The sequence below is a fragment of the Bombus bifarius genome, unplaced genomic scaffold, assembly GCF_011952205.1.
Source record: "Bombus bifarius isolate JDL3187 unplaced genomic scaffold, Bbif_JDL3187 scf7180000008321, whole genome shotgun sequence".
In the NCBI taxonomy this organism is placed as follows: Eukaryota; Metazoa; Arthropoda; class Insecta; order Hymenoptera; family Apidae; genus Bombus; species Bombus bifarius.
Window position 1 is genome coordinate 1 of NW_022884591.1, and position 144,179 is coordinate 144,179.

The 144,179-nt window shown below is 37.7% G+C and overlaps 1 long non-coding RNA gene across 1 annotated transcript; it reads right to left on the bottom strand.

The window, feature by feature from the left end:
• Positions 1–4,908: 4,908 nt before the first annotated feature.
• LOC117212553 lies at positions 4,909–82,384 on the bottom strand. The gene is made up of 3 exons (XR_004488481.1): positions 82,263–82,384; positions 81,191–81,345; positions 4,909–5,109 (listed from the first exon to the last, which is right to left on the bottom strand). It is a non-coding gene; the product is annotated as an uncharacterized LOC117212553 (long non-coding RNA).
• Between the last annotated feature and the right edge of the window lie 61,795 nt (positions 82,385–144,179).

The window sequence follows — 144,179 nt, forward strand, 5'->3', positions numbered from 1 at the left end:
AAGTGACATCCGAGTGCAGAAGTGAAAATCACGAGAAAAGAAGGAAAGGGCCGAAATAAAGAGCGTTGGAACGTCGTTCGAAGAATGCGACCGACTGCAAGATACCGCAGTTTCCTCATCCTCGAGGATCGTCAGTCAGTCCTTTTACGGGAGCGGTTCGACAAATAATTTCCAAGATAAGAAGAAGAGTTCAGGTCCTTATCTACGTGCACTTGGACAGGCATGACGCCTGTTTTCCTCTCCCTCTTTCTCTCTCTCTTCATCCTTCTCGCTTACCTTGTCGATACTCGTCGATAGATTAGAATTCAGACACGTCAGCGTCGTGGTCGCGAGATCGCTCCGCGCCTTTTCTCCTCTTCCCACGACAGCCTGAACCGCGTGCGTATCGAGCGACGCCGAAAAAAATCGATACGAGGCTTCCTGGAAACTGAGTGGCCGGCTGGCTGGTTCTGGTGGGATACCAGAGCTACGATTGCGTCAGCGGCGATCCCCGTAATCTCGTTATCTCGTAAGCTTCTCGTTCCACGGACGCGAATTTTTCCCCTTCGAGAACATGACTAGGTGATATCGCGGTCGCGTTTCAAGAAGCGTCATAGCTTACGGATAGAAACGCGAAAAGCTGGAACCGTCGTCGAAGCGAGTCGTCTGGCCGATTGAAATTTCCACTTTTACGCGCACAGTCCAAGAGAAATAGAATCGAGATGGAAGTTCGTTTTAGTCGGTGGATCGTGCGGGCGGTCGTTGTTTATGCGTTCGCGTTGGAGAAATCGAAGAGCGCGAAAGTGTAGGCAAAGAGAGCGACGAGTAATGGAAAATATATAGAGAAAAAAGAAAAGATGCAAAAGAGGAGAATCATCGTGGGAGTATTGTAATTGCACGGCGAATCATTGTATTTATGATAGGTTTCTAGGCTCGTAGCTAAAGGAATAGAACCGATAGAGTAGACCGCAGATGTTTATGTTGCTATGGGAAGTTGCAGGGTGTGAAAGTTTACAGAATGAGAAGAATAATGCAAAAAATGTGTAACAATGGAAAATCAGGATGCAAGTTTTCCTATTAGACGGCGAACCTTTATATTTTACATTTTGATGCGCACAGGCGGAGAAACACGGCTATAGAGATAGAAATAGTAATTTGTTTTAGCTGCTACCAGTAGACCGCGTACGTTGATATATTTATGGGAAATTGCAGGGTGTGAAAGCGTGTACAGAACGTGAAACATAATGCAAAGATATGGAAAAACGATCAGTCGTCCTGCAAGTTTATTAATTCAAATGTAAAACACAGCGAACCTCTGTGTTTTACATTTTTTATTCGCATAGGCGAAGAGATAAAATTCACTGGTTTTGTTTATGCGTTTATGGGAAATTTAAGGCACTAAGAATGTACGGTATATGTACAGTATATACAAAGATTGAGAATTCATTTTCCGCACGATTGTACGAAACTTTGTGGACAATTTCGTTCGAACATAGGAATCTTTCTTAGAGAAGAGATAATTATTCGATTTAAATTTAGAAGACATCGATCTATAAGAAATCGTGGCTCCTTTAGATAAGCTTCTTTTTTAAGTATTTAGATATTTAACGATTTTTTTTTTAAATAAATTCAACGATTTCGTTCGAAATTAGAGAAATCAATTTAACTGAGAATTACGTAAAATTAGAATCGTGATACTTCGAACGCATCTCTCTCTCTCTCACAAATTTCGTAAAAAAAAAAAAAAGAAAGATAGTAATTTCGAGGCTGTTTAATTAAATGAAAAATTCTCTGTTTAATCAAAAATAGAAACTTTTGGTAGATAAGCGTTAATCTTGATCGAAGATTACGTAACAACGAGATCGTGATATTTTACATGCACTCGTTTCCACAAATTTTTCTTACAAAAGCTATAAGAACGTGCAATGACTATTTCAATTAACGTGGTCTAACCGTATTTGAAAAATAGAAATTGCATTTAAACGGATCAACTTCGATCGGCTATTACGTAAATCGGCGATTATGTTCGTTCTTTTAACTCTAAAAAAAAAAAAAAAAGAAAAAAACGTTACGCTGTTCTTCCCGTTCGTGTTGAATCTTTCGATAATTTCTCGATCAAATCAGCTTGTTATCGACCTTTAGAATAGAAATTTTTGCCGAGATACAATTGTCTCTCATTCGAAATTACATAATACCAGCCATATAACGTTTCCAGTGCCATTTAATCGAATTTTGAAAAAAATCTGTTAATCCTTCGATTACCAATACGTCGAATCAATGGAAACTTTGGTGGGGATACGATTTTATCTTCGATTGCAGAACAATGAAACCAGCGAATTATCTCTTTCTCTCTCGTCTAATCGTGTTTTATCATCCTCGCTATATTTTTCCCCGTCAGATACAAATCTAAGGACGAAAGAATCCAATTTCTGATAAAACTGTGTCTCACCTGACCTAATTCGAAAAGCAGGAGAAAATCTCTGTCGTCAATTTCGTTTCTGCAAAGTTAACCGAACTAGTTCTCGTTTTATCGAGATTTTATGGGAGACGAAGACCATCTGAATTTTTATTTACCAATCAAACGTATCAAAAATGAAAACAGAATATCTAATCGATAAATAAAATTCGTACAAATAACTCAACGAGTTGATCGAATTTCTCAGTATCTTGTTTATCTGATCGATTCTCTCATATCTAATTTCCGTTTCCTTTTATTTTACAAATTTCCATAAACTCCTCGATACCTAATTTCTGTTTCCTCTACGTTCTGTTCGGGAAACACCTCGAGGAAGGTACTCGAAAGAAAAGTTACGGTCACATGGAAAATTAGAAGATAATTGTCATTCTGTTTCCGATATAGCAGAAATCGTACTCGAGTCTAATTGGCTCAGCAGGAAACCACGAAACGCACAGGTCTATCGTTTATCGAGCATTTTCAGCGACCGAACGAAACGGAGTCTCGCGTAACATTGACACGCGAATTTCAATGGAGAACGTGCGCCGCGTTCTTGAAACGAAAATCCCATTACACGCAGACTTAATGGAGACACCGATAGGCATCGATATTTTCTGTGTTAATCGAGATACAAAGCGAAAGCAGAGACAAAAGGACGAAGAGGAAGAGAGACAGAAGTGGCGAAACACAACGGTCACGAACGATAATATCTCTCTCTCCTTCTTCATCTTCTTCTTTGTTGTAGTACTCGACTTGCTCATTAGCCATCGAATTTCGGTCGTTTCCTCGCATCCTGTTGCCTCTCGGCCCAAATATTCCCAGGCCACCGATAAACCGGCCTTAACATCGCGTTAGGTCGATTCGAAAAACAATAGACGCCGCGTTAAAATAGCGAAAGGTGGAAAACAAGATCGAACGAAATTTCTCGAAGTCTAATAAAAGAATTCTACTTGTTTGTTGCTTCTTCTTTTTGTTTTGTCTTCTTTTTTTTTTTTTTTTTTTTTTTGTATATCTGATCGGTCTCCTTGAAAAGACTCGAGGAACAAACAGCGAACGAAAATAAAGCGTTTCCGGGATGGACGACTTTTGATCTCGGCTGTTCGGAGAGGTGGCATTCAAGTCTCCGCACGATGGAATTAAAATGGCCGTGTTAATGGAACATAATGATGTGCTTAATTCGAATGATTATACAGAGCGATAGGAAGATGGCGTCTGAACGAAGGATTCGAATATTTGTCAGTAGCGTTTTTTTCTTTAACGAATCGATCCTCGTCGACGATGCAACGCTTTGTTTACAAAGGTGGCGAGATTTTCGAGAATTCTCTAAATAGCGAAAAATCGAAATTTCGAAGATCGCCAATTTCGATCTTTGCAGTTTCCCAAGCTTGAAACTCGTTTCTCGGTGTAATAAAATTTACCGCGTGGAATCTGCAAATTTGTTCTCGAGCGAAGCAACGTCGTCTACGTATTTGTTATTATTTCATCGTTTGGTCCTTGGAGGACTAACGTTCTAGATCGTCATTAGTCTGTCCTACCTAGTTAAAATGTCCTATCTATCGTTTCGAATCTGGCGAGAACCGATGTTTTATCGTCTCCATTTGTTACCTTTGATCTGCTCCAATGTGAAATTTTCAATCGCCGTTTTCTGACGGCGTAAATATACGGCTTGAAAAAGATACAGAGAGTGGAAGATGGAATATTGAATTATTCATTGAATCAGGACACGTTAGATAGGACATTTTGACTAATTGTAACGAAAATCTGAAATATTCCTCTCGTTCTCTTAACGTCGCGGTTCGCTACAAATTGATCGGCCGCAGCATCCTCTCCGCTTGTTTATTTCCAAAGAAACTACAAATGTACAGCCACGACGAGCTATTGAGACGGAGAGATTTTCAAAAGATCAACTCGATCGATTTCTTGTTAGCAATTTCACGTAACGTTTGATGTTCGAAGATACCGAGGATATTCGAGTTTCCATCTACGACACGCCAATTAAATAGCGACAAAATTAATTATAGATTCTACACGACCAACAACGATATGTTTACGGATCAAATTATATAACGTCACTCGTCTCGTCTCGTCTCAAAACGAACCTTTAAACTTTTAATCGATCTCCGTGTACGCGATAGATACGCAACGATTGAACTAAGAAGAAGTTTGAGACGATGGATCTTGATCAATCTTTGTAAGAATCTGTTAATAAATCTGTTAATAAATCTGTTAATAAGAAACTGTTTCCACATTTGTGTCTGTATGTTATCTCGGACCAGAAGAGTCCTAGCTACGATCACCATTTAACCAACAAAACAGCGGAACAAACCGAAAACAAGAGACGCAAGAAATCGATCGACGTGACGAGAGAAAATCTCTTATCTGCTTCTCTCTGTCGAGAGAGACAGAAAAAGAGATGTAGAGAGAGAGAGAAAGAGAGAGAGAGAGGCGTATCTCATCCAGTCACCTGACCACGAAACAGGAAGAAGAGCAGACGTACCTTTTGTCGAGTAATCCATTCTTCCCTCAGTTTAGCGCCGTGATCGAATTATAAAATTCCAAGGTCAGCGGCTCAGGCACTTAAGATCCAAATAAATGGTGTAGGTTGCACTTAACACGAGATTTCCTCACAGGGACCACATCAGAAATGAAATCTCAATATATCACTGTTTCGCTTGCTGTACGATGCAACGACAACTTCGTTTTAATACTCCAACTTGTATATCGGTATTATACCGAACGATACACAGAATATTATATCGGGCGTTATATTAAATATTATATTACTAACGAATATAAGTAACGAATATGACTAATGAGTATAACTACCGTATATTATTAACGTATATCACTATCGAACGTTACCAAAACGAGGTAATATAACGAATATAAAAAAGAGAACGAAAAATAATTTACACGCGCACAAACGATTATCTATGTATTCATACGTTAGTGTAATACGGTATTAACAAATCTTCACAGCTTCTGTGTATCTCGATAATTACGTTCCGCGAAACACAAGTCCGTTTCACGAAACGCAAGTTCGTCCATTCGGCACAACGATCACCGAGTCACTATGTCTTCTGTCTGGCTCTTTAATTTGCTTCGATACACTGTCTTCGAATGTCACATCCACGCGCTACGATGGTCTGCGGACGAATAAGGTACTCCCGGCTCGAGTCTGGATACTTATCGTCTGTCACGGACACACAGATATAATCCGAGAGAGATAGACCGATTCTGACGGAGCGTGGTCATGTAGACTGAACCGACGTGACGGTGTGTGATATATGTATATGCAGAGGAACACCAAGTCCGCACGAGAGAACAGGTCGTAACAGACCAACTCACCGCGGAGAAATGACACGATGAGCTTCTGACAATTCCTCTTAGTCTGCGCACGAGAGCCTCATCATCCCTTCTACCTGTCCCCCCACCCCCTACCTGCCCCGTATTCGGCTCCGTTCGACCGCCCGACCCCCACCCCGTCGACTCATAATCCCCCCCACCACTCGCATGCCACCCTTCTTGCTCTCACTTGTTCCCCCGTCTTCCGTTCGCCACGCTTCTCTCCCCCTATTCTCTGCCATACGCCCTTCCACCAACGCTTCTCTTGGTCCCCGGTGCGCTAACAATGTTGAACATCACTGCTCTAACGTTTCTTCTCTTTTCTGTACTCTATATTTTATCTGTTTTCTCTTTATTTTGGTAGCAGAAACTAACGTTGCTGCGGGATTTATTAAAACCTACGCGATGTACGTTGTTCCGTACGTTGAACGGTAAAAGATGTACCGAAATTCGCGCGTTTCAGAACAGCGTTTCTCTTTCTAGTACATAGCATCTAGTTTCTAGTAAGCGTATCCTTCGATTTCCATCGGGCGGTATTTACAATCGTGCGTCTATCTATCTCCGTTTTCGATTCCAGCTACGCGTCCTTGTTTACTTTTTACGCGCGTCTTTCCCTGGATCCTATACCAAGCCCTAACTCCGTCCTATGCATCATCCTTCGTTATGAAATGATTCATAGTATTTATGCATTGTCGCTTGTTTGTCATACGTGTCTCTCTTTCTCTCTCTCTCTCTCCCTCTCTCTCTCTACGTAAAAGTACCACATCTCTATTTTTCATACTAGCGTGTATCCTTTTCTAGTAAACAGCACAGAGCATTACCCATCCTTGTTAATCTTTCGCGTTTCTCCTGACTCTTGCGGTCATCCCCACTCCCGAAGCCTCTCCCGCCCGGTCACGTCGCTTCCTAAGTCCTTACGTGTTTTCCACGGGAGAAGCGTGTACCCTCTCGGGCTGTATCTCTTTCTATTGCCTCTCTTTCTACCCCTACCCGAGCAGAGGGCAGTCGGAGCATCCTTATCGCGCCCCAGGTGCTTCCTTCTCTCGCCTCGTGATCGTTTTCTCGGCTCCTGTCTGCTGTCCCTCCTCTCCCACGCGTCTCACCGCCCATCCCCTCCACTCTGACCTTTCTCTTTCTCTCCGCGCTTTATCTTATCCCCGCCACCGGCGGTCCGTACCTATGCCAACGCCGCTATATCATCGAGTACAGTGCGCGCACACACATCGCTCGCCTGTAAATGTGTGTGCGTGTCGCCGGATGGGAGAGCGAACGCGCGCAGCCACCCACGCAAGAGGGACGACGAGCTTCTCCGGACCATACGATATGCGAGGGCAGGCGAAGCGAGTCTTCCCTCTTTCCAGCCCCGGCAAACGCTGCATCGTTTCCGCGCACTGCAACGGCAATTACATAAAGGGATGACGCGTTTCCACTGATCTTCTTAACACGGTGCGTAACTTCTTCCTTAACACAGACCATGTTTATGTAATTTTTCGACCTCGCGAATCTACGAGATTTAGCTGAAAGCGGTGCGAGAATAGAGTGGCTCGCGAAAATGCCCGCAGGGACATTTTGCAGTAGAAACGACACGTACGCGCGCTGTGCTTCACTGACACTCTAAATGTCACTCGGTTATCAAAATGATAATCGGTGGAATCTTAAGCGATGATAAAGGCTGTGTATAGGATATTTGGTACAAATTTAGACATGTTTTGCAGGGTAGATAAACGTCCATAATGGTAATTAGTCATAGTGTACATAGTATCCAGGGACCATTCCTATATGACTATTCGTATCGCGTACGTTTACCAAATATAAGTTTGCGCTATTTATTTTCCGCTTTCTATGTACCTATGCGCAGAATATTTACAAAAATTGGTAGCAAAATTCAGCAACTTGTATTACTCGTCGAAATGTATAGCGTATGATGGACCAGTTGAGATGATGGAGAAGTTCGAAACGACATTGGTTTCATACGTTTTTGCTTGTTTTCGCGAGTTTGGCGACAACTTTTACAGACACGCGGCATATTTTCAGCTTGGATTCGAACTTCACCGATGTAATCATCGCGACTCATTCTTTGTTTGCTAATGAAATTTCAAAATGTTTTATACAACACGCACAATATACGCACGTAAAGATTTTCTCCGATAAGTGAGACTACGAATACTATTGCGAGCCGCTGTATCACGAAATAGGTAGATGACTGATACCAATACGATAAGAAATTCTTAGTACGAAAATTACTAAAATTCAGGCTGACCAGTTAAGAGAAAATTGCGTATCCGCAGCTTGCTTAGATCGAGTCGTCGCTATCAGACAATTAGAAAACTAGTTGATTTGTACGTACATTAAATAAAAAAGGCGTCAAATGCATGTATGTTGATATTAATTTGAAGTACAAGGATAGACATAGGCATGTTGACAGAGTTTAGATTAAACTACGATTATCATTCCGACTAATTTTGTACGTGTAACTGCAAGTCACCGTATAGCCGAAAGGCAGACGGAAATGAAGAATTCTAAAACAGAGAAAATGAAAAATCTGAACTGATAATGAAAATGAGAAAAATGGATATCTGGTCGTCGAATAGGAAAAATAATTGTTCTCGAAACCACCTTTCGACCAGGTACATGAATCCGCGCGAAAAAATATACGCTATGATGTATCGATAATAAGCCGTCTTTTATCCTACCTACGTACTATTGCGCATTGAATTTCTACTTTTCTACCCATAAAATACCCTGTCACTATTTTCTGTTGGAACAATGGTCTGTAAATATTCCAAACCTCCCAACTTCTACATAATAGGTAAAATATACAGATGCAGGTAATCTCCTATTTTACGATGTTTAACGAGGACGAAATTACCATCCCGAATATCTACAGTGCAATTATACAACATTCACTCGCTTTGTAATTTATTGCCTCTGAGCAGTTGCTCGTTCAACGTCTAAAACGCAGAAACAATCAGCGAAACTTTATTATCGGAAAATTACTGACTGATCTCCTCGTATTCATTATGCATGGCCCCGGTTGATTTTTGTGCAAGAAAGGAACAGCCTTTTAGGATTCCAAGGACAAAGATTTTCCTACTGAAAACAGCTGTGAACCCGTGTATCTTAATTATTCCGATTAACAAATACACGAGCGAGGAGAGCGGTTCCGATCCCTCGTATCTTCTTATGATAAACGTTCTCTGATTTGTTTAAGAATGTATTTTATGTATCTATGGTCAAGCGATATCGCTGCTGCTTGCGAGGTTTTTCCAGCAAACTGCGTATGTTTTTCTTTGGTTGGCTTGAGGTTTCGGACAACGCGGAGGAAACGATCGGAGGAATCGCATATTTTCGAATTTGTCACGATAGAAATCCTATCTTTTAAATTAAATTTCGTTACATTGGTAAAATTCTTTTATCAATGTAAATGATTGGTATAGTAAGTTATTGTTCTACGGATCGAAATGCTGCAAGCGCGTGGTCCATTGTTGTGTTAGGTTTATCAAATTCAGGTTTAAGGGTTGAATATGTTTGATTTAGAAGATGAAGAAAGAAAGGGTAGAGATAGGAGAAAGAACGTATAACAGGAAGGCTGATCGTACGGAGAACAATAAGTTGCAATTTATAATGGTCACTTGGTGTTTTATACAGGGCGGTCGGTAACTGGTGGTACAAACGGAAAGGGGGTGATTCTACGCGAAAAAAGAAGTCGAAAATATACAACAAAAATTTTTCGTTCCAGGCTTTGTTTTCGAGAAAATCGACTTTGAATTTTCGCTCGGTACGCGTGCACTTTATCACGTCTGAAAATTCTTTTTTCGTAGAATCACCCCCTTTACGCTTGTACCGCCAGTTACCAACCACCCTGTACAATTTAGTTGAAATTACAGGTAAAACGAACTCCTCTCGCGATAAATTTCATTTGATATGTAACAAACGTTTGTTTAAATATACAGAGGGTGGAGGGTTAAATATACTGAATTTGTTGTTATTTAAAAGTACTTTAAATTGATTCAGATATTCTAGAAAATTAGAAGAAGGAATAGAACTGAACGAAAGGCAGATGTGTCGATATCACGTTCAATATTTTAATATTTCTAATCTTCGGTCATGCATCGCGATGTATTCCAATAATTACACATTATAGTTGCCGAGAAGATCGTGAGAAGAAGAATAGTAATTATGTAACGAGAATATTAATCTTTGAATCTTGCAATTAATCCGATGTAAATGAAATAATTTGGAATTATAGAATAGTGTATTCTGTAACGAGAATATTAATCTTCAAATTTTGCAATTAATTCGATGTAAATGAAGTAACTTAGAATTACACGCTTGCACGGCGTGGATGCCTGTGAATGATCTTTCTTTGCAATTTGATGATCAGCCTACCTAATTAATGCTGCCACTTTTATTATCCTTCTTCGTTACTACCAGCAGGCTAATAAACCCTTTAGTAATTAAGGAATATAAAACTCGTATGGAAAAGTAGGTTGAAATGGACACTTTGCGTGCTGCGAAAATAGTTGATATAATAGTTAATTATTTATCACAATAGCATAAACGTGTCATTCGTGATAACGAGAAAGAGTATGAAAAAAGAAAAAGCAGAAATTTTACGCATTTTCTTCTAAAAAGCAAGATCATATAAATTTTAATTAATATTCACTGATTATGGAAGAAGATTAATTAAAATAGTCTCTTTTGAATTCTTTTAAAATCGAACAAATATCTTTACGTTAATATGTCTTTATTTACATTTTTATATTATTATCGTTTAATGGTATTATCTACTGTTGCATACCTAATTAAGAAGAGAACAGAGGAAAGGAAGAAATTACAAAACTAAGAGAAACCGTTACATCTATTCAAATCTTTCGTTAAAGCTTTTATGCGTTGTATACCCCTCTGAAACGCTATAAAAATCTTATACCTGATGGTAGCAAAAAGTGTACAGCCTCCCTGAGGTGTGTTGGTCAAGTAGCGGTATTTCGGGTGCAATAAGGTAATGTAGGACAACAGCTGACTCTGCGTATTATTATCCTCGAGATATTAGAGCCATTCTGAAGAAAGGAATAAAGCCAGTTATCCCACAAAGCCCATAACCTTCTCAACGATGTATTGTTTAGGCTGACCCGCATATTAATATCTAATGCCTGAGACACGTAGAACGATTTCGTTGGATTTAGATACATTTAACGAGGGCAGCATTTTTGAACAATCGAGTTATCAAGTTTCTGAATTTTCAAATTCGTCCGAGTTGTTCAATCTTTCGATTTCCGGACATGGGAATTTTTGAACTTCGAGATTTTCAAACCTCCAAACTTTGGAATTATTCAATTCTTCGGCGTTTAGATCGACGAATATCGGAATATTGTGAATCTCAGAATTTTCTCGAATTTTACGCTCCCAACTATATATACAAATCGTGGGAATTGTTAGTTTCCAGAATCGTTGCATCTTTTAACGTTGACAATTTCCAGCTTCCAAACCGACAAATTCGCGAGATCTCAAAGTCTTTAAAATGTCCACTTTGTATTTTACAAATACAACGAGTAAATAGAATTTATATATATAAAGAGTCTGGAGTTTCCCACTTGCCCGATATTTAAGCTTCGAAGTTATTTCATTTCTAATTGGTTTTCTAATTTACGTAAATTAGTTTCCTTCGACCTTCGCCAGAAGCACCCTAAGCTTCTTTTCATCCCTCGAAAACGTCATTTGTCACAGATTATCCCCTTTCGTTGTAACGTGAAAAGGACCATATTTTCTATTCATTAGAAACAAAATAGCAAGAAAAGTTGAGGAAGAGGGTCGAGATTGACCGGGATGGTCGTATGGTCCATCGTGAGCTTTGATGCAGAAGAAAGGGCTGCAAAGGGAAGTAACCCTTGTCCTTACTACGAATCTCGCGTCCTGGACCTGTCGGAAGTCAAATCGGATGGGCAAAAAAATCAGGATCACAGTTGACTTTTAACCGTTTCCGCTTCTACCTGCCATTCACGGGATCCTCTCGCGTCACCGCATCTAAAACGGACATTGTCCCCTTCTTGCTTGACCGGAAGCAAAAAAATCTGATTTATCTTAAGCGTCACATGCAATCGACGAAGAATTCTTCTCAGTGTAAAATCGCTTGTTTTGACACGTTTAGAATTGTTGATCGAGATGGGTTGAGAAGATGTGGAGAAGAAATGGACGACGAGAGAAGATGAAATTGCGATTCGTACAATGTATTGTTTATTTTCTGACTGTCAGAAAATGGCATATGGGAAATATAGAAATTATAGGCAACAGAAACGATATAAATTGAAATGAATTTCTTTGCGGAGAACGGAACGAAGGATAATTGTATTTTAATTTCTCAGAGGAACGATGGATAAATATCGAATCGAGGTAGGACGAATTTTGCACTAATTTTTCTATCTACTTTTTGATAATACTCGCTGAGTGTATTGTTAAGAAAGTACCAACTTTTGGAAGATACTTCCGGTCAATGGACGACGTTTCGTAAGAGAGATATTACGAGTATCGTAATTTTTCAATAGTCGATAATTAAAATGTATCTGTTATGTATATAGCGTAATAAATAACTGCCTTTTTTTATTATCGATAAGAATTATAAAAATTAATAGCCATTAACTTTTATCAGCAGTTATTTATTACACTATATATATATATTAGTTTGTCCGGAAGTGTTTTTCTTTCGCAAACGTGTTTTTTACAGCAGTGCACCTTCGTACAAACGTGAAACCAAGTCATAACAAAGACAGAGAAACCAAGACATAAGAAAATGGATCGTACGTAATTCGATAAAATAATATAAAACGATAGATCTGCATTTAGATCTGCAGATGATACACATGCAACTTACTGAATTTTTGAACATATTGAAGCAGGTATAGCATCGTTGTGGGGCCAGTAATATACACGCTATACACTGAAGATATTACTACTAATACTAAGACCCCAATATTTGGATCTGCGGATGATAATATAAAACGATAGCGTCTATTATTTCCTCATGAAACTTTAGCAGGTATACTTTAATTGATAATTAATTTTTAATTAATAACTGAAATATATACAGAAGCATTAACTTTTGAGAAAATTACGCCTGTGCTATATTTTACCAAACTTCTCGACTAATAAGTTTAATAACGTTGTTCAACAAATAATCGTCGATATTATACGATTAATATAATTAACATCGCTGATTAATTTAGCCGATGGAATATTTATTGAAACGTTTCTCGAAAAACCAATTCAACGGAATTACAATAAATCTTACGACGAAGAAACTGCGCGTGTCCGTGGAGAAATAAGAGGAAAGGAAGTGGTGGTAGTGAAAAAACCGGGGCAATAAGAGGAATTAGCATTAGTTTCTGGCAAATGAGTCGATTGTTGAAATGAATCTGTGAAAGGTATCTTTACCTTTTTGAAAGGTACAGCATATGGTCGATTAGGATGATCGATGACTAATATATTCTTCAGTTTGTTCATAATGTTTTGCACATGCAGCTAATGTTCCATACCTTAGGCCATTTCTACGACACGTAACGTGTTACCTCTTCGTTTTCCATTTTATTCTTTTCTCTGTACCTTCCAAGACCTCTTTTTCTTTTCTTTGGATAGAAATCAATTACGAGCAATTGTCACGGAGAATTTTTATCAATTACGATGCGTTATCATGGCATGAAACGTAACATTACGATAAGATTTTCAGTATTCTTCGGCAGTCAAATTCATTTAGAAGGCGAGTTGCTAAACGATCGGAATGTTTAGCGAAGCTCGTGTTGTAGCGGTTATTGAATTTCGAAATTTCTTCTGAAAACTGTTGATATTTTGAAGTTTCTCCGTATAGTTTCGTTGGTTACGTAACAAGAAACGTTACAGATAAGCTTTTAGCGTTTTCGATTGCGATCGCCGTAGGATCTCAATGTTAAAGTTGTGCCAAGAATCAGCGATTTTCTTTTCTGTATTCCATCGATTTTAGTTTTCTATGGATCATGTTTGAAACTATAGAAATTATGCAATAAACTACATTGTTTAATTATTCGCTATTAGTAACAGTAAAACGGCGATTAATCGTAATCGATCGAAGAGTCGATGATATAATAAACTACTGTAACTTTGTAGAAATTTATAAAATTTTCTTTTTTATACAGGGTGGTTGGTAACTGGTGGTACGAGCGGAAAGGGGGGATTCTACGCGAAAAAAGAGGTCGAAAATATAGAACAACAATTTTTCGTTCGAGGCTTTGTTTTCGAGAAAATCGACTTTGAATTTTCGCTCGGTACGCGTGCACTTTATCGCGTCTCGTTACAACGGATCTCACTGTAGATCGTTGTCTCGATGGAAAAATAAAAAAAAAATTTTCATTCTATATTTTCGACTTCTTTTTTCGCGTAGAATCCGCTTGTACCACCAGTTACCAACCACTCTGTATACACGTCGATTACATCATAGGAATTTATATTTATTTAAAATAGCATGATACAGACAACGTCGAGGGTTGTTCGGATAATACAACGATGTAACATTTTCCAAAGGAATACAATTTCTCAGATATTTCAATTGCAGCGATGCGAAATACGTTGGAAGAAAAATGATCGATAGTGTAACGTTATATTAATATGTCAGTTCGACTTACGACATCTTTAAAATAAATATAATAAATATAATAATAAAGATATTAAGTAATATATCTTACGACCTTAACGCTCCTTCCTTTCCATCCCTTTTTCAACATCGTAGTAAATTTGTTGACGTTAGAATGCTGGAAAAATCGTAATCACACAATGTACCACTCCTACGTACAATTCGTTTCCTTTTGCATAATAGCCGAGTATCCCTAGGGTACATTTAGCGTGTAGAATTGGGGTTATTAGACAAATTTTCAAGAATTTGTTGTTTATCTCTTTAACGTTCGCGATCGGGTACAAGATTACGGTTAATGGTTTAGACGCAAGCATCCAAGATAAGGGATTACTCTCTTCAAAATTGTTGGAGTATTGACCGTTTTAGTGGCAGGGCATTTTTAAGAATCTGTGTCGGATTCTGACACGCGGTGCGATAGAGTTTCGTTCATTTATTTGAGAAACGTCGACCGATACGATCGCGCTGCTCTTTTTTTTCGTTTAGGCAGGTGGTTTACGATTATTTGAAAAAAAGAAAAAGGAAAAGAAAAGTAATTACGAGAGGAAACTCTGATATGACTTACGACGAGCTACATTTGGGGTCGGGGTTCACGATCGTGATCGAACATAGTTGAGCACAGCATGATCGCACTGCGTGGCGCTGAAATGGTTAAGATTAGGCTCTTGGAAAGATATTTATACAATGATGTTTGGCTGCAGATTTTGTGAATAATCGTAGATCACAGCGAAATTATTTTCGAAAAGCTACGTAGGATGAGACGAAGTGGTTCAGTGGTTGATGATCAGATATCCACGTATAAGGGAAGATAGAATTTTTGGTTAATTTTCAAGTTTCCTTAGCTATGATCTATGGAAGGAAGAGTGCACGTTATTACGAATATGTAATCTATTGCATACATATGTATTTGTTTTGCATTCGTGATGTTATCCATATACAATGAAAGAATAACGAAACATTCGTAATAAGAATAAGAATTCAGAGGAATTTTCTACGATTTTCAGCTTCGTCTATGCCTCCTAGTGCAACGAACCGATTATTCTCTTCAAAATTTATCTTCAAATATGTTTTATCGTTTTTTCAACGAACGAGATACGAAACGTTTGCAAGAAAATTGATATTCGCAATTTTCCACGATTTCCAGCTCCGTCTATACTTCCTAGTGATACATACGTCCTATCTTTAAATATATTTGATAATTTCTCCAACAGACGAGATACGAAACGTCTGCAAGAAAATTGATATTCGGCGCAATTTTCCACGATTTCCAGTTCTGACTAAATATACGTAACATGTACAACGAATCAAATATCCGCTTCCAAATTTCATCAGACACTCGCTTCAAAGATATTTCATAATTTCTACAACGAACGAGATACGAAATGTTTGCAAGAAAATTCCTATTCAGCGCAATTTTCCACGATTTCCAGCTCCGTCTATATGTCCTAGTGATACGTCCTATCTTTAAATATATTTTATTATTTTCTCAACGAACGAGATACAAAAATTGGCAAGAAAATTCCTATTCAGCGCAATTTTCCACGATTTTCAGCTCCGTCTATATGCCCTAGTGCAACGAACCGATTATTCTCTTCAAAATTTATCTTCAAATATATTTGATAATTTCTCCAACGTACGAAATGTTTGCAAGAAAATTCCTATTCAGCGCAATTTTCCACGATTTCCAGCTCCGTCTATTCGTCCTAGTGCAACAAACCAGTTACTCGCACTATAAAATTTATCTTCAAACATATTTTACAATTTTTCCAAAGAATGAAATACAAAACGCCTGCAAGAAAATTCCTATTCAGCGCAATTTTCCACGATTTTCAGCTCCACCTACACCTGCTAGTGCAACGAGCCGATTACTTACTTGAAAATTTATCTTCAAATATATTTGATAATTTCTCCAACGAACGAGATACGAAACGCCTGCAAGAAAATTCCTATATAGCGCAATTTTCCACCATTTCCAGCTCCACCTACACCTCCTAGTGCAACGAACCAGTTACCCGCAAAACCAATTGCTACAAAAGTTATCTTCAAATATATTTGATAATTTCTTCAACGAACAAGATGCGAAATGCCTGTAACAAAATTGATATTCAGAGCGATTCCGCAATTTCCAGCTGGATCGTGGATATCGTGGCCAGGATCGGAGGAGAGGCGACACGGAGAGGAAAGTAGGCATCGACCACGGTTTCCGGGACGGAAACCTGTCAACGCGACCGCGTCTCTCGTGGCAACGGACGACAACGTTCGTTCCCTTCGTCCGCTTCTCTTCTGATAAGGTGTTCCCACAGGAAAACGCCCTGGAAACATCACTACGGCAGTTCGTAACACGGTGATGCTGCAACACGTCAATAACTTTTCTCGTTTTGGGTGAGAAACCCCGTAGCTACGCTGATAAAAACCAACGACCGTGGCGATTAGATCGCTCGTGTTTGCTTCTCCTCGCCCATGTTTGAACGATGATGTCACCGTTGGTCCATCCGGTTCGGGATTAGGTCAAAGTCTCTGGCCAACTGATAAAAATCGAACTGTTCATCCCAAAAGGAAACTGTATCGATGGAAAAGAACAGCCTCGTTTCATTTTCGTTTCGTTTCTTCCTCTTTGTATTTTCGCTTTGCGATCTTTCTTTTGTTCGTTAGATCGGTATAATGCAGGCTGTTGGATCTTTTGAGAGATTGCTGATTTGCTGATTTGCTGCTGTGATTTATGTACAATTCTCTTGAGTTTTCGTGCACGATGTTGAAATAGGCTTCAAAATATTAAAAGCGAAGCGAAAGAAGTGAAATTGCATCGACGAGAAGAAACAGCTTCGACTTTATTTTCCATTTATTTTACAATTTTCCATCGTTCCAAGATACCGCGCTGAGGATTAATAATACCGTTGCAAGACTATAATTTCGAATTATTATTCATTTCGAGTCACGTTTTGGCTAAGTAAGAATATTGGAAATTTTGCTTGGAATTTTCACGACAGAGAATTTCTTTCTGCCAACAGTCGCTTCGCAAGAATCCGTTGAAAACGAAGAAATTACGCTTTCTGAATTTCATACCGAAAACACGCGAAATCCATATCTCCGGTTAATCATATCGATCGAATATTGACCAGAGTATCGGCGGTTTCAGCTCGTTAATACCTTTTCCTCTAAATTTGAACCTTATCGAACAAGATTAATGAAGATACGAAGCAACGTTCGAGCACAAGATCGACACCAACTTCGACACGATTCGCGATCTCTCGTCCCATTCCATGTTCCACATTTCACGAGCTGTTTCGAATACAACGATTGATTCTAAATTTAGCGAAAACGAGAAAAATTGCTGAGAAACGAAGCGGTCTCGTATCGAAGCACAGCATCGTTACTAAGAAATCTGCAAATTTCGCTGGATATTTCCGATTACCAGCCGATTGGCCACTCGCGAAGCTACGAACGTCGACCACGAAAAACAAAGTTGCCACACGTTAGATATCAATTTGATGAGTAAGCGTTTTATCGTTCGTCAAGGAGCGAGTACAGAATCTTTTCGAGGTCTTGTGAACGAAAGCTAACGTTTTCGTATCTGGCAGCCAGATAATTCCTCTATCTGGAAACCGACGCGTATCGATGACATAGTCATATAACGTTGCTATCTGATTCGCGGAATCAGATTATAATCGCCGATGTTCCCAGTACATCGCGCGATATCATCTGCCAGAAGCATTTCCTTTTTTCTCTTCCGAAGAGAACAATCGAGTTTCGTCGTCTCTTCTTTACGAGTAAAGCGTATCGGAACGCTTGCCGAGCTTGCGAAGGAACGCAGGTGACACGCGCTGTGATTTCGACGAAAGTTCACGCAAATGGAAGTTTGCAGAAGTGCGCATTATACTTGGCGAAGAATTTCCGCCCAATTGTTTGTAAATCGTAAGCGGCAGAAGATACGAGGAAATGATCGAATTAAAAATTATACCGCGTCTGCAAGTCTATAAATGCGTGGGAAACATTCTTTGAAAAAAATCGCCAACTGTCTGTGTAATTTTTGTAAAGACGAGATTTTTTCCACAAATTTTTCCCGCTTCTTCGTATCTTCCGTCGTTTACGATCGGCAAGTACTTGCGTGAAGAGTCGGCTCGGATAAAGAGGATGATATTTTATTCGAAGTAAAATACGGCTACGAACAGGTTGGAGTTAAATTCTTAGACAATTTTCACGAATATTTGTACAAGGTTTCATCGAAATCGGGAGAATTCTTCGTTAGATTGAGCATTCGAGAGGATCGCCGAACACAGCTGCGTATGTCGTCTTTGTATTTGTGAGATTAAATATTAATGCAACGACGCGAAATTTCCTTATTTTGAATGTTTCGTTAAGAGAAATTTCATCGACGCGTTAATGAAATTTTTCTGATTAGGCTGAGACCAAACACGATATTACTGAAGATAAACATTTAAATTTCTCTATTTAAAATTGCTTACTAATAAACATTTCATTGACAATTTCGCCGTTGTCGAGATTTTTCTGATTAAAATCATTTTTTGGTCGAGACCAGACACGATACTACTACGAGAATGATGCAGAAAATAATATACGTTCGGTTGTAGAAGCCATATGAAGCGATAAAACGACAGAATAAGATGAAACACTAAAGCGACGACGAAATTTCTCTATTTCAAATTGTTTAATAATACAAATTTCATTGACAACTTCATCGTTGTCGAGATTTTTCTGATTAAAACCATTTTTTGATCGAGACCAGACACGATACTACTACGAGAATGATGCAGAAAATAATATACGTTCGGTTGTAGAAGCCATATGAAGCGATAGAACAACAGAATAAGATGAAACACTAAAGCGACGACGAGATTTCTCTATTTCAAATTGTTTAATAATACAAATTTCATTGACAATTTCATCGTTGCCGAGATTTTCCTGATTAAAACCATTTTTTGATCGAGACCAGACACGATACTACTACGAGAATGATGCAGAAAATAATATACGTTTAATATACATAGGAGCCATATAGAAATAATTATAGAATCTAACTTCGTTCGCGCGTTGATACCGATCATAGTAAATTGTCAGTTTAAATAAACAATATCGTCGTTGTTTCGTACATTTCGAACGCCGACGCGAATTGAAAACGCAGCGAGGGATGCGACGAAGCAAATGCGACGTGGTCTGTCGCATTTTAATTTCTTAATTTCTATTTCGATGCTAGAAACACTTTTCCAAAAATAACTACCGACCCATTACAACTTGGTTTATGAAACGATGGTACTGAAGCGATGGATGATGAATCATCGTTAAGAACATAGATGCAGGAATTCCAATTGTATGCGATGGCAAACATTCCAGCCTTTTGTCTCTTGCTCCGGGAAGATGCATCAGACGAGCCGGACCGTTATCTTTTTGCTAAATTTCAAGAATGTGTAGGCGAATGACGCTTCGTAAGGAACGATGATTTAAAAGACTGCGCGAAACGCCGATTATGTTAACCGGAATATTACGTCAAAGTGGATACGACAAAGCTAGGTATATAAATAAAAAATAAATAAATGAAGTTTGGTCAAAATTTTGTATCATAATTGTGTAATAATATTTGCATTATTTTCGTTTCAAAGTCTCTTTGCACTGGCTGATCCTTCGAGATGGTCCTCGTATATTGACAATCGTTAAATTTTTTGAGACTTCGTGCGCGAGATTTCGTGCCTGATGCAACGTGTACAGGTATCTGCTTCGAATTACGATTTTTCGTAATATAAATGACGATTATTCGTCAAATGCAAAATACATTTCGCAATCGATAGATATATGCTACATCTAAACAATTGGATTTTTTGTCAGCAAGAAAATGATATTTCGCGGCTTGGAAGATGTGCGTAGCATCGTACAAAGAAATTTCGACACTCGTTAGGGGAAACCGTCGGAAAATTGAGTCACATGGAAAATGACGAAGTTCGCATTGTTTGCCAAGCAAACAGGAATGAGAAATGAGAAATGAGGAATGAGTCAAGCTTTAGGTCCAGTTTATACGATTCTGGTCCATAGTACATATTCTTACAAGTAAATACGCGTAGGAAAATCTCATCGTATAACATGGAACTTCGAATAACATTTATGAAAATGGAAACGGTGTAATTAAACCTTCGACCATAGCAAAAGCAAATTATGGCTGTACCGTTTGCTCCGTGTCTAAACAAAAAGTTTAAACATTGCAGGGGTTGTTCCGGACGAAAAGAAAACAAAGAGGATTCGTCGCGCTTGGCCGAACGTTTTATTTTCGCTACATTGTATTTTCTATCCTGGCAGTTTTCTTAAAATATATGTGAGCGTACTGGAAAGATAGGATAGATCGTTTATTGCTCTTCTTAAATAAAAAACGCTATTCTTTCGTTAGTCTTTATTTTCGCAACATCAAATTTTTTCATCAATTCTTTCTTTTTTCCTAGTCAACGAGAGAGTTGGTACTAAATAACACGAAACGTAGTATTTTTTAGATTAATTGGTACATCGATGGCTTGACGAGCAAATATTTCGCGTCCATTTTCCGCAATTTCGAGAACAACGTGTTATTTTCTCTATTTTCGCAACATCAAATTTTTTCATCAATTTTATTTTCTTTTTTCCTAGTCAACGAGAGAGTTGGTACTAAATAACACGAAACGTAGTATTTTTTAGATTAATTGGTACATCGATGGCTTGACGAGCAAATATTTCGCGTCCATTTTCCGCAATTTCGAGAACAACGTGTTATTTTCTCTATTTTCGCAACATCAAATTTTTTCATCAATTTTATTTTCTTTTTTCCTAGTCAACGAGAGAGTTGGTACTAAATAACACGAAACGTAGTATTTTTTAGATTAATTGGTACATCGATGGCTTGACGAGCAAATATTTCGCGTCCATTTTCCGCAATTTCGAGAACAACGTGTTATTTTCTCTATTTTCGCAACATCAAATTTTTTCATCAATTCTTTTTTTTTTCATAGTCAATGAGAGAGTTGCTACTAAATAACATAGTATTATGTAGTATAGTATATAGCAGAAACGTAGTATTTTTTAGGGTAATTAGATGACTTGATGCGCAAATATTTCGTCTCCATTATCCGCAATGTCGAGAAAAACGAGTTTGAAAAATTTAATGGTATCCTGTAACTAGATAAATACTTTTATTCGTCGATATTTGTCGTATTTATCGATACTATCGTAATACTGATCGCAAACCGTGTACCGATCCTTTCTAAAAATATAAAACGACAAAGGTGGGTCGTTCTTTCTTGAAACTAAATATAATAAAAAAAGAAAAAAATATTACCTCTGGTAAATTTATAAAGCAGACATAATATAAAGGACAAAGAAACAAATCAGAACTATTTGTTGCATATAAGAACACAAATTACACGAAAGTCATAAAACGCTATAATAATACGACGTTATATGATATGGCGTACAACACATAATATACTAATTTGATACTGTAATATATCTATAGGATGGTGTACAGGTATTAGGTTGTCCGACAAGTGTCTTTCGTTTCTCAATGCGACAATAGATGAACAACAATTTCTGTTGTATATTATTTTATTGAATTACGTATGATCCATTTCGTTCTATTTCTATTATTACGTTCGCGCATAATTACTGAAAATGACAACGTGACTTCGTGCTCGTCATCCATATGCAGATGCGTTAGTTATAAGAAATAGTAACTAGAGGATGATCCTAGTTGCGATCGATAGGCTTAAGATGCCTTTTTGTTTTTATCCCTAGTTTTTGTAAGCGCCTGCAATAAAGATTTTTTTTTGCTCAGAACGGTGTGATAGATTTGTCGATTCGATAAAATAATAACTATTCTGATCTTACCTCTGAGTATAGAAATAACAACAATAATTCAATAAATTGATATAAAACAAACAACATTGTCCGTCTACTGTCTCCTTATAAAACGGAAGAAATTTCTCGGACAATCTAATACTTTCTCTAATTATTCCGCTGCTAATTGTTCTTCGTATCGATCGTTCGAACATCAAAGAAGCCTGCATTACTCGATTGCACGGAGAGTTTGATACTCGAAACGGTGGATCCAATTGTTGGTCATATTCTAACGGATAACCTACATTCGAGTGGAATTGATACGCTCATGAACGTGCACGTGGATTAGCCGGGTGTCTTTCGTATGCAACTTTCGTCGCTTCTTTTCCTCCATGTACACCTTTATTCACGTGTATCCATCGTGAACACAAACGCGTAACTATACGCGCTCACGGTCAGATATACAGACGTAAATAAGTGGGCCTCGTACCGTTGTCTCTCGTGTCTTAAAACGAAACGGACCCACTATATATATATATAAGGGAAAGAGGAGAAAAGAATGCGTGGCGAATAAAACGTTGCAGGTAATAAATTTTTGTCAATTGTCTTGCAGGTGATTTGATTCTCTTCACTCTTTTCTCCGCTCTTTTCTCGAGGAATAATTTATATTCCTTTCCACATCTTTCTTTTTTTCTTTCTTTGCGCAGCTTTCTTATTTCCGACGTTCTTTTCCTTTTTTCTATTTTTTTTTTTTTTTTTTTTTTTTTCTAGGAATAGTTTGATTGTCGCGTAAAGTTAGTCGCTCGTAGGTCGTAAGCGCGAGAGTTTACATTTTTCATTTCCATTCGATTTAACGCTAATTGGAAAATTTCGAATACGAGTGGATGCTCGAAGAGAGGAAATAAATAAATCCGCTTAAACAGATCCTAACGTAGAGAAAATATCCTAATTAACACTTTGACTGTCACACGCCGAAATCACACGTTTCGCTCAGGACGCCACAGTCTTTTAACACAGCGCACCGTTAGATGCAGCATTTCTTCTCATTTTCTTTTTATCGATGTTCTAATAAAGATATTTAATTCTTCAATTTTTCAACTTTTATTTCGGTTATATTCAAAATCCTCTAACTGTCAATTTTCATTTAATTTTTACAATCGTAAGAAGTTGAAGCGCTCCGGTCACCAGTGACCAACAGTCGCGTCACAGGAGAAACCGTGGCGGGTCATATACGACCAACGTGGCAGTCAAAGTATTCAGTGAAATGCTAATTATAATTAAGGAGTTTCAATGAATAAGCAACGTTATACAGCAGATACACGGAGAATTTCGAAGAATGTGAAGTCGATCAGCGAAATTGATTTCTCTCGTACTTATCTATCGTACGGTATAACGACGAGTATACTACTCGATGTTACTATAGCATAATTATTCAGCATGATGCGTGTTAAAATAGCGTCTATCTATATGAAAATATAAACTACTCTAAACTAACAAATATCGATGTTAATCGTATATTTTGCATCGATCTACGTTAACGCGTTAATAAATCTCACGTTCGAAGATTTCGATCTAAATTAAAATTTAAGAAAGAATGAATCATGATTCGTCAGAAAGTATCAGACGTGTGTGTGTATGCACGTTTCTATGTATATGCCGGTAGTACCTGTAACGAACAGATGTCTGGACGACTCGTGTAAATACAAAGTACCTGTCTAGCCTCACCCTGGCAGCCACCCTTTCGCCTCTCCGCGTCATTATATGCTCATCAACCACCTTCCATGGGGTTGCGACTTTATAACATGTGTGTCGTTAATGTATAACGTGCACGCGAGACACTCTTTGCTTTCCTTCTACTCCACGCACATTGAATTTTCCACTTTCTTTCAATCATCGTCTACTATCATCCTTCTACTTGTTTGATTATTCGATATAGATATCTGATAAATAATTGTAATAATTATTTATTTCCTATGGTTAGTTTACGGTGCGCCGTTCTGTTCTAAAATTTCTACATTTTCCTTGTGATTTTTAAATTTCCTTCTCGAGATGGTCGTTTCTTCATAAAAATATCTTCCACAGTTTTCTCCTTAGGAATTTTGATCTTCTCGTTTGCTCGATTCTTTGGTCGTTTCGTATAGAGAAAAATACGTACAAATATGTTTTACAATTTTGTTTGTAATAATTAAATTTTGGAAACTTGGAAATTTGTTTCGTATAGAGAAAAATACGTACAAATATGTTTTACAATTTTGTTTGTAATAATTAAATTTTGGAAACTTGGAAATTTGTTTCGTATAGAGAAAAATACGTACAAATATGTTTTACAATTTTGTTTGTAATAATTAAATTTTGGAAACTTGGAAATTTGTTTCGTATAGAGAAAAATACGTACAAATATGTTTTACAATTTTGTTTGTAATAATTAAATTTTGGAAACTTGGAAATTTGTTTCGTATAGAGAAAAATGCGTATAAATATGTTTTACAATTTTGTTTGTAATAATTAAATTTTGGAAACTTTTTCACCGATGATTATCTTCTTATCGGTGTGTTTCTGGAAGCTGAATTCTGAAGATAGCGAAGAAATTGAATTTTGTACAGATTCGTGATACTAATTTATCGCGTTGTTATCGTCGATGCCAGGATTAATTGCAATTGTTTAAATGTAATACAGAATAGCATTCGTGAAATATTTAACAATTTCATCATCGCAAAAATCCTAAACCCGCGTAATGAATGCAATTCTTTAACCAACATCACCCTTCCTACTTTCCATTCGAAAAATCAAAACCTAAACGAGACACGACGAGAAACTATTTCTAAAGCGCATAGAAATCAAGTCGCAATAATTTCCCAACTAACCGATTCGCGCAATAATCCATCAACGAATGATATTAGGTGGTCCGAAAAGTTTCTTTTCTTTTATAAGGAAATAATTTTTTATTGTTTTGTATTGTTTTATCTATTTTCTTCTATCAAAATAAACATCACAACGTTCGACAGATTAGGTTTCATGTTTGTATTTATAAAGATGCATCGTTGTAAAAGACGTAAATTGTAAAATTTCATTTGTCTCAACACCAATGTTGTTACTGTCAAGCAACGGTATTCGCTGACATTTTATCGTCCGTTTTCTCTGTTTTGGTAAAATATTTCAAGTTCGTAAGCTTTAGGTAAAGGGTCGATATGCGCGTGACACGAGCGTGCTGTCACCGGACATTAACATTTGGCCCACACTTGACAAGACTTAGGTGCCACCGGATGTGAAAATGTTAATATTGATAAGGCGTAAGTAGCCTTGTCGTCTGGTAAAGTTCACGATAATGACATTGTGGCTCGATTCTACAAAAACGCCCAGGATTCTTGTTCGCGGATGCTCTTCCGGAAATGTTGGCGTCATCCGCGTGAAAAATTACGCCGGTTGACGTCAGTCGACCGATTGTCGACGATAATCGGAAGACAGAGAGAAAAGGAAAAGTGTAAATCAGATTAAACGACGATTTTAACTTCGTTTCTCGTATTGTACGCGGCAAATGCGTGCTGATCGGATGTTGTGCTTCACGGACTTTGTTTGTTCAACTGGAATTACTACCTCGTAGTATGTACGTAAATATTCTGCAGCATAAATCGTTATAATGCAGACGATATGAATTACAACAAACAGATTCATGTAACCGTGCCTCCAACTAAATAAAAATTAATAACATTTATTTCGACGAGAGCTACGACTAAGTAATTGTAAGAAAAAAGAGTCCAAAATCCATCGTTTTGAAGGTAGTTCACCTTTGATAATTCTGGCGTTAAGAATACAAAAATTATATGTTTTTGATATGTTTATATAATATATAAAATACTATCTTGTATATTAGAAATATATTATATATGTATTATACGTACTATGGAAGAATAAAAAAATTCAAAAATTAATAGTATTCATTTTGGGGAGAGATACGACTAGGTAATTGTAAGAAGAAAGAGTCCAAAATCTTAATATAATATACTTCTTGTGTTAAGAATATAAAAATTATATGTTTTTGATATGTTTATATAATATACAAAATACTATCTTGTATATTAAAAACATACGTACTATAGAAGAATAATTATAATTATAATAATATTATTAATATTATATTATTAATGTAATATATAAAATAATATTATTATAATTGTAATTAAAGTAATATTATTAATAACAATTATAGAAGAAAAATTCAAAAATTAATAGTATTCATTTTGACGAGAGGTACGACTAGGTAATTGTAACAAGAAAGAGTCCAAAATCTTAATATAATATAATTCTTGTGTTAAGAATATGAAAATTATATGTTTTTGATATGTTTATATAATATACAAAATACTATTTTGTATATTAAAAACATACGTACTATAGAAGAATAATTATAATTATAATAATATTATTAATATTATATTATTAATGTAATATATAAAATAATATTATTATAATTGTAATTAAAGTAATATTATTAATAACAATTATAGAAGAAAAATTCAAAAATTAATAGTATTCATTTTGACGAGAGGTACGACTAGGTACTTGTAAGAAGAAAGACTCCAAAATCTTAATATAATATAATTCTTGTGTTAAGAATATAAAAATTATATGTTTTTGATATGTTTGTATAATATACAAAACACTATCTTGTATATTAAAAACATATATATGTATTATACGTACTATAGAAGAATAATTATAATTATAATAATATTATTAATATTATATTATTAATGTAATATATAAAATAATATTATTATAATTGTAATTAAAGTAATATTATTAATAACAATTATAGAAGAAAAATTCAAAAATTAATAATATTCATTTTGACGAGAGGTACTAGATAATTGTAAGAAAAAAGAGTCCAAAATCCATCGTTTTCACGGTAGTTCACCTTTGATAATTCTTGCGTTAAGAATACAGAAATTATATATTTTTAATATGTTTATATAATATATAAAATACTATCTTGTATATCACAAACATATTATATATATATATATTATACGTATTATAAAAGAATAAATAGAATAAATATATATATAATGTGTTTTTAATATACATTTTTCATTTGGCGACTCGCGAGGAATCCTCGAGGAACTGTAACTGTACAATGATTGGACGTTTCGCTTGGAAGAAAGGCTACTTTCGTCGAGAGAGAAATAATCGAACAAGCATCGAGTAACACGCGTCTTCACGTAGATGAGAAGCAGATTACAGATCGGTCCGCGAGCTTTTTATGCTTCCCGTGTTTCCGAAGTCTCATTCATCTGTGAACGAAACGCTGTTTGAATTACGAATGAGCAACGGCCATTGGTCTGCCCTGTCCCCGCGTATTTTTATTCAACCGCGTCGATGCTGGACAAGATTCCTGGTCGAGTCTCGAGATTTCCCTCTTTTAATCGAAATCGATCGAATACGCGACTTCATGTTCTCGACGATGTAATCAAAACGAGTAAAACCTCGCTAGAAAATTGTTTTACCTATCGAGTGTCATACAGTGAAAAACATTGTATTCCCAATCTTAGATATCAATTTCAATGTAGAAAATTTTATATATTTCTTTAGGTTATGCGCGTTTCGTGTATTCAAATGAAATTTTCTACAATCGCGTGAACAACATGCGGTCTATCGGTGAATTTTTAATTCTGCCGAACATGTTCAACGTCGAACGAGAACGAGGACGAGGGAGGACACTGAAGGAGCGATGCTCGAAGATTGTGACATCGAAAGCGTGCAATTCTATTTAAATCGCAAGAAGATGCATCGCGGAGAGAGGAAATAATTTCGCGATGGAGACTATTTTCGTCCAGCCCCGAAATTTCCTTCCTTTCGTCGTCGACATAAATCGATTAGTGTTTCACTTGTGCAAGACGTTTTTGACACCAGACTATCGAATAAGAGCGAAGTAAAAACGAGGAAACTGAAAATATCGCTCATCCGTAACACGTTGAAAGAGAAGATGCTGAAAGAAAAATTCGACAGCTCAAGTTATAGCGAAAAATACAGACGTATTTTGTCTATGTACACGAAACGCGTCTCCTTCGTTGGAAACTTTAAATTCGATACAAAAATGTGTCGTCCTTCTCTCGAAAACGAGTTGGCAATTTAATTGACGATATTAAAATCAGTTGCACCATTTATACCGTGTACTTGAAATTTCGTGCAACTTTCTATTTACATTGCAAAGAGATATATAGCGAAAATGCCGAATATATCAGTTTTTAGCAAAATTAATTAGTTCCAGGATGGAAGCGTTCTCGGATAAATTAAAATCGAAATTGATCGGCTTTTACTTCCGAGAGATGCTTTCATCGTCGGACTGTTGGATAAGAAACGACGAGAAAGGCAACTAAAGGAACGATATTGGCAGTTCACGGTATCGAAAGTGTGCAACATCCGATTTAAATTGCAAAGAGATGCGTCGTGAAGGGGCCGAATAGTTTCGTGACGGAAGCGTTTCGGACAGATGGTATGTACTGCTTTCTCGAGTATGGTTTCCCGTGCATCTACTCGCATGAACGCTTCCCCTTGCTCAGGTACGCGTCTACGCTTCGGCCAGGTTTCCTCGAGATCCTCTCGTTCACCGAATTTCCTTCGTCCCATTACGCAACGCAGCTGCGAGAGAAGTCGAAAAACTTCTCCATAACGCTTCATATATAATCATCTCGTTATCTTAATCTTGTTTCGACACACGATTTTAAGGAATTCTCAACGCCATTGAAACTGACGATTATATGAAATTTGCAAATTATATGAAACTCGATGGTTGACAAATTTCAACCAGATCTCGCGGTATAAAATCGAAGACGAAATTCGTTATTTCGATATCATACGCATGTTGCCAACACTATATCGTTTATTTGAATATTCCAGCTTCTTTTAAGATTTTAATCATTTTAATAATAATTTGTAGAATAATCGTTTACGGGATGAAGCGTAATTTATGCAAATTTATCGGATAACAAAATTCGCGTCATCTTACCCGTGAAAGGATAACGTCTCTCAGATTTCCATGTTCTGAGGTTCGGAAATCGATCCAGGATCTTTTGGATCGGCGATTTATGATCCAGGCTGAAACCTCGACCTGGCAGGAATTTCTCGCGTGGCCGCGTCGGAAGGAAGCTGCGAATCGCACGATCCACTGACGTACACGTACTTACATAAACACACTTGCATACGTGTACCTGTCGTATCTTCACATGTTTTATTTCAATACGACACGCTACAAGAACACTCGGTGTTGTTTAAATCTCGTGTAATTACTTTCAGATGAATATCTTTTCTAAAAATCGGTAATTATCCGGAGAAATATTCATTCGTCGCTGCTTACATAAATATAATAAGATCTAATTGAATTGTTTGATAATAATAACTTTAATAATCGAACTATCCTTACTGCGCAAAGTTGGAATCTATTTATCCACCGACATCATTGGCGAAATCAAAATTCCTATCGCAACGTAATATTCAAATCAGAGCGGTTCAACGTTATTTCAAAATATATTTTAGTCGAACCGCGAATTTTTGCGAATCACTGTGCGAAATTTCGAGATCGAAGGATGCATCAAAGAAATACATCAAATATGTAAAACACAGTATCCTTTACGATATCCGAACGAATGAAACATTTGCCCGTGTAAATTCCATTTTGCAAATTCTATCTACGAAGATACGAATTCGCATAAATATCCGGTAGTCTGGTCGTTGTTACGAGATTACCATGACGCAGGCCAATCTGTCCAAGTGTGAGTATAAAAAGAATCCGAAAGTATCATGTGGTAGGTCTGCTGCTCATTTCGTGCATCCCGTATAATGGTCCCCGCCGACCGGAAGTGAGCTACCTGTCTCTCACGTGTGTGATGCAGCCAGCCTCCCAACGTGATGCAACGCAACACGGCTTGAGGTCGCATGCGTGCACAGTGCACACAGCTGCACGGACAAAACCCACGCACCGGCTTCCACGTCTCTGCCTGTCACGGTGTCCTATGTTTCCCGATGCACCACGTTGCCGACGACAAAGTGTCAACGAGAGACAGCCAACTTCTATTGGTCGGCGACGTGCTGTTTCGAATGGTCGTAAAGTAGTCTGATCAAACTCCTTGAGAGGAATGACGATGATCCAGAGAAGGGAATTTTCTAGAGAAAATGCTATCGGGTTTTCTATGAAGTCGCCAGGAAAGGATTGTTTGAAAGTCGTGTGATTTCTGACGAATCGAGACGCTCAAGTCATCGACTCGCAGTCTGTAGATTTTTACGTATATTTTATAATAATTTCAAGATGCAGGAATAGGCGAAATGTAGGAAATACGATAACTACGACGGTAACTACGCGTTACGATATCAAGTACATGAGATAAATCTCTTTCAAGATTAGATCTCTTCAATTTTCTTTACGTCAGAGCGATAAGGAGGCGAGCGTAACTTGTAAGATACTAAATATATATTTTCCGTCGATATTCGCAAAGAATTGTTGTTTCAATTTCTCACCTTGTCTGTGAGAAAGCGTGTGAAATCTGCAGCGTTACGCACACCATACACAAATTCAGAATAAACGTTATTTATCTACAATTGCTCCTTATTCTCCTATAATTGACTCTTCCTTTTCTATTTATTCATCGACTTAGATTCATTAACATTCATAGAAGAACGTAGAAACGTACAGGGTAACTAAATACATACAATATGGAACAGCACTTGATATGGAACACTGCGGTGTCTCTAACTATTGGGTTGGCAACTAAGTGATTGTGGATTTTGTTATTAGGTGGTAATGACAAAATCCGCAATCACTTAGTTGCCAGCCCAATAGACAAGTGACTAAGAAAATCAATCGACGATAGCGTAAAATATTTCGTTGAAAGGGAAAGAGAAGTCAGCTTCACGTGGAAATTTCTCGTTGCATGTGAGTATTCGAAAGGTGAGTTAACCCGTTCGAGAATTTTGGGCCGAAAACGCAAACAAGCTATTTGTACAGGGTGGTCGAAAATATAGAATAAAAATTTTTTTTTAATTTTTCCATCGATACAACGATCTACAGTGAGATCCGTTACAACGAGACGCGATAAAGTGCACGCGTACCGAGCGAAAATTCAAAGTCGATTTTCTCGAAAACAAAGCGTCGAACGAAAAATTTTTGTTCTATATTTTCGATCTCTTTTTTCGCGTAGAATCACCCCCTTTCCGCTTGTACCACCAGTTACCAACCACCCTGTATATTATATTATAATATTTGGCCCGATCATCGTACTACGGGTAAACAGCGAAATATCTTGGTGAACACAGGTTAAAGGATATTACTTTTGTCTGATTTATCGTTAAATACGTTTTGGTTTCTGAGCTTTCGAAACATATTCACCGTCAAATTTATCTTCCTCTTAATATAATTATTTCTCTGTTTGAAAAATACAAAAATAAATCCATATGTAATATGGAACACGTCAATGACACTGTTACCGACGACGATGACATAGAATTGATATTTATTTTGCGGTGGTAATTAAAAAAAATAAACGAAAGAGACGACAATGGTAAAGAGTAACCTAACATGTTCGATGTTTTCATCGAGATCGCGAAGAACGTGCATCAGACGCGTGTTCGGAGACAGAAAATCAACGTGATAGAATATTTTTATTTAAACGATCATTCATTTTTCGCAGCGAAAACAAAGTTTCTTCAGCGTCGTTTAACATTCGCGTGACGACGACGTCTGCGTCTGCTCGGACCTCTGGTTCCCATTTTTCCGAGATTTCCGATAATTGTAACAGTTTTATATCTTCTCGTAACACTTTTTAAATACAAGGTAGCATCATAATTTCCTAACCGGGAAAGACGAAACGTCTCGTCGTGTCAAACGATCCCATTGGGTGTGACGACATAGTTCGTCACGACATCGTGTCTGTATGGAAATAATTTCCCATTCTAACAATTTCGACATAGGCAGGAAAATATTCTCTGGTTAAGAGGTTGAGAGTCGAGCGTTCTATCGGTTAATTTTCAATTCCGCTTCCTCTCGGCCTTGACAGACCAGGTAGACACAAGTCGAATAATACTTAGATTCGTTGCTGGAATTAGAGTAACGCGAAAATTATTCGTTGGCTGCGAATCCGGGCCTCTGCTAGTTCCTTTTCCCAAGTTTCTCTTCGGTTTCGTTTTAGCGATAGGTCGATGCCGGAAACGCGACGCGTCGCTCGTAAAAATCAGTTGCGGCGAGCTTTTCGCCACTTCTACGAACCCGCTGTCGCATTTTTATCGGTTTGGATTCTGAGTTTATTCTACACCTGTGCTTTGCACGCGTATAACGCTGTACCGTATTTCCGAAATTTATATCAAACTAGTTTGCTCGTTGGTTTTAGGCTGATTATTCTTAAAAGAGACGCAAACGAGAATTCCGAGATTCTTTGAAGAAATCGAAGAGAAGACATCGTAGGCGGGAAGATGGACAAATTTTGATTTTTATATCGGAGAACGTTCTACGTACGAATGAGAATACGAGTAGCATAAAATTCAAGCGTAATTCCGCCTTGCAAATAATTATTAACAAAGTTAGGAGATGGCGTCGCAACGTGTCGCCTCTGTAGAGGAAGACACAAGTGCCGATAAATCAAATAAGAGAGAATTATTTCTTACTTTTCATCCATGTCATTTAAACGAGCGGAACATTGGATTTTCCTTACGACTAAGAAGCGGCGCGTACAGGATTTTCCATACAGGTACACTTTTCCTTTTCACGAACTTGGGGCCACGTTAACGCGCAAGGTTTCTTTTCTTCCTGAAAAGCATGTTTCTTGGCACTTGCAACAAGAAACTGTTTTCTGCAACCCGCTTCTTCAATTATTCATCCGTCGATCGTTTCTAGGGACAACAGCCAAGAATCGAGAGGCATTTCGCACATGTCAGAAATTCGTTAAGCGCGATCAAATTTTCGACGAATGTAACGCGATTTTCGCGAAAACCGGTCGAGTCGTGGGATCGTTAAAAGCCCGACAATTGCAGACGGAGAAAAGTGGAGGAAAAATTCCGTGATTCATCGAAGAAAATTACTACGTGGCGATTATTTCGAATGGAAGACGAACGACCGAGTGAAACAATTAATTCGTATTTTACCACCCGCAGGCCAACTTCCACGATTTCCATATCGCAGGCTAAACAGCTTTCACGCGGAGGAACTAACCGAGACCAAAGAGCCGTGTTCTCACCATGGAATAATACCGCTCTCGGTCGGTGGCGACGGTAGAAACAATAAAAAGAAGTAGAAAAAGAAAACATCTATTCGATGAATACAAACTAATCTTCCTTCGGAGCGTGCACACCGCGATGCACGATGCTCGGGAGGCTGCATCGCGCACGTGGGAGACAGGTAGCTCGCTTCCGGTCGCCAGAGACCATTGTACGGGCCACTGCGACGTTCCTGCGAGTCACAATGTTGCCAACAAATACTACGTGCCCGGGATTTCCCTCAGTGTGGTCCATCGGTAACATTATGCACGTTTGCAACGTTAGAATTCATCGAGACGAACTATTCTCATAGAGAAATCGATTGTGCGGCTATTGATTTCTCAATGCGAAGGTTTCGAGTTCAGGCAGACCGATCTCGAAGATTTCACTTTGGACGGATCGACTTGGCTGAAAATTTGCAGAACCGCGGAGATGCAATGCGTTGCGTTTGGGGGGGGGAAAATAGGGTACACGTTGAGGGAATTTCATTAACATGAATTTCGTGTTATCGTGAAATTGAAATGCGCGTTGAACGAGTAAGTTGAATTTCTCGATATAAAGTTAAAGTTAAGTTCATTGCGTTGCGAGTGTTGTCGAGTCGTTCGGGGTGGACGATCTCGAGACGGCCGCGTATTCTCCGATCTTAGATTTCCACTTCGATAGCAACGCGGTATAAAATGCAAAACTATGATTAATTTAACAGTACTTCTAACGTAATAATAATTTACGAGTTATTGTTACATTTATGTTTATATCGCAGCATTTCAATTTGTTCTTATTCGCACGTGCAATATTGCGCCAGATAGAATTATATTTTCTAACATTTGTTTCCTATTATTGCTATGCTGTTTTAACAGAAGGTCACAGATTGCATAAAAGGCTCGGGCGATTCCATTAATTGAGGAAATTTCAATCGATCGAAACGGACAAGTATTTTAAGGTTTCGATCGTAAATTGTCCCTAAATAAAGAGAACGCACTGAAGTATATTCATTGTTTTCCTGACTTTTTCAAAAATGGACCTGTGCCATTTTCAAAATAAACGCTCCAATATAATTCTACTAAACTATACCACACGAGCTTCTTCTTTTATTAGGTCGTCCGAAGAGTGTCTTTCTTTCGCAAACGTGCTTTTTACAACAGTGCACGTTCGTACAAACGCGAAACCAAGTCTGTGAAATGTCGCGGTGTTCATCTCAATAGAACAAAATGGATCGTACGTAATTCGAGAAAATAATATAAAACAAAAAACGTTGTGCGTCTATTATTTCTTCATAAAACGAAAGAAACTTTTCGGACAACCTAATACATTTCGATTTACACTTCGATCCGATGTACATTTATCGAATTATACAGGTGCCATTTCCTTCCACAAGCTTCCTGCATCTTTCACGCCACTCGAATATTCCATCCTTCCAGAAACTCGGGTTTTTCGACGAGAAACTTTTCCATACGATTTTTCACGTCGACCAAGTTTCCTTAAGGATCGCAACGAACTTTCCGAGCCACCCAATATCTTGTGATTTCTCTACACAGCGACTAGAAAAACTATTTGCACGTTGCATCTGTTACGATATTCGTATGCTGCTTACTTAGGTCCAAGCGCGTTAAATTTCATATCGTTTAGAGGTATCTTAATACGAACACAAAAGTTTGATATTGCGAGAATGAAACGTAAAACCTGACAAGAGGGAGTATATAATATATAATATAGCATTAGGTTGTCCGAAAAGTGACTCTCTCCCTCAAACATGTTTTTTACAACAGTGCACCTTCGTACAAACGTGAAACCAAGTCTGTGAAATGTCGCGGTGTTCATCTCAACAGAACGAAATGGATCGTACGTAATTCGAGAAAATAATATAAAACAAAAAACGGGGGTCTGTACAATTACCCTTTGCAGTCGCTGTGTGCATCTTCAGATTTCCTTCCAACTTTACCAATACACCGGCGATAACGACGAGTCTTATCAACGATGTTAACGAAATCTCCAAACGTGGAAAAGCGTAACACGCCTAACGTGAATACGTTTTCACTTTTTATTCGATAATCTACGAATGTAAAGAGTATGTAGAAGCACTCGAGTACTTTCGCGAACAATCTCTACGTACGTACGCGTACAAGAATCGACTACATATAGAAATAACGATAATAAGTACACGCAATTACCACTCTCCCTTTTTCTTTTCCTCCGGGCAACTCGGCCTTTTCTTTCCACCGACCGAGTATGTAAAACGCGAGGAAGTTTATTTCTATAGACGCCGCTGCCGCCGCGTCTTTCAGAACGTTTCCTGTTTGTTAAAAGAACGCGATAATGGTCTGCTACCCGTCACGGACAGAGATTTCTTATCCCGATACTGGCTAGGGACTTTGATTGTTCGAACCGCTTATTAGATCTTTTCAACATCTTGGATATAATTAATGATAGTTGCGATTGATGATCGTTTTCATTGTTCGCCGTCGTCGCGTATTGTTGAGAAGTCTCATTAATCTCTCGTTAACGGGTCAGTCCAATAACAATAAAAGCGCAGCGTAGGAAATTCGTTGCTGCAAATCGCCTGCCATTTTCTTCCACTTTTCTATCGCGTTAGCGTACCTCTCACCCTACGCCATCGATTAACGTAAATGAAAATCTGCGAATCGTTTCCTATGGAAAAATCCGCCGCGAGTCAAGTGTGTACAAGTGAAGGGTGTGTTTCGAGGATTTCTTCATCCTCGATCGTTGCACCACCGTCTCTTAACGCTTTTCCGCAGCGCAATATTTCCCGAGAATCGAAAACAGACTCGGAAAACGATCGTTACACTATCGAGGTTCGGCGAAATTTTACACACCATGTTTGCAACTTACCAATTGCCAATGTTAATTAATTGTTATCGTTATAGAAGAAGAGATTGCGAGTAAACGAACTTTCTTATTCTCGTACTATTTTCGTGGGCACAATAACGTTGCATTACGTTTCCCATCTATTGCCTCATCATTTTTATCAGTTTCACTTTTATCATCGTTTCTTTATCGTCTTACGCGTCACATCTCTGTATATCTTTTACGTAAAGAGGGACTTCACGATGGATTTAAACGAACTTCTTCTTGCAATTTTCAAACGACGATCGACATGGCAATGGACGAGATGGTTTTGTAAGATTAATTTACATAAATATGGCTGATATAACAGATGTGAAATTAAACTTATAGCGTCGATATTTATAACGTCGTATTTCAAAGATAAATGAAAGCCACAAGCAAAGAAGCTTTTTTACATTCCACCTCGACTTTCGACAAAACGAATTTCTAGTCATCCGTTAATCTCGCGTGCGAACCGGCATTCTTGTCTCTCGATGAAACTCGTAATTAACCGCGTCTGCAAAGATTGTCGCAATGATTAAACCCAGTAGCTCGACTAACTGACATTCCTTTATGCTAATGTCGTTGCCGTTTAAATAGTTACGTAATGAACGGTGCGGTTGAAAATCCGATTAATTCGATATCGTAATCGTAGTTTATCGATTACGCGGAGGAGAACAATGAAGAAAACCGACTCCCGGAAGATGAATCGCGGGGCAATCGGTGTGGACGATAAACCGCGCGTGACAGGCTCAACAGCTCAGAAGTAACGTTATCGTCACGTCGATAGCGATGATAAAAGCCACAAGTGTCACAGAACGAGTTTACGTGCTCGACCAAACAGAATCTTCGGTTCCGATCGGAGTTCGTGGTCGAATTTTCACGGCAGAGTACCTTGGAAAATCGTACTATACCTGGGATATTTATAGTTCTACTTCAAAATAATATATGCTAACCTTCTTTGTTTTTTTATACAGGGTGATTGGTAACTGGTGGTACAAGCGGAAAGGGGGTGATTCTACGCGAAAAAAGAGGTCGAAAATATAGAATAAGAATTTTTCGTTCGAGGCTTTGTTTACGAGAAAATCGACTTTGAATTTTCGCTCGGTACGCGTGCACTTTATCGCGTCTCGTTATAACGGATCTCACTGTAGATCGTTGTCTCGATGGAAAAATAAAAAAAAAAATTTTTGGCGTATTTCCATGACGATGCTTGCCTTATCGAGATGCATAGTTTCGCATAATTCAAATTAACAGAAATAACATAAAACGTTAAACGAGAGGAAAGTCATCGTTTTAATAGAACGAACTAATGTAGAGCAAATCTTCGACCCTCCATGCTATAGGATAACCTTGAAGTCTTTAAACCCTTAATCACTTGCCAGACAATTGCGCATGCAAAACCATTTAATTTTGTCTAATGGAACTTTTCTCTACTCTCCACCGTTTCGGAGTTACGACTCTCTGGAATTGTGTGGGGTACACCGCGCGGCGTAACAAGCCTAGTTTCACCTTTTTCAAAGTCTGTAAAATTCCCGATATAATGTAACGTTCCAGTGGTAAATGTGAAATAAATTTGTAAAATTCGTGTAATTATTAATTTGTAAAGCCACGTATCCATGTAATTATAAATTCTAAATTTAGAAATTTCTACGATCCATACGAAATTGGAAATTTGTAACATTCGTACGGTTCGTTTAGATTTCTTAAATTGCCAAAATTCGTATAAATTGTAAACTTGCAATTGTCGCTTGGTTCCATATATTCGGAAAGCTGACTTTCCATGGAATTGCCTCGCATTATCCGATTTCTGCTCGCTGTATCGTGCACCCACCAAGGGTAAGAGCAAGGAGTGGACAGTGCACATAGGTCAGGATAGTTAAGAGCGTAACAAGATAGCGTAGAATCAGGTCATTTTTTCACTTCTAATCGCATATTACACGTTTATTTAGTTTAGTTCTTTTCAAACAGTTGTTTCACAAATATTGTCGTTGTTCGGTATCATTTTGATCGCGCGAATCTCAATAATCCAACGAAGGTGATCTCGCGACAATAATACAACAACAACAACAAGAAAAATGATATTTTTTCCTATTCCGGTAATTCGATAGCAGGCTGAATTACGTGGATGCGTATCACAGATAACGGCGAGGCCTGCTACGAGCTAGCAATTCCAGGAATTGGTGGGGATAACTCGTGACCCTGTAAAATATGTATAAGTGGACATATTCGTGGTCATATACTGTATATTATCCGGACACTGCGTACTAACTATAAATTTCTAACATTGGTACATGTAGCGAATTATAAATTCGTGAAAGCTGCGTAGTCAGAAATTCACAAATTCGCAAACTCCATATTGTAAATTTGTCGAATTTGATAATTATAAATTTGCAAAGTGTGTATAGTTATATATACTCGTAAATGTAGAACACCCACGTAGCTATAAATTTGTAAAAGTGCATGTGACAGAAAATCTGTAAAATCCTTGCGATTGTAAAATTCACAAATTCGTAAACTTCATATTGTAAATTTGTCGAATTTGATAATTATAAATTTGCAAAGTGTATATAGTTATATATACTCGTAAAGGTAGAACACCCACGTAGCTATAAATTTGTAAAAGTGCATGTGACAGAAAATTTGGAAAATCCTTGCGATTGTAAAATTCGCAAACTTCATATTGTAAATTTGTCGAATTTGATAATTATAAATTTGCAAAGTGTGTATAGTTATATATACTCGTAAAGGTGGAACACCCACGTAGCTATAAATTTGTAAAAGTGCATGTGACAGAAAATTTGGAAAATCCTTGCGATTGTAAAATTCGCAAATTTCATATTGTAAATTTGTCGAATTTGATAATTATAAATTTGCAAAGTGTGTATAGTTATATATACTCGTAAAGGTAGAACACCCACGTAGCTATAAATTTGTAAAAGTGCATGTGACAGAAAATTTGGAAAATCCTTGCGATTGTAAAATTCGCAAACTTCATATTGTAAATTTGTCGAATTTGATAATTATAAATTTGCAAAGTGTGTATAGTTATATATACTCGTAAAGGTGGAACACCCACGTAGCTATAAATTTGTAAAAGTGCATGTGACAGAAAATTTGGAAAATCCTTGCGATTGTAAAATTCGCAAATTTCATATTGTAAATTTGTCGAATTTGATAATTATAAATTTGCAAAGTGTGTATAGTTATATATACTCGTAAAGGTAGAACACCCACGTAGCTATAAATTTGTAAAAGTGCATGTGACAGAAAATTTGTAAAATCCTTGCGATTGTAAAATTCACAAATTCGCAAACTCCATATTGTCAATTTGTCGAATTTGATAATTATAAATTTGTAAAGTGTGTATAGTTATATATACTCGTAAATGTAGAACACCCACGTAGCTATAAATTTGTAAAAGTGCATGTGACAGAAAATTTGGAAAATCCTTGCGATTGTAAAATTCGCAAACTTCATATTGTAAATTTGTCGGATTTGATAATTATAAATTTGCAAAGTGTGTATAGTTATATATACTCGTAAATGTAGAACACCCACGTAGCTATAAATTTGTAAAAGTGCATGTGACAAAAAATTTGTAAAATCCTTGCAATTGTAAATTCGCGAGCTTCGTATAATTACGAATCCGCGAATTTGTATTTAACTATGTATACTTCGTAAATTTAGAGCATCCGTGTAGCTCTAAATTTGCAAAATTCTTATGAACGTAAATTTGTTCAGTGCATGTGACAGAAAATTTGTAAGAACCATGCAATTGTAAATTCGCGAGGTTCGTATTATTACGAATCCGCGAATTTGTCAAATCCACGCAAACATAAACTTGTACAGCGTGTATAATTACATACACTCGTGAATGTATAGCATCCGTGTAGCTATAAATTTGCAAAATTCTTATGAACGTAAATTTGTTCAGTGCATGTGACAGAAAATTTGTAAGAACCATGCAATTGTAAATTCGCGAGGTTCGTATTATTACGAATCCGCGAATTTGTAAAATCCGCGCAAACATAAACTCGTAAAGCTAAACTCGTAAATTTATAACATGCGTGTAGCTCTAAATTTGTGAAATCCATATAACCGTAAATTAGTTCAGCGGATGTGACAGAAGGAAATTTGAAGCTTGCGAAATCCGTGCAATTACGAATTCCTATATCTGAATCCATATATCTGTGATAATAAATTTGTGAAAACCTGCTTACGATCATAAACTCGTAAACTGATAAACGTCCGTGTAACCTGTGAATTCGTCATATTCGTTCACTCTCATTTGAAATTTGTATATCGTAAATAATATTGCAAATATATAAATTAATTTCACGACTTTTATCTCGTTTCCTGTATTCCCAATATCTATCGATCTATTCTGATTGACGACGTTCATACGCGATAAAACACATTTAATCGTCGACGAACTGGCTTCTCAAACTCTCCACGAATCTGCCGTACGAGATCCCCCATCGTGTCGCCGTGTTTGCACATCTGTGATCTGCTTGCGTTTCCAGCAAGTCGGTCGCCTTTATCTTCCATTTTATTCCGCTTTATTTACAAATTACGATCTTTCTCATCGGTATTATCACGTGCGAGCAACATACTTACACATACGCGAGTGTACGACTCTTTAAAAAAAGAGATCGACGTTGGACGTGTTATCGAAATTCGTCGCGAATTCAACACATCCTCCGCGGCGGCTGATAGAGCGAGCGGCTGTTTCATCCGCCAGCAGATTTCGATCTACGGATTCGATATCGCTACGAGTTGATAAAACTTCGGAGAAGAGGATGGAATTTTTTCAGAATCGTTGGCTCGCCCGTACGTGCGATTATTTGTAAGCTCGGAGTTGGAAGTCGGACGACCGTGCGCGTTCTAGATCATCTGCTGATCATTTCAGAATCGTATGATCGATGCTTGATCTGTTCGTTATCTTCGTGTTGACAATTTACGCATGTTTGCTATTTTTCAACTCTCTTATTTTTTCAGACGGTATTATTTTTCATTCTTTTGAGGTTTTACTCGCGATGACCTTGCCCGTTGATTTCGTTCTCCGATTGTTGGCTCTCTCAACAACGCCAACCTCACCAGGCCCGTTCAAATGACCGCTATCAAAATTTAATTTAAAATTCTACAGTTTACTTATTTCAAACTGTTGCCTCTTCTGCTCGTCTTTAGCTTCATCTAAATTCTTGTATTAACAGAATTTGAGAAATAGACTAGATGAATGATATAAGGATTCACATAGAGTTAGACGAACGAAAGAAACAACGACGAGCGTACAATTTTGAATTAAATCTCGAAACCGATCGTTCCACCAGGTCCGTTTAAATGACCGCTATCAAAATTTAATTTAAAATTCTACAGTTTACTTATTTCAAACTGTTGCCTCTTCTGCTCGTCTTTAGCTTCATCTAAATTCCTATATTAACAGAATTTGAGAAATTGACTAGATGAATGATATAAGGATTCACATAGAGTTAGACGAACGAAAGAAACAACGACGAGCGTACAATTTTGAATTAAATCTCGAAAGCGATCGTTTCACCAGGCCCCGGTATGCTAATCGTTGATGATCCATAAGTTTTATACCTTGCGTAATATGCACGTTTGTTCGTTCCGTGCTTCCCCATCTGCTTGTTGAACGTGGATAATCTCTCAGTTTCTGACGATTCGTTTTACGTATTTCGCGTTGTAGTGTCAAATTTTTACCAAAATCAACTAATTCTCTATTTACCTTCTATCGATGTTAATTTCCTCTCGCTCAAAATCATTCGTGTTTCTCCTGTAATCATCCCACCTCTAAATTTCTCACCTATTTCCCATCCAACTAACTGAATTTCAATTTCTTTCGCTCTCCATCGGAACATCTATCCTCTGAATCTTAATCTGAACTTCAACGTCGTATAGAATCACATTATGATTTAGAATGTAGATCGAAATTAGAAACACGTATCTACATCGGTAGATAAAGAGAGCTAGAGAGAGAGAGGGAGACAGAGATAGGGAAGAGATTTGAAAAGTTGAGCAGAGAGAGGAAGCGGAATATTCCGTCCGTTTCTCTGCGCGACCACAACGAGACGGTGCAAACAGCCACATCTTCCACGTTGTAGGAAAAAGATACGTCGAAGATATAGCGACTTAGGAGTTTGTCGAGCGGATGACAAAGGCGTGTTCTTTCGTCGCGGAAGATAATGTACGTTCGTGTACACAGGTGGCAAGACGCAGATGCTGCGTTTAATCGTCGGAGGTCGTGCTAGCTGGACGAGCAGATATACACGATCGATGTATCAACGATCGTTCTTCGTCACGAGCGAAACAAATTTTCGTTCTGTTACCTTTTCAAATTCTAACGAAAATCGATCGAACGAGCTGCTGCAACAAGGAGGCAGCTTTATCGAACTCTTAGCAACCAGTCGAGAAGAATTTCAAAATTAAGTGGTCCGTCAAACCGTGTTAGGGATTCAACGAACGTTACGACGATTTTTCTAATTAATTCGATTTCCAATTGCCATTACTATGACTTTTCTTCCAATAAATACGATTTAAATACTTGTCGTTGCAAACTCTTAGGTTCGATTCAATTTTTGCCTCTTCGAAGCTTAAGTTTGAACGAGGCTCGGAGAACGAGCCGGATTTGAAACGTCGAACGCGAATGTTAAATTTCTCGCTCTCGATTACAGCATCTAATTGCAAGAATATTTCTATGAGATCTATGAAATTTCTGTGAAGGACTGAGATTTTACTTGGAATTTTACTTGCAACACGTTGCAGGTAGAATGCTTCAGGTCTCTGTTTCAGAAAATCCACATACTTTGCGAATCAAATTTTCAGAAACGCGTTAGAAGTTCAGCATCGCCTGTGTTTATGCGAATTTATATTTTTACAAATATCGCGACAAAGATCCGTTTCAGCCGCCAAAGATATACGACACAATCAGACCGCGAATTTCTATATATTTTACGAACCTTGAACATTCTATGTACGTAGTTTCGTTTATTACACGGTTCCGTGCATTTTTCTGCTTTTAAATTTCCTCTAAATTCGCAAATATCGCGGCAGAGATAAAAATTACCCGTAAAAAAAGGAACCGAGAATCGATCGTTTCGACGCAGCGTGAAAACGACAAAGCGTCGGACTCAGAATCCTTCGAGTCTCTTGAGAGAAGCGGAAGTCGTTGTGCCGCGAGCCGATCTGCCAGCCGAGGAGCGTTCGAAGCCGAGAAGAGAAGAAGCATAAGCTCGCATGAGCACAAAGAATTATTACATCTTCGCGGTCTGGTGCACGAGGCTGTGCGTTTAGTCATGCCACGTCCGAAAGTGGCCTCTGGCAAAGAAGGAAGAGGAGAAGGAAGAAGAAAAAGAAAAGAAAAAGAGAATCAACGACGTTGAGCATAACAGGAAGCGGCACACCGGCTACACGACCAAATTATCGAGATTTCCTCCTGTAGACCACCGACGAATAGGACAATTTCAGTGGCTCGGTGTTTACGAGGAAAGATTGTAGCCGAGTCTAATGGCTCCTTGGATATGAGAATATCAACTATAGTTCAGCACCACACGAAGAAACGTTGTTTCTCTATTCTAACTATAGTATGTCATGCGCGGACATGCTACGGCAGATAAATGGCAAATTGTCGTTGATTGCGCGAATAATTGAAGATCGCGGGAGAAAAATTTGTAATGGTCATTTCACGAGAAACAAGTGTAGCAAATATTGCGTTGGCAATTAAGTGATTTTGTCAATACCACTTAATGACAAAATCCGCAATCACTTAGTTGTCGACCTAGTAGCAAGAGTGGACCAAGTTTTGTAGCAAATTAACGGCAGATAAGAGCAATATTTCGATAATACGACGCGTAATGTTTTTGGAATTGTAAGGAAGATCGAGCGATAGATACGATATTTAGTTAGGAAAGGAAATACAAGTAGATTTGTTAAATGGAAACTGATAATGCGACGGATATCGCTGTACACTGTAGCAATTTCTTTTGTTTATTGTTTTATATATATTAATATATTATATTATATATGTATTGTTTGTTAGTATATTAATTATTCTAAAGCAAAATAATCGTAATAAAAAGTTGACGTTTTTCGAAATTCTTAGATTCCATGAAACACGCAATAATCCCAAATTTCTAACAATTTCCTCATTTTTGGCTTCTAAGAGCTCAATCTGTAACACAGACTAACTTTTAGTTAAAATGTGCGAAACACGTATCACGCACATTCGAATTGCTGCACCTTTTTTATTACAATAATTTTACTATTTAGAGTAGAATAGTACGGTAATATAGGATATTGTGGAAATTTTCTATATAATGTTATTATATGAATAGTAATATATATTATCATTAAATCAGCATTACCATTGATAAACCGCGATAAGATTTGTTAAGGGGAATCTCTAACTTTGTAGACGTACGATTTAATTTCAGCGGTTAATTGTAGCTTGGAACTTGCTTATGAGAATTTTGAGACGTTTCTTCGAGAGATTGATAGTAGTGTTAATTGGTTAATTAGTAGCTCGATGCTCGATGCGAGATGAACGATAATTCAAAATATGGATGTTAATAATACCTTGATCGAAGTATGAACGAGATACGAATGCTGAGCGTAAATTACCACATTTTCTGTCGTTTTCACGTTGATCTTGAACGTTCACGGAAAGAACTTATCTATCTAAGAGGTTCGATAATCAAGTCGTTCGCTGTAAATCATAAACGTCGATTAAAAATTGCTCTCTTACTCCTTGCGCTGTTAAAAAATTCTTTCGCTTTGCCGTCATCGAATTTCTCGATAAAATAAGATGAATTTACTGTGCTTGTAATTTAAAGAATTATTCAAATTCAGCAATTATATTAACATCGAGCGTCTAATATTTAACGCTATTCGTTTTATTCATTTTCCTATAGAAATTATCTGTATCTTTGTTCCGTGTAATTTTTTATTATTACTCCGATTGACGTTGTATTATCGTACACAGGCATTTAGCATGTGCTGACATTTAATATTCAAATTGTTCCAACAGATCTACGTAACGTATTAATAATATATTAATGAAACATAACGTATTAATAAAATAAAAAAATTAAAAACAGATGCAGCGCTGCGTAATATTTTCTGCCAGTACGCATAACCCAATCCTTTTTTTTTCTTCTCATTTAGCCGAAGCATCGAACGAAACAACGTTTCACGAAATGCAAACGAAATTCAAACGGAAATCTCTTTGGAAAAATGCGATGGAGGCTCCTGTCTGGGTCGGTTTATTTGTATTTCGCGGCTAGATTGGGCTCGTTAGCCGTACGATCGCGCAGCTAGATAGCCGAGGCTAATAGTTTTCTTCGTAGAAGGATGCACGCGAGCTTACAAGAAACATCCGCAAATTTTATCTGGCCGTCCATTTACCGTGACGATGCCGTATCGTCGATTCTCTGGAAACTGATCTCTCTTTGCGAACCGCTTCTTCTAATTCTACCGTTACGCAGTCGTTTTCACGTTTCGACGACTGTTATCGATGACGAAGCTGCTCGAGCGTCTCGAGTTTAGTCACTTGCCAAGGTGTCTAAACGTTTCACTCTGCGATATCGATCCTTAACCTTCGCTGTTTTGGTTCTTTCTCGGGAAATTTCCCATTTCCTTTGGATTATTCTTGTTCCTTTCCTATTTTTCTCTATTTATTTATCTCGGTGTATTTTATATTTTACCTTTTATTTTATTATATTTTACTTTATATTTTATATTTTCCCAATTCCTTTAATTTATTTTTGTTCCTTTCCTACTTTCTTCTATTTTCTATTTATCTCGGTGTATTTTATATTTTAAATTTTATTTTATTATATTTTATTTTATATTTTATATTTTCCCATTTCCTTTAATTTATTTTCCTACTTTTTTCTATTTTCTATTTATCTCGGTGTATTTTATATTTTACGAAGATTTCCTTAGATTTTTAGCGAACTTTCTGTTTCTTCTTCCTCGCGAACTTTCTATTTTTATCGAATATTATTTATTATTTAATTATCGAATATTATTTATTATTTAATCGAAATCGATATCGCGCGCAGAATTTTTTTTAGAGACCAACTCCCCATGTGAAGATATTTTATCTCAATTTTACAGAAATATTTAACTTCTCCTTTTTAAATACGTCTCGTTTAAAAAATATATTAACAACTTTATCGAACATTTCTAAATAAACCTACTTCGTATCCTTTGCCTTCTCAAACACATTTTATCCTCAAAAATGGTGAAGTATGTTATTCCATATTTTTAATAATATTCTCAATACTCGCTTCTAAATTCGATTAAATATTTTATTAAATACTATATACGTATTCATGAGCGACTAGTGAGAATATTATAATTAACCATATTTCGAGGCAAAATATATTTAAAAAGAGAAATAATACGTTTATTATACATAAATGTATTATATATATATAAATAACAATTTATTTTATAAGGCATAAATTTTGACTGGTTTCGATGATGGAAAAATTAAAATGTCACGAGTGTAATACTATACTAATCTCTGGGGCTTAAGGAATTATCTACACTTTAACTTATCATATCGAACGAACGAATAAAGTGTATAGCTACATAATACGTTAGTACATTATTCTTTCTTCAATTGTCTTAATTTCATCGTATCTATACTATCGACATATATCGAATCGAGATGAAATTAGGAGAAAAATTTGTACGATGTACACGGTATTCGTAAAATAAAATATATTTCCCGGAACGTAATATTAGCTTGCCTTTCTTGTTTTATATTATTTTGTCGAATTACGTACGGTCCATTTTATTCTGTTGAGTTAAACAGCGCGACGTTTCACGCACTTTCTTTCACGTTCGTACGAAGGTGAACTGTTGTAAAAAAACATTTTGTTCGTATCTTCGACGTTTCAATTTCGTTATATGCACGCTCGCTATCAACGTAATAAAATGAGATGGAATTAGAACGAAATTAGTAGAACACACGCGGCATTAACAGAATCTCTTCTGGTAAGTAAACGTTGGTAATTTAAAGTAGAATCGAGCAAAGGGTTTGAATGTTAAACGACAGTTTCGAGTGTCTCGTGGCGAAGGTATAAGAGCGAAGAGGTAGAAGCGGGGAAGAATTGAAAATTCGGGGTTCTTTTATGGCCATTTGGGATGCAAGTCAGTGGCCGTTTGCAAGCGGGGTCACTGAACGCGTACAGTTTCCTGGGCAAACTTTCGTTCCAATGTGTTTCCGTGAGGTTCTTCCTCTCTCCACGATACAGCACTATTTTTACACGTGAAACACAAAGCCAGCCCGGCAATTACCGACAGGAATTAGACGAATCAAATTCGTCTACGTATTTATACGAATCAATGATTGATTTATTTGAATTATCGGCGTATCTGTGGAAATCGTCTTTCGAGATGCTCAACGTTGAACATTTTTTTCTTTTTTTTTTTTTTTTTTCGTTTATAGAGTCGTGATATTTATGAGAATGTGAAACTAAACGATAATAAATAAGATAGTATGTTAATAAAATCGAGACCGCTGAAACTTTATTTTCAAGTAGAACGAAAAGAAGATGTAATTTGATGGAAAATTATAATCAACAATGGAAGAAACATTTATAAATCCATTCTGTATGGATTAAAATTTAATTTTCAATAATTTGCAATTAACTCTCTCTAGATATCTATAAATTATGAAAAGAAAAGAAACGAGTCGTTAATTTTGACTTGAAAAAATAAATCACCAAGTAAGAAAACTGTTCTGTAGCGAATGCCACCAATCTTCTTATCGTCTATTAATCTATAAAAACAAATATTATCGCGCCATACTGTTCCAATAAAGCAGCCGTAATAAAGAGTAAATAAGGAGTAAAAAGGATCTTTCTACTCGTTAGTTTGTAACTACACATAGCCGGCCGTAATTAATTCGGACGCGTCGCGATGTTAACTGAAATCGAATACTTTCCACGATTCCTATTTTTCAGTTGTTTCATTTGAAATCTTCTCCTTGTTTTCCCCGTGTCATACTCGCGTAAATCAGATACCTGGTACACGTGTTTTCTTTTAAACGATTCCCGAGATTCTTCGATACTCCTCCAAGTCTGCGGAATATCACGCGATATTTGTTGTCGTTGAATTTCTTCAGGCGAAGTAGAATCGAAACGGAGACGCGGAGAAAACGAAAGAAGGTGGCGGTACGCGAATGAACGTCTAAATTCGATGCTTTCCGCTATTTTTATCGTTTCGCGTTAAATCATAAAATCACAATTGGTAAAATAATCCAACGATAGATGATAGGCGCGCTGTAACGCGAAACAGCAAAATAAAAAGAGAAATTTGTTGGACTTTTGAGGTAATCGTGGCGAGCAGGTGTCTCGATGCTTTTCACCGGCGCTGTAATTTGCATTCTCTGAAAAATAAGCACGTGTCCGCGTATCAACGAGCGACGTTGTACAACGACGTGAAACGATGGCACGCGACGTTAAGGTGTGTGTCGGCGGAGACGAAATATAAGAGAAACGGGACTAGACGAATCGCATAAGTACTGCATCATAGCGGGATCGTACGTATTAAATGACGTCTGTCTGGCGTTCCTCTGTCATTGCCTCGTCTTTCAGAAGATGCATCCACGAAGCAAGGGCACGAGGAGGCGAATCGGAAGCGAGTAGCAACGGCTCGATGGAATTCGCTTATGTGACGAGGCGCGTGGAAAAAAAATCGATGAGATCGCGATACACGGTTTAGCTGGAAGAGCGTTTACTCTTATTCCGCAGACTGGGCGAAATCAATCGGCAATACGACCCGTTCCAACGCCGCGAAAACGATCCTCTTCCACTCTCGAAAACGCTGAACATCGATGATCCTTTTCGTATCTTTTGCACGGATTCTGAGTGTACTATATATCAAGTATATTCTTTCGCGTTCCAACAGAGGCAAATACGAGAGAACGTTGCGTTTGCCGTGAACGCTTTGGCTGAACGATTTATTAAGAGACGTTGCCGATCGTTAAAACGTGACGCATCGCGAAGAGAAGGAGCGATGCCGATTTTCGCAATTGATCAGCCAGACACTTTGTCGTTCGTTGGAAAATATGGGCAAAAATTGCGACTGGGGTAGAGAACTTGGAGTAGACTGTCATCGGTGTGCTTGTGCGATTTATTGAAAGAAAATGAGCAACGGAGAGAAAATGTTGATAAAAATATAAATAAAATGTGGATAAAGATTTTGTTTATTGAGGAGCCTTTGATCAAATAACTGTAGGTTAGGAGTGTGATTTATTAGAATAAAAGAAAGAATAGCGATCTTCTGAATTGATGCAAGAAACTCTTTATAATTAATTAGAAAATATGGATTGATATTGAGATTGTTATGGGCTCTACGGTTAGACAAATATATAACTTTCTATAAAGATTCCGATTCTTACGAGACCATCGATTAAACAACCTATGTACACGACTTCGATTCGTTAAAAAAAATAGAAACAATGCCAATCTTTTAAATCGATCGGCGAGACTGTATATAATTAATTAGAAAGTATGGACAGATATGGTGATTGTATTGAACAATTATAGGTACGATTTCGATTCATTAGAAAAACGAAACAATGCCAATCACTTGAATTGATCCAAGAAAGTCTTTATAATTCGTTAGAAAGTATGCACAGACACGTATAATTTTAATTACACATGTAATGTTCTATAGGTACGACTTCCATTCGTTGGAAAAACGAAACAACGACAATCTCCTAAATTGATGTACGAAAATCATGAAAATTCTTTGGAAGATATAGACAACATTTTTAATTGACATGGGCCTTCTAATTAAACAATTATGTGAATATCGATTTATCTAAGAAAAGAAGAAACAATGCCAATCTTCTAAATTGATGGATGAAAATCATGATAATTTGTTGGAAGATATGGACAACTTTTTTAATTGACATGGGCCTTGCAATTAAACAATTATGTGAATATCGATTTATCTAAGAAAAAAAGAAACAATGCCAATCTTCTAAATTGATGTACGAAAATCATGAAAATTCTTTGGAAGATATAGACAACATTTTTAATTGACATGGGCCTTCTAATTAAACAATTATGTGAATATCGATTTATTTAAGAAAAGAAGAAACAATGCCAATCTTCTAAATTGATGTATGAAAATCATGATAATTTGTTGGAAGATATGGACAACTTTTTTAATTGACATGGGCCTTGCAATTAAACAATTATGTGAATATCGATTTATCTAAGAAAAGAAGAAACAACGACAATCTTCTAAATTGATGTACGAAAATCATGAAAATTCTTTGGAAGATATAGACAACATTTTTAATTGACATGGGCCTTCTAATTAAACAATTATGTGAATATCGATTTATCTAAGAAAAGAAGAAACAACGACAATCTTCTAAATTGATGTACGAAAATCATGACAATTCGTTGGAAGATTTTAATTGACATGGCCCCTCCCCCCAATTAAACAATTATGTGAATATCGATTTATCTAAGAAAAGAAGAAACAACGACAATCTTCTAAATTGATGCACGAAGATCATAAAAATTCTTTGGAAGATATGGACAACATTTTTAATTGACATGGGCCTTTCAATTAAACAATTATATGAATATCGATTTATTTAACAAAAGAAGAAACAATGCCGATCTTCTAAATTCTTTGGAAGATATGGACAACATTTTTAATTGACATGGGCCTTGCAATTAAACAATTATGTGAATATCGATTTATCTAAGAAAAGAAGAAACAATGCCGATCTTCTAAATCGATCCACGAGACTCATTAATAATTCATTAGAAAGCGAAACAAAATCTATACGATTGTACAGTTATAGAATCGAGCAAGAGAGAGATAGAGAGAAAGAGAGAACAATTTAAAAGAATTTTCTAAACGTTTTCTAATTTACCAGAGAACAAAAACAATCTGTAAAATCATGGAATTCCATTGTACGCGAAGCAGTGGCGCATCGGCTCTTACAATATGATTTTGCTGAGTATCATTTTAGTATTTCCAAAGATTTTCGAGGATCTGGCCAATCGTATCTCGCCGGTGAGCCAATAAGAGGCGTTCCGTTTCTTCGATGTCACACGAGACGAAGTTTGCGCAACTTCGGAATACTTTTCCTCGCGAACGATGCACCTTAAGGTATTTGTAGCGTAATTCGACTTTCTTACAAATTCTTCGAAATTTCGGCGGTACTCTATTTAGCATATTGTCTAAACACGCGTCGATCTTTAAAGCCTTTTCGAAATGAAAATACTCGTCTTCGATATTGAAAGTTTTCACCAGGGACGAGGAACGATAATTATCTAAAATTTTTCTTATAAAACACGTCAGTTGCAAAAACTTTTTTATTACTTAATTGTTGGATATTAATGAGAAAATGCAAAGAAAATTAAAGAACAGTCACGCGATTAAAAGATTTCGATTTTTAAACCTTCCGACAAATTTCGACCAATTTGAAAGCCGAAAACCTAATCCGGAGCAAAACGATATTTTCCTCGTTGACGGTTGCTACGTACGATCGATATACATATAATTTCTCTCATTGATAACTATCATGAACTATACGGAAATAAATTTCCCTGATCGATAACCATTATCGGGAATGAAAAAGTGTTTTCGCCTACTGACGACTATTATTCGTAACCAAAAACATTTTGGTAGAGAAAGATAATTGTTGTCTTGCGACTCTTCCCATTTTACCTATGACAGTTATGGTCTCTGATTTTAACGCGTAACTATTATAGTAAACCGTTGGAAAAATGACTCTTTGATTAATTAGAAAATTGACAAGAATAAAATTAGAAAAATAACATCTTAATAGAAATGATATGTACGCGTAGCGTTAAAACGACTAGAAGGATCTTTGTAACGAAAACTCTGGTCGTCGCCTGATCGTTCCCAAGCAAAAATGACAACGTGAAACGCGTAATGTCGGTGATTTTGGCGCCCAAAATGCCGTTGAACGTCATAACGCGAGGTCGCTGTTCTGTCCATTTCAGAATTTTGTTTGTTAGAGTGTGTGCGCGTAGAAAGTGCAGACCACCGAGAAACGTCTCTTTAGAGGGAGAATGTGAGACATGCGTGAAGAATATGACTTTCGAGACACGACGTGTCTTACTTTTGAAGGATATCGTGGCGCTGTAAACGCGTTAAGGCCGCAGAAATCGAACATGTGAGTGCGTAGGCTCGCGGATTCTTCGCACACCGAATGACCGAACAAAGAAAGTACGCCTCGTCCGGAAATCAGAAACCGAGCCGCGTTCTCTTCCGATCCTCCGCATTTCCTCGAATCGATCGACGAGCTTCGAGTAAGCGAATTCCTCGCGATCGACCGTTACCAACGAGATCTTCTAGTGGAAATCGAACGTCGACTCCAAACAACGCGATTATTTTATGTTTGACTTTGCTGCGTTACACTTGTTTCTTAATTCGTTAATAATATTCAGACGACGAGACGAATCTCCGTAAAGATATTCACGCGGAGATACGATTCTGTATGGAAATTCCGATTTCAATTATTACTAGATCGCGGATATTTATGGAATTTCATATTTTTTTTAAATATAGTTAAGGAAATGGAATTTGGATGGGAAATTGTTTTATTTATAAAATATTATAGAAATTATATATGGAATATTATACTTTGGCTATTTAAGATATTTTTGCAATTGTGAAATTCTGATTTCAATTATTACTAGAGATATTAGTAAAGAATTTTATATTTTTGTAAATATGGTTAAGAAAATGAAATATGGATGGAAAATTGACTTATTTATCAAATATTATAGGAATTATATATGGAATACTACACTTTGGCTATTTTAGATATTTTTGCAATTGTGAAATTTTGATTTCAATTATTACTAGAGATATTACTAGAGAATTTCGTATTTTTGTAAATATTGTTAAGGAAATGGAATCTGGATGGAAAATTGTTTTATGTATGAAATATTATGGAAATTATATATGGGATATTATACTTTGGCTATTTTAGATATTTTTGCAATTATGAAATTTTGATTTCAATTATTACTAGAGATATTACTAGAGAATTTCGTATTTTTGTAAATATTGTTAAGGAAATGGAATCTGGATGGAAAATTGTTTTATGTATGAAATATTATGGAAATTATATATGGGATATTATACTTTGGCTATTTTAGATATTTTTGCAATTATGAAATTTTGATTTCAATTATTACTAGAGATATTACTAGAGAATTTCGTATTTTTGTAAATATTGTTAAGGAAATGGAATCTGGATGGAAAATTGTTTTATGTATGAAATATTATGGAAATTATATATGGGATATTATACTTTGGCTATTTTAGATATTTTTGCAATTATGAAATTTTGATTTCAATTATTACTAGAGATATTACTAGAGAATTTCGTATTTTTGTAAATATTGTTAAGGAAATGGAATCTGGATGGAAAATTGTTTTATGTATGAAATATTATGGAAATTATATATGGAATACTACACTTTGGCTATTTTAGATATTTTTGCAATTGTGAAATTTTGATTTCAATTATTACTAGAGATATTACTAGAAAATTTCGTATTTCTGTAAATATAATTAAGGAAATAATTTGCAATTATGAAATTCTGATTTCAATTATTACTAGAGATATTACTAAAGAATTTCGTATTTTTGTAAATATTGTTAAGGAAATGGAATCTGGATGGAAAATTGTTTTATGTATGAAATATTATGGAAATTATATATGGAATATTATACTTTGGCTATTTTAGATATTTTTGCAATTATGAAATTCTGATTTCAATTATTACTAGACACATATTAGTAGAGAATTTTATATTTTTATAAATACAGTTTGTAAAAAATTGTTTTATATATGAAATATTATGGAAATTATATAAGAAATATTACACTTTGGCTATTTTAAATATTTTTGAAAATTATGTGCTTCTAAATCTATGTATCTTTTTGTACCTTTAAATTTTCTCGAATATTTTCCCATGATAATATTTTTATAGACAGATAAAAATGATAAAACTGGTTATCATTAATTTTCAATGATCACTATTATCTATTGTCAATTTACACGTAAAAATGTTAAAGGGAAAAGGGATTAAAATTTCCCTTACCTACAACCTTTTATTTGAATAATACCTAATGAACAAGCAAACTGGTATTTACGGTGAAGGTAAGTTGTTTGAACAGCCAACCCCATACGTTTTAAATCCAACCTTCGTTAATGCACAGAATAATTAGAGATATTGTATTTTACGAGACGCTATTGTTTTCCAATATTTGGCTATGCAAATGATCTCAAACATACGTACAGCAATAAAGAACTAAATATAATATAATATAGAGGATTAAGAAAATATCGTGTGTACCACGTTCAGTAAAAACAAAATAAATAACTAAAAGACAAACCAAACGAAGAACTCTATGATTATCCTAAGAATATTTAGGTCAAGAGGAAAATGATATAAAAAGTAGAAAGTAAAACTTCGATTGGGCCGTTCGTAGTACAGTTCGCTGGATAATTTTTGTCTCCTTGAAAAACAGATAAATGAAATTTAATTCTTATCAGAAAAGCGACTTCTACGGAATTACATAGTTACAGCATATCGCCTCGATATTAAAACCAAGCGCTGACGATTCAAGATTTAGGAAACGCTGAAATTCGCTTCAACTCTATTATCTTATCTCGCGTTACCATCGAAAGCGACAGAGAGATATCCTCGAATCGGCAATTTTTCACGCAGTCAACTTAGCAACTTTTTCTCCTTCTATTTTTCTTCTCTTCGTTAAAACGCCAATGAGAATGAAGAGATAGAGGGAAAGGGGAAAAAAAAGGATGCTTATCGTCTGGTCAGACGCAGAAACTGCATTATGTTTTCAAGACGCGGATGTCTGCAGGAGTCGGAAACTGTGCTTACAAATCTTGCTCTCAATTGACGGTGTTCCTTCTTCCCCGTCGCTTCTCGAGGTGGCTCACGATGGAAGAAGGAAATGACGCCCTGTGCATAACAAAATGACGATACGTCAGACTGTGGCACCGTTGCTTTCCACGAGCGACGTGTGACACGCATTACGCGACAGATTCATCGCGGATGCGCGTGTCGAAAGAAAAAAAAAAAGAAGAAGAAAAAAGGAGAAGAAAATGGACTCGAAATACCGTGGAAACGATCGAAATACTTTATCGACGTATCTTCATCGATTGAGTAATTGAGAGAATCCTAATGTCAATAATCCTCTTGCGCACCTTTAGGAATTCTTTCTTTCTAATTAAATTACGTTCGTGCAAATTTGTATTTTCCTGGATACAATCGAAGGAATAGGACTTAGGCAGAGATCTGATTTATTTATTAAATACCATACAGAGTACTATTACTTTTATAGGTTTGTATTTTTATATGTTGAATATTCTCGTGTCACTACATTTCTCATAGTTGTACAAAAATCTGTCCAATGATCGTCTGTTTTTAATATGCTACTTGGCCCTGGAGTAAAGTCGGCAGCAAAAGGACTGCTCGACGATGCGTTAATGCTCGAAGTTTACGTCAATGAAATCAAACTGAGAGACACAGAGACCGTCTCACAGAGCGTGTCAGCCAAACGTTGTGTTCAACGTTTCACAAAATTATTCGCCGATGCGCATAATCGATCTACAAAGATTTTCACTGCTCTGAAATTAGGATTCCTTTCCAAGTTTCTTTTCCTATTTTCAACTTCATCTTTATCTTCGCCGTGTTGCTGGTTCATCTTCAATTTTCAAGAACGCTAGCGAACCAACGGTCTGATCTGGTTTGCTGGTTTAGAGAAAAATTGTAAATTGATGCAAGCGGTTCTGGACGTCAGAAACGGGACGAGATTACCACGCGATCGTCCATTACATAATACGTTACGCGTAACACGTTAACTCGAGGGAAAAGAATTGCTCGGACACCGGGCATCGTCGGTTTGTTATGCGAGGGGCATCATTTCCTTCTCGTGGCCTCCGTGAGAAGAGGAGAAATGATAGAGAACGATGACTGGAGACCAAGGAACCGAGAGAACAGCTGCGATTCACCTGGCCACGCCACCCAACAGTCTAAAGTTGTCCTCCTTTCATCAATATTCTCCTACTACCTTCCTCTTCGACTTTTTATTGCGATATAACTCCTTACGCGTATGTCTAATATAGCCTTTTCGTGAATAAAATTATAGTAGCTGGTTGCATAGTTAACGTGTAATAATGATTGCACGGTAGTATATGGCAGTAGTATAGCGGTAGTTAATTTATAATTGTTAAGACTTGTCTTCATTGTCGGTGTTTTTCTATAGAGGAACGTTTCTTTTTTTTTTTTTTTTGAGTTTCGTACTTTTAAACTTTAATCCTTCATATTTCTCTCGACATCTTTTTCCTCGATTTTCTCTCAGTGAGTCAAGTTCTTTCAACAACGTTGAGTCGAGCACGTAATTGACTTGAAATTTCCATTTGTTGTTACGGTTTAAAGAATTTCAAATTATCAATTTTTAATATTTAGCGAACCGAATAGGGAGATCTCCCCTCTGTGAAGAACATCGCTGTGCGACCGAACGGGGAGATCTCCCTTTTGACTTTAGCAACGATTTTTCTTCTTTTTTATCGTTGTTATCGTCAGCTATTGTTGCCAAATAATTGCACCACTTTTTCCGCTTTTATGAAGTACAGTATATAATAAAATACAGCAATTTAAAATTGTTAAAATTAACGAAAAAGTTACACTATCAGTTATGACTAAATAAAGTCATAATCGAACGACGCTACGCTGTAAAAAAAAAAAAAAAATATTAAAATGCTCTATGAATTTTTAATTTCACGTTCAAGTCGTGTTATTTATCTTTGATCATCTTTCATGTTTTCAATTTTACCTATATTTTTTGTATACTTTTAATTTCATGTTTTGTATAAACAATACGTGAAATCGTTAAATAAAATCATTGCCAAGAATATAATTGACCACTTAAATAATTTGTAGACTTCTTTGTTTTTTTAAGTAGTCGATATTAGTCCTCGATACTTGGAAAAATCTGCGAATAATCTCTGATCACTGAAATTCCAGAAATCTCCTATTTCATCATCGGAATCGGAATCAGACGCGTCCATCATCTGGTACAGGCACGTTTTGCCTCTTTCGATGCTCCCAAATTTTTCTCGTCGATCGTTACTCTTCGACATAATCTCTTTTCACAATTGTTATCTCAATCCTTGAGCTTTGCACCACTTCAAACTCTCTATTCTAAAATGTAAAAGGTGTCAAGTTGGAAAAGATTAATTCTTAAGAATCTTTTTAGAGAAATTAGGAATTGCATTGTCTCTCAACCCTCGATTTTCGACCTTTAAATGCTAATTCTGTACCATTACAAATTCTACATTTAAAGCATCCAGCCTTAAGAATCTCCAATCGCTAATGTTTCCTAAACTCTCGATTTTCTCCTCTTCTTCTCTTCTGCTCTTTCAATCTATCACATTTGCCATAAATAACATTGCTTCGACTGCTAATTGCATATTTTGTAATCTCTAGCCTTACGACTCTGTGGCCGCTAAAATGCCCTAAACTCCCAATTTCCTTCCACTTTTCACTTCTATTCATTCGATGTATTATACCCACCATAAATCACATCCTCCCAATACTCAATTTCCGACCCATAAAGGATTTGCAATTGTTAGCTGCGCACAGAACTGCACTCCAAATTTAAAATATTCTTAAGGATGTCTGATCGTTGAAATTCCCCAGACTCTCCATTCTCTTTCTTTCGTCTGTATCTTTTTGATCTACCAATCCCACGTTAAATTTACATCTACGATGGTCCATACTGGGACCATTAAATCGTCCAGTAAACAGCGTAAACCCTCGGTCGTCGGATCTCATCTTCCCTCGAATTTTCTTCGTCGAGGAGATTTCATCGAGCAACTTTCACCCTCCGAACACGTCGTTCCATCGATTTCTTCATCTTCGATTTGCCATGCACGATACGTCGTTTCCTTCTTCAACTTCTACCTCGCTCTGAACGCAGTACACGAGGATCGAGAGAAGAGAAGGAACTCGATGGAGAAGAGAAAGGCGACGAAATACGAAGTAAGTGCTCGCTTACACTGTATGTGTACCAGAGGAACGGCACGTGTTGTACGACCGGTGGCATTGGCCGGAACCAGCTCTGTTCCGGGCAACAGGGAACGCGTGCGTCTGGAAACGGGACACGGGAAAAGGGCTCGACCAAAGATGACGGGTCAAGTGCAATCAACACGGCCACGCAAACGACAGCGACGTTTATATCCAACACGTGTGCAACTGTGGTATATCTCGAACAGATATAGGCAGATATACGTGTAAGTTGTTTCTTATTCTTCTACTTTTCGCCGAGAACCGCTTCCGCTTAAATCCTAATCGGTGAAACCAGAGGTCGAGTGGATTTTTCTTTGTTCGCGAGACAAGGAATTGAAATTGATCGTGGTTTTTCGTCTTGATAGGACAGCTAAGAATTGATCATTTTATGCGAAGATGAAATTGCTGTGAAAGAGGAGGTGGTGTATATATGAAATACATTATTAAGGCCCTTATTTTTCCAATGATTCCATACGTCATTTAAATACTATCGAATCTCTATAGTCATGCGAAAGTATAGTGATGCGCTATATGATGGGGAATTTAATATAGTTGGACTTAATTAATCGTTACATAAATGCTATAATAAATACAACGGTGTGTCGATACTTTTTGCAAGCATTGTAGATGTAACAGGATTGCGACATAATGATGTTAGCTGTACTTTTGCTCGTGTTCTTTGTACGTTTAGACCGAATTGATACGCAGTCGATCAATCGGACCAAAGTCTACATCCCTTAAGGGGGGTGAGGTTAATTCGTACAAAATAAGGCATGTTTTTGTGAATTATTTGTGACGACACAGTCAAAATCTCTTTATTAAAAAAAATAGTACATTAAAGTATGATATTCGAAGAATATTGTATAAAATTTTCACGGAGAAATATTAAAAAATACGGCAATGGCAGTAATTATTCGGACGTGTCTCGGAAAATTGCGGTGCCCCTGATAACTTGGTGCTGGATCATCTGAAATCAAAAAATCAAAGTTCATTCGTTAGACAACAGTTTTCCCCGGGTAACGCTGGGTGGGTTTTTCGAAATTTCAATTTTTCACTTTTTTGGAACACTTTGAAGGGAAAATTAACCGCAAGTTTTCGCAAAGTCGGCTAATTTATCCCTTCAAAGTGTTCCAAAAAAGTGAAAAATTGAAATTTCGAAAAACCCTCCCAGCGTTACCCGGGGAAAACTGTTATCTAACGAATGAACTTTGATTTTTTGATTTCAGATGATCCAGCACCAAGTTATGAGCAATTCTACCTTTTTCCCAGACACGTCCGAATAATTGCTGCCATTGCCGTATTTTTTAATATTTCTCCGTGAAAATTTTATACAATATTCTTCGAACGTCATACTTTAATGTACCATTCGTTTTAATAAAGAGATTTTAACTGTGTCGTCACAAATAATTCACAAAAACATGCCTTATTTTTGTACGAATTAACCTTACCCCCCTCCCCCTTAAACGTATTGGGTTGGCAACTAGGTGATTACGAATTTTGTCATTAGATGATAATCAGATGGAACACGTATTATGATAAAAAGCATAGAGATTTTGCACGCGTTAAACCACATTTCACACACATATTAAAATACCGTTACATAATTCTACGGTTAATTATACGAAACGATAAGAACTAAGTTATAAAATTGTAAAATCAAGCTAACGAATTCAATTTCAAATTTACAACAATCGTACCTATGCTATTGATACATTTCACTTGTCAGAATAAGAACACCGTCATCGAATAAGGTTTCTTACCTTCGTACGGTTCTAAAATCGCAAACGAACGTATCTCGAAGAAATTGATGACGAGAGACGTCGATTACGGAGATGTGAATTAAGAGCCACGAGTGTCATTCATCCGGACCACTCGCGCGTGTGAAAAGTGGACCTGTGACGACGTTTGCACTTTAGAAACGACCTTTTCAGCGTTTAAACCGGAGCAGGGGCCGATTTGTACCGAAAGAAACGGGGATCCTGGCGCTTGTGCGCTAGTAGCGCGTTTCTTTTCCTTTTCTGGCGCGCGTGCACGCGCGTAATCACGTGAGTTACCCGTTTTGCGGGTCCGGTGTCAAATCTTCGTGGCGTGGGACCACGCACGCTTAAAAAGCCGTTTTCGGCCTCTCAGTGTCGTCGCGGAACGCTTACAAATTGCCCCGTTTAAACGGAGACAAGAAACGGGAGATTGAAACGAACCGTTTAGTGCTGAGTTTCGGAATTTTTCTGAATTAACGAAAATTAACGTTTCTCTGCGAATGAACGTAATTCGCAGTAACCAGAGAGAATTTGTTTGTCGTCGAAGAAGTTTCGAAATTGGATCGGACAAGAGACTATTTACTTCTTTTATGTCTTTGATGAATCGACGATGAAAGAAAAGAGATAGAACTCGGAGAAGAAAGTTTCCTCGGAATTTTACAAACAATCAGATTTAATACGATTTCAGTTAGGCTTTGAATCGATGGCGATACAAATTTTAGTGCAAAGATCCCCGTAACTTGAATAATTTTGACGCTGTTTTGAGTAACATTTTCTTTTCTGAACACTACCCTTTTGCCGATCCAACGTGATAAATTGATAAGAAGATGATTAATAAGAAGTTTCTGGAACGTGGAAAAGAATGTTTTGCCGCAATCTCGTAGGAAATAAAATTCGATACGGTTCACGGTTGAAATGGTTAAAAATTGTTGCTGAAACAAGGCCGAGGTAGATCGGACTGGAATTTGCAACATGAAAGTAGCTAAAATTTGATTCCAATGCAGGTGATACAGAATTTGAAGAAACGCGAACGTCTCAAGTGAATCTCAAACTCTCGATAAGAATTTTTCGCCTTTGTAATCCGATCTAATGTCGTCGAATTTCGATATAAAAATTGACAGAAACGAAACAAGTGAAAGAGCGTGAAGTTAAACGAAGTTTCCCGTACGTTTCAAAGAAAATGAAAAATATCTCGATAGAAAGGATCCAGCTACATTTTCATTTTACTCGCGAGCACAATTTGCCAAAAGTCATACGCTCGTCTTGCATTCCGCGAAACGAGCGTAACTTTGTGACCTGGACCAGCCGATTACCGCGAAACTTTATCGTTTTAATCTGCCGGGATCAACCGCTAGTTCAAATAAGATTACCGTCTTATCTGACCGCGTTAACAGAAACGTGGATGACAATAATATATGTACCAGTTGCTACGACACCTTTCCGACTCGCGTAATAGACAAACGCGAAGATAAAAGAAGTTTAATGTCGGCGTGACTCATTTTTGGAATTAGTTAGGCAGCAGTGTTTAGATTGTGTGGGTATCGTAACTGTGCAAATTGCTAACTCACGCGAGGCGTACAACATTCGTAGAACGTTTTCCTTCAATTCCCATGAAATACGGAAATACGCGATATTTATGTGTATCGAACATTTCTGATAACATCGATAACACGTTTGAATGAAAACTATTTTAATTACTAAAAACTTTGGAATATTTGTAAATATTTCTCTGGACAATATAGAGCATTTACAAGGAGGCGTGTTCAAATTTTCTCAAGCTATTCGCAAGCTATTCGCTGTCATTGTAACGATATCATCGTGCGAAGTTACTTACTCGTGTACCTTTGTTCCTTAAGGGGTTATTCTGGTCTAGAAATTTGAAAAAGTCGAATTTTTTTTCATATTTCCAAAATTTAGACATTCAAGAGTATGCCCTTAAAAGGATTTTCCAAAATTGCAATTATTTTATGAGTTACAGTCATTTTTGTGACGCGGCATCTGCTTCGGTCCGACCGGAACCAAAACTTTAAACTTTTCTCGAAACTACTTTTTTCGAGTTGGCGTGCACGATATCTCGAGTTCTAATGAACCGATTTATTTTAAATTTGGTCTGAATATTCCTTATATACTCCTCTATCGTCCGGAACACGCTCAGCTCAAAATCTTTAATATTACTATTTTTTAAACGTTCGGAATTGTCAAAAAAACGTGCGAAATGAGAAATTTGTTTTCGAACGGCCGTCATTCTGTGAAAAAATGTTGTATTGACTTTTCCAAGGTTCAGACGATAGCGGCATCCATACTAATTAAGAATCTGTTCGCATTTTTTGTTTCGGATGACCAGAAGGGTTGATATCGTGCACGCCACGACACCCCATTTTTTTGGCGGCACCCACTTTGCCAGCTCATAACTTTTAAAAATATTGAGTTTTTTTTCAGTGAATTTTTTACGTAATCTCGAAATGTCAATAAACAAATACTAAAAAGAGGGATAGCAAAAATATTTTTTGTTTCGCTCGTACAGTGATTCAAAAATCGCCCGAAATTCATGCCTCTAGACCAGAATACCCCTTTAAAACAAACAAAATTCCGATCGCGGTGAGACGACAAAAGAAACGAAGGATATTTGCAAATTTTCAAGTCCTTGTTCTCGTTCAACCCACGGGAAGATCGGCGACTTTCTACTTTAAAATACCAATAAAATATTCTCTAGAGAACGGAGAAAAAAGAAAGAAGAAAGAAAAATGGAAAATGACGAGAAGACGGAAACGCGAATTTAATTTAAACCACAGAGGCACGAGCCTCTCGGTTTCTATCTCGTACAGTTACAACACACGAGTAGGGTAAAAAAACACGAGCTCCATTTTAAGCGACCACAAAACTGTTTTTCCGTCTCTTGCATGCTCGAAACGAGGAATCGTTGCCTTTCGACGTGGTTTAATCGCGAATTCTCGAGGATCGATGCGAGCTGTGTCACGGATACCGAAGACAGAAAGAAAGAGAGAAAGAGAGCGGAATGAACGATCCACGGATAAATCAGACAGCCGTGTTTTCTTTTCCGTGACGGAAGGTAAGCTCGTATCCCCAAAACGCTCCACTTCCACTTAATTTCCACTCGAACGAATATTTCTCGTTTCTCTGTTATATACTCTCGACTTATTCAACCATATATCGTTATATCAGCGTACCGCTAACCGTGGAAATGTTTTGAAGAAACGATAGATCGAAGGGAGCGAAGATATTGCTCCGACTCTGATAAGATCGTCTTTCAATTGGAAACTTCTGTAATTATGAAATTAAAAATTGATAGCGAAGATAAATCAGATTCGCGCGGATAGTTTCGCTTCTTGTAAACGTACGTATAACGTAGCTTGTTTGTAACAAAAATGCAAGTGTGTGGATACAGAAAAATAAGAAGAAATTATTATTACAATTAGAATTATTATAATTAAAATTATGATTAGAAAGAAGAAAAAAAAAAAAGAAAAAATTACCTAGACATATTTTAGAAGATAATTTATGCAATCGATAAATGGAATTATAAGAATCCTTTTTTTCTTTTCTTTTTTTTTGTATTATTGAATTTCTATCGCATCTTTTTCGCGTCTTTTTATATTAGAAATTTCGATTTGTCGATCGCTGTAACGCGGAACTGCTCGCTTTCGATCATTTCCATCGCGTTAGTCTCCCTCTCTCCTTCTCTGTATCTTACGATGAAACTACCAGTGCGTTTTCGGAGCTAGTGATTTCCTCTTATCGCGCGATCGACGGCGTAACGCGCCTTCACCGATTCCAATTCTAAAGAACGTAACCGCTCGCTTCCTCGTCTCTCGAGGCTTTCCTGGTTCCTCACCAGCTAGCTACCCATCCTGTTCTTCTCTCGTAACATCAAACGATCTCTTTGAACGTTAACGTCGATACGCTCAAGTTCGATAAGCAAATTATACCGGAACAGCTTAATTAAGATACCGCGTCTCGATAGAGCAAGAAGCGACACAAGTTGCAATTTGAAAAAGAAAGGACGACGAGAGTGAAGAAACCGTTGAATGCTGACGTCTCAATGGATACTCCACTCTTTTCCTCGCGCGTATTCCGATCACGTTTCCTTCAAATTAATTGTTTAGCTCGTGGCTTTTTTCCTCTATCGTTGCGATTATACCGTCCGATAAAGGAGTAGCTATTTTTTTTATTAAAAATCGCTAAGACCAAAGACGCACGGCTAATTGGAACACGGTAAATCTAAAAATGAAATTAAGACGGAGGAACAAAATAAAATACAAACCTTGCGAAAGACAAAATTAACCATTTAGCCTGTTTTACCTACTACAGCTAAATTAATTACTTGTTTAATTGCCACCTACGCAAATTAATGGGTGGAAACGTTGTAGCGTGTTCTTCGACGATCGATCGATTACGTTGTAGCTGTAATTATCGATAAAGACGTGCACAAAGGCGTCGTTGTACGCTACGTACTATGACACTGAGTAAAACTGGCAAGATTTTCTCGCGAAAACATCAAAGCGTCGCGACGCGAACAGCTCAGCGAGGATTACGAGGCGCGAGCATCGTATCCGCCTTGGCGTTTTAACACACGTAAACATGTTCCAACGTATATAAACACATATGCAAGAGAAGCGTGTAACCGGCTATCTCGGCTGGCTGGCCGCCGGTTTCTCCCGCGCTAATTAGCAAAAGTTCGCCGTGCAATAAACGCGTCTAGTTTTACGTAACCCAGCTGGACAAACCTGGCGGATTGCGAGCGAGCGAGCGTACGATCTACGGAAATAAATGGCGATATAGCGTAGAGAAGAGGAAGAGAGACGAGTTACGTCTGCGTGTCTCGGTGAAGTTGCTACGACACAAGCGACGAGATAGAAACTGTGTTGAAACGAGACATTTTTTCTTGCGTCTTTTTAATCTTCAAGATCGAACTTTTAAGGAGCGTCGTTGATCGGTGATTTTGTTTTCCAATTCTTTTTAAATTTTAAAATTGATTTTCTACGCGGCGAAGATCGAAGGCAATTTTGGAATTTCTCCATTGTTTGTCAGTTTCAAGATTGTTTTTTTTTTTTTTAGGAAGCACGGTGGTTCGAATTGTGGTGGTTCGAACTTTGAATTCCGAACAAAATTTTCAATAGAATTCTTAGTCGTTCGGATCCTAACGCTTACGTCTCGAGCAAAGTATGTGCGAACAACATTGAACACGAACCGAAGGGATCAGGTTCACATTTTGTCACCTGGCGAACATTGAATGTTAAATTTGCAATTTTACATTGTAAATTAGGAAAACGCAATGAAATACCCGCTTGTCGAAATTCAGCCTTATAAATCCTAAATATCCGACTCTCCCAACTTTCGAGCCTTAAATGGTGAATTCCAATTTTTCTATTCTCAAACGCCGCGCAAAATTCCCAACTATACAAATTCCAAACGCTTTCCAGCCATCGAATTTCCAACTTTCAATCCGTCGAACGTTCAATCGTAGTAAAATCCGTCTTTCAAATCTCCGACTCTGCACAAGATTGCCAACTATACGAATGCGAATACTTCGCAAACTCCAAATTCCCAGACTCGTAGATCTCCGAATTGCCAACCTCCGACACTTTGAAACTCCGAAACTTGCAAATTCACCTTCCAATTACCAAGTTTCCAACAGCGTCCAACCCACGCGAATACAAATCTCAACACGAATACTCGAAAATCTTGGTGCGTATGTCAGCGATGAACGTGACTCAAGCAACTTTCAGCAACCTCCATGTTTCTGCAGACGATCGCGAGAGATAATTTTCGCGAGACCACGTAAAAGCACGGTTACTTTGGCGAATCGTCGAGCAGATAATATCCGCGAACAGCGAGCACAGCCTCTCTCTTCCTGAATCGGCGTGGCGCGTTGCCATGGGCTCTCGCTTTCCGGACAGCCTCACCTCTCCGTTCACTGACCATTTATGCTCGACTAATTTTACTGGAAACACACACACAAAACGCCTCTCGATCTAGAGGAACCGGTCAGAAGAGACCGCGAATCTCTTGCGACGCAGGTCGATTTCGAAAAGTTCTCGCTTTCGAAAATCGCGATTTGAATCGTTGCTCTCCCCTCCTCCTCTTCTTCCTCTGTTATACTTGTTTGGTTGTAACGCAGACAATTTTCTGCATTTTCCGTGCAGAACGAATTATTAAGCGACGGGCCACGCGTAACGATTCGAGTTCACCCGCTTGGTAAACACGTTGTTGGCCGGTTCGATCGAAGATCGGTGAAAATTCCGTTTCGTAAGGAGCCTCTTTTCTGTTTCGAAAGGGGAGATCGGCTCTGATTATGAGCTGGTTCCTCGTGAACACTCGCGGAGATGTTGCCTTTTTTTTTCGTCCTTTTGATTTATTTCGTTTTATTTTGTTCGCCTTCTTGGTTTCCTGTGAACACTCGCAGAGATATCGTTTCTCTTTCGTTTTTTCTTTTTTTTTATATATATTATTTTAGAAGGATTTTTAATGATTCATACTTCAGTGAATCTTAAGAAGGATATACGTACGTGTTCATAGATATATGTACATATATTATCGTTCGTGATTGTTCGAACGATTTGGAAAGTCGATGCACGAATAATTAAAATTTCAGACACGTTCAGTCTTGTGAACATCTTGGTGAGATGTTCGTTTCTTTCGTTGGCTTTCCTTATTTGTTTTGTTTACTTCTTTTCCTTGATTCTGAACACCTGCTGAGATGTTGTTCGTTCCGCTTCTTTCCTCTTCTGCCTTTACTTTATTTCACCCAATTTTCTATAGTTTCTTGGTTTCTTGGTTGGCCTTTCCGATATCTTCTTTTATTTTATCTTAGCAGCATTTTTAATGATTCATACTTCATTGAATGCTAAGAAGGATACGTTTTTATATGTGTATATTGTCGTTCATAATTATTCGAACGACTTCAAAAGTCGATGGATAATGCATGAATAATTGGAATTTAAGACACGTCCAATCTTCCGAACACTTGGTCAGATGGTTGCTTTCTTTGATTACCTTCTTTCATTTTATTTCACTTTATTTCATTACGGTTTCCGACGATTCGTACTTCACCGAATCCTAAGAGCAACGCGTTCATACTCATCGATGCTCGTAATTATTCAAACGAATTCAAAAGTCGATGGATATTGCTCGACTAACTGAAATTTAAGACACGTCCAAGCTCCGATCGATAATACGATTTAAACAGTGTTCGTTGTGTTCCAACAGAGAATCTGATAATCACAAGAAATCCTTAGTTTTATCACAGAATTGATATTCGAGACAATATATGTCCAAATTCTTTAACGTAAGATTGAAACAAGCGAACATGCGGCTCGTCAACAGCAATTTCTTTCATATTTTGTTTAAACTCTTATTAGAAAAATACAATTCGGTCGAAAATGATTGAAATTTAATCGAATATCGATTTAAGAAGCTACAATTTTCACGTCCACTTTCCGCATCTCCCACGGCAAACTATATGTTGAAAATGGTTGATTTATCGTTTCACGCGTTCAAACACGACGATGCCATCGTAAACACAAGGTGCAACCGAGAGAAAATAGGATCAAATATATCGACTAAAAGATCATGGCTTTTGTTTAAAACTGTACTGAAAAGAAGCAAAGATAATTTTCTAAATGATAATAATAATGACTAGTTATCATCGAGTAATCGGACGTAATAATAATATACAGGGAAGCTTGTTTATACGGAGGATAAACAGGCGGATTGTTGAACTGAAGTTACTAAAAAAAGAAAATATCTGACTCGAATTACGAATCTGAGATTTATCTGATCAAATAGAGAGTCTTCGAAAGCGTTAAAATACCGGAAACTTTAGAATTAAACTAATACGAGCAGGTCGGGTCTTTATTTTTTAGTGATATGAGTTCGACAATCGAGTGATTACCATGTTCAACGTATACAGGTTTTACAGGTGTACAGGTACTTAACGATGTCTGGCTAAGAAAATCATTTTCTTCCTTTTGCTACATCTCTCGACAAGAACCATTTTCGTTTCGTTTGTTAAGTTCACATATTTTATCCTCTACATTTTAACGTTTAACTATTCGATAATCCACGATATACATAGAACCCCATCGTGGGATAAAATTGATGAAATGAGATTTCACGTCGACTACGATAAAATTGTCAATTTGTTTGAAATTATATCGTTGGGAAACAGTGCTCGTCCGAAATCTCGGCTATCTAAGCGTTGGACAAACGGGTGGAATTTCGGAGAGACAGGCGAACAGAAAATTAAAGCAAATAAAAAGCGATTAACGACGAAAAAGAAAGGAAACGGCGGAAAAGAAATAGAAAAGAAAGGAAGGAAAACGGGGAAAAAATATGGTTCGGTGTCGGATCGTTAGAGCGAGCGGTCCGGACAATGATAATTAAAAGTAATTAAGAACCGTGAAATGAATTTCGCAACCGCACTATTGCGGAAAGAAAGATAGTTACGAGGCGATCGAGCTATCTCCGGCTGTTTCCTCCTTTTCACGAGATACACGGCTTCGTTCCGTCGCTTTTATCGGAAGCATTTCGGCCCCAGCCCAGACAAATAAATAATCCACGCTCGTTCAATAATTCATGTTGCCTGTTAACGTGTATGAAGAACAGGACGATCGTCTGTGAGCCACCATCCGATCGTTTTTCGGTCTTCATCCACGTTGCGTGTCACATCATTTATTTGATGAGTAACGAGCTGCTTTCAAAACTCGATTTTTCTCCGCCTTTCACGGCTGCTTATCCCTCGATGTGAATTTTATTCGGATGTTGCGTCGCGTTCGACGATCGAGGAATGTGAGCTTCGTATGATTTGTGAACTCTGTTTTTCTGCTTCGATGTAGAAGATGTGGACGCGAGTTTTGTTCTTCTTCTGCTTTGAGTTAATTTCGTGTAAATCTCGAGAGGGAGAGAGGGAGAGAGACTTGAAGAAATCGAAGGAACTGGAGAGAAGGTTGAAGAGGATTTGCGTAAGAGATCGTGAGAAGTTGAAGATTTTAAAAGATTTGGAGATCGTAAGGGACGAGAAATATGTTTAAAAAGAGGTGGGAAACGCCTAGAAGTAGAATAAAAGTAGCAGAAATCGTTTAAAAGATAAATTGAATTCTAAGAAATCCTGAGAAGTCCAACAAAAGCCTGAGAAATAATAAAACAATTTATTGGCTTGTACAAAATTCTATTAGCTTGTCTGAGAAGTTTCCTTCGTTTTATGAGGAAATAATAGACGCACAACGTTTTTTCTTTTATATTATTTTCTCGAATTACGTACGATCCATTTCGTTCTGTTGAGATAAACACATTTCACAGACTTCGTTTCGCGTTTGTACGAAGGTGCACTGTCGTAAAAAACACGTTTGTGAAAGAAAGATACTTTTAGGACAGCCTGATACAAACTCTGGAAACGCCTAAGAGCATCAGAGAAAATTCTCTCGAAATCTAAACAATCGGTAACAATCATCTCGATTAGAAAATTTCGAAATCCTAGTGAATTATGCAAATTTTCCCAGAATCTAAGAAATTGTTAAAATGTCCTGTTAAAAATTTGAAGTCCCGACAATCCCTCGACAAAATCTCCTTAAAATCCTTCGATATGGACTTCGCTAATTAATAAAAAAAAAAAAAAAGAAAAGACCAATGAAAGCTGGACGTTCGAGTTGATTCGCTGACTTCCTATTTGTGATTCGACGATAAATTGATTTAATGAACTATATCTTCCTGTTGGAGTGGCCAGATATGAATAAAGAGGAGCAAAAACTGCTGGTAGTATCGTTGGTATCGAATTCGCAATCTCCACTTCCCTGTTTTTCATTCCAGTCGCACTTTCACCGATTTCATCTTGGCGAACTTTACATCAAGCTTGACGCAGATTCACCGATAACGATCACTAGACGCATTATACCTATGTTGAGCAAAGTTTAAAGAAAAAATTGCGTGATGCCGAGCCAGTGAATACGAATGGATGCAATTAACATCTGGAATATTTACATGTGCTGGCTCCTTGATACATTTCAGTGAATGTCTAATTGAAACTTAGAAAAAAAGAAAAAGGAAAGAAATTTACGGTAGTGCTGGCTAATTGCGATTAAATTGAGAATAACAGAATTTTCAGTTGTTAACATTGTAGAAATGAAATGTAGGATAAAGTAGTGAAGTAACAATTGGATTTTATTTTATTGTTGAGTCGAGCAAAGAGGCAGAATTTAGCGCAGAAGTAAAATCCGCAATAAAATAACCCAATTTTTCGGTTGTTTATTGAAATTATTAATCGACTTGAGATCGTTATTAATTGAATGTAAAATAACCAGACAACTGTGAAAACGATGTAAGAGACAGAGACGAAATATTCTGCTCGTTCTTTTATTGGAAAAATCAAAATTGTTAGATATAGTCATAGACTTGGCACGAAATGGGCGATAATTGAAGAGATAAATGTGTTAAGTATCTAATAAAAACACGAGATCCGTGATATTTAAAGATCATATATTTGCTAGAAAAGAAATATTTAAGCTACATACGTCGTTGCACGATTTGGTGATAAACATTCAACCCTAAAATGGAAAATTTATTCTTTGTGAATTTTCTTCTACTGCAAATATATCGCGTTCGAACAAATAAGCTCTGTCTGTGGTTTAACCTGCTTAACTTTCGTCCCATGGACGAATAAACGGAATTGAATTTCCACTATACGAAAAATGAAGAAATTTGAACTAACGAAATATTATTCGGTATTTCTTCATGCTTAAAATAGTTTCTACGGATATAGCGTATATCGTAGATATTTGTTCCATTATTTTGACATATATCAGATAGACGAAACTTTCTGATTCACCAAAATCATCAGGTGGATCCGATGGAAAATACGATAAAGCATGGAAAGCGTACGGAAAATCAGGTTCAGCAGACGCTATAAGGAAGCGATATTTCTTTCGTAGCTATTTTTAATGGAAACTGAAAAAGCTTACGTAATGATTCGTTACAGAAGAACAACAAGGAGCTGTTCATCGCGATGGTTTTTACCACGCGGACTTTGTCGGTGAAACTTCCTTCGGATTCGGAAGAAAAGAAAGTTCCTCATCCAGATACGGACACGATACTAAGCTAATCATTTATATTAGAAAAAAAAAAAAAAAAAAGAAAAGGTAGGATTCGGAAATAGATAAGAATAGAAAAATCATTTCCTATTTCATCGAGATTTTTATCTATTTCTCATTCAGGTTATTCAGGATATCGTATCGTTCGTTTGATTAAAATTTACTTTTGACGAACGTCTAACGAGATACTTCTTTTATTCATTTGGAATTTTATTTCATTCGATCTTCGTTTGAAGACTTCGATTTCGTAACTTCGTACCGTGTCGTCCTCTTAAGAAAAGAAATAAAGTTAATAAAAATTCGTCTCAACTCCGGCAACATTAACATATATTTTCTAATCTAATAGAATAGTTCTCGTCTATCAGTTATTAAAAATCTTTTAACGAACATCCACTCATCCTCTTCAATTTTACCAAATTTTATTTCAACCTTATAACGCGAACAAAATTTTTAACTGAAAAATGTTCCACATGGACGTTAAATTTGTCAAAGAACGTGTTAAGTTCTTTTCAATTTTATTCGTACGCTTAAGAGAAGAAATAAAATTAGCAAAAGTTCTATCTGATTTCGCCAACATTCGCATACATATTTTCAAATCTATAATACGATATTTCTCATACATGCGCTTTATTTAAAATCTTCAACGAACCTGCACCCGATTTTGCCAAGATTTATTTCGACCTTACAACGCAAACAAAATTTTCTTTATTTAAAAATGTTTAATATAGACCTTGAGTAATTCCCTTCATAAATTCTCCTCAATTTTACCGCCATTTACTTTCCAGTCCGCAATGATACGTCTTATTCAACGGCTTGAACAAGCCGTGAATTTTTGTTTGCTTTTGCCGTAGCATTTAAGTAAACGTTAACTTTCGACAATTTGTATTCGTAAAGGTATCAATTAGCGTCTTTAAGGACGATGATCGGAAGTCGAGGAGTGAGCACGTGCAAAATCCTACCTGCACCAGCTGCCACATTCCAATAACAACAGATACTTGATCACGAGGATTTTGAACAGGTTTTGGCAAGCGACATTTAACACGGGTCAGGAACCACACCGTGCATTCTGCTCGATCGTGTTCAATGATTAATTGGCGAAGAAACACATGTCGAATGTATCGACGTCGTTCGAAGAACGCTCATCTCAATTTCAATCGTGCACACGTGTTTCTACCGTTTTCTACAAACTTAGAAAATATTTAACGTATATATAGTAGTACAATTTTCCGACTATTGCAACTCGTGAAAATAATTTCTATAATTTCGATCTTTTTCTTCACTTTCCAGTGGTTTCCTGTGTAACGCAAAGATCTTCGTCTTTTACTTTATTGATATTCATTTACATTCAGTTTTGCATTCTGTGACGATAGAAAATTAATTGCGGATAATAAACTCGAATTGCACGGAAATATGAACGATCTTCCGATCGGAAAAGGAAACTGTCTGCTCTACAAAAATTGCAACGTGGCAAATTTCATCAGGACGACACAACGACGTGACGGAATTTTCAAAGGACCCTCCTTTTACAAAAATTCTCACGTTGAAAATATCGTCGCGAGGTGGTGAACTTTGGAAATGTTTCGTTCCTTTTGCTTAGAGAATAAAACTAGCTGCAGAGATTTATCGTAACACGAAGACGTTACGTTTTCTGTCTTCTTTCTTTTTAGCGGAAGACGACTCTGACGCGTAGGAAACGTTGCAAATTTCGTCGCGAGGTTGTAAGTTTTTTTAAACGCGACGACATTTCTCGAGAAGAAAAATAGGCCGAAAAAGTCTATTACAAGATGAGCACGTTATATGAAGAGAAAATGGAACTGGCGTGTTTCGTAAGAGTGCACAGCCGGGGTTACGATGCGACATGTTCATCTTGGAAGAAAACTAGAGCTATTAAACGAGTCTTGCTACACCCAACGCCATAAATCCCATAAAGCTTCCGTCTAGCTGAACGTTATAGCGTGCGCTATTTCTTTCGTCCAGTTGGACTTCCAGTTTTAGGTGGAAACGCCATTCGACTATAAAGAAACTTCATAGCCATGGGATCTTGTTGATGACGCCGTGAAAATGTCTGATCACAGCAGCAGATACGACCAGTATCCGCGGTTACGTGACTACTGGTACTGGCCTGTGAGAGGTGTTCGTATTCAAAACGCGCCTCAACGCTGCCTCTGCGCTTCAGTTTCCATACTCTATCGTTAATCCGAGCGACATTTTAACCAAATTTCCAATTCCTTAACTTTCCGCCTCGAAACGTGGGAATAAAACCAATTTTTGCCACGCGTGCAATTTATCAGCGTAACTTTACAAGCTAAAGACATTGGCTTGTCAACTAAGTGATTGCGGATTTGTCAATACCATCTAATGACAAAATCCGCAATCACTTAGTTTCCAACCCAAACAGATGAAGAAGATTTTATGTAATTTTGTAAGGGGAGGGGAAGGTATTATTTTGATTTCGTTAGTCGAATCTCCCAATTTTTCGAGATATGAACTTTACTTTTTTTTTTTTAGATTAAATTATTTATTATAATTTAATTATTTAATTGAATAATTTAATTATTAGATCGATTAAATTATTCAATTAAAAGGAAGCATTTTCTTTTAAATTGAGAAACGTAATTGTTTCATTCTTAGGAAATCAACAGGAAAAGATTCTGCGACGTTTTACAAAGGAAGCAGATATTAGATATTTAGATTTAGATATTTTATAGATAGGCTATAGGTGTGTGTAATGGCTAAATCAGTTGGCGTCGATGTATGTGTACGCGTGTGTACAAGCATTATCTTCAACTGTTACCTGTTTCGACTTCCACAATTACGTATCGGATTAGGCGTGGTCTGGGTGTGCTTTGTCCGCTGCATCAGTCACTTTCGATCGAGTAAAGTGCGTCTTTGGAACGAGCGAACGGAATCTGCATTCTCGTCGTTGAATTATTTCTTAATTTATAATTATTATTTATAATTCACTGATATTTCGGTAGTAAAAATAAACAAAAATTGGTAGCGTTCACGGTGATGTTATTACGATGTGAATGAACGTTCCGTTCGAAGGTTTAGGTTCAAAGAGACTTCAACTTACGCGATCGCAAGCGGAGTGACGATCAATGTGGCTTTTGAAAATGCGAATTCAATCGAAGAAAATCTCAAATACGCGGCAAGCTGACTTGCCAATATGTCACACGTATCGCACAAATACTTCTATTTCATACGACTTATTATCTGAGCGCAGAATGAAATCGTGACAGGTCGTTTCATCATCGTTTAACTTATTTTTATTTTCGTTTCATTTCGCATAGAAATTGCATTAAATTCGCGGCACAGGTAAATTATTTTTTGAATTTCGCACGATTCTTTGTATCTTGTCAATCGTGGATCGTAATTTAGTCGCGTGTAAGCTGATATTTTTAAATCGCAAGTCGGCACAGAAAAATCTGCGAGACAACAGGTCAAGGTATTGAGTGACGTTTATGCAAAACACGTTGTTGACACAAACGAGACGAACGACATTGCGATAGGGTCGTAATCGTGATACGGCGAAAGAACGAGACTGAGATGGTGAATCGTGTGGCACGCGTAATCTCTGTAACGCTACACTTCTCTATTATCTGCACACTACCTGCGTTTTATCCGCGTTACATCCTGTATATATGTTATTACATTCGTACGAAGTATGTGTACACAGGATGTTCGTGATACATCCGCGTTGGAAACAACCGTGCGATTTAAAGAATCGAGTTCTCCTCCGGTGTTCGGGACGAAATAAAACTTTTATTTGATCGTCCAGTTCGCAGACAATTTACTGTGACTTTGTGCTATAATTTCGTTTCAATTGAAATTTGGATAAAAATCATTTATCGAATTAAAGTAATTAAGGGAAAATATCGTTGCATGGTATTATAAAATTGGATCGACTAACGAGGAACATTGTAAATTCGAGGCGCGACGACTCAAGAGGAATATCACACAGGGATTGTCAAAATGATATTTAAAGTATAATAAATTCGAGCGAAGATTTCAATATAAAGCAATTCCCGACGCGTATCTCGGATACGTACAACTTCTCTTAATAAAACTGCAGAAAATTACGATGCGGAAGAACGAAACGCGAATATCCGAATGTACTTTGGAAGAAGTTGCTTTATACTCGTTATATTCGTGTGTGAGATTAATTCTATTAGTATTTCGTATCGCACAAGATTATCTAAAAAAACATCTAATTTTCCAATTCAACGAAATACGATATATTAGATACATTACGTATATTATATTATTACATGTACATTAGGTTGCCTGAAAAGTTTCTTTTGTTTTATGAGGAAATAATAGACAATGTTTTTTGTTGTATATTAGTTTATTGAATTATGCGCGAAGATAATAATAGAGAATTCAATAAAATAATATAAAACAGAAATTGTTGTTGATCTATTATCACCTTATGAAACGAAAGAAACTTTCGGACAACCCAATACTATAAAAATATATTACACAAAAATTGACCAAAATCATATTTTCTGCCCTGAAGAATAAGAATAAGCCTATTCTTATATATCAACCTATAATAAATTTCAAAGTGTTTCTCCATACTTGTGGAATCTATATCAGAATAAGATTAAAAGTATTCGATTTTCGATCTAATCGAGATCAAATAAGATAAAAGAAACGAACAATTCTCTGTTTTGAAATAAAACTTCGTGAAACTACGTTTCCTATCCAGAACAGTAGAACGCGCGAATTACCTTATAATGTAATATCTTCTGATACAGAGAATTACGACTGATCACTGCGACGACCACACCAACTGCTCGTTCAGCAGCGTTATTTTTATTCTCTTCCTGCAACAATCTCGTTCAGTGAGATCAGCAGTCTCGAAGACATCCTATACACGAGCGAGCAGATCGAGCGATAAGACAAACAATCGCGAGATGGGACACCTCGTATCCTTTTTGTCGCTAACACCACGATGTACGTATCTTTCGCAAGAACAACGTGTCTATATTGTTTCGATGTGTTATCATTTAACACGGCGGTACACGCGTGCACACATCATCGCCAGGTACACACAGTGTCACACGTTGCCACGTGCTGAAATACTCAGCTGTTGAGTCTGTATACGCGTATATCCGATTCCTCTTGCACTTAGCCTTCTGTCCCTTCTTTTCGTCTTTTTCTTTCTCACTTCCCTGTCTTTTTTAATCTACCACGTTCGAGACTTTAGCGTAGTTTTACAAAAACTTCTTCGATCGATACGCACCTCGTGGTACTTTTGAAGATTATCATATATTATACAGGGTGGTTGGTAACTGGTGGTACAAGCGGAAAGGGGGGTGATTCTACGCGAAAAAAGAAGTCGAAAATATAGAATAAAAATTTTTCGCTTGAGGCTTTGTTTTCGAAAAAATCGACTTTGAATTTCCGCTCGGTACGCGTGCGGTACGAGCGAAAATTCAAAGTCGATTATAATTGATCTCATTGTAGATCGTTGTCTCGATGAAAAATTAAAAAAAAAAATTCATTCTATATTTTCGACTTCTCTGTTTGCGTAGAATCACCCCCTTTTTGCTGTTGTTGTGATCGAAGGAAAAGGGAAGAGGGGGAAAAAAATTATAACGAAACGCTATGTTCAGAGCAAAAATTGGTCAAATTTCTTTCATTTCTCACTTCACTCGATTTTCCTTTCGACGGAGGAAAAAAGGAAATGCGAAGAAGACCATCGAACGCTACATTTCTTCTAAAATTGACTCAACACAAATATTTTCCGGCCTAAACCGATTTTCTCTAATCTTTCTTTGCACTCGGTCTTCTCTAAAAATATACAGACAAAAGTATACAGTTAAAGGAGAAAGAGAGGAAACGGGATATAATCGTGAAACATGGTATTTACCAAAGAAAAATCACCGAATCCTGCGTAAACTATATGCAAATTGAAATCGTAAACGTGTAAAAATTTGAAAATTCTTGGAAATATCATACCATCGTTTCGTAATTGACGAAGTTACGAGTAGAGTACGGATATTTATGCAAATTCATATTTTTATACCGACAATGCTACTTTCGTAAACGCGATCTGAAGAGACAGTTCTCGTCGTTAAACATTACAAGTATTATACTTTGATTGTTTTACATATTTCTGCACATATTTCATATATCGTGTACATTACGCGTATTTCCATACCTTCAAATTTCCCACGAATATGAAAATTCACGGTCTAATCGTAATTTCCTATATTTTTCATCTGTGTTCGTGAATTCAACAGACGCAGTTGATTTATTAAAATAGCAAAACGCGGCGTACGTTATTGTATTTTATGAAAAACGACGACGCACCGACCATCATCGTTACGAGTCGCTAATTAGATTTGTACAACAACGAAACGCATTGTTTTACGAAAAGCAGCAATCGACTGATTTAGACCATTAGAAATCTTCCCCGTGTAATTAAACATTTCTTAAGGACACGCAGATTACATCGTTCTATGAAAAATAGCAATGGACTGACACAGATCGTTACAAATCTGAGATGTAACTAAACTTCTCTAACGAAACACAGATTAACGCTACTTTACCAAAAAGTATCAACTAGCTTTCGACGCTATAAATCTCAAACGCAATTAAATTTCTGTAATAACAGAACGCCTTCAAAATTCCTGTAAAAACAAGATCATTCTACGAAACACATCAATGGTCTTCTGACTTGGCAGTCTCAAAGTGAAGATAATTAAACCTCTCTAACAAAAGCACAGATTCACGTCACATTTTGTAAAAGAACAGCGATGCACTCGACCAACGTCATGACGAATTTCGACTCTGCCTATAGAAGAAACATAACGGAAAAATAGAAGAAACATAGTGGAAAAATAGAAGAAACAACGTTTCTTGCGATCCTTTGGAGTTCCACGAGCGTCCAGCGGTATCTGCGCGTGTAACGGGACGCTTTTACACAATGGTAGTACGTTGTTGCTCGTGTAGAGGAGAGGAGGTGAAAACAAGGAGGGACAAGAGGGGTCAGAGGGTTAGGAAAAGCCGATTCAGAATCACCGAGCACGTTGTTAATGTAGATTGGCCGATTGCGGGGTCGATGAATCACGTGGTTTCCGGGCTGCGTGTCCGCACGCATATCGAGGCACGCGTTGACAGAACGCGGCTCTCGTGACTCATGTATTGCTCAGGATCCTGAATCTTCCAGCTGCGATTTGCACGAACAATCCCGGGACGAAATTTGTCTACCGTTGTTTTCTTCTTTCCGAACCGTTCGTCGTTAGGGCAACGATCACCCTCGTTTGATTCGCGATATTTTCTTCACGAATTTGCTACACGATTATACAAGAAATTGAAAGATTCGATGAAATGCTCGGAGAACGTGTTTACTTTGTAACACATAGTCGTATAACTTATTTTTTACTGTATTAGGTATTGTTCATCGAATACAATGCAACAGTATTATGTTAGATACGAAAGTATTCCATTTATAAAGATACACTTCGACCACGAATTTTCATTATATTCAACAGATATCTATAGATATATTTCATATGTGACTCGTGCAACGCGCTCGTTTATAGACGAGAGAAATTCCATTTTTCCGTAGCGAAGGAAATTCAAGAAATTCTCTCATAGTGCGAATTCCTCGCAAAAATAATTCCCAAAAATTCTGCGACTATTCCAATGAATACAAGAGGAAACAGTAATCGTTTGGAAAGTCCACTGCTAAATACTCTTCGCTCTAAAAGGACTGCGCTCTAATTACAAATATTTCCAAGTTATACTTCGACTTATTCTCTGTATCAAGTTATTTACTTGCCCGAAATTGCCTGTGCCGAATTGAAATTCTAACTTAAAATATTCCTCGTTCTCAGGTCCCCGAATTATATTCAGAATTGTCTCGTAAATAATAACAAAAATTTCCCAATGGACGAACCTTTGAATCGGAGGACTAAACGAGCGATACGTCGATAGTCCGGAGAAACGTGTCAAAGGTCGATGGAAGGACTTTGGTCACTTTGGACGCTGGTGGGAAATTGTTTCCAAGTGTCAGGATATCTGGAATCGATCGATGCCGTTATAAACGTGGAGGAAAAGCTACGAGCAAGAAGATTGTCAATTGATAATGTTGCTGGTGCGCGCGCGCGCGCGCACGTAGTTATCAACATCAAGTACGAGCGTCTTCGTAAACGATAAACAGAAATGGCTACAGTATAAACACGATGCGCCTTGGATACATAGTTTGATATTTAATTTTTTATTTCGTCCGCCGCTCTTCCCCGCTTCATCAATGAACTGCCGCGTGAAACGATCATCGATAAAAATGTGCTCGAGAAATGAGACGAGTATCGAACGCGTGACTCGATAGAGCAGAACACGTATTTCGTTTCTAATTTTTTCGAAAAGTAAACAGAGAAGTTACGAGATTGTTTGATTTCGATTTATCTGATCGATTCAGTGGAATTTTAACGGGGAAAGAAAATTGTACGCCTCGTACGGTAGATCGCGCGTACATTCAAATGAAAAACAAATATTATCTCTTCTGGATTGTTATCGAGAAACATTCTAATGGAATATAATCGAAGATTCAAGTCGATCCGATTCTCTGTTCTAGGTATTAATTTTCTCTTTGTCGATTAATTCTGTAGAAAATAATAAAACGAAGAATTTCTATCGTAGAATAATTAAATGCCATTCTGGAATCCTCGAAAACCTATGGTTTTCGAAGAATGAATTTTTGAAAATGCGGATCCTCTCGCAATTAAAGGGCTAACCAGATCGAGCAGCTGCGAAATTGTTTATCGATAGAATTTGAAACGAACCTTAGGCTCGATGGATTTATTTGCTGGTGATGGTTTTCGATCGATCTTTGAGCAAACTGTGGCAAACCTTGGCAATGATAAACCTTCTCGAACGTTATCTTTACTTGGGAACGTGTTGAGAAGACGCAGATAATAATTCAAAGCGCCGACTATGCGTTGAGATTTCAAAATGTGTACTTGTGTTGCATGATCCGAGCGTTAATTCATATTCATAATCATATTCGATGCATTCATATTTAATTCATATCCAGTTGATATTCAATTCATAGTCATGATCATGTTCAATGGTGTTGCGAGCAGAAATTTCCAATTCGTCGGTGAATCGTATTTCAGATACAAGTATCATCTAAGTATGCAGAATGAGGTGTAAACGAATAATGAATACGTAGTAGACAGGACGCGCGACACAACGAAACGATACTGATTCTTAACGAAGCCCCAAACATTTTTTACAATCTGCCACTACGTATGTATAACGTGTATACTTACACACGCGCATCGACACGATACAATGGCCGTTGTTATTATTATCTTCGCTATCGATATCACGCGACGAATCAATCCTAACGTAATTACATAATTCATTAACACAATGATCCAACGGCACAATTACAGTGACGTTTAGCATATAATAAGATAAACACGTTATACCTGACATAGCGATCTGAATAGCTACATACGTGCACTGGCAATAACGTCGAAAGAAAATTAATTTAACCCGTTAACGCACGACCAGCCAATCGTATTCCGCACCGATAAACACGCATCACGTTTTCGTATTTCTAAAGGCACTTGCTTTCTATCGGCTTCCATCTCGCGCTTTGCTTCTTATCGGACTATAAAAGCGCAAGATCGGAATTACAGCGTTAGAATTACAGACAATATATCGTTACATAGGCAGGAAACGATCGCGTTGAAAATAAGGTCGTGCATTTTTCAACGGTTATAGGAGATTGTACGTGAAGGGGTTAACAGCGTAAAGAAAATAGAAAGGAGGAAAAACAGGGACAAATTGTGGGAGAATTTTTTCGAAGGAAGACAAAAATCAGAATCAGAATGAACGTCACTCACCCATGGTGTCTTCGGTCGTCTCGCGAAGCTAACCTTTCCACCAGGTAACGAGGAAGAATCTCCGACGCCTCATACAACCGATCGTTCTCTGTTTGCCAATCGAATCAGCGGATCGATCGATTGCGCAGTTACTCGAACGGAATCGGCTCGCGTCTCTGCAACCAAAACAATTCCAACTGTGTCTCGCTGTCCTACTAATTCAGGTAATGAGACGGTAAACTGTATAAACGCCATTGTAAATATCGTTTCATAGTGGCGGTCGTTAATAACTCAATTTCGTGGTTCGTGTGAAATGAGTAAATAAAAAAAAAAAAAAGAAAAAAGAAGAAGAGAGATAAAAGAGACGTAAATGGCAGGAAGGAATAATTTCGATACTGTTAAACAACACGCGTCTGTTTGTTAATCGAACGAATCGGATTTTCGTTACTCGGTATCTTTATAGATTTGAAGAGAAGATATCGAATTATTTAAATCGAGGACTATTGACACTGTGTTATCTTCTCGTATTAAAATACAAACTCACGATTTTCATCATTTTCTCTGCATTATTATTATGCTATTATATATCTGATAATACTATCAGCATATTTCATTGCTCCTATGTAGATAAATATTATTTCGAAATTAATTATTAACACGTAATTTATTAACGTAAATGTATTTCTATTATTATATTCTTAAATATATCAGATTGCCCGAGAAGTGTCTTTTCACGTCTTTTACAACGACTCACTTTTATACAAACATGAAACCTAATCTATCGAACGTTGCGATCTTTATTTTGATAGAAGAAAATAGATAAAATAATATAAAACGAAAACTGTTGTGCATCCGCTATTTCCTTACAAAACCAAAGAAACGGACGACCTAATATATCACAGTATGATCCACAAGTTGTCAATAATTTCTACTATTCACGGAACAGCCAGTTCCAATAAATTATCGTGATATTCACGCGTCAGGAAATTAATAACAAATTACGTATATCCATAATAAAAAAATAAATTACCCTACGTGACGTTAATCGCTACTTTGCGCAAACAAAATAATTCCTAATCTTCCTTGTACTTACGTCGTTTACCCTTTCGACGTTATATGCTCACTCGCGGCAACGATTATCATCCACGCGTGTTTACTCTCGCGTTTAACAAAAATACAACGGTACCGTGTACAAACAACGGTATTAAGGGTTGAAAGAAGAAGAAACGATTGGAAGGCAATAGGAAAAAGAAGAAGGAATAACTGCATAAACGAACTGTCGCTAGTATTTCACCGTTATGTCAGACGCGAGAGAACGAGCAACATTCCTGGACCGTGTCCAGAAGCGATCTGAATTCCTCAGCAGAGAATTCCAACGAGACTGTCATTCGAGGGTCTCAAGGTGAACACACGGTGGATCGGCGATCTGCGTTTCGCGTATGAATGAATACCGGTCGATCCCCACGCTGTAGCTTCGCGGAATCACCCTTCGCTCGTGCTCCAGTTAACGATCGGGGGGACGGCCGATTCTTCCTTTCCTCGCAAGAAGGGACGACCCTCTTTTTTAGCGTTTCGCATGCAGGATATGCGTATTCAAACGCAACGGATTTTTCCAACGATCCTCTGTTTAACGCGTGCTTCGACGATTGGTGAAAGTTCGGCTGGCTGCGGTTGTGGCAGCGTTCGAGTTGCGCGAACATCGTTGCGGAGTAAAACTGGTGTTTGCGGAAAATAGAGGAAAGAGGCGCGTGAGAATGTCGAGAAGATACGAATTTAAGGGGAAACGTAGCGGAATTTCGCGCAAAGGGTAAGAGGACATTTTTGTATGAAAAATCACGTCACGTGCGCGCCACTCTGACTGGCAGCGGTTACGACGGTGTTCGAATCGCGCGGAAATCGCGTTGCAGAGTAAAACGTAAGGCGTTCGCGGAGCATCGAGGAAAGATAGAGTTATGGCGGAATGTTTAAGCTACGTTTAAATACGAACGTTTCAACGTGGATTCGAAGGAGAACGTAGAAGATTTGGGCGGGAGGAATGCGTAAAGAATCATGTTACGTACGCGTGACTTTGGCTGGCAGCGATTATCATAGCGTACATGTCGGACAAAAGTTATCGGAAAATAAGGCAAGTGCTTGTTTGCGGAATATGTATCGAAAAAAAATAGAGGTTTGACAGAATGTTGAAAAGGTAGACGAGAACGCGACAGAATTCCGTGGAATGAATAACAAATTTTTGCATAAAAGATCGTGTTACATATGCGCGACTTTGGCTGTCATCGATTATGATAGCGTACAAGTGGCGCAAGAATTATTGCTAAATAAGACAGGTATCTATTTGCGGAATATATATTAAGAAAAAATAGAGGTTTGACAGAATATTTAAAAGATAAGAATTTCAAGAAAAACGTAAGTTAGAACGAGACAGACGAGAGGATCGGATGCAAATATTTGCAAATATCGCAAAACGTCGATATCTATAGCCGAAAACGGTTCGCCGTGAGATCGTTTCATCGTGCAATTTCCTATAAATCGAACGCAGCATTCGCTCACAACGACTTTCCATCGGTACGCCGCCAATTTTTATTTATTTACGAAGAATTTGAAGATAGAAAAATTATAAAATACGTACGATAGAGAGAGAAAATCATATTAAAAGTATCCGAAATATAATACTCGCCATAGTAATTAACAGGTAAAGAAATTCTCTATCTAGATATAGAAACGCGAATTTGCATACGTATCTACTTACGAATGTCGCATGCTTGTGTTATAATAAAAGAAAAAAAAAAATATCCGACGTTGAAAAGTATCTGATGTTCGTAGGAAATCTCGTGTTTGGAGTATTTCAGGATATTTTTTTCTACATCACACACTAGATTACAAATACAGATTACAACTTACGTCGTAGAGGATCGAGTGAATTGAGAAAAAGAAGAAAATAGGACCGTCGAGGATCGAAATATTTCGAGAAATATCGTTGAATCTTTTCGTACTGTGTTCGATCGATGACTGACGCTATCGATTATACAAAATGTTACTTGTGCTAGGTATAGCATTTATCATATTTTACGTTGAATATTCCGTAAACATAAGCGAAACTTCACTCGTAAACGATCGAGATTATGATTATGGATAATGTATTATCCTACTTGCTGCATACGTTTCAACGCATGAGAATATTGTCGATATGTGATTTCAACTGAAATGACGTTGTCGATTGAAAATTGCGGAAGTATATTGAAAAACACTTTTTCATGATAATTTATACGAAGCATTGTATATAAAAATAGAGCTTTCTTGACCTATCATACGTAGCATATTGTTAGACTCAATTACAAATGTCGTTTATCCAACTTCCTACGTACTCTGTTTGTTTTCGTTCCTCGAAATATTCTTAACGCCGTTGTGTCTTCGATTCAGCTGTACGTTGGATTTTGCGCAGTTTATTGAATTCTACAAATGCAAATTAAAATCCATGAAACGTTGGAATAAAAACGCGCGGCGAGTATTTCTCAAAATTCGAGGAATAAACTGTCATGAGCATGTCTTAAATTCACGGTGCATTTTTACTTGAAATTATTTTGGTAATTCTTCGACAATTTTTCAACATCTTTGATTGAATTTTATCAAATTAAGAGCAAGATTTGAAAGAATACCGTCAGCGAGATACTTGGAATTTAGATAAAGTCGGATGCTAAGCTCTGGACGGTACGTGTGAAGGTAAAAAGAAAAAAATCGTCTCCAACGTAGACTCCTATCTTCTTTCAATATTTATTCGATAATCGACCATAGAACACTCTGTATATCCAATTGAATTTCTCAGTACACGTAATAACGAGACATTAAATAATCGTTCGATTAAACGTTCTCGAAAAGTATTTCGTTGAAGCAGATAAGCATCTATTGGGTTGGCAACAAAGTAATTGCGGTTTTTCTCAATGCCGTCTAATGAGAAAATCCGCAATCACTTAGTTGCCAACCCAATATCATCGCGTGATAATGCGAATTAGAAATTTTAAGGGATGATATGCAGAAGAAAGGCCGAGGTATCTAGAACGAATCAAGTATTGATCATCGAGTATTCAAAATCGATATAATCGCTTCGTAAATATTAACATCGATATTATAAATAGCGCATCGGGTTTCGTGTTTCGTTGCAAGCAACCTAGAAAATAAATGTCGGTCACCGATAAAGCTGAATAAAATTAATCCTACTCTGTTCGATCATGTCAACCCTTTCGCGATTACGCGTTTGCTTATCGGCAAATTTCAAACACTGGCCGATATATCGATGTTTTGGAGATTTTTCAAAATTCGAAGTTTCCACGTGTCCGTGGTTCTTCGGCTTTCGACCAAATTTCTTTTTTTCTTTTTTATTTATTTATTAAAATTTACAATCAATTCTCGCATTGAGAATTTTCAGTAATTTTAGACATGGCTAATTATTTATAATAAGTTAATACTGATTATAGATAAGTATAATTCATAAGTAAGTATTATAAATAAGTAAATATTACTTAATTTAGATAACTAATTGAATCTAGCGTTTAGACCAAATTTCTGACGGTACGTCGAGCTTTGTTTCGACGTATCGCGAACCTTCTGATTCATTTTCCCGAGGCAAAACCGACGGTTTAAGATCTAAAACGTTGAAATCGTTTAACGTGTAATTCCATGTATCACGCTTATACGTCTTACTTGCGGATGATTCACATTTTCGTGAACGCAATCGAGAGAAGTGGAATCTCATTCGCCAAATGTTCTGTAGCTACTACGTTACAGATACTTCGATTACGTGTAATAATTCTGACCATTCGAGTTTCCTGTAAACGCATAAACAATCCCAATCTAATCGCATGTATCTATCGGAAGTGAAAAAGAAAAAAGAAGAAAAGCTTGGAGTAGTTTTAAAAACTATTATTTTCCTCCGCTTCTTAATCACAAGTCGAACAACGTGACTCGTGAAAGACCGATAACGCAGCTATCCTATCTCGCAATGAAGGAGAATAAATTTTCATATGCTACGCGAATTAATATCAACTGCCCCGACAACACAGAAACACGTTGTTGACTGGTTACAAATAGTCCGAATCGAAGGTAATGGTAGATTAAAGGGTTCGAAGAAAAGGTCTACGGCCCACTATCGTCAGATTATTCGAATTTCGAGGAAGATTTGAAACTGGCGGAAACGAAAATCGAATACTTTCTCCCGACATTCCGTTCTGGTTCGAGCACGGTTTATTTACACGTAGCGATAGTATTTCTAAGAATAGTGCACGTACGCTGGTGGAGGCGTATTATCGGCCGAGTACCAAGGCGATCCTGCTTTTCACGTAATTACGAGCAAAGAAGACACTTTGCGTTTCGTCGTTATCGTTTCGTGTGTCTGGCGAACCGTTTTAACTTTTTCCGCTTAGACAATTCCGCATCGGTGGAATTCTACGCTGCAAGAGAAATATCGTACGAGGAGGTCGCTTTAGTCTGGAAGACCAGAGCAAAGACTCGCGATAGATAGGACGATGTAGAAAATAATTTGTATCTATAGCGGTGGCTGCAAGTTTCCAGCCAAAGCAGCAAAGTAACAAGGAAACGAGCTAAAGAATTTTTGCCAAAGGTCTCTGTATTCTCGCAAGTATAACGTGTCCTGTATCTTATAAGATGAAATAAAGAGGAAAAATCGCTGCAAGAGAAATTTTATTAAATATGTAACCGATCGAAATAGAAACTTTTGCAAGGAAATCTTTGATTTCGCAAACAATTCTGTCTGCAAGATTTCGTTATGAATTTTAGAAATTTTTATCACAATAATTAGATCTGTCTTTAGATTTGACGTTTCAAAGTAAACGAGCTTTTCTATCAAACATTCGCTTTTTCGATGTCTATTTCGAAACTCCAACGATCTGGAATGATAAAAATTGGGCAGAGGTTGATTGCGCGAGTTGTTGAAAGCTTCCAGGTTCCTAGAATTTCATTTAACGACAATATTCTCCTGTTTCGATATAAATTCTACGGTTTCGGTCTTTTCTCGAAACATCGACTCTCTCGCTTTTCCATTGACATATCATCCTAGAAAATTTTCCATGGAAGTGGAGCGATAATAGTATTTCTATCCTCTGTAATTATTCCATCAACGATAGTACGCCCGCGTTTTAAATTCTGCAACCTTTGTCCTTCCTTACGACGTACACTCTCTCACCTGTGCCACTTTTCCTTCGAAATCTTCCTGCAAAATTTTTCACGCGAGATGAACGATAATTCGATTGGACGTAGCGCCAGGTAGAATTAAGCGAACGTAATATTTCCAATATTAAGAGCTGTTGCCATTCGGATAAAGTAAAACTGCGAATTCAGTTACGTGTTCGTATTTCGTCTTCCAGCGAGCAATTCGAAAGTGAAAAACGTAAAAGCGGAATAAAATGAAGAAAGGAAGAAATACGAAAGAAAAGGTGTTGTACTGCGTTAGATGCGTCTCAAAAGTGATTTACGAGGTTGAAAGTAGACCGGCTGGCGATTGGCAATCGCGTCGGAGGAAAGCAACGCAGGCAACCGGTGATTTGAACGGGCGGTGTTTCCTCGCGCGATTTTTCCTCGTGCTCGAACTGGCCCGAAGGAAACCGGTCGTCTTTATCATCGTGACGATAAGTCAGGCGCTTGTCCGCTGCTTGCGCAACTATTATGCGCCAGAGAAACCGTGCTTCGTATGCAAAAAAACGTGCTCGTTTCTTCTTTCGCTTCCCCCTTTTTTTTCTGTTTATTTCCATCGTTCTAAATGTACAAGCAGATTACTTTTCCTCTGCTTCGTAAAGAAGTCGAACTCTTTTCATATATTTTTCTACGAGTTTTCTACATTTTGTTTATTCGCCGGACGTAAGATAATTCGGATACGTCGACGCTTTCGTTAAATATTTATATATGCATAATTAATATTTATATAAAGATTCATTTCTTTTTCTTGTTAATAAATCTAATTTAAACGCTTACTTTCGAGATCTTGGAAACTATAATTTGCACGTTGCGATAACGTTGAATATTTATAAAACAATAAGTGCGAGAATATTATAAATATATGATAAACACGTGGTTGCAGGTATTGGGAAAAATGAAAGATTGTCAGTAAGCGTTCAAAGAAACAGACAGAAAATTCGTTTTACATCGTTTCGTCTTTAGAAGGGTACAAAGTGGAGCGTTAGAAAGGATCGTTTTGAATGATTGATTTTATGCTTTCTCTTTTCCTCGTTTTAAGCTGTTTTATCGTGGTTAAAGTTGAGTTCAACGAGGAAAGATAGAATTAAGTGGAAGAGAAGCGATAAGAGATCGTATTGAAATGAGTCTGACAAGTGTACGAGAGGCTGGACCATTCGAGAAGTGGGGAGATAAATATCAGGATTGGCTGTGGTCCAGAGACCAATAGCAAACGAGAAGATTACGCTTGCGCAGCATCCGATCTCTCTCGGCATTCATCTCTCTGGGGATACTTGATTTTTCACGAAATGAAGATGTAAAGCAGAATAATAAAAGGATATAGCGGGATGATAAAACAAAATTACTAAAGGTATTGAATAAAATGCTGTGGTGAGAAAGTAGTAATTAATTTTATGAGGTAAAGTAAACTTCAAAATAAATTTCAATATTAATGTGTGATATTAAAAATTATAATTTTTACCGTTGTACCATTTTGTAAATTCTTTTTGATATTTAAACGATCGAACAATATTTGGAATAATATTGACAGATGACGATATAAATGTTCGTTGTACATTACAGAGACTCTTATACCATTTCCATTAAAACTTCTAGTTGCTTTTATTAAAATTATAATTTTTATCATTGTACCATTTCGTAAATCTTTTCTCATACTTAAACATCTCATATTCAAATAATATTTGTCCAGAATTTTGTTCATATTCTATTTATATTACACATGCTCTTATGCCATTTCCATTAAAACTTCTAGTTGCTTATTGTTAAAATTATAATTTTTACCATTGTACCATTTTGTAAACTCTCTCTGATATTTAAACGTTCAAACAATATTTGGGGTAATATTGACCAATAACAATATCAAACTTGTCCATATCCTATTTACATTACACACACTCTTGTACCATTTCCATTAAAACTTCTAGTTGTTTATTATTACAATTATAATTTTTACCATTGTACCATTTCGTAAATCTTTTCTCATACTTGAACATCTCATATTCAAATAATATTTGTCCAGAATTTTGTTCATATTCTATTTACATTACACATGCTCTTATGTCATTTCCATTAAAACTTCTAGTTGCTTATTATTAAAATTATAATCTTTACCATTGTACCATTTTGTAAACTCTCTCTGATATTTAAACGTTCAAACAATATTTGGGGTAATATTGACCAATAACAATATCAAACTTGTCCATATCCTATTTACATTACACACACTCTTGTACCATTTCCATTAAAACTTCTAGTTGTTTATTATTACAATTATAATTTTTACCATTGTACCATTTCGTAAATCTTTTCTCATACTTGAACATCTCATATTCAAATAATATTTGTCCAGAATTTTGTTCATATTCTATTTACATTACACATGCTCTTATGTCATTTCCATTAAAACTTCTAGTTGCTTATTATTAAAATTATAATCTTTACCATTGTACCATTTTGTAAACTCTCTCTGATATTTAAACGTTCAAACAATATTTGGGGTAATATTGACCAATAACAATATCAAACTTGTCCATATCCTATTTACATTACACACACTCTTGTACCATTTCCATTAAAACTTCTAGTTGTTTATTATTACAATTATAATTTTTACCATTGTACCATTTCGTAAATCTTTTCTCATACTTGAACATCTCATATTCAAATAATATTTGTCCAGAATTTTGTTCATATTCTATTTACATTACTGAAACTCTTATACCATTTCCATTAAAACTTCTAGTTGCTTATTATTAAAATTATAATTTTTACCATTGTACCATTTCGTAAAACTTTTCTCATACTCGAACAATATTCAAACAATATTTGTCCAGAATTTTGTTCATATTCTATTTACATTACAGAAACTCTTATACCATTTCCATTAAAACTTCTAGTTGCTTATTGTTAAAATTATAATCTTTACCATTGTACCATTTTGTAAACGCTCTCTGATATTTAAACGTTCAAACAATATTTGGAATAATATTGACAAATAACGATATCGATCTTGTTCATTGTACATTGCAGAGACTCTTATACCATTTTCGTTAAAAATTCTCCTTGCTCATTGTTAGTTACTGCTGATTTCTATAGAAATTTCAAGATACAGAAATGCAAAGAACGCATGTACCACATACAAATGAATAAAATATCCAAAACCCAATAACTTTATCGATACTCAATAGATAAAACATTTTTCTATCTCAGAATCCCATTTTGCAAATTGTATTTACAGACACGTCAATTAACAAAAATATAAAGTCCACTTATTATCAATCTTCGCTCTTTCAATTAAGAATCGCCAATTTAATAACTTTCTCATTAATGCCAATCTTAACCGAATCAAGAGACAGACAGACAGACAGACAAACAGACAGATAGGTGCAGTTAATTCTCAATTTCCCTGAACCAAACAAACCTTCCACTCGACTGTCTCCATCAAAGTACAAGAACGCTGTAATGATCACAATATTACAATTTCAGCAAACGTTAAATCGCTTTTGCCAACATCTTTCTCGCAAGATCATCCGAGAGAAACAAGGAAGAGGAAGCAAAGGGTCATCGAGAAGAGAAGAACCGGAAATAAGGCGAGGAAGAGAGGTGGGCCAGGCCAAGATCTGGGGTCATAGGTTCGTATACCTGCACGTTCCACGGGGACTTTGTCCGCTACCTGTTCGATCGGCAACGTGCGTGTGGAAACGTCGATTGTCGAAGGGCTGAGGGGACGCGATGATCCGGTATAACGGGAGAGGCTGTCAGGTACGCAGGTCAGAAGAGACCCAAGGGTGAAACGTTGCGGATCACGCAGGTACATAACCCTCCAAGGGGCCCGTTTAAATGCCCTTACTTCGCATTAACCCTTTCTTCGACACGCGAGTGTTAAAAAATCTTCGATAAAATATGGTATACCGCGTTTCGTTGACCGGATGCTCCGATTGGAGGACACTTGGCGAAGAAAAGAAATTAATGCGAGGCCGGAAGAACAGGGAGGTGAGGAGGAAGGGGGCGCAGACATCGGCGAGCTCGGAGTTTAGAAACCGTTTGCGTAGTAGGAAGGAGATGGACAATGGGGTGGAGAGAACCGTTGGGTGTTTGCGGAGGAACAACGAAGAGAACGATCTATCGGGTCATGTTCTTTTGGGCTGACAAGGGTTGATCGATGACGACTGGTTCTGGTTTGATGTAATTTCGCGCTGATTAATTTGTTGCAACCCAGATGGGCATTGTATACATTGACGAATTAGGAGAATCAGATTGACGATGTTTAGCGTTGATACGTCGCTAATGAAATAGCTGATAGGATTCCTGTGCGTCTTCTTTGCTTCTATTTGAAAGCGTGTAAGGGGTAAGAGGAAGCGGCGGATGGAATTTCTTGTGAATTTTCTTCGAATACGTTGAAACAGGAGAAACAATCATCGACGATATTTTAGAGATTGATTTGTATACAAATTAAGGATAAAAGGAAAAAGGCTTGGTTTCAACTGGTCATAGTTATAAATAAGATTTTCTGTATTCCTTTTTCGAGTAATCGCACGTTGGAATAAAGTTAACGAAACGATGTATGTAATTTCTTATGCAGAAAAGTAGGTTCGCAGATGATGAAACAGAAAAAATAAAAAAAAAAGAACAAACGACAGAGGGAAACTATGATTGTCACGGTAAAAACGAACGACTCTGTTGAAGCGAGGTTTGTTGCAAAGGTAGCATTAGTCACGTTGTAGGTAGTAAATAAATAAAGATAAAAGTAACGGTTGCAAGAACGATGGACGGCGGTATAACTTGCTACAATAAAAATCTACTTATTTTTCTTTTTCGCAGATTACAAATTTTTATACTCGCCTTCGAAAAATCTTTATGTCTTGCAACGATTATTATACATTTTTACGCATCGCTACACGCATATTAATTCTCTTTCGAATTTAGCAATGGTAAAATGCTTGGAATTTCGCTTCGTTGGTTATAATTTGACTCGTAGATCGGAAAATTTATCGGTAATGGACGTTCTAGAGAATTACAGATTCAGCTTCTAAAGTTAAATATTTCTTCCAGATATATCTATTGAATAATGTAAAGAATATGACGATGTAGTGGTCATGATAAGAGAGGCGATAAACTTTTACTGACGTGCCTGGTTAAATTTCAAGGCTCTGCACGGAACGCGTGCAATTCTCCGAGAAAAATTCGCTCGAATCTATGACCTACAACACGTGTTCTTAATATCCGCGACAGAAACCAAGCAAATAATCTGTTTCTCACATTTTGAAATTTTCCAATATTTAGGTAGATCTCCAGGGTCGAAACATTTGAATTTTTAAACTTTTAAATGTTCAAATTTCCAAACTTCGGAAGGTTTGAATATTTATATTCTCAGATTATCGATCGTTCGAAATTCGAAAATTTCGAAGCTCGCACATCTCGTACTTTCGAAATTGTCAACGGCTGAAATTTTCAAATTTTTAAATTTCCAAAATTTTAAATCTCCGAATCTCCAGTTCCCATATTTTCCAATGTTCAAACCGACAAACTTTCAAATTCCCCTGCTTCGATCCTTCAAAATCAATTCCAACGTAACCTAACGCTCGATCCTTTTAATTAAAAAATTACGGAAAATTCTGCAAGAAAAGAGTTGCCGAAACGCCACGAAATCCCGAAAACCCGCCAGAATCCCCAAAAGCCAATAACAATCGAACTAAAAATTCTCGAGTTCTGCAACGGAAATTCACGTTGCGCCATCGAAGGCCACCTTCTCCGCGCCCAACTGCTCACGATATCCAACCTACACGTAGCTACGTGTCGGTTGCTCTACATAAGATCGAGTCACCACCCTAATCACCACCCTGTAAACATTCTAACGGTCAAAAATTCCAACCGATCCAACGTTCGTCCTTCCAAACCATCAAACTGACGGACTGCATCGTCCATGTTCGTCGCAACAATACGAAAGTGGGGACAGAGATAGCCGTTGCTCTAGTTAACGAAATGCCGTGTACGAGCCTGGCACGACGAAGTCCAGAAGCAAAGAAGAAAAGAGGAGAAGAAGAGAAACGAAAGACAACGCCAATAATGTTGGAAGGTTTTCGTCCAGGTGCGAGGATATCCCGCATCCCTCAACGGTTCGTCGCATTAGCGTTCTCGCTGTGTTTCCCATCGTCCGTGGATACGCGTGAGCTGGACACGGAGAAGGTCACCTGTGTCTAACGGAATTTTTCGACCTGATTTAAATAGGTTCCACGTCGTATCACAATATATATATATATCATATATATCACGCACACAGTGAAACGTACGGGGATGTCCAGGTAAAATTCGATGACCGCGCGTTCCTTTTTGCTCGCAGCGGCAGAGAAATTTGCCTTTTCCAGGTAGTCAGAGTCCGTCCATGGGAAATCCATGGGAATCTAGGCCGGGTTGACCATTCGCATAGGTCAGTCGATCTCGAAATTAGAATATCGTCAACCCTTTGGTCTTGATACGTCTCCGGTGTGTAGCACACGTCCCCGGGACCTTTCTCTTCCAAGATTCCCGGGTCTTGGGCTTTTGATTCTTCTGCAGGGATGAGAGATTTGTTTGGGGAGGATGGTGTTGTACAGGTATGTTACAAGGGAGGATGAAGTGGACGTGGCCATGGTCCAGGGGATGAACATGGGAAACATGGGACGAGTTATTGGGTTTCCATGGGTTACTCGGTTTAAGATGCTTTCAGCTAGCTGTGACGGTTTCAGCAGGCTATGCTTCGTGCATTTATGCGACGCTTAAAGCTGTAGAAACGTGTACCACGTATACATAGTGTGCGACGAATGTGTACATGTATATGTAAAGTATAATGATGATTGTAATATTTAGCGGGTAAAACGAATCTTCGCACAAGCTCAGCTTGTTTTAGCGGTGGTGATAAAAATCTCCGGCTTAGCAGCAAGTGGATTGGGACACGAGAAGAAGAAAGGATAGGGAGAAAAGTGTGAAAATTCACAGTTTTACGATTACGAAGATATTAAATGTATAGTAATTTGCTTCGTTTATTGAACGTTGCTGCTTGAACCGTAGCGACGTTACTTGTGACGAGTCAATTTTCGTAATCTGTTTTCAAATATAGATCGATTATCTTTCGTAACTTATTACGATATCATTATCATTCTTGCGTAAATAACATAGAAACGAATTGCGGTCGTTATTTTCTTGTAATTAGGATCCGAAGCAACATAAATTAGTTATTTTTTAAAACTGTTCTTCGCGTTTCAATACGCACAAAGTAGTTACAGAGGCAAAATGGCAAAGATATAGAAAACGAGAACAGACGGAACGAGTAAGACCGATCACGTACCCAATCTCGTTCGTTCGATTAAATTCAATTATCGCTTCTTGGTCAAGCTTAATCGTATCGCTTTAACGAAATTATCGTTTCTCGTTCGAGTTTCCTCGTATTATACGTATCAAGAAAATTACCATTTCCTGTCCAAATTCGACCGTGTTATATGAACAAAATACGTTGCGCATAGAAAACTGTAAAATAAAATTTTGCTCAATGAATTTTCGTAGCGTGTTCGATGGAGAATAACGTTTGGATGGTATACGGTGAAGAGTATTTAAGAAAGAAAATATTCAGGCCGCGTTAACAGGTAAGCACTTGGTATCGCGTCTCTTTACCAAAGTATACCAACTCGTCGGTCGGTTTGAGCTTCCAGAACTACTGATACATCGCGATTAACATAAATTTACAGACGGAACGTCCGGTGTACTGCCCTGCGACTGCCTATCAGCGTGGTAACTGTCTGCTTTGCATACGCTTAATTCTTAAGCGTTATTTATTTCTATAGATGCATCGTGCTCGTTTAACAACCGAGAGAAATCTACCTGTTTTGCATAACAGATATTATATAATATTAGGTATAATAGCTGGTAATACCAATTTTATATTTAAATACGCGTGTTATGATAAACGTACGTAAATATTTGCTACTCCCTGTGTGTAGATTTTAATTTGATAATATTCATTTCTTTTTTTTTTTCAACATAGATGAATATCTGTGTCTTTATGTTTCTCACGCGTGGAAATCGTTTATAAAATACGAAACTAACGTAATTTTATTCAATTAAAGATATTTGCATTTAAAGACGTACTAAATTATAACATTACGTAGAGAGATCAAGCGAACATTTTGTTGTTTCGCGTAACCTCGCGCAATTTGTTTGCCTTTCCCACCGTTCATAGCTTCTTCTATTTTTAACGCAAATTTCTTCTTTCTTTCAGAAAGATCTAAATCACGTGTTCCAATTCCAAAGAGGCAAGATTCGCAAACAGTTTGTCAGGATTTTCACTTTTCAGTCTCACCTTAACCTCTCGTCAATTCTCTTAAAATTCTATTGCAAGAACGTCGATTAATTGAATTGCACGCGACTAGAATAATCCGAAACCAATGCCATAAAAATTTCCCGGAAAACTCTCGGCTCGTTGGACCTCGGTTCTCACTATCTTTCGCTTTAATCGTTAAAACCGTAACCTGTGAATGTAATTTTCACATCGATTTCAAGACGTGTTACAACGTTCGCGTCATTCCAAAATGTTTTGCATAACACGGATGATACGCTACATTCGAATACTTTCGTTGATAAACGATAGACTGTTCGTCGCTCTTAAATAATTTTGCAACGAGAAGAAACGGCCGAGTTGGCGGTTCTGTTTCTCGATTAACTTTAAATTAAATTAAATAACTTTCTCTGGCGAGCTGCTCGCGTACATGACAATCCTATCACCGACCAATTTGCATTCAATGAAGCGACAAAACGAAAGGACGCAACAAGAAAAGATGGTCGGCGTAGTAAATGAACAGCGGGTGACGTCCGGGACAAACACATAATCAGACGCAAGACGATAGAGTATCCTCCTGACCTGAGGATCAATGAATGATCGACATCGATCGGCGATGATCCATATTCATGGCGGATTCGACGAGGCGACGACACTATGGGGGCAAAAAAGGAAAAGAGCAGGGAAAGGAGAAGGTAAAACGACGCGTCTCGGTTAGCCTCGAGCATCGGCCCGACCACGACTTATTCGCGTGAATGTAACGATGATGTTGCGCGTACCGAACGGGGTCGTAGGTCGTCGCAAATAATCCCAGTGTGTGGGAACTCGTGTCAGAAAACGACTGCGTTCGCTTGCAGCAAAAGACTTCGGGCAGAGGAGAGGGCGATCAAATGCTGCGGAGAAACTTGAAGATGATCGGGCAATTAATAGAAAATGAGAAACCGCGTTTCTCATGGAAGCAATTTTTAAAGAAAATCATCGCTTTGCTTGGGGAAAATCGATGTTTCACGGAGGTTTGTTATTTGTTCCGAGGAGTTTAATGGAATTGTAATAGAAATAGATTTGATAATTGAAATAGATTTGAACATGGACAGAGTTTGATTAGTATTGAACGATTTCGGGATGTTTGGTGTTCATGGAGAAAAATTGCGATTGGAATTATAATAAGAACTCGTTACGTCCGTATCGCTTGAAACGGATGGTAGAGAACGTAATGTTTCCTGCGTATCGAATGATTTCTACAATTCCTAGATTACATTTTTGAAACATGAAATTCGACGGTGATCGAACGGTACGAGATAGATAGATGAAAGGAAGCTTTAACTTCTTGAAGGAAATAACAAAAACGTATTACGACAAAATTCTTGAAATCATTATTTCCAACGATATCACCAATAGGTACGTTAATTCTTCGATAATCGCAACAACAGCAACACGTGCCACCTTGGAACAGAAAAATATGACGACCATTATCTATTACTCGGTCGTTTCTCCATCAGTGCTATTTAAACCACCATTCGAACTACAGCTAAACTAACTCAAACTTACATATATATCTGCTACATCCTTGTCGTTACTCGTCAATAATCGACTCTTAGTCGAGGTAAATTCGCTAGCTTCTCTGGCCTGGGCTAATTGTACGTTTGCTTAATAGTTGTGTAATTAGTCACGATAACGAGGACGTTAATGCCTTCCTTTTTTCTTTTTTTTTTTTTTCAAGCGCTCGTTGCAGATACTTTCTGAGGTAAGAAAAACAGGAACCAAATAGCTGTATGCCGGCGATATGCTCGGCTAATGCCCGTCATTGGTTATATTCGACATATCTAGAGTTGAAAAACGCGTGACTCATCGTCGCGTATCTGTGACGAACACGTAGCAAAGAATTCGCGTGCTCTCCGGCTAGAGCATTAAAAAAATATGGAGGTTCTGTTTCCAGTTTTCGAAATAAAGATTTCCATATATTTCAAGATGTACGTGGAATTCGCAACTTACGAGCTTGTTCAATGTAGCCAAGCAAATAAGAGAGTTCTCACTCGAATGTAAAATTCAACCCTTGCGATCAAGTTACACGGAACTTCGAAGCTACAGGATTTTTAGTATTTAAAAAAGTATTTAAAATTTGAGAGCTTCTTTGATACCGAAGAATATGACGAAGCGTTCGTATAAAGTTCAACCCTTAAAATCGAGTTACTGCGACGTTAACGAAACAAGAGGAACTGGTAGACGACTCGTATCATTTGATCGATTATCCTAACTCCTTCTTCGTCAGCCTTAACCACCCTTCATCCACAATTTACGATGCTCCATTTTACACCGAAATGAATCTTTACTATCACGTGATACTTGTTTTTCAATTTATTGAGACAATTAACAGTAAACCGTAGATGTTTCAATGCAAATTCCTATGTTTCCTTCCTTATACCTCTCAATTTTCCTACAAATGTGAGAAATACCGAAAGCTTCAGCGTTTCTAATTCGATCTGCAGAGACTGTACAAGCTCGCTGTATCTCAGCTCGCGCTATGAAGCAGAGCTCCATTTGTTTGAACGAAATTCTAATGGACATCTGACGAACTCGTTGAAGACGTGAATTCTTCTTATACATATAACGAATAACTTTATTATGAAAGGTAGGTATAAACGATTTAATTTTCACAATCGTTCAGAGATCACGTTGATCGACATAGATAGTAGCACAGAAAAAGACTATACTTTTGAAAATTTTCCTTGGTATCTACGACCATCTAAGCTGTTCTTTGTGTTCTGAGATGTCGAATATTAATTACCATCAAGCTGCGAATTCCTGTGCGTTTCTAGAAAATTTGAAGGTGCAGGGAATGCGCGTAATTTAGGAAAATATACAAAAAGTCCAAAGTCCTAATACTTTCGATAACGTCTAGTACATGAAACAATTTTCTACCTAACATATTTATATTATACGAAACAGCATAAATATCCACAGTCTACTAATCGGTCAATTTAAAAGATTGTGTAATTAATTCCCGTAATACCGGCTAGCGAAATTGAATCGTCTTCGTAAAAGATATCGGTGTTCTATCAAAGATCACAGGTATCAGAAAACTAGCGATCGGAAATATGAAATACGAACCGTGTAAGTAGTGCGACAGATTCACGTAAACGAAGTTCCATCGTGATTGAAAGTGCGCGTCCGCATAGATAGAGCTGTCCCGTCCCCCCTCGCTGCTTTTTCGTCCGTCGTTTTCCTCTCTTTCAGCGGATAATCGTTAAAGCAGGTGTCCCCGACGAGCGTGGGAGAGCGGAGCGCCACCCAGCGCAACTCCCAACCCATTACTATAACGAACACCAAAGCGTCACCATGACGACCCGTGGAGAAACACACGTGGGGTTGTACAGCGGCCCGCTCCCGTTTTTTCTCTCCCTCGCACCCATACGTCTACCGTTTCCCCTGCCCCTTCTATATTCACCCTCTTCCAACAAGCAGCGCAGAGTCTTCTCTCTTCACCCTCGCTCGTTTCCTCCCTCTCGACATTGCCTTTTCGTTCTTTATATACTCTTGGCTCACTCTGGCCACGGTGGCTCGTGCTTTTTCAGCGAGCAGCGCGAGCTACCCTCGCCCTTCGACCTCTTTCACCCACAGCCGGAATATCTCCGACTAGCCGTCTCTACGTTTGTGAATTAAAGCCCGAATGAGCCAGCCAACGTTACCATGGCCACCGGGCTGGTTGCCATCGCGATACTTAGGCACAACATAAAATCGCCACTTTGACGATTCGTTTCGGGCCATTGATGCCACATCAGAATCAATTTCACCCTCCTCATCGTCCTCTCGCTATGTCCCCTATCTATATATCTATGGATAGACGTGGGCGTAATTCGTGGTACGAGGGAAATCAGCAAGATGATCACCGTGACGCGATACAACGAGGGGATGAAGCAGGCAAGATGGAGGATAAAGTGACGTTCAAAAGCGTCCAAAGCGTAGAATTACTATTGAATTACTCGGCGAATTATAATTACCAGGTAACTCGATCGCATCATCGTACTCGTTTGAGTCGTAATTCGTTCGTTCGAATCTTTCGTTCGATTAGATCGCGATGGAATTCGCAATTGAACGATGTGATTGAAAAACATAAATGCAAGATCGAGTCACCTACGAACACGGATGACAACGCCTTATGAACATGCAACGAGTATAGACGTGAAAGGCAAATATAAATATTTATCTCGCTTCTTCCGAGTCGCGAACTGTAATTAATCGAGAAATTTCGATTACGTAATTCGATTAGAACGTAATCGAGTACAGCGTAGGTAAATTACGGTGTGATTGAATTAGCACAACCGTGTTGCACACTTCAATTTCCGGAAAATCGATGTTGAAAATCGATCAACTATATACATAGGTGTACGTGTTTGACCAACTTCTGGAAGTATTGGTTGGAGCAGTAAGTTTTGTAAAAATTATATATGCCGTCTTGTGATAATGATATAATATTTGTAGATAATATCTTGTATTATACAGGGTGGTTGGTAACTGGTGGTACAAGCGGAAAGGGGGTGATTCTACGCGAAAAAAGAAGTCGAAAATATAGAATAAAAAAATTTTTTTTTGATTTTTCATTTGATTTGAGCGAAAATTCAAAGTCGATTTTCTCGAAAACAAAGCCTCGAACAAAAAATTTTTATTCTATATTTTCGACTTCTTTTTTCGCATAAAATCGCCCCCTTTCCGCTTGTACCACCAGTTACCAACCACCCTGTATATAATATTCAATATATTATAATCCTTGATTATACGAAATAGCACTTGGTATACTGTTTAAAGAAAATACGGATAAACTCGTTGCTCAACCTGATAGAATAATCCAAATAAAAATTCCTTTGCGTCGAATCCGGAACACTGGAACCTTTTGAACTGACCATTTCTTTCATAACGAGACTTCAAACCTCCAAACTCAGATTTCTTTTCCTTTATTTTGTACCGTAGAATCTTCCTGTAGATTTCACACCCAAGTACAGATGTAACGAATTTAGACTCGCGGTGTATAAATCGAATATTCGTATCGACGATGGTAAAGTTAGTTCCATTTTCAAGCGTAATTTTTATCGACGAACGTTCATGACCCACGTTGAATCAGCTCGCTTTCTGGTCGGCTTGTTTCTTGCTCAGGCAAATGACTTTCTTAGAAAGGGTTCACCACGAACCTGACCGCTGTTGGGTCGGCGTAATTTTGTTTAATGGTACCTTCGATGACGAGGCAAACATACGTTTGGCGAATTATGGCCTCTGTCGTGTGGACGATTGTTTGTTTAGGTTCGATTGAAGTTGAGAATCGTCGAAATGGGGTTGATGTCAGAATATTCCTCTCTCCGGATTTTGTAGTTTGGTTCGCCGAATTCTAATGAAATATCTTCGCACTTGTTAGACTGGAAATAGTGTTATGATATTTCTTGCTTCTTGGTTTTACATTGGTCGATAGAATCTTGTTGATCGTAAAATTACAAAATCGAAGAGATCGACGAAACTGACTTTTTCTATTTGTCGTAATTTCTTCGCTCGCTTTCTCATCCTCTTCTAGATTTCTCGTGAATTCAGATGTTCATCTTCGGCGAATTATAATTTTCTATTCATCCAACATTTCTCTTCTATTTCCATTGATCTACAAAATTCTTTAACCAACGTCACGCGTTTCTTTACGTTAAGATTGCTCGAATTTTCTTTCCTCGTACAAAACTGAACACTTCATCGTCATCTCGTAGCTATATCTGATTCGAACGTTGCGAAAATAAATTTCGTATTATACGAATTACTTTTCCAATCAATTTCCTATCTTCTTTTTTTTAACAATTTCTTCGCCTCAAATCTTTCGTCTAATTTTTCGACAGACTACGACATTACGTTCTTCCGCTATCTAGCTATCTTTCCAATTATCATTCCGATCTATCTTTTGTTCTTAGCTCTAAAGTAAAAGCAGCGCACGATTTCGAGTTTCATCGCGCAAATAAAAATCAATGGATCAGGAACATTTTTCAGGTTGGATTTTTTCCACCGTCAGCATGCACATTGCGAGTTGGACGTTCGTGCAACGAACGCATAAGCACTGCGTCACACGGATATTTAGGTATTTAGGCGTACCCACGTGTGCATTTAGGTATAACGATCTCAAGTTCAAGCTCACACGCCACACGGCCGTGAACGGTTCCATTTGCTCGATAAAGTCGAAAACTCTCGCGACTCCGACCAACTTTCTTTCGCCACGTGCCAGGCGAGATTGAAATTAATTGAAATTAACGGAAACGCGCGCTACGTATCCGCTACGTAAGAAAATTGAAAAATAAGATCGTGAAATTTGATTATTGGAAAGTTATTTCCATTTAAATCGTCTTAACGTATCATTAAGACAGAGAAGATATTAATTAAAAAATTAACCAGGTTTGATATTGATTCTAGCAACAGTTTAATGTTTCTTTAGTTCTACGTATTTATGTAATTTTGACTGCAAAATGCTTATGTTTGATTATTTTTAGATTAAATTTGAATTAGGTTTGGATCAGTCTTAGATTAGATTTCGACTGTGTTTGCATTATAATTGACTTAAACATAGTATAACTCTTCTAATTCTAAGAAATAATCGAAGAGAGTTTCGAGCAGTGTTTCAAATTGTTATTTTTTTCCACGTAAGTAACGCGTCTTGGGGAAAAGAAAGATTATACGAATATATTCAATGAACAGTGAAATTTCGAACAAACTTCCCGGAAAGATATTGTATCGTTGTTGGACAAGGCGATAAATTGTTCATGATAATTAGTTCCATAAATAAATAATTAATATATAATCTTCCTACTGATGATGATGGGAGAAATAGCACCGCAAGTGACTTTTTAATTTGTTCGAAAAATTTGGCTATTTCGATAATTTAAAATGAAAGAAACACAGAAAAAGACTTAGCAATTGCGGTTATCTCTGACTTAAGCAATACAGTTGGATAATTTCTGTTAACAGATATGGTATCAATAAATGTAGATAGGAATTTTGCTGTTTAAGCGACCACTATGTATGAAAAACATTTCGCAGAACTACTTATTCGATTTCCATGAGATATTCGAGTAACTACAAACATCGATTACTTTCAATGTTAAAGAAGCAAATTAAAAAAGAGATACCTCGAAGATACATTAAGGTAGCAGGAATATATAATCGATAATACAAATTTTAAATAATACTTTTACAACAAGAAGTTCAGCTAAAACAAGCGAATTATATAGTTTCGGATCAATTTTACATCAAATTTCCATTACGCTTAACGTAAACTTGGATCAGCCTCGAAATTGACTCGGTTTAAATTTCAGTTAGAATTTCCATTAAGCACTGCAGCTGAATCTTACATTTCCGTTATATTTGCATCGTATTTTACTTAAACCTGAGATAAGTTTAAATCAGACTTAGTTCAAACCTTATCTATCTTCGAGTCAAGTTCGTATTACGAGTTTAGACTAATTTTGGATTACATTGAAATTTATTTCAACTTTGCTCAAGTTTCAATTAAACTTATTTCAAACGTTAAGTTTCTCAACCATGTAAGTTCGAAATATAATTTCGCATTAGATTCAGAGTAGACTCGTCGTAGAATTCGGCTGCATCATTTTCGACTGCAATTTAGCTTTCAATTCGATTTCAGCTGTTTCTAATTTTTATTTGGATTACGTTTGGATTAGATCAGGTTACGGAAGATCGTTTGACGGAAGTTTCGGCGACCCTCGGGCACGCTTTCGATCGTTCCACGAAGCCGGAGCGGAGCAGTCGCGCAACAGAAGGCGTTTTACACGACTTTCCACGTCGCGGTATGCACACACGTCGCGTCAGCTCCGCGACGGCCACGGATAAAGGCGAACGCACACGCGAAACCGAGAAGCGCGTCGCGCGAACATCGTTACGTGATCCGCGATTGTTATGTAAATATGGTTGCTCGCTTACACGCCCGCGGACGCAAAACGTCGTTTTTCACCGATTTTTCGTTCCCCTCCCCGTCTGCTCTTCCTAATTCCCTTGTTTTCCTACCGTGGAAACGTTCGACGTTGCTGGTTACGATGAAAATGAAATTGATTCCTTTATCGTTCTTGCTACCAGGCTGCGTGGCGATTTAATTTCCTTTTTTATGTTCTGCATCTTTAACACGATCGCTAATGGTGTTACGTGTTCCAAATTGATGTTTCAAACTCATTTATTATTTGCACGTATCTGTTCGAATCATTTAAGAAACATATTTCACATTCTAATCGAATGTCCTCATTATCGAAACTTGAACACTCGAATAGTTTATTCTGGTATTTACATCGTTTGAAAAATATATTTTTAGAATTGTAATTTTCCAACGTTCCCGCATAATCTCTGTTCTCGAGGAACGCGTACATTTTATATTCTACGGTAATTTATTCCCCTAAATCATCCGCGTTCCCTTGAAAATCTCCAATCCGTAGCCTCAAGAGACGTTGCACTAATTCATCCTCCTGTGCAATTCATTGTAAAACAGAATATTACAAGTTACGCTCTCTAAAAGTGTCCATTCTACACCTTCGAAAAAAAAAAAAAAAGATTTCCATAATTTATTCCTCGACGATAAATCATTAGAAACAAAAACTTTAGAAATTCCGCAATTTCGGCGTTATCATTAAGAAAGAAAAAAAAAAATGTCGAGAATCACGATCTCTAAAAACCCTGGTAATCTACAGCCACGAAAAAGATTCGCGAAATAATTTATTTCTTCAAATCATGGAAAAAAGCGAAGATTAAAAGTCTGAATCTTGAAAAATCTCAACACATTTAATCTTCGGGCGGAATTTATTTCGGAGATAGGAAAAGGCCGGCACGAACGGTTCGAGCGATGGCCGCGATAGGGAAAGAATCTTTCCGCGTGTTCCTCGACGATGGGCGAAAAAAGAAAACTGGAGATCACGTGGGGGCGTCGAGTGAAAGTACAACAACAGACGCTTGTTAGAACTGGATGCTTGTTAGTTAACGATCGGCGTGGCCAATAAGATGCAGGGCCGCTCATCAGCCCAGTTATTTATTGCGTGCGATTGCGAAAAACGCCGCATCGTGCATCGGTGCGCGCCTCCACTCTCGTATCTCCATTTCGATTTCGAATTACGCAGCTCGATCGTCTGCACCGTTTTATACGTTTCTATTATATTAAACGATTCAACCGTTTTATTTCTGCAAATCCATCAGCAAACTTATGCTGGATTTACGCTTGATGAATTGTCGAAGCGAGACGATCCGATTTGCTTGTGTTTGGCGATGTCTGAAGAGGTTTGGACACGAAGTTTTTGCGAAGATATTTAAGATATACGGATAGTGCGTATATAAAATGTACTGATATTTGGTAGAGTGAATATCACGGTTCAAATTTAGATAGAAATTCAAATTGCAGTTTAAATATCTCTGCAGATCGTATTGGCATTTTCTATCGCTTGTTCTAATAGGAATATGTAAGTGGAACGAATGAATGGGTCGAGTGAATGGTAGTAAAATAAGCGTAAATCGTGTAAAAAGTGTGCAAATAGTAAGATCACGAATATAGATATTGTAAGAAGAAAAGTGTTGTAACATTTCGTCAAACGTGAACCAGGATTTAACCTCTTAGGTACGATGCGCCACTATAGTGGCTTCGCGGATGTCATCTTATATTACGACGCGCCACTATAGTGGCTCACTCTACTGACTCATTCGCTCACCGTTTCAACTAAATGATCTATTTCGGTTGTCTTGCATCATACTTTTTTGTCCTCGCAATGTTTTATAACAGTGTTAACAATGTATACAGATATAGTCTTTGTTATTGATACGCCAGTGTCAGATAACAATTGTTGCTTTCCCTTAAAATAAATATGCCATTATTAGATGCTGTTTTTAACATGTCGATTCGTATCCTTGTAATTTTTTAAAATCTCCAACCCGAGAAACTCGCTACAAAATAGGAAACAAAGAACAGTTTGAAGAACATTATCGCGCTATGAGTGAGAGAATTGTTACGTGAGTCGCGATATAAAATATATCATACTCAATTGTATTATTAATTATTGAAACAAATTGTGAAAGTTCAAGTATATGCATCGTATCCCTAAGAAAAGTTATAATTTAATTATCGAAAACTTCATTCCAATGTGCTTGCATAGAGAGCAGCATTATCCGTCTCACATTGCAGTGCTGTATCGTTTACGCGTAATTCGCGTGAAACTCTGCCGTACAGAGAAACAGCCCCGTACAAAATTCAACTATACCTACGAGATTAGGGCCTCCTTCACCAAACACGCTTCCGCCTCGCAATTTCTTTTTCTTCCTCGCGATTTACGATCTGTGTACATTTAAGAAAAGACCGAGATTTATCGTATACTTTGCGTACATACGTACTTTACGACTTATTAGTTTGTCCGGTACATTGGAATTTCCTAAAATTTCACAGCGCGTTGTTCGCATGTTCGTTATACGAAAAAGTTCGAAGGGCAACGAATCGAAAGGCCGGGTGGATTGGTTGGTCGAAAGTTATGGCAATTGTTCGTCGCATTGTTCAATTCTTCGTATAATTCATGCGTTGTGTTGTTCGATACTCTGAATCATATGTAAAGTAACGTAATAGAATTGTGTCGATGTGATAAAAATTTCAATGCTCTTAGAAAATTTCAGTGACGATTTATTCGCTCTGTTCAACGATTATGGTAAATTTTCACTTTGATGTAAACACTGTAGAATAGAGTTAATACGACATCCGTAGTGTACATGTAACGTTGTCTGGCTCGCTTCAGCGACGATTCGCGACTGCCGAAATTCACTATTTCCCCTTCTATGTCGATTCGTTTGGCCTATGATTTCGCTACACGCACATAAGCTGTTATAGCCGTTGTTTATTTTTCCTTTTATCGAAAATTAATTTCAATAAATTTCCCTGGCTGCTGTGTAATATAATAATAATATGTAATTATTTAAGGATAGTTAATTAAGATTAGAAGAGAGTCATTTGCTATCTGAGAGCTCAAACAAAAAGTAAAAATAAATTATTTTTTACTTGAATAAGTCCAAATGTTAAAATGCAATTTTCTTTTTTATTTACTATCCTTTTTTATCTTTATTTATCGTTTATCGATCGTCGAACAAATTTATTTTCAAACAGATATAGCATATGAGTGATTTCTGTAAATTACGATTCATAATTTTTAATAATGTTTGTTATCTATGATGAATACGCTAAAATCGAATAGATTTCCGGACAACTTGTTCCAAAAGCGAGCGATTTTAAAAGCAAATGTGAACTGCGACCTGTCTATTGAAAAATAAACACACCAACCTCGTGATGGTTTCATTGTACGAAATGGAACAGGTAGAAGACAAAAACAAAGACTATTACCATTTGTTTTCCATTAAATTCAAATAAAACATAAAACTTCGTATACAAATAAGAAACAACGAATAAATAATTTTTGCCGCTGTTTAAATCACTTTTATTCAAATAAGAAATTTGTTTCCCGTATAACAACTAAAATATTATTTCAATTTCTTATTTATTATTTAATAGGTAGATAAAATTTTGCCCGACACTGTCTATGAAATATTCTTCGAGTAAATGTAATTCTATTTCTACATTATTCTCGTTATTTTATCTAATTAATATCCTACTCTGAATGTTCATCCAATAAATATAATTCTATCGTCATATCACAGAACAAATGTCCACAATTATATATCACCTTATCGACCTCGATATATTACCATTCCGCAGTAAATGTCATTTAAATAAATGCAACTAGATCGTTTATAAAGTCCGCCTTCCTTTTTAGTTAGTGGAACTCTCAACTTTAACATGTACCCTTTTATCTTACATTGTTAATACCACGTGCTTCGTAAAATTCTTCTTAAAGTAAGTGTAATATGACAAGTAAATTCTATCGTTAAAAAATCGTTAAAGAATGTCCACGATCAAACGATCGTATCTTTTTCTGTTTGATTTCAAGGGAGCTTTTGTATTCTACACTCTACGCTCTATTCTACCGACATATTCTCGTGCAACGATTGCGAATTCGTGAACAGGTATGGCCGCGGAGGAGCGGCAAAGAAAAGACGCTTCTGATAACGATAAACGTCATATCGCGTCGTCCCCCTTTTTTCCTTTCGCCCCTTGTTACAAACAGCTTTCCATTGTCGACTGATCGCATTATGCACAAATATGGCCTTCCACTTCGTCATAAATCTTTAAGTTTCATATATCCGCCAGATAGGTGAATATTATCTATAATAATTTATCGCAAACTTCTCCAAAAAAAATATTGACTCTAATTTTCATTTCAATTTCCTTCCATTACCAATACGTTCGATTTGCTGGAACTAAATTCCACTTATAAGAAAAAAAAAAAAAAACGTTGTATTATCGAATTCCGTTCGTTATTCTAGTTTCGTAAAGGTTCATTACCATTACTGATATTAATAAATCATTCTCAAGAGTGACAAATAAGATAACAAAGTCACCGGTCCCATTAGATATTCGCCGAGATGTCCTCGACGCGCAGAAATCTCTCGTGGAAACAAATCTATCTGTCGATTCTCTATTCCATGCAAATTCTATGCAGAACGTATGGAAATTAGCAAATTCTACGGCAAACATATTTGTCACGGTATCTTTGATAATATATTACATGCGCGTCTGTGCACTCGATGATTGTTCCGAAACGTAGTAACTTTCCTGGAGGATCTTTCTAGCAGGCACAAATCGCTCTTGTTTCTTCGTAAAATCAAATTAAACTAATCGCTTTTCTTTTTCCTAAGGAAAACAAACGTACGAAAATGACAGATTAAAATGTCGCTGAAGTAATTTTTCTTTTTACAAATTAAACGAATATGTGTGCCGTAGCTACAAATGATCATTGATTCGATGTAATTTAATAAATATAGAAATATTAATACTATGCTTGTTATATAGTTTTGACTTCTCTATTTTTTAACAAGCGAGAAACATGAATTTCCATAAACGTCTGAATGATATAAACGTCAGAGACGGTGTCAAGCTGAAGCTATTACGAATTACATGCAGCCAATAACCTGTCTGCAAAAGCCCCGGAATTCGTCACATCGAACGCCCCTAATTTTCGGTTCCCAAGTGCCTGCAAGGGTCTGCCATTTCCTCACCCTCGATCTCCCATGGCGCACATTCGATAGAATGGAGCTTTGGGCAACCAATGAACCGTTTCAACGATTTTCCCAGCAGAAGAAGTAACAGGTGAATCAATGGCAAACAAGTGAACTTTCTTCATATGTACTTATGTAGCTATCTCAAATATGGAAAGAAAGTTTTTATTGAATTATCGTCTGTATCGCCTATTGCGATTTCTGTGTCGTTATTGTTTATTTCGTAGCAAGAAAATGACAGATCACGTGACACTGTAGCAACAGATGACGATAGTGATTAAACAATAATGAAATTTATTAATTTATTAATTTATTCATTATTTTATTAATATTATTAAATTTTCGATATAAAATTGATAAGAGTGTGGCTAATTGTAAAACTTAGAGATTTGTAACAGTGTCTATAATAGTAAGTGATTGCGGATTTTGTCATTAGCAATAATAATATAACATATAATATCGTATAATAGTAAACTTGACTAATGTACGATAATTAATACAATAATTTGATGAATTATATTAACTTTATGAAGTTATACCTAAGAGCCAAATTTGTTAATAAAACTGTCGATAGAATAGCAAAGTTGATAAATAAAAGCTTTTTACTGGAGCATTTTTTTCAAAAGTATTTTGGAAAAATAAAGCACAGATACATCTGGAAAAGGTAAAATAACGTGGCAACACTTGACGATACGGAAGATCGGACAAGTCGATTGTCACGTTTCACGGAATAGTTTAAGCAAACGGTAAAATGTCCTTCCTTGGCTCAGTATCGAGTATCGAGCAATAAAGCGTCGAAGAAGTGATAGCGGCTAATAGACACGTAAACATCTTCACTCCAACCTCTATGCACGCTGTTTCTTAAAACATTTTCACTTACGTTCTAATGTAAATCAATTTAATAGCCTTCGTTACGCTGGTTTCCAAAGCCGGATCATCGTATTCGCAATATCGCGAAGAATAAACAAAAAATTTGAATAGGCCAACGAATTACCGAATCAAAATAATTATTAAAACATCGAAAAAGTATATCATCGACCTTCGATTATTTTTCACCTACTTGCACATAATGTTTTCAATATAATATAAAAAATAAATATATTCAATATAATAATTGCAAAATAAACGTATATGTAATGCAATGACGAGGATAAAAACAGGATATAACGCTAAAGCTCGTAATATTTGTTATTTCTATTTTTCTATAATGTTGGATTTAAAAATACGTTTTCTATACTTTAAAACATTATAAATTATACAACGACTTTCGAATATTTATTTCGAATAATCGTTACAGATTAAATAAATAATTTTAATTTCTTGATATTACGACTTTTCTTCTTTATACGTTCGACACTGTGCTGAAAAAAATTCCTACTTTTAACATTTCTCTTTGATCGTAATAATATCGTTGCAATTGTCAAATCGATGACTCGGTTAATTTTTCACCAATCCACTCTCGAGCAAATTTACTCGTAAGATCATTTTCCGTGAACGTTCGCGAGTACGACGTCAATTTTCGACGATCGATAATCGAACGATCGCTTCTTAGTCCACTGAAGAATAATTTTCATTTTCTAGGTACTATATTTCCCACTCGATATCACTCCATTGATTACTCGCGTAAAATTCAATCGCGAGTTCTGAATAATCGTAAGAACATACTAAATAGGTAATTACCGGGTCATTAATCAAATTAACTGTACGCACGTATCTTGATCGACCCGAGCGTCTAGATTTAACGCGTCGAAGAAGGGAAAAGTGAAACGGAATTTGTTGGTGAAACATGGAAACAACTGCTAAGCTTCTTTAAATGGTTAACTTCCTCCTAGTGTTTTACATTAAATGGAACTTACAGATAGTAAAGATAGGTTTTATTAATTATACAATTTTTATGATATTATTTTCGTACGTTCACCTTACTTTTCACGTAATAACAGGAGCAACGCACCATAAACTATAACTACAACTATAGTATCTGTAGATATACTCTATATGTACTCTATTCTCTATACAATATACTCTACTCTAAAAATAAAAATGGAAATCGAACATAACGTGGAACGACTTTTACGATTTTACAAAATTACAAGACACAAAATATCTGATTATCATACCAAATCACGATTTTCATATCAGTACATATCTATTACATTCACGTACGTCCTATTCTTCTAAAATACAAACGAAGCATAACACTCGATGAAATTCCTTCCTCGTTTCAAGATACTTTTATTAATAAAAATCCTGCAGCTGCGACAATTTCAAAAACCTACACCCTACGACACCCAGTAGAACTTCTTTCGCGCTCCAAGATATTTCTTTCAATAGAAGACCTTCATCTATGAGATTTTCAAACAACAATATCCTACAACAACTAATAAAATGTCATCTTGGCCATAAAATATTTTCACTGATAAAACGCCTTCGTGTAGAAGAATTGCAAATTACGGTACAGTGCACGGCAAATGAAATTTCCAACGCTGCTCAAAATATTTCTATTGTTAGAGAACGTCCGCCGCTGAAAATTTCAAAATGCTACTCTATCTATCGTTTCTGCTACGATCGAAGGAAAACCGAGAAACAAACCCTTCGAGCATCGATCGACGAGGTTCATACGGCGTCAGAGTGATCCCGATAGTAAAAGGCCAGAGCACTTTCGCTTTTAGCGAAAATTGCTGGTAATTACGGGTCGGCATCAATTTTTCCTTCGTCGTGTGACAAGTGCAACGACACTGTGTCCCTCTGTGTACGTGTGTCTCGCACACACGGAAACCATGCCATTGGCCTGTTTCCCGGGGACATTTTCATATGCGCTGGAAACGAACGAGAGGATCGTTGACCGTTACAAGAGCAGAGGCAGATACCGATTAAAAGTGAACGAACGTGAAACGAGCCGCGCCGAAGAAGAGAGAAAGAGAGGAGAAAGGTAACGCAACGTAATGGAAATGTGGATATGCGGTTGGCGCGTGCGCCTGCAGTAGGGCAGGGCAAGACGACAGCTGTTTCAGTCCTGAGGCAACATCAGTGTTGCACCTGCCTACTTGCTTTGCCTGCCTGCCTGCCTGCCTGCTTGTCTGCCTGCTTGCCTGCCTGCCTGCCTGCTTGCGAGTTACAGCGAACTCGCGAACCGAGTTCGAGTTCGTACGCTTGCCTGCTTGCCCGTTCGCTAAATCTATAACCACCTACCCACCTACCAAGGCTAGCAGACTCGCTCTTATTAGGTGACTGATCTCTCAGTCTCCTTCTTCTTGTACCCTTTCGGTTTGTTTGTTGTTTTTCTATTTTCTTTTTTCTTCTTGCGGAGGTTTGGGAATTTTGGAAGGAACAGAAGAACGAGAAGTTACGGTGTTCTTTTTTTAAATGGTTAATGGCCGGGCTGTACGATTTTCGGATTGGCGGTTTGAATTTAGGGAAGGTTAGGGAGGAATTCTTGAGAACGCTGTGGATATAGTTAGGTAGCGGCGGTTTGAAGATCCGGTCGTTTCTAATCGATAATTGCAGTTCGTTTGATCAGCGAATAGATTGGAAGTTTATGGCTCGAGGAAGTTGGAAGAAAGGATCAAGGAGTTCTCGAGAGGCTCATAGAAGTTTCCTGTCGATGATCACTCGATCTTTAACAGGCTTCGTGTTTAAACAGGATGTTCGATATGTGGCGTTTAATAAGTGAGAAATTATCGCGCAATGCGACGAATGCTGTGGATTTACGTGCAGAAGGTAAACGTATTGGAAACTTCACACGATCAAATAGATCCTCGATCGACGATACGTCGTAGACCGTAGACTCTCAGCACGTGGCTCGTCAGTTGATTTTAGGCGGACGATTAAATGCTACAATTAAATTTTCGAAACACATTACGCGATAGAAATTCGATACGAGAATAGTTAGCGAAAAATTATTTACGAAAGTGGATCTGGAAACTATGAAAGTTTGAGAGGCCTATGATATTGAATAGACTATAATTTCGAGGATTTTCTGGCGAGTCAGCACGACTGAGATTCACGCTTAGGGCAATAAATTTGATCCAGGTGGGTACCCCTTTACGCAGTTGGTAAGACAGACGTAGGCACGTGTTAAGAACGTTAACACTTTATTTTCGGATGCGTGTGCTCGCATAGTTCGGTGACGACCTAATGTATCGGATGCGTCGTCGTGTCACGGCGCCCGCATAAGCAAGCGTGGCACGCGTCACGACGCCTCGCCGTCGATAAACAAGGCGCTGGAAACCAAAGGTAACGGGATTTAAAGACCGATCTCTGTCTTCGACCTCCTCTTTTTCTCTCTCCCTCTCTCTCTCTCTTTTCCTCTCCTTCTCTTCCAATCTAATTTTATCGCCTAGAGAAATTCGACAATTGTTTCGCTCAAGTAGATACGTTTTTGGCGTCTGTGCTTGAACTACCTTTTCCACTGATTAGAGTACACTCGTCAAAGCGACGTATTCTAATCGTATTATACCGTTTCCGAAGTAGAAATTTTTATAACGAGAAATTAGAAATTAACAAAGCAATTTTAGATTACGTTGGTTTTCGTACTCGTGTGCGTGTAAATGTAACCATCGGCAATTTACGACACGTACGAAGATAGAGGAGTCGTAAATAGAGGAATTGTTATGTTCAAGTGATTGGTAAACTTTTTCAGTTAGTAAGTTAGGTTAACGGCTTGCTGTATTATATTGCTATATTATCTAATGACGAGCATGTTTTTGAACCGGACACTACATGAAAAGAGAGAGAGAAAGAGACAGAGAGAAAGGAACGGAACTTGAACGTGGAAATGAAAAGAAATTTAAATTGATTTGGTTTTGAGTGGTGTCCAAGCGTTGTCTATCGGAGCTTCGATCACGCATATCGATAGATCCCAGCTCGTATGGAGGACTGACAATAAGAATCGCGACTTAGAAGGTGACCGTTGTCACTGCAGGCCTACTTCATGGCGGAAGTCTCTTGACCAATCAATCCGTCGATTCTTGGTCAACAGGTCACTCGGATCAAATGGAAGAGAAAATTAATGCGGCTCGCCGTCGTGGAATGCTTCTACATTTCATTATTCTCCCATCAAATCACCTTATCATCGACAGGAATAGAACAAGCTCTTCTGAAAGTATACCTTTGACACGTTCGAGATTAAATTATCGTAGATTTTCAAACTTTTTAACGACGAGCAAATGACCAAGAAATCGTATGTGACCTTCTGACAATCGGAAATCAGATTGATCAATTCCGCGTTCGATACATTTCTCAATTTCATTGTTCAGGTATACAATTGGCATTCCACTTCAAAATAGCAAAGGATTTACTTTCGTGAGTTTCTTTATCGCAGAAAAATTGGTAAAATTAATGGTAAATTCCAAGGTAAATTTTAACAGATAACGTTTAGAATATTTTTGTCGCTTGGAGATTCATTTTAAGTAGAATCTCATTCATTTTAATAGAATCTCCAAGGTTACATGAAATGCATATTCTAAACAACTAAATGAAAAGTGTACTGTCCATTACGGAAGTAAAAACAACAAGTATTCCATACCACTGTTCTTGCATCATCCAAATCTTATTTCCTTCTATCTGTATAATCGTACTGCTATCTATAACAGAAATGAGAAATGAAAATTAAAATTCAACCCTTAAATTTCATCACGAACCTAAACTCCATCATCGTCTCCTCTAGACGATACGTTTTAACGAGTCATAAATTCGACAACAAATCTGTAGTTCTTACCATGCGGCTGCCTAATCTTCTAATACTATACATATCTATTTATCTATAAAATGATATCGCGTATTAAAATTCATCTCTGGCAAATCTCACGGCAAGCAAAAATTCCCCGCGTCTTTCCTTCGAAGCCTAAACCCTAAATCTTCTAAATTTGATCAGAAACTCAAATTGCGCTATTTTCTTCGGATAAAAAGAATTGCAGCGAACGCGATGGATTGAATGGAGCCGAAAGGAAAGCGCAAGAAGAGCGGCGGGCAAGAAACCACGAGGGTCACAATCGAGCGAGTCTGAGAAACGAACGCACGCGGTTAGTGAATTGTAAAGAGAAAAGAGACGTTACAGTTAGGTCTAAACAACAGGCCTGTTGCTCCCGCATATAATACGCGGACGAGTGCATGGCATATAATATGAGAAAATACCTCGTTACTTAGATTCCGGTAATAGAACCACCGACGATGCCTTCTCTTTTCGCTCGGCCCGTCGGTCTAGCGGCAATTTATTAACGTAACCTCTGTGATTAGATCGCGATTTAATAAACGACCGCGCGCCAACAACGTCGAATTAAATGTAATAAACTCGATACGGGCTTTAGCGTGACCCGATTGCGACACACAGCCGACAAATGTTCCATGATAAAGCAGTCTGCAGATCTTCGATTAAATCTTTATTCTCTAGGCAACTTGGAATCGCATACGCGATTTCGTGCGAATTTAACTTGGTTTAACTGCGAACTCCGTGTAAGGTTCGCAGAAATGTTCCTTTTTTTGTTTTTTTTTTTTTTTTAGTTTATTAGAAACCAAATTGTTACGAAAGAAAATAATAATTTCCTATTTTATCATCTCATTACGTGAGAGAGTTTCGGATTGAAAGAGAGAAAGAGAATGGATTTTTGCGCGTTTCGTATCTTTATACGCGCATTAATATCTTGATTACTGCGAGCTTAATGAATTGGAGTAATGAACTGTCCCGAGTTGATGAATAACGCACGATCACGTTACCAGATGAAAAACAATTGCTGATGTATCTGCAACTTTGGTAAGAACGGTTCGATAAATATCGAAACGAGATAACTATGTTAAGGATCGTTAATTAAACATGAAATTTCGACGCGAACGTACGTTTAAACGAACAAAAAGTGGCGATTAATTAACTCTGGTAATTAAGACGTCCATACGCTAAATTATATCGACGCAGAAAAAGAAAGGAAGAAGAAACGAAAAATTATCACAAGGGAAGACAAATGACGAAGGAAAACGAATAGAGAAAGAAGCTTTATTTTTCCTAAGTGAATGAACGAAGCTGCGCCCACAACGATGAGGCGATGACAGATGTTGCAACCGTATTAGATAATTAATCTGATGGAGGAAGGAATGGATGCTCGAATGACGGGCGTGGAGGGATGATTATCGAGCTCGTTTAGTTTTATTAACTCGGGATGAGGGCGATACCCAACCTCTCGACTTTGTGCCCTTTCGATCCCCCGTGATTTCTACCTACCCTGTAACGGATATCTAAATCTATATAGAAAGCGAGAAGAATCCTGTGAAAAGTAAACTTTCATTGTTTGGATAAAAATAAAATTGGGGAAATTGGGCTTTTTACCCTCGTGAGAATTTAAACATAAAATTGCGTGAACTGTGATATTATCTCTTTTTAAAAATATTTCCGATCTCTTTTTAATATTTTACAATCTGCTTAAATATTTCAATATCGTGTACATCGTGTAATAAAAATAATTTATTCTGACAGTGCTGTATCATAATAACGTATCATGAATGTTAATCGATAATACTTTAAGGAAATACTTAAAAAACTACAATTTTCTTTCAATCGTCATTTTATCAGTCTTCTATTGATCTTGCAATTAATTTATAAAAGATTCAGTTTCCTAATTATTTTCACAATTAGTCAGCGTATATATTGCTTATGTCAGCAGCAGCCACGTGACTTGAATTTCTTAACAAATTCAAAAGGTAAACTTTTGTTTACGAACAAAAAGTAAAGGAAACATTCATCGAGTAATACTGAAATTTCTTCTTCCAAAAACAACTCTGCTAGACACCAACCTCAATCATCGTCAAATCACCTTTACCTCCATTTGCACCAAATCACCCAATATGCTCCCGAAACTCTCCCACACCATTCCACTTTCCCTTCGACAACGATCACCCACGATCTCGCAAACTTCCTCCGTGTTCTCCTCCGGAGATCGATTCCAGGGAAGCCAATTAGAGCAAAAAGTTGGTGATCGATCGGTGTGCAGGAGGGTGAACGTCGAAAGCAAAGATAAAAAACAGCGAACAGAAAGGAAGCAAGTAAGAAACAGGCAGAACGAGGATAAAGCTTCGTTCAGATTAGCCAAGTTACTCGAACAGAAACCACAAAAATTCAAGTTTCAAATGTCTCGAAGCGTTTAGAACAAATCCTTCCAATCATTTCCTTCCAATCATTTCGAAAAAGTCAGGTGACTTGATTTCAAGTCATTGCTCGTAAAGATCAAGTTACTTGTCTTCGAGTTTGCGTTCACACGCTTAAATCAAGTTGCGCAACTTCAAGTTTATATTCGCACAAACCAAGTAACTTGGATTCAAGTTTGTGTTCATATAGCTGAGCCAAGTTGCCTGAACCTCGTATTCGTACGAATCAAGTTACTTGACTTCAAGTTTATGTTCATATACGTCGATCAAGTTGCTTGGACCTCGAGTTTGCGTTCGTACAAATCAAGTTACGTAATTTCAAGTCAAACGACTAAATTTGTCTGATTATTCAGTAACCTCGCTGCAAGTATATCTGTCTGATAAAAACTAGATACCGCACGAAGCATCGTTTCCACCTCCTTTCGGTTGGACCCAAGTGGAAAGCAAACTGAACGATTACACTTAGAGTCATTAAAATTCGATTAATTCGACTAATCTGAACGAGGTTTAGGCCTGTAAACTAATCTGAACGAAGCTTAAGAAAGCTATATATATATAGTCAGAAGTGGCAGAAGGTCCACCCACGCTCGATCCATGGAGAAGGATAAACAAACGATCTCCCCTCGACTCGAAAAAGTTCCTCGGCCGGTTTCACAACTCCCTCATCCCCCTTCGAGTCCCTCGATCTCCCTAAAAAGGTGGAGGGGCCCTTTGGTAGCGTGGTGCCACGCACCCTGACATTATCTGCCGGTTTATTATATAGGTACCTGGTGGCACGCGCCGGCCCAGGCAACAGCTGCTCTCGCGGCGAACACCGGAGGTGGATGAATAAAGTGAGAGGCACACCTTGCTGCAGACGCGTGCCGGCAGCCTTCAAGATGTGAATACCGAGATCCTTCGTGTGTCTGGCCGTTGCCCTCTCGCTTCTATCTCTTAGAATCGGACCCGGTGAAATTTCGCTCTTTGGACAGACACGGAAATTCTACTTCTACTGGTGTGTCGTTTTCATCCTCGTTCTATATCGTACGATTTATTATTGCGGATTAATTATCGTAGTTCGCGTACTATGAGTGGAGGATTGCTCCTCTAATTTTCTTTCACTTTTTTCATGGCTCTTACTGGATGTATGTATGAGATATGCGAAGTATTTTATGTATTATTCGAGTATATAAGTTATAATCACCTAATTTGTTATGATTCTTCTTTGACTGCATTTTTATAAATAAGAAATAGAATAGAATATTTTGCAAATTTGTAATTGTAGAATGTAATTTTTGGGGAAAGAAGACCATCCTTCCACATTTATCACATTGTTCGGTAAACATATTACCTTGCAATTCTGCAAGACACTGTCTCTGTATTCCTGATCGAAAATGCAAGCCATCGATACTTTGGCTTGTAATAAATCTAACTTTTTCTGCAGGAGAAATAATATTATTGAGAAATTTTCTATGAAATGAAAGTATATAATCGCTTGGTATTATCATAATATCGTATAGATCAGACGATTCTGTCGTGTGTACATCGTAAAAATGTATTACAAAGGAAACAGTTTCTATGTTCTCATTCGATCTGATAAGTATAAACAATTTCATAGTACTAATATGATACAAGATATAATAATTCTAACAGATATATCTCAAAAACTTCATCTTCCTTGCATCACGTAATGTACAGAGACATTGAACAAACATCAAGTATAGTCTCGAATTTGGTCACGAAAGAACATGCTATTATAAATTAGAATTCCAATGCAGTTAACCTTGCATCAACTTTATGTTGCTCCAACGAGCTTGGAAATATAGTCTGAAAAGTGCACCACTTTCCCTCCGTCATAAAACCCTGCGTAAAACAACAACCGTCGCGTAAAAGACAATAAGCGCGAGTAACACGTCCACCATAAAAGTAAATACACCGAAGGGGATGTGAATGGGAGCGATGCATCTGCGAGGAGTGCAGAAGATCGCGCGACCATCTTGCAGATGCGGGACCCGATGTTTGCGCGTGTGTAAGAAGTCAGCTCTCTCGAGTCGTATATCGCGGCATTCATCCCGGAGCATGAAGGGTAGCACCTGCTACCTGGCCCAACAATGCTCTCGCTCGGATGAAGATCCTCGCATAACATTTTTTATCACTCAAACAACGACGAGATGGAGACCGAAGCGAGCCGAGTCGAAGAGTGCAGGCTCCGCGTCGTTCCCTTAACCCAGATACGTCCGCAGATATTTCCAAGCAATTCTTTACTTTTACTTTCACGCCGCCGCACAACGCGACTTGCACAGTGAACAAAAATGGAAATAATCGTCGTTCGATTTTGATCTTATTATTCGATGATATTCGTCGGTCCGTGAATAAGCAAGTTTAATGTAAACAATAATTCCGTCGAACGCCGATGCAGAATTTACACTCGTTTGTCGTACATTCTGGCTCGTTGATTTTTATTAGATAGTGTTCGTTATACCTTAAATGTGGAGAATTTGAGCGAACATACGTGTAATTTTAATCTCCAATAATTTCCAAGAGCAATTTAAAGAATACGGTTCAAACTGTTCTGTAATTTTGATCGTTCTCTGTCAAGAAGGTATTGCATTATATTGGTGTGTAACTTTTTCCTGCTACAAACTGCTACGTTCAATGTCCTTTTTTTTTTTTTTTAATGAATTGGATTACTGATCACGCTTGTTCCAAGAAAATGTTAAAGGTTACACAAAGTCTCTGTTCTTTACCAAATGTCGTCGCAGTATGTGACGAAACGAAGGAAAGGATAAATGATTTTTGCATTGCGCTAACGAAAAAATGGGAGGCTTGCTCTGGATTGTCACTGGCACTAGTTATTTAAATATCACCGGGTGTAATTAGACAACGGAAGAAATATCCAAGATATTTCAACTAAGCCAGAGGGTAGGGAAAATACTAACGAAGATTAACAGGTTTTTACTCGCCTTGGACCCTGCGATACCAAGAAAACACAGAACGACGCCTAAGATTAACGTCCGTGAGACAACAGAAACGTGCTGCTTATGCTCTTTTCCCTGTCATCTTCGTATGTAGAAATAATTGCAAAATATTGCGCTATAAAAACGCAAAAATTAAAAACGCCAAAAGATTCGTTCCCACAGGCCATTTGTTTGCGGAAGCTTCCCCCCGAAGCTTAAGTTCAATCCCAAAAATACTTTTTATATTTAACATTCAATTTAACGTAGTAAAAAATCGTAGTAAATACGACAATCTTAATCGCGAAAACTCGAGACTCTGGAAAATAATAATCCAAGCATATACTTTATACGAAGAAACACGTGATACGGATCGACCTTTCGAACCGCAGAAGAAGATCTCGCGCAGGATATCGATAAGATCGGATCTTTGATGTGGTGTAGCCGGCGCTACCTGTATCGTGGGTCTGCGAACGCCCGTTTAAATTCATGAATGTCACCTGCTGGCTGAAGGAAGGCGGCGGTGCTGGCTTTCAGTCGAGCCGCGCGGATACACAACGAGATGCGTATCAACATCCGACGACAGGGTGCCCGGCTCTCTGGCCCGCCTTGAATTTCCCGCCAAACCGTTCATCATCCTCGCCCGTAATCACACGTTGTCGATCGTGATAATGGCTGAAACGTAGCCGCCAACCTAATTAAGACTATCATCTGTGACAAAGTCTAAACGAGCCGCGGCTCTCCCGTACTTAACTTTTGCCACTGAAAATTCGCTTTAATATACTGACTACACTGGTTGGTTCATTTTGGGCAATAAAGGGTACGTGCGAAAGGTATTTTGAAATTATGGGATAAATTAGGGTTTTTCGAGAGGCGAAGATTTTTGGGTTGTTACGAGTCAAGAATATGTTTATGGGATATCATTATGGGTTTTGGGTGTTATCTAATTTCATTTTCGTAGACCGTGAAATTTTAATCTCGTCGTTCTCTGAGTTTGTATGACCCAAAATGAAAATTATGCCTTGGCGTATCCATTAAAATATGAACACTGTGTTTAAATATTCGGCTTTAGCAACTCGGATGTATTCTACGCGTCTTTCGTTTGACAATTCGTAGGGAAGACGCGCTTAGGGATAGAAAAATGTGAAATACAAGCGAAGAGGATTGCACAATGTTTAACACGTTCGCTGCGGATCTACTTTTCATTGTTTACCGCGCTGTATGTTAACAAATAATTTTTGTATAATACCTGTTTCTGTTTTGCGAAACTTTACATGTTACGTGTAAATGCACGTTTAATGTGAATTATTATGAGATACCTTTTCGTAGAAATTAAATACAAATCAACGTACAATACGAATTATTTAAATAGCGTTACGTAAGAAAAAGTGGTAACGCATACGTGTTCGCATCTTTAGGATGGAACTGACAATAACCTACTGATCGAAGGCAGCTGGACCTTCCTCGAGTCATCTGCTTGTGTAGCTCGCGATGCGATAACTATTCCCCCTTCTCGCCACAACTGCATTAATGGATATTTATTATCGTCATCGAAGGTGGGTACCCAGAAGACAGCTGACTCGGAGAGGAACGCTGTTCAACGTTGGATGATGCGAGCCAACGAGATAACTTGTTTCCGGTCCTATCAGAAACTCCATACCCACTTTCGATTCCAGTGAAAATGTTAGCTACGTAATATCGCATAAACTATAGTATTTTCACCGTATATTTTGAACCAGTTAAAATTATTATAATTATTAGTAAAAAAAGTTTGAAATTTATTTTGAAATTTATTCTAATCCTCAAATTGTCTGAAATTATTTACGTGCAAATACTAAGAAAATTCGAATTTTTACATTTATTCATTTTATGTTATTCGCTTTATACAATTTATTTATTTCATATCTTTCGATGCATCATTTATCGCTAGATTAAAAACGCTTTAGATTGGACAATTTTATTAAACCTGGTCAGCTCGGAATCGTCACGCAACAATCTCGATAACCAAATAATTAAACAAAAAGAATCTCGTTCTTCAGATTCGTTGTTAACAAAAAACACAGAAAATATGTAGAAATTTTTACTTCACGCGTATTATTTATATCTCTCGTCTAACCGTGAACCCTATCTCGCAACAAATAAAAAAAAAAGAAGGAAATATAAAGCACAAGCGTTTCTTCTATTTAATTATTAATAGAATGCCGACTTCTAAACTAATTCTGTATCCAATACATCTAACAACCGAATCCAGTGTATTTCCACCGCAGAAACGATTATCCTCGACAAGCAATTAATACACCTCTCTGCTGACCAGATAGAACGCAAATATTTGACGCAGCCAAAGTGTGCAATTCCATCCGGGGGCCGTGTTTCGTGTCGCTATGGTGGTTTCGGCACGCGCGTACCACTGAAACCGAGTGTGGGAAGAGCACACAATCAAACGCTCATATTACTCACACACGTGAATACACGTAGAAATAAAAGAGAGAGAAAAAAAAATAAGTAGAAGGGAATATAAGAGATGATGGTATTATGTTATCCGGAAAGGCGGGAAATGTTCTCTGGTAATATCGGTCTCCGGTGATCAGATAGGAAATTGTATAGGGATGTTTAACGAGGAGGGTAGAGGCGTAAATGCCACGCTCTTAAAATGTCAGAACAGCATCCCTCTAATAGGCTGATACGTACCATTCTGGCGCCGACCTATTGTCGATGTATAGTTCATCAAGTTACTTTGTCACGGTTTCGGGTCATCTTTTTGCTCGTAAGCCACGAGGGGAGAACCGTGAGATACGTAAAAAGGTTTCCCCTTACCATCTCTTTTCGTTCACCTTTTTTAACGCCGAGCAGGGATGCCTTCGAAGGTATCTTTTTTATCACGTAGATTTCTTTTCTTTATTTTTCATGGTGGGTGTTATGTAATATTTTTTTGGAACAAATTCAAGCCTGCAGGTAATTACACGATACGATGAAATTATAAGAAAGAAGTTTATTTAAATTTATTAGTAGATACGGGAAGATGAAAGATGAAAGTTAATTTAGAGATTGACAAAACATGACGCTGTGGTTGTAAAATATTTTTGGAAATAAGTTTAATTTCCTACGTGGAAAGAGGTTAATTAGGATATTAGGGAAAGATGTAGGTGTAGTTTTATATTCTGCTGATTTACAAATGGAAGATTCTTTGGAAAACAGTAGAAAAACGAGCTAATATTAAAAGGGAATTTTAATCGAATAACAGAAGAATTGGAAGATAAATGGTGATTTAGTTAAAATTAATTAAAGCAGAATTCGAATCAATCGGAGAAGAATATAAGTTTCTCAACTTTATAAAATTCCTGTAGAACCACATATATCTTGTTGCAAAGGAAATATGAATTTTTAGCATTAACGACGTTCGTTGAATCTCATTAAGGAAGATGTAGGTTCCACTTTGAAAATCAAACGGCATTTCGTTCATCTGATAACGGGAAACAATGGTATTAGCTGGACTGAGAAAAGTGAGAATTTTTAACACGAATAATTTAATGGAAAGTAAAATTGTATTGCATCTGGAAAAATGCAAATTCCGCGGAGTTTTCCTCGCTTCGTGAGCCGAGAGGCATTTCGTTTATCGTGTGGTAGGAAACGATCGCGTTGTTTAGACGGATGAAACTTAGGAATCTTTGTTTTCGAGCGCGTTCGCGCAGCATTCTGTCACGGTTCGAAGATGCTTTTAAATTTCAAGACGAGAGAAAAGGCAAGAGGGAGCGACTCGAGCTCGCAAGAATCGCCTTTGTTCTTTCTGCTACGCTGCCGTACCGTGAAACGGCAACTTTCCTCGATGACGAGACGCTGAACCGATTATACAATATCAAAAAACGAGTTCTGCACGCGATAAATTTCAACTTGCTAATCGAATCCACCTCGGAATCACGAGGTGTCATCGAATCATTGCTCGAACTATCGTGTAAATGCAAGAATAAAGATTACGATCAGTGATAATTATATTAATTAAAAATACATTCTGCGACTGGTTTCGCCTTTTATTTCAGTCATTAACCTACTCTGTTAACTGTGTCTCCCAGTTATATACTTTTTTTTCCAGCCGTACGATTGTATCGCGTAATAAAGTTCTGCGTGTTATGATTTTCATATCAGAGGAAAATACTACATACATATTCTTTAGGAATAAAAAGTAGAGCTTCTAGAAGATTGCGAACGTCTAAATTATTCGTATGGTTAAATTATACGTATTTCAAACGAACTAAATTACACGCAATTAAACGTAAATAACAATATAATTTTCTAGAATTAACACTTTTCAAGTAAGTGATATTACACGCACTCTTTCAACATCCCGATATCTAAATATTCTATATTTTCCTGATTATAATTGAAGATGATTAAATTTCAACAGATTTGCTCTGTCTGTGTGCTGTAGGAAAGGAACGAATCGACACTGTATGGTCTTGAACAAAGCCTCCATCTCCTTATCTTCCCTTACATGTTCCAAATTACTCTTTCGATTCTCGGAACACGTAACCTTCGATACCTAATCTATTTTTCAACTTCACCATATGCCTTTTCACAAATACACGATGACTCGCTTCGATATTCCAATATTTCATAAAATTCGAACGCTATATATCTTACTGCTTCTCATTTGATATTCAATGTAAAAAGGAAATATATCTTTCTCCGCGAACCACGATATTTTTTCTTCTTTTTTTTTTTAATATACGTATCGAAATATTCGACTAGCAAACAGTGATTCACGCTACTAAATTTAGGATCATTGAAATGAGATAATTCCAAATTGCAAAAATGAAATATTACAGCGTAGTGTATTTCCATGTATCGCGAATCGCAGGACGAAATATATAAAATTGACAGTAACAATCAACGCGTCGACTGTTTGAAAAAATTGTCCGACTATTAAATACGAGTCGTCGTGCCTCGATTCTGCGATACTTTGAGCGTGTTCCAGAGCGAGGAGACGGCCAGTCGAGCGGCGCACGGCCGAGTGTCACATTTTTTCCCCGTTTCTCTGTGACGTGGCCACCCACACACGATCGTCGCGCGTATCGAAAGGAGGAGCGTGCACCTATCGGCGTGCAAATGTGTCCACCGGTGGTCGATAACGGACAGAGACGCCGCAGAACTGTTGGATGTTCATCGGACACCGTATATCCTGTTATTCGGCCTACTATGGAACGTTCGCGTCGCAAACAGAGAGAAAAGAAATAGAGGAGCGAAAGAAGAAGGCACAGACGACGAGCAGAAATATTTTTCCTGTTCTTTTTTTCAAGCGGACGAAGATTCGCTCCGTGTCTCGTTGCTGAAGAACGCACATCTCCCGCTACGGATATTCGATCGAAGTGAAAACGATCTTATCTAAGGCAAAACGACTCCGTATGAGATCGGCGTTACGTTTCGCGCGTTATAAATATAAACGTTCGCGCGTGTCGACGCGATTAAACGACTTTATAGGAAGCTTTGATTGCACACGGGCTACGCAAAGTCCGGTATTTACAGGTAGAACTCCGTTTATGTGAACTGGTCGGGCGATAAACAGTTTATATAATTGGAGGACATATACATAATAGGAACTCTGCAATTTTCTCTGCTGTTATTTTTCGTTCACGTAGTAAAGGAATCGGCAAAAATTCGGTTAAACGGCCATGCAAATTTGAAGCAGCGAAAGATTAGAATTTTTGTAGTATTTGCACGTCGCTGTATTTGTTATAGCATTTACATACTAATTAACTCTCCTTTACGGCTAGATGGCTGCGGGTATGGTTCCTCTATACGGAACAACTCGCTGTGAATATTCGCTTTGCGTAAAAAAATAGTTGATCGAAAATGGAACTCAAACACCGAACATACAAATAGCAGATTTCTTTCGAGATTTTTTTAGAAGATATTTTTAACGCGCAATAGAACACAACCGTAATCGAATAAACGAAAATTAGACTTTGCGTAATTAGTATCGAATAAATCACCGCGCACGATCGTCGATTATAGTGAAAAATGAAAGGAGATTAGCTCTAGGTACTGTATTCAATTTTGTATCAGTCGGTACTACTTTCATACGACTATAAAGATTCGATATTGTGAGAAAGAAAAGGAGAGCAGAATAAAGAAACGCTTCGTTGAAGGATAATAGTGTGCGCAAATATTTTTTGTAACCGCTATAGTGACGTATACAGACAGCGGATTTAATGGCGTGTTTAATCAAATTTCCATTTACGATGGCAAAGAAGAGAAACTTTGAAAGATCAGTGACACGAGCGATCACCATGATTTTAGAAAATGACGTTACGATTGACCAGAGCAATGATATAATACAAAACAACTGAACTAAATAAACTAACTATATAAATAATTATTAGCGACACCTTTTACCGTTGGAAAAAATGTCTGTGACGAAAGTTACTAATGTCATAGACGCAAGCGTCGATTTAAAATTTTCTTTCGTCAGCCTCCGTAAATTCCACGTTTGTGAACGATGCTGATAAACGCGTAGATCAGCCAGCCGATGCGATTCATATGGAGTCGGGTAGATCGGTGGAAATGGTTTGCGGGAAGCGCGTGCCTTCGCGAAACTGGGAAAAGCAACGACGTCTGTGCCGTTTGCACTCGTGACCGGCACGACTCATTAGCGACATTCCACGTTGTTGCCTGACTCATCGGCAATACCTTAGGCCCATACAACTCTGCATACCTGACTACAGAAGCTCATATTGTGATTTCGATCAGACGAGCTCGATAGGCGATCTCGTTCTACCTTTTTACGACCTTGCAACGAGAAACGATAATGCTACTTGCCGACTCGTTTCGTCATCTTTCATACTTTCCAACGCCTTTCGGCGAGTTCTCCTCCGTTCTCCTCTTCGTCGCGTGATTTCCAGAATTTTCTAACGTTCCTACTGGAAGCTGAACATTTAATTCTTGACGCAATTGCAAGAAATACAGGAAAATTTCGTATGTTGGGATTAAATGTGAGTTTTTAAAAAAGCGAAGATTTATATGAAGCTTTTTCGGATATAGATCAGTTCGATGATCTTTTAACATACTTTTCACGACAATCATATTTTTAACGGTTAAGAGATTAAGAAATCTCATCTTTTTTCCATTTAGATAAGTTTCCGGTGAGCGAAGATGACGACAGACGGATCGCGCAATGTTTGGAAAATACGAGAGACGAAAAAAATCTCGAGTTACTGTGTTTAAACTCGTATAAAATAATTGGCCAAAAATAGACTTTGTCTGCTCCATACGTAACCATGAAAGGTGCTCTGAACTTCTCAGTTTAAACTGGAACCAAATGTTTTACATAGCACGCTATGCTAATAAACCGATTTTATCCTAAACTGTGATGTACGAGCTATTTGAAACTATTTTTCTTAATAGCTTTTATCTTGAACTGTGATTCATGAGCCATTTAAAACTATTTCTCTTAGTGCCCTTAAATAGACGACTTAAGCCAGATAAAAAATTTCCAGCTTAAAACGAGAATTCGCGTTTATCGCATCTCCGTGATGACGGCAGAATTCCTCGAAGACAATATGTAATTAAAGATATCCGCATAGAGCTGCAGGACGAGGATGACACAGTGCTCCCGAATGAATTGCACGAAACAATAATGGCGACCTATTCTCCAGCTCGTCCGTCAGTGAATTAGGGTAGAAGAGAAGGAGAGCGTATTTTTCGAAGGCTTATTACGCGTCTCGAATCTCGCATAGAACGTCATGCAACAAGATGCCTGTAATCACACTCGTTCACACACACGTAGACGTATATACACGTATACAGGGTGATTAAAAAAGCGTGGACAATGTATGATGCGATCGTAGGCATCGATACAGCGAGGAAAATTCACCTACAGGAATATCCTTCGACATTTATTTAAGTTGTAAACGATTTAATTTTACGCTAAAAATATGTACAGTTGTTAGTTGTCGTATTGTCAATGAATCGGTCGAAGCTTCTTTTCTCTCTGTTTCATTTATACTTCATGGTTTTTACTCTGAAGAAACAGATGACAATAGAATTTTCCGGCTGTCGTATTGAATTAAAATTCGTAGTAAAACGAAATAGTGCTCCCATTAGGAATTTGTATGAAACAATGAAACGTTCGGACAAATACCGTATTTTAATCGGGTACTAAAGTCAATTAAGAAGCATCGAAAATTCGCTTATGATATAGAATTCGCGTATATCTACGAAATTTTAAATCGTATCTGGGATATTCATTTTGACCTGTTTTATTCGTCGAACACAATATAGCATTGTCATTATTAGTTGCAAAACTTGTTCAAAAAGATACAGACGAAAATTGAAATAAAAAGCTTGTGAAAGTTGTTTGGAGGAACGAAAAAATTGTCAAAGACAGACCGCTATGAGGCTATACGTAAATGGCAAATAGTGTATTCCCTTAGCATAAAATTAAATTATCTATACAATATCTGGAAAAATAAAGCTCAATCGACGTGTTTGTACACGAACATTTTTCATTCTAAATATCGCTCACTTATTTTTTAACAGCCTGTATAGACACACATACAGAGAATGTATGGTACCTTGAATTCGCGTGTTCCGCGGATCGTGGGAACTGGTGTAGTATCTTTCAAGAGCGTGGGTTGCCAGTGTTAGTGTTTATTCAACAGGCAGAACAATGCACAGGACTGTCGGTGCTCCGTTCCGCATTGCTGCGCCCAAGATCATCAGCAGCCAGTTTGCTACTGTTCTAAGTGTAGCTTTGTCACTATACGATGACTAACGTGTACCTGGACCTCGTCCTCCCTCTCTAACAACAACGTACGTTGATCGTTATTTAATGAAAATGTAAGTGTTCGGATTACGTGATGTCTGAGAGACACCGGATTCTTACGGCTACGATTGTCTCTTGGAAGCGTTATACGAAGAAGGAAATACGTATTTTGATTTTACCGTGATGTATTAAAATCAATTAGAATCTTCCTGCGATTTCTGAATCACGAAGTTCCTTTTTTCGTCGAAATTTCGCGAAAATTTTGCAAACTTCGTAGAATTCTCAAGTTTGAAAAATTCACAGCAGCCTTCCATTAGAACCTTACCACTCTTCGGTTAATAAATCGCAAAATTCTCTCGCTTCAACGATCCATTTTGAGATAACAATGTTCATGTCGATACAAACTTTCACAAACCTTCCAAAATAGTTCGCCATCGGTACCAACAACGTCCTAATTTTACAGAATTCTCATAAAGATCAATCACAGACAAACATAAGATAAACATAACACAGATAAACGAAAATCACAGAATTTCCTCGTTCGTTTCGAAATCATGCAGAAACCTTGGCAAAACTCTCGAATCGGTTCTTTACCATTATCGACGTACCAACCTTATGAAGCTCTGCTCAACCTTGGGAATCTTCTGTTAGGAGCTAACCTTCCACCGATTTACAAACCGGCGTTTATAATTCTCTGTGTGCAATGGCCAATTTCGAAATCACAAAAATCCCTCCACCAGCGCAAACCTTCACAAACCTGTGAAACGATCTTCTCCAGTACCAGCATCCTAGCATTACGAGGCTCTAGAAATCATTTATCGAAATCTGAGCCCGCAGTCTGTAAATCAGCACTCGTAATTCTCCGATTCTAGCGTATTTCATGATTTCGAAATCCCAACAGTTCTCCCATTATCGACTCTCGCAAACCTCCTAAAGCGGTTCTCCGCCAGCAGCTAAATGCATCCCAGTTCAGCAAACTTGCCAACTCGACGAAACGCAACGTTCTACCTCGGCAAACCAAAAACAGTCGTTAACCACCCACGCAGCACCCATTCCTTCGTATTACATAGATTACGCAAGAATTTCTCGTAGCACGGTGAATTTCTCCTTCAATAAGGCCTTAAAGAGGTGATTCTGGCGGCGCCAGTTACGCAAATGCCAATTGGTCCCCTACCCAGCCGGGTTAACCTCGATTCTCGTTCGCATCATCTCCCGTTTGCGGTCGAACAATGGCGGCATTACGCGGCGCTTAACTCGCGTCTAGATTTCTCAGCTGCGAGTCTGCGTTCGCGTTAACGCAATTTCCACGAAAGGTGTGTACCCGAAGCACGGAAGACAGCCCGTGGAGCTGGCGAGGTCCCCGGTTATTGATCGGTTGGCTGGCTGGCTTGGCTCGGCTGACTGGCTGGCTGGCTGGGTTGATTTTACTCCCGGCCTGAGGAGGACCATACTGGATGTGGTATGGATAATGGTCGACTATACGTATACCAGTTACACCCACAGCTGTACGTGGAAGCTACACGTAAGCTGCTATTACCGCATGACGCAGATATCGGTTCGATTATCAGACAACCGGTCCAAAGATGTGTTCGTGACGATATGTGAGGTATTGGGAGCGGATGTGTACTAAAAAAACCAACAGCCTTTGTCTAATCGTTCCAACTATTGATAAATCTTTCGCGATTTTATAATAGGATTTCTTGTGTATCGCTATTTGCGTTATACATGTACTGAAAGATTCATAATTTTTTGAATTCTTCACATAGGCAATTTCCCTCGTTGGTTACGTTTTTGTGAATTTGTGTATTTTAACGAGCAGTATTTATTCTGTAAAAGCGGAAGAATTAATTTTTTAAGAAATCAGATCTGGATAATACAAATTAGAAACCAGTTGCACCGAATGTTTTGCGCTGGTATCTATTCCAGATAGCGAACTCACTCAGCTTGTTGAATATTGAGGTTTTAGTCTGCTTTTGTTGTTAAAGCCTCGAATACTACTCGAAACAATTAGACAGTCCTCCGTGTTATATTGATCTTTCTAACTACCGCTCATACATAATTTTTAAATGACTGTCTCAACCTCTTACGAACTATAATATTACGACTATAGTATTTCTTAAATGTCATCATATGTAACACAATTGTCGACGATTATTTCCTATGGAAAGCTCGAAGTATGTATTTCTTGTATGTAAAAAAATATGTCATTATTCGTTAAATCGTTCATTCTAAGTTCTTCATTTCATTACACTGTCAACCTTTATCGGTATATTCGACGAACATGTCAGTGTAATGGAGCTTCTGTTTGCTTGATTGCTACAATAGTTCATTTATTTTTTCAGGCAGTTTGCAGTTATTTATTTGCAGCTTCTTTAAATTTGGCTGGCGCTCGATAGAATTGTGCGGTGGCTTAGACGCTGTTATTCTCTTAACGAAGATTAGGTGTCGTCTCGTAGGGTTTCGGCCGGTTCGGAAGCTGATACGAGCTGCCGGCTTCGTTTGAGAAACGGGAACGATCATCGATCGCGAGAACAATTTCTCAATGCCGGAAGAGTATTTTCGTGACGTTAACGAAGATTTCACGGATGGTGTATAAGGTTGCTTTACTTATAGATGGTTTTACGTAATCGATTACTATAGAACGAGTAAAGACAGAGAACGATACGAAGGGATGTGTAACGAAAAATTCTAACAGATATTTCTACGAATTTCTTTCAAGGAATTTTCCAAAAGGCCAAAAATTATCCAACGCGATTTCATTTTAAACGAATAATTTGAATCGCGAAAAAAAAAGAAAATTCTACAGCGACAAATTCTAACAAATATTTCTATAAATTTCATTTATGAAATTAAGAAAAAAGAATTAGTAGACTAGCCTGAATAATTTTCCTAATAAAAATTAATCCGAATTATGTACACATTTCTTTCGTGAAATTTCGAAGAATTTAGTAGTCTCGTCTGAATGATTCTCCTTTTAAAAAGATAATGAGAATTATAAGAGAAAAATACTAACATGTAGTTTTATAAAATTTTCCACGAAATTTAGGAGAAACGAGGAACTATTATCAGCAGTTCTGGATTGGTGTACGGGAAAACGACGCAGACAACGAGGGCTGGTGAGCTCGGCGGTGAAGCGAGGATCCAAGGTAGGTGGTTTCGTAGCCTGGCAACCTGGGCTAGTTCCAGCCGTAACCACACCCTCGATTGACCAATTTATTACTCATCTAACAACCGTCGGCTACTGTGCGCCGCAGTGTGTGATTCTGATGAGCCGCACGGTCGATCCAGCTAGCCTGGATCGTTGCAGCGTTTGCGCTTGGATAACCTACATTTCGATGCTCTCTCTCCTTTTCAATTACCGTCTGATAATCCGCCGACTGACTGGATCGATACCAACTTCAGTCGAATATTTTTCGCTCTTTTAGTTCTTAATTCAGCATCAATTTCTCAAAGTTTCATCTACTAGGAAGATCTTAATTTTAAGGAGTCGCTTAAAATTACATCATCCAGGCTTTAAGAGATTCATTCTCTAACATCCTTGAAAAATTCAACCGTTCAACGACCAATGTAAGAAAACCCATTGCACGAGGGCAACGATAGCATCATGAGGGCATCTTCATCGAATAGGTTTCAAAAACATTCATCCTTTCAACGTCATGCTTTCGATTAATCTACTCCTTCGACGTGCAAAAGTTCAACTTCTTATCGACCAATACGAGAAAACGTGGGATCCATTGCGCGAGACGAACGACGGTCCCAGTCACACCCCTTCAACATCTTCATCAGCATATTGTAGGCTTCAAAAAATTCATCCCTTCAACGTCACGCCTTAGACTAATCTATTGCTTCGACATGCAAAGTTCAACCTTTTATCAACCGATATAAGAACATATCGAGCCCACTGCACGAGACAAATCATAATCTCAGCCATATCTCCAACATCTTCCAAACTTTAAAACATTCGTTCCTTTAACAACCAATACGTATGAGAAACTAACGAACCCATTCGACGAGACTAGTGATGATCTCAACCACCCCTTCAACATCTTACGGGCGATTGGTAAGGTGGGCGGTGGTACGAATGCGAGAATTCGCGAGGAAGCCCTAATGATCGAGCGTTTCTTCCACGAACCCGGGGGAATCTGATTCAAGGGGAGGAAGAGAGGCGTGGGTGGACGGGCGCCCCGCTCGCGCTAAAGTCAGATCTCCAAGGTTTTATAGGTGTGTTGGCTACAAACGGTTGCTAAGCTACCTGGCAGGGAGGCAACCGGTCAATACCTCGCCTCTGCTTTACCTCCGCATGAGCTAAAACGTCACCGGTGGAGAGTTGCTCTCTCCACCTGTCCCAGCCCCTCCCGCACGCCCCTGTGCCCACCAACAACCCACCCCGACCCTGCCGCCACCAGCAGCAGCACCAGGACGCGCAAACGTCCCCCTCCGTCGTGTCACGCCACCATCCCGACCGCGTTTCTGCTCCTATAACCCACGGCCGCTAACCCCTCATCCGTATTTATCTCTATCTTTCTCTTTCTCTCTCTTGCCGCCGATATTTTCGCCCCTGTTCTTCTTTATTTTAGTTATTTTCGAGAATCTTTTTTCAGTCAGAAGTTCCTATCACACACGGCTGCTATCCTCTCGATAGTATCTGTATCTGCTTCTCGCTTTTTCTATGTTTCTCTAGCAGCTTTTCGAGCTGTTCTTTCTCATTTTATAGTCCCTGGAGAATTTTTTGTTACTCGGTAAATTCTCACGATCCTCGACCGCTAACAACTCGTCCGTATCTATCTCTGACTTTTTCCTTTGCTATTTCTTCGTTTCTTCGTGGGTCTTTTTCCTTTTTGTCCTTTCTGGTTCTCTTTGTTCCGTTGGCGTTTAAAGATTTTTTTTTAATTAATTTATTTATCAATCTTTTTTAATTGGACAAGTAAATATCGAGCTCGGACGAAAGAGGCAGATTCACGGGATCGGAGAGTGAAGTGGAATTTTTTGAGTCGCGATGGAAGTTTGAAGGTGTCGAGGAGGTGGAGGAATGCGTGATTCTCTGTACTCGCTTTCTCCATTTTTTAATTTGAAATTATATATAGATTTGTCTGACGTTCGTGACAAAAAGGATAGATATTTTAGATAGAAGATAGAACAATGATAGGGATGGTGAAGAAAAATCAGGGTGTGGCGGTAACCATTTCAAAGAATCGAAGATATTGAGAATTGTACAGAATGCAAACCTTTCCTTCTGTTCTTGTGTTTTTTCACGTCTAATGGAGATTGAAAATTCCTTGGGTTTTTCTGTTGAAAAAACATATTACACGAATCCGCCACCCTTTTTCGTGGGGGTGGCATTGTAGTCTAACGTCCACGCGTGTTTCCACAGGAAATGAGGCCGTGACTAAATGGAATTAATCCCATGATGCAACGCGCGCAGGTTGATGCGGAGGTGGATGTAGGTTGATCAGGTGATGTGAACAGCTTGTGTTAACAAGGTAGGCTGTTTCTGTGGGGTCAGTTAAGGTCTGAAGATGAAAATAGAGTCATTTTGGGTTTTAACGTTACGTTAGAAGCTTCTCTTTCAAACACATTTGTTCGGAGAATATCCGTTTCTTTCTCAACGATTCTCTGTGTCTTTTAACTATAATTTCTTCTTGGTTAATATGCTCTGATAATATCTCGATAATACCTAATATTTGACTAAAGATTTCAATCTTCTTTGGACTGCAAATTTGTATATTTATTAAAAGATTTATCTCGCCTATTAAACGCTATAACGAGAATTCTACTTTCCAGATTCTGCCTATTACTTGTATTTTATGCATTTTTTACCTTTAAATTTCACGTTTACGCATACAAATTTTCATTCTACTCGTCGCTCTCTTTTAAAATCTTTTTCTCTTATCTATCAGCTTCCACCAAAAAAAAAAGAAAAGAAAGGGAACAGAACTTCGTCAAATTCTTCTCAAAATTCCTTTTTCAAAATAAAACTACGGTACCCAGCACGTATAATTCTTATTTTTCCGCAATTCAAATGAAATTTACGTGCACTGAGGTGAATTTCAATCGAACTCGTAGGCAGGTGATGTGATATCCGCACCGCGTTCCAGTCCAAAGTTTCCTAATGCACAATGGATTAAGTGAAATGTAACATAGGAAAGAGAATAGAGTGTTCAAGATCAATGTCCTCGATAAGATCGTTCCGAGCATTATGCAATTTTGTACTAATTATTACGTACACACGTGTATCGAACGGCGTATCTCTCCGCATTTTAAACGCACGAACCTACCGACATACGTATATTCGTGTCCATGTCTCGGATTACATTATGCCCACCTTTCTTCCTTGTTTCTCGGAACCATAATTGCACGACCTTCTTAATTTTAATAAGCTCTCTACGTCCCCGTATCATTAACGAAGCTTCAAAATTACCCGTTGCACGTTTCCAATTTTATTCGATTGAAGGGTTTTAGCATCTTGCATTTAGCCTCTCGTCGATCATTATTATAGTATTTTAAAAGACTCGATGAATGGAAGATCGGTGTTTCAGTTTTAGGAAATTGAGACTCGACCCTTTCTCGAAATTCGTGATTTCTTGTAGTTAAACTGAGAGTAGTCCGGTTACTTTCGTAGATTTGAAATGTTAGTTAGCCATGTTAGCTTTTTTACAATTTACAATAATTAAATATTAAATGCATACTTGTGTATAATCGAAGAACCAAAGAGAAACTCAATTGCGAAGAATACTATCATTTTCAAACTTCTAAGAACACGATTTAAGAGCCAAGAGAGGATTAAAGATAAAAATTGATCGACTACAGTAGCAAACACAAGAAAGCTTAAAACTGATACACCATGATAGATACACGTATTAGTAACTTGTTGCTGAACACGTTCTACTATATCGGTAACGATCATTTATTCAGAGATGTACATATTTATCTATTAACTGCCCTCGTTACATATAATTACATTTCATACTGTGATGTTTCTTCTGTCTTTTATCTCATATAGCGAGTACATGCGTATGTACCATCGTTGAATTAATTAGGTGGAAATATACCAACGATAAGTTTCGTATCGCATGGTAGACTATAAAACCATGCGTAAGGCTGCGAGAACTTACATACAATAAAAATGAAATATGAAACCCGATAAAAGGAAGCTTCGCAAAAAAAAAAAAAAAGAAAAAAAAATAAGAAGTCATGCCACCATAAATATTCTTCTCCGATGTGTATTACTAAAAATTCCCTCCGTGCGAAAACCACCGCGATCATCAACAACCATCCATCGAAGATTTAAAAAAAATTCGATCCACAGCAAGACAGCAAGGTAGAAAAACGAAATGAAACCGGAAGTGGCGGTAGCTGGGTCGATCGCTCGGCTCCCCTAAGCGCGGCTGCTCCGCAATAAAATTATCTACGGAACGGGCGATATCTCCCTTCGCGCGTACTCGTGTTCACGCGTGTTCCTTTCGTGGCGACCGAGCCAGCCACCTATTTCCGGGAACCGTAGCCACGGGTCGCCCCGCGCCCCGTGAAGCCCCAGGGACCAGTGAAAGGGGTGCACTCCCCTCTCTCTGTCTCTCGTTCACCTTGCTCTCGCTCTGCACCACCCGCAAACACGCAACACACGTTCTCTCCGTGTCGGTGCATCCCCCGTGCACACGGAGGGCCGATGCTTCTCGCTTGCTCCACCAGCGCGCCATTTTTCGACTCGATGACAACGTCACATTCGGACCAAGGCTTCCTTTCCTCATGGTAAAAGGTCGCCTGGACAGGGACACTCCCTCGCCTACTTACGTTATATTAGCTACGAGTTTCCTTGCGGCTACTTGCGGTTTGCTTGCACGTGCACAAAATTGTGTATAGTGTGCGAGACGCATTCGATACGTTGCACGATGTTGACGAGATACGGTCGATGTCGATGATGTTACTATATTATACGGTAGTTTTATGGATCACGTTTGTCCAGAATTTTAACTAAATTGGGGACTAGAGGGTTTCGTGTTCTCTTTGTTAAGGGAGTTTGACATATAGAGTTTGACTAGATCCACGATCGAGATATCATTTTGCTGTTCGTTGCTTTTCTTCTTCTTTCTTAGGATTATGAAGGTTCCAATTTGCTTAATGTTTTGTCGCATCAGATATGTATATATAGGAAACAGTTTTCGAAAATTGTTATTGGATTTGGTTTTCCCATCTCTTTCCTCTCTTCTGATTTAATCTCCATTATTCTCACGGATGACGCAAGATCGCTTAACTTTATTCACTATGACGAATAATCTCGCTGACAAGGCTGCTACTAGTAGACTTTACTTCTCATTCTCTGTGTTGTTTGTTTCTAACGTTTTAGAATTTGGTTTGAGACAGGGAAGTTGTTGCAACTGATGTTTGGGGATTGGTGAAGTAACAAGTTATTCGAGGACGAGATCGTAGTATCTGTGGATAGTGTTCAAGCAGGAACTTCTGGTGAATTTGATTCTTCTGAAACTCACAGTTCCACATTTGGCGATTTATGAGAAATTGTAGTGACAGCGGAAAGTGAATTTTTAGCCTTTCGAAAGGTACGCAATATGGTTAATCGCTACACGTGTAAATGTAACGGCAAATTCTCGTTAACTTTCTTAACGTTAATCAGGAAGGTGCAGATTAGCCGAGACTGAGAAACTTCTTAGTCCCAAAGTTTCCGAGTTCCGAACGATCATCCGATAAGATCAGCTCGTTAAGATGAATAATTGATTCTCGTATAACCGAAATGCAAAGACGCCAGGAGCTAAAGAGCTCCTAATGATCCGGGAGAAAGCAACAATGTTTAACCTAATCTACCACCATTAACAGATCCCCTAATGTTACAACAGACTCAGTTCTTCTAATGACACGAATATAGTAAATAAACTGCCCTGTAGATAACAATTAACAATACAGTGTCCTACACGTATCTTCCAACGATTACTTATCTCTTCCTACTTCGGAAGCAAATACGGCAACTCGACTACCGATCTTTGTGCATTGATGGAAAGTTTAAAGACGTAAAAGTACTAATATAGTGCATCATTATCAATATCATTCAAACATATATGTTATATTAATTTTGCTATTTAAATCACATCTGTTTAGATGAAATATTAAGGAATTCCAATGTAATATCAGTATAATTAATATATCTGAGGGATCTAATTCTATTTTACTTTGTTAATATTTTATTTAAGTAGCACTTGATCTATTGACAAATCAATTAGAAATGAACAAAACGCACATGATATATAAAATATCATAATATAAAAATACACGATATATCCAAAGCATATCTTCATAATATTTAATAAACAGAAGAATTTTTTAAACAAGTTCAAGGCTTTCAAATATATTCGTAAAAATATGAATTTCCACAGACATGCACACAGAATGCACATAATACGCGAAAATACATAATTTTTTATAATATCCAATAAATAGGGATTTTTTATCCAAGTCTCAGTGTTTCTAATTATATTCAATATACATATATAGATGTGTTCCGTGAACGTGAACGAATATATTAAATTGTCCGAAAAGTGTCTTTCTTTCGCAAACATGTTTTTTACAACAGTGCACGTTCATACAAACGTGAAACCAAGTCTGTGAAATGTCGCGGTGTTTATCTCAACAGAACGAAATGGATCGTAAGTAATTCGAAAAAATAATATAAAACAAAAGCGTTGTGCGTCTATTATTTCTTCATAAAACAAAAGAAACTTTTCGGACAACCTAATACATTTCGATTTACACTTCGATCCGATGTACATTTATCGAATTATACAGGTGCCATTTCCCTCCACAAGCTTCCTGCATCTTTCACGCCACTCGAATATTCCATCCTTCCAGAAACTCAGGTTTTTCGACGAGAAACTTTTCCATACGAGTTTTCACGTCGACCAAGTTTCCTTAAGGATCGCAACGAACTTTCCGAGCCACCCAATATCTTGTGATTTCTCTACACAGCGACTAGAAAAACTATTTGCACGTTGCATCTGTTACGATATTCGTATGCTGCTTACTTAGGTCCAAGCGCGTTAAATTTCATATCGTTTAGAGGTATTTTAATACGAACACAAAAGTTTGATATTGCGAGAATGAAACGTAAAACCTGACAAGAGGAAGTATATAATATATAATATAGCATTAGGTTGTCCGAAAAGTGACTCTCTTCCTCAAACATGTTTTTTACAACAGTGCACCTTCGTACAAACGTGAAACCAAGTGTGTGAAATGTCGCGGTGTTTATCTCAACAGAACGAAATGAATCGTACGTAATTCGAGAAAATAATATAAAACAAAAAACGTGCGTCCATTATTTGCTCATAAAACGGAAGAAACTTTTCGGACAACCTAATAAATTTGCATGGATATCCGCGGTCTAACAATAATTATCTTGAAACTTTCCAACGGGGTGTGTATACTTCCCATCCACAAGAAACTGAATTCCCAGCAATCCCATCGAGTTTTTCCACGAATCGATCGAAATACATATTCATAAGGCGAAGTTATACACGATGCCCTCATCCAGAGAAGAGCAGCAACGTACCCGCAGGCGAGTCGATTCCTCGGTTTCAGCCGCGTGCACATCCTCGCCGCAGCCTCGTTGCTCACCTGCGTTCACCTGTCTTCCGTTCGCTCGTTTTCCTTACCCCAACGTGGGCGAACGTGCGCTCGATCCACATTGTGGCGACCATTTAAACATCAACCGTTTCCCAACAGCGTTTCCAACGGCTCCCACACGTCGCCGATTAGACAGACACGCGGCTTGGAACTCGATTGCGACATCACAAGGCGGACTGTTCCTCGTCCAGCGTATATGGAGATTTTTTCCAACGCGCTACAGCCAGACAATCGTTCGTTGTACTCGTTCTCGCTTTTCTATTATATACAGTAAGCACTTGGGTATTGTGGCGCCAAATAGGATGAGTTTCTTTAGAAATGAAACTCGTGGTCATCGACAGTCAAAGGTCGTTTAACTCTTTAAGAGTGTAATAAAAGGAGGAAAGATGGAGAATTGAGGATTTGGGAAATAATTATCTCTTTCGCCTAGATTTCTTGTATTTTTCTGCTATTTTTACTACCAGACATAAGAGACGTATGGTTTCGCATTTTTATGGGATTCGAGTATTGATAATCGGAATACAGTGAGAATACCGAGCGAGTGTACGCTTCAAAATATATTCACAAGCTCTTATACATACGCGCATGTTGCACAAACGTTGAAAAGTATATAGAAATAGAAATTAGTAGAAAAAAATATAGGTAAGTCGATGTTATGTGAACCTTATTCTTGTAAGGTGTGTATTCGCTCTTCACTCTCGCTACATGTACGTATGATGAAATTTATAATATTATATTAGATAGCTGGCTCTAGTCTCTCGGACCATACTATAGAAGACTAATCATAATTCTTGTTACAAAGTTGGAATAATAAAAAAAAATGTATTGTACAAAGGAATATCGTATTGGAGAACGCCTATACGGTCTAGTGGTAGAAGGTTTTTAAGCGAACTTGAGGTAGTGTCTGGATCCCAGAAGAGCTATAGCTCGAGAAAGCTTCGAATCCATATCTTCCAGTACCACGGATCGATATTTAACAAGAGTATTCAAGAAAGAAAGACATCGTGCTAATACTCGAACGAGACTTCCTTACACTGTGTCTATTTTTATATTCTTTAAACTCGCTTCTATGATAGAATTACCGTTGATAGTTGCAAAAAAACAAAGTTGCACGTCCAATTAAGGATGGCTGTGTTGGAAGAGGCTCACGGTAGAACGAAGTCCAGCGAAGAGAACGAACGAACAGGTAACGCGCTGTGTTGCATTGAATGTTAATTAATGAGAATTGCGATCGACGTGTACGTTTCGGAAGAAATCGAGAATATAGAAAGTAACTAGAGGAAGAAGAATCGACGTTGGCTGCAGGCTGGGAACTATAGCGAGGTGTCTGTGAAGCAAAAGCCAAGGAAACTTGTCTTTTGTCAGTGGCATTTCGAGTTCAACGTTCTCGTTGGATGCTATCACGCGATCCAGCCGCCATCATTCTCCCCGTACTTCTGCGAAAAACCAAACTCGATAGTCGTTTCATAATTTATGCCTGGTATAGCTCTCCCGTTTCCATTTTCACGCTCTGCACGCTGCCAGAACGGTGGAATAGTACCAGTTTCTCCGTTTGGTACGTACAAACGTATTACGATCGCGATGATCAAATATAGGTTTCACAGTGTATAGACCTTACAAACGATTCTTTCGTTTCTCTTCAGAATTTGAATATCATCAACAGTTCTATAATAAATTTATCCGCGAAGTAGAGCAGGTGAACGAAAAACGATGTAGGAAATTGTTCCCTTTCTTGCAGTTTTCTTGGCCATTTACTCGTGAATTTCCATTTCATTGCTCTTCGTTGTCTTTCGTTTCGTTTCTCTTACTTTTAGCGTAGAAAGAAACGAATTCGTATGGAAAGATAATTCAATAACAGTATATGACGCAGGCGAGATATTACCCACGTTTACTTGAATTTCTTCAATGATTATTTCAAAATCATTCGTTCCTTCTCGAGATTCTTTTTCTTATTTGCGTTGTTAGCTAATCTTCGATAAATAACCGATTAAATAATCAAATTACAAACAATCTTTGAATTTAATTTGTTAAACGCAATATTGAATAAATCAAATAGCTCAAGTAGGAAAGAGTTAAAACTTCGAAGCTACTTCACGCCCTCTTTCAACCACGAACCATTTCTGGCTATTCTTCCTCATTTCTCAAATGACCGCAAGCTTATAATTCATAAATTATAAACGAACTTTCAATTACACTTAGTATCTATGACCTATTCAGAAAATATAATAAAAACACGTTATAATAATCCTTTGGATCCCATACGGTCAATTACGGAATGAGATAATCCTAACCAAATAACAAATCCTAATTCAACCTATTAAAGAAGAATCGGTCACAACAAAACATTGAATGGTACAGAGATAAAGCTCGAAAACTATAATTTCTCGGTCTCTGTCACAGCCATAAACCCGCTTACCAACCTCCTTAATTAATATTTGCATAGATGACCACAACATAAAGTTGTAAATTAAGAATGAAAAGGAAGCCATTGATTTCAACCTATCATAAAATATAATACAATTTACAACTATAGTCGTTGCGACCTCGGAGGATATTAGAGAACTACATAATCGTGATCAAGTTACAAATAGCACTTCGATTTACTTACAATTGGATAAAGGAATACAAATAAGCCGCAAAACAACAATCAGTCGCAATAAAATATTAAATACGATTGAAATACCAAAGCAAGGTTAACCTTCGAAGCTACTTCATCCCCTCTCGCAACTATAAGTCCTTTCATCATGCTTCTCTGTTTCCGCAGTCCTAAATGACCACAACGTTAGAGGAAAAAGAGCCTAGGTTGCCGAAGTTATTCGTCCATCATCGTTTATCCAGGCCTAACGAGCCTATAACTCAATCCAACGTCAGGATAAAGTACACACGAGTGGCTGTCAAGTCGACAGAGAGGGCGAGAAGCAGGGAGGGCATGATTTCCATAGCAATCTCGAATCGCTTCTCAGCAAACGCACGAATGCATTAAGCTAAGTCCCGTAGAGCGGTTATCTCGTCCGCGAGAATTGATCAAGATTAGAATTCCCACATCCGGAAGCGTTTCTTATAAAGTTTCCCTTTTCCTTCATCTTCCGCGACCGCCTCTGGCCCGGCCTCCTCGCGCACCTTCTACTTTTCTTTCATCTCTTCGCCCGTGCCGCGCTTACCATCGCGAAACGATGCACCTGCGGATATATCATGCGTTCACCATGGCGCGGCGCGGTGCGCAAAACGCGATTAAACCGATTTCTTCCAGAACAGAGCAACGGAGAAGCTCGGTAGAGTCTCGAGAGTCGTAATTAATACACGAGTACTTAATGGATTTTCAAAGGTTTTCTCAGCAGGAAAATCATTTCTTCCATAAGGTAAACTGTGGAATGTTACGCGTCTATGGGAAATTCTAAGGTTCAAGAATGTACAGAATGCAACGTAATATGCGAAAGTATATGAAATTGTTGAAATTATCCTGCTCGGAAATAAGACAAATGATTAGGTGTCTAATTATGTTTGTTAAATATCTTATTATATTTAGTGACGAACGCGTTGACGTGGAATCGTCCTCTTCCTAGTTGTTAGAAGAATACAATATTTGTTCTCTTTTCTACGTCATTCGTTCCTCGTTTTCCCTTTATTTTTCTTAGGCCAGGTTAAAGGAAAATTGGAATCTTAATATGTTAGGACATGAACGATGAGATACTTCCTATTGAACTTTAACCCTTACGCTTTGTTTTATCGGCTACAGTCGTTAAACCTAACTGTTTCCTTTGAAGACATTAACGCGATTAACATGAAAATCATGAAAATATTGGACGTAACTTAGGTCTAACGATTTCCAATTTTCTGTACTAAATGAAATGTGAACTAAATTTCTGCGTTATAGTTCTTGCTCGTAGTATGAATCGTACGGATATTACAAGATAAGAAGAATTGAAATTGTTTCTCCGTGAAAAGCGAACAATATGACTTATCGTGTTTCTTTTCTACGATGTTGGTGTAAAAATACAGCGAAGAAAGTGATCGTTGACTTTGATCTTTCTTGAGGATGAATACGTTGAATTTCATAAAATCACATTCCACCTACCTTTTGATTTTATTCGCCGATAAAAAAAACCAATCTGTCTTATCATTTATCTCGAGATCAGATAAAGAAAAAGCCAATTCTTTCCACTTTAACTTAATTGTTAATCTATTAGGTAATTTCACTTTTACTTTTTAATTTTGCTTTATCTCGTTATCGAAAGTAAAAGCAGGTAGATAATCTCACTGGCACCGTTTAATCGTAAAAACGCAACGTTTACGTTGCATTCCATCCCGTTTTATCATCGAATGTTTGTAAGGAGCCAATAAGAAAGCCTACTGAGTGAACATCCATCCACAGAATGCATCTTTCGCCATCGGAAACAGACAGCGAACTCAGCCTTCGGCAGACGCCATGACTCATTCGACAGACTTTCCCGTTACTCACCGCGTCCAACAAATTCATCAGCTGATATCCTTCATACATAACTCCCTTATCGCGACATCGCGTCTTTCTATCCATCTTCATGCCGTTCTTTTGTTCCGACCAACGAGTTGGAAATAAAAAAGAAAAAGAGAATAAAAGAGTAAAAGATACCGTAGGTAATCAGCAAAAGTAAATGACAGACTTTTTAACACGGAATAACTTCTTTTCAAACTTGATCAAACTATCTCATTTTTCCCTTTTTTTTTTCTTTTTTAAGAGTGAGAATTACTTTGCTAGATGACGTGTAAAAGAAACGTCGCAAAAATTGTAGCTGGTCGGAATCGCGAAGAAAAAGGTGAAGATCGCTTTTTACAACTTTTTTATCTAGGTTCGTAACGAAAATTTAAACAAGATACACGGAGTTTTGTTTCTGTATATGTTAGAAGTAGTATGAGGCAAAACAGTAT